This window comes from Gymnogyps californianus, chromosome 2, assembly GCF_018139145.2.
Source record: "Gymnogyps californianus isolate 813 chromosome 2, ASM1813914v2, whole genome shotgun sequence".
Classification (NCBI taxonomy): domain Eukaryota; kingdom Metazoa; phylum Chordata; class Aves; order Accipitriformes; family Cathartidae; genus Gymnogyps; species Gymnogyps californianus.
The window spans coordinates 158258810-158402988 of NC_059472.1; the positions used below are offsets into that span (position 1 = coordinate 158258810).

The 144179-nt window shown below is 38.1% G+C and overlaps 2 protein-coding genes across 3 annotated transcripts; one reads left to right on the forward strand and one right to left on the reverse strand.

Annotated features, from left to right (window-relative positions):
* Positions 1-10242: 10242 nt before the first annotated feature.
* Positions 10243-83542, forward strand: LMBR1 (limb development membrane protein 1). 2 transcript variants are annotated; one of them, XM_050915868.1, is made up of 17 exons: positions 10243-10436; positions 25464-25536; positions 28034-28073; positions 30525-30664; positions 37188-37291; positions 58211-58337; positions 58769-58837; positions 61304-61368; positions 62489-62561; positions 68631-68711; positions 69749-69825; positions 70058-70135; positions 71036-71109; positions 71344-71434; positions 72895-72961; positions 77290-77451; positions 80149-83542. In XM_050915868.1, exons 1-17 carry the CDS (start codon positions 10374-10376, stop codon positions 80229-80231), a joined length of 1467 nt encoding a protein of 488 aa, XP_050771825.1. In that variant the 5' UTR covers positions 10243-10373; the 3' UTR covers positions 80232-83542. The 2 variants fall into 2 exon arrangements, with proteins under 2 accessions (XP_050771825.1, XP_050771826.1); XM_050915869.1 differs by lacking the exons at positions 10243-10436; positions 25464-25536; positions 30525-30664 and having other exon boundaries at positions 28053-28073.
* A 6621-nt stretch (positions 83543-90163) lies between these two features.
* Positions 90164-105624, reverse strand: RNF32 (ring finger protein 32). Its single transcript, XM_050892341.1, has 8 exons — positions 105562-105624; positions 104760-105030; positions 99879-100021; positions 98127-98159; positions 97553-97677; positions 97223-97331; positions 90902-91066; positions 90164-90514 (listed from the first exon to the last, which is right to left on the reverse strand). The coding sequence occupies exons 1-8, from the start codon at positions 105583-105585 to the stop codon at positions 90275-90277; spliced, it is 1110 nt and encodes a 369-aa protein (XP_050748298.1). The 5' UTR covers positions 105586-105624; the 3' UTR covers positions 90164-90274.
* Positions 105625-144179: the final 38555 nt, after the last annotated feature.

Below are 144179 nucleotides of genomic sequence, written 5' to 3' on the forward strand. Positions count from 1 at the left end.
GGGGAATTGACAGGGTCTGCTTCTGTAGTTGACCTATCCTGGATTCAGGTGCCTCCATGAATCCTCCAATCTAGGAAGCAGCCTCAGATATCAGGCTGTTAAGAGGCTTTCAGGTATCAATGCTATTTGATTAGACAATCCAGGCAGAAGACGGGGCAAAGAAAGCATCTGCAACATTTCTAACATAGTTGGTGGTATTCCCAGCTTTATGAGATCAGGAGAAAGGGATATGCCAGGACATCATAGCAGCTGACCGACTGATGCCCATACCCCACCACTCTTAAACTGTGATATTGGACTTTTTTAAACTGAGAATGTAGACTGGCATGTCCCTCATTTAGAATTACAGTACCTATAGAGATGTATGCACAGGAACTTTCCCACAGGGTTGCCCACAGCTCCAGGTTAACTTTAGAATCCTGGTGGATACTAAGCCCAGCCACAGAGGCAGATCACAGCCCTGAAGGCTTCTGCAACACCCCCATACCCAGAGTAATTCCTGTTCCCCCGCACCTTCAGTGGGGACCAGGCCGGGTGAGGGTTTTTTTTTAGTTGGATGTGGCTAATCACTGCCGCCTACCCAGAAGTCAGTGGGTAGATGCAGCATAGATGGAGGTTTCTGGTGGAGCTGGTCAGGGGCTATTGGGACATTCAGGGCCCTGACAGCCTGCCCCAGGGAACAGGCTAAGTACGGTCTCTGCTTGTACTTAGTCTGAATGTACTTTGAGAGATTCCAGGCGTCCCAAGGAACACAGGAAGATAGAACTACGTCTTTCAGTGTCTGATAAGTGTCTGCCTAGTTTGAGCTGGCTTCAGGAAGAAGGGCTGACCTTTATGAGATATTTTCTCTTGTGGTTTTTTCAGTCCTCTTTTTAAGTGTGGCCTGGCATTCAAGGCACAGTCCTTCGCAACAACCTCTATGCAAGTCAGAATAGGTGGAAGTGAAGAAAGTGGATGACAGATGAGAAGTATGTGGACAGTAGTCCCTAGACAAACCTTGGATTTGGAGGGTTTGTAGGACAGCTGCATGCTTTACTGTATGTTGTGTAGATTGACCTTTCCTCTTGCCCAGGCCAAGGGCTACAGCTCAACAAAACTGAAAAAAAACTAAGCAGGCACCGTGTGATAGTGACTTTCAAAGGGGTGCCTTATGGAATTGTATGAAGCTGCATCAGGGGAAGTTCAGATTGGACATTAGGAACAGGTTTTTCACTGAGAGGGTGGTCGGTCACTGGAACAGGCTCCCCAGGGAAGCGATCACGGCACCAAGCCTGCCAGAGTCCAAGGAGCGTCTGGACAATGCTCTTAGTCATATGGTTTAGTTTTAGGTGGTCCTGCAAGGAGCAGGGAGTTGGACTCGATGATCCTTATGAGTCCCTTCCAACTTGAGATATTCTATGATTCTGTGTGACACACCACATGTAAAATATGGTCAAATATCATATATGTGCCTTGTAGCATAGACATATATGGAACATTCAGCATGAGGTATCTCTGCAGTTGCAATCACTGGCAGGGTAGGTGTAATTTGAATCTAATATATGGCTTGCAGGACCTAAAATTAGGAAGATGAAAATATTTTAAAGAGTTGGATGAATCACAACCTATTCCTTGTTCTATCCTCCCACCTTCAAGACAGTATGAAATCTCTGGAGTCCTCCATTCAAATACTTAGATATACCCAAATGTTCAAAGTCACTAGACATAGCTTTTGCTTTTATATGAGGGCCAGAGGACTATATATCATCCTAGGGGTTGAGGATCCTGCCATATTTTTGTTACTTTGAGGTGTAATTACTGTAATGTAATATCTACTGGAGAAAGGAAGTTAAACTCTCAAGAACAAATTAGCTAATTTCACATTACTGGCATGATTTTTGTTAAAAGGCCTGCTAGATCTGAGTCCAGTTTCTGAAAATAAGTATTGTCTTATGTTATAAAATAATCTGTTCTCATGATGTCAGCATTTTCTGATAGACCACTGGTGGAATGGATGAGTGCTATATGTTCTGTGGGTCAAATACTGATCATCGGAGCTCTACTTAGAGTGTAGTCTTTGACGTAGTCTTCCAGGTGGAGAGCAGTGACGAGTGGCGTTCCTCAGGGGTCGGTATTGGGACTGGCGCTGTTTAACATCTTTGTCGGTGACATGGACAGTGGGATTGAGTGCACCCTCAGCAAGTTTGCCGACGACACCAAGCTGTGTGGTGCGGTCGACACGCTGGAGGGAAGAGATGCCATCCAGAGGGACCTTGACAGGCTTGAGAGGTGGGCCCCTGCGAACCTCATGAAGTTCAACAAGGCCAAGTGCAAGGTCCTGCACATGGGTCGGGGCAATCCCAAGCACAAATACAGGCTGGGTAATGAGTGGATTGAGAGCAGCCCTGAGGAGAAGGACTTGGGGGTGTTGGTTGACGAGAAGCTCAACGTAACCCGGCAATGTGCGTTTGCAGGCCAGAAAGCCAACCGTATCCTGGGCTGCATCAAAGGAAGCATAACCAGCAGGTCGAGGGAGGTGATTCTCCCCCTCTACTCCGCTCTCGTGAGACCCCACCTGGAGGACTTCATCCAGCTCTGGGGCCCCCGACATAAGAAGGACATGGACCTGTTGGAGCAAGTCCAAAGGAGGGCCACAAAGATGATCAGAGGGCTGGAGCACCTCTCCTATGAAGACAGGCTGAGAGAGTTGGGGTTGTTCAGCCTGAAGAAGAGAAGGCTCTGGGGAGACCTTACAGGAGCCTTCCAGTACCTAAAGGGGGCCTTCAAGAAAGCCGGAGAGGGACTTCTTACAAGGGCATGTAGTGATAGGACAAGGGGTAATGGCTTTAAACTGAAAGAGGGAAGATCTAGATTAGATGTAAGGAAGAAGTTCTTTACTGTGAGGGTGGTGAGGCACTGGAACAGGTTACCCAGAGAAGTTGTGGATGCCCCATCCCTGGAAGTGTTCAAGGCCAGGTTGGATGGGGCTTTGAGCAACCTGGTCTAGTGGAAGGTGTCCCTGCCCATGGCAGGGGGGTTGGAACTAGATGATCTTTAAGGTCCCTTCCAACCCAAACCATTCTATGATGGGATAACTGCATAAAGTTCTCCTGGTCAGGAGATCAGACTTGACAGTTGTAGTGGTCCTTTTTGGCCTTCCAGCCTTTGATGCTAGCAATAAGCTTATACAGCAAAGAGAAACTTTAGCATGGCAACTGGCAGATATTGTAAAAGTGCATTTTATATGTGACTGTTGCATGAAGGAATACCTGCTGAAATTTATTTGCAGTGTCCTTGAACAACATTGAATTCTCCAGATTAGGTGGTGCCTGTGGAGCAAACCTATTCATTTTGCTAATGAGACAGAGGAGGAAGATAAAGATTTAAAAAATGCCTGGCATCATATTTTATTAGTCACCCAATATAATTATTGACAGGGATCGAGGATGTTAAGTTCCAGAAAAGGACTACTTATTATCTTAACACTCCTGAGATGCATTAAACACATTTGAATTTAATTAGAAAGGAGTATCCATGATTTAAGAATAAATCTTGCACCTATTAATTTTAGAAATTAAGATGATTTATTTCCTTTAAAATTTCTAGCATTTTGGATAAAAGTCCTTCATAAAAGGTGCATGGCTTACTTTCAAAGACTAAATTTATACAATGTGATTTTGTCAACCAGACTGAAAAACGGTTGTAGTTTAATACTGGATAGATTTTTGAAATGCCTTCCGTGTGGTACTTAACAGTATAGTCATCTTAGTCATGATGAGTCAGCTACTGAACTTAAGAGAGAAAAATAAAATTATTTAACTAATACCTAAAATGTTTTTTTATTGTTTAAGGATTTGGCAGTGCAACCTATCTTCTCCAAAAATTGTAAAATTTCATTTCTCAAAACGATGTAACTAACAAAAAATAACTTTAGGATAGTTCAGAATGAGCACAGATGGTCCAGCAGATTAATGATTTAATTTTTTTTTTTTAAAGGACAATGAGTACAGCCATGTTAAGTAGTCAAGAATTGATAATATGGGTGGATATTTGCATTTTCATCATTTATAATACAGCTAATGCATGGTCACATGTTTTAGAATCAATAGTACGTTGGCAGACTAAGATGTCTAATGAAAGATGTTGAATGGCCCACAAATCAAAGGAGAATATTCAAAAAGGACAGAGAAACAATGAAAAGTAAACAATCAGCAAAACTCTTAGAGAAAGCACAGATGTAGTGATGGGTGAGACTCTATAGCCTGTGCAGCATGTTGTGTAGATGTAATGCTGTAGTGCTACGTACACAACAAACCAAAGTGGAGCAGGGGCTGGAGTCATTTTAAATGGTACTGTGTAAGCAAGCACTTCAAGAATGGGAACTAAACATAGACTGAAGAGAAAGCACAGGAGTGAAGAAAGCATCTGTTCTGTAAGAACAGAAGAATTATTTGTGGCACTTTGGTTTCAGAGACATACGCTGGTGCTATTATTCAACCTGTGGTAAAACAACATTAAAGCTTCTAATGATTATTTGCTAGCACAAAAAATATTGGCTTCACTCTCAACTCTTTTGGATCCCATTATGATGTTGCCATGGAACCAACCCATGATATTGGCCAGCTCATATTCCATATGGGCAAACATAACCCTTGCAACCAGTATAATAAGTATATGTACTTAGTACGTCAGGAAGTTCCCAAAGATGAGAAAAATTATAAGAAAATTTGATTTGGATAAAAAACCAGGGATGGAAATGATTTTTTTTTAAAAGATGTTATTTATTCTGGTCGACAAATCACTGCTAATACTACTGGCAGATGACACAAAAAAGTTGGCAAATACTGGAAATAACAGAGTGGTAAATTACAAAGATGAGCTAATCATACAGAGCCATCTGAAATGTTTGGGAAGCAGAAAACAAAAGAGGCTTGAATTCAGTCAAATGTCCATGGATGCACCAGGAACAAGGAATCGAGGTCCTATCCACAGAACTGGGGCTGTATCTGAACAATGATTCAGAATAGAAAGTATGGATTGCTGCTGGTTGGTATGAGCAAAGTTCAGAGGTAGCCACTATTTTCTACCTCACGGAAATGATTGCTATAGAATTTGGATTAAAATGTCCCTAAAACTGGCTTTACTCTATATAAGCAAATAAGTGGACATGGCAACCCAAAACAAAGAGCCATTAATCTTACTTCAGGTCCGCCACAAGGAAGCCTTTTACCTACAGCCAGACCTCTGACAGCAGGAAGATGGGAGCAGACACAAGTTTCTTCAATCGCACGTCCCATTTGCTTGTGGGAAGTAATCATGTTTTTCACCTCTGAAGCTGTGTGCTGTTTTCCTCTGTAATGATTAAAATGGTCTGTAATAGAGAGCATAAAATAAGGAAGTGATTTTACATCTGTTCATAGAATTGCTGAAACCGAGCCTGGAATACTGCTTTCAGGTCCAGTTCCTTGGTTATTGAAAGCAGTCTCACTAAACTTTTTCTAAATGGACCAAGCTCTAAGTTAAAAGTAGTGGAGATATTTTACTCAAATGTTCATTTCAAAAGCTTGTTCAAAACTGTATGACTTTGATGATGCATTTTTTTCTTCTATTTTTGGGGGCATAGATTCATCAATATATTGATGAATATATATATAAAATCCAGCACGTACCTATGTGAGTGTATACTGAACTAGTTTATATCCATTTTTGTGTGCCAACATTCTCATTTTAATTAAAAAAAAAACCATTATGCCATAATATAGCATTTAGCTGGGGAGTTAGTGTTACTGGGTTGACACAATGAAGATAGAGGCTGGAAAATGTGGAACAAAAAAAAAAAATCATGCTTTTTTCTTTTAAAAAAGCAAACAAATAGAAAACTGAAAGACGGTATGAATAGAAACAAAATGCCTGTCAGCAATATTTCAAGTTGAATCCAGATCCAAGACTGATTGATCTGGCTTTCCCAAGTTATAATGCAATTCTTGCTATGCTTTAGCTTACCAAATATAAGGCATTGAAATGATCACCCAATAAATAATCATAATGTATATAATTATGATAGCATAACATTTCTTTTATACCATGATCCAGTTATTTTAACTTTTCAATCTTTCTTTTTGTCTTCCATAATTGGCTTTTGAGTATGTGAAGTGCGGGCTATCATCTGTGGCTTGTGTTTACCCTAAGTTCTCTTTAAAATCAATGGTCACTCTCAGCAACATACTAAATTGGGCTTCAGGCTTCAACCTGTCCAATTCTTAGGCAATATCTTGAACGTAATCATGTAAGTAGTCATATTAACTGAGAGAATAACTTCCTATTTTCTGTTTAGTCCAAGCTGCATTTGGCTGAATGATGACTTGAAAAGAAGGCATCACCTATTCAAATGCTGCTAGATAAATTTAGATTTAAAGGCATGGTGCCAATTTCACATGTACAGTTAAAGACAGTGATCTAAAATCCATTGACAAATTCTGTGGGAACCTTCCCAGTGAAACAGTTCCAACTTTAGCAACTTCAACTTTAGCCAATTCAACTAATTTTATTAGCTTGAATATCCCAACATTTTTTTCTGGAGAATCTCAGAGTTAACCCAGTGCATATAAAACCCTCCTTGGGGATTCAGGGTACCAGACACTTACTGGGTTATCCTGAAGCTGAAAAACTGTTCTGTTAAAACTAGGCTGAAAAGAAATAAACTGAGCAAAATCTATTAAATCCCCTCAACTTTTACGCTGAGCAGTTAGGCACCACTAAATTTAAGTTTAATAGAAGTCTGTTTTTCATTACTCCCTTTGTGTGTGTATATCTGTACATTACCAGCTTGAGAAAATGTTCTATTTACACCTAAATCATGTATAGCTTATACCTAGACCAAGCTCCTTAGGGTTACTGAGGAGCTCCTAAGAATTGCTGAGGACAGTCCCTCCAGCACTATCTTTGTTTTGTCTGAAGTATGGATGAAAAACATCTAGACATCTTTTAACCACTTTCTGGTGCTAGGTACCTCAGGCTTAATTTTTGAGTTTTTCTTTTGGTATGCTTCAAAATACTACTTTTGTACTCCCATCAAAAATCAATGGATTCATCAGTCAGCCTTCTCATCAGTTTGCAAGAGCTGCCTACTCTAGACTGCATTTCCTTCGATATAAATAGATTTTGCTGTGGTGGCTACCATGACCTTCCTTTGTGATGTAGACACCTCGGAACTGAGCAATAACTTCTGCCCAAGAAAGGATCGAAGCTATTTCCCCCCCGCCCCCCCGTCTTTTTAGCAAATATAAATGTGTATCATGTTTCTGATGATTCATCTACTGGAAATGGAAGAAAACTTGCCAGTCCATAGTATGAGACAAATATTATGTTCTGTATCTCCTCCTCAGGTATATTTCAAATTCAATAGATTAAAAAGAAAACACACAGCCCAAGTGGAAGCGGAAGGTTCAGTTCTGCTAAATCTTAAACTTTATTTTATTTCTATAACAGCTACAGAAGTACAGCTCATTGTCCTTACAACCTTCTATTTCAGAGCAGTGTTTAATATGTCTGCACATAAAGTTAGAAATGTATGAAATCCTTGGTGCCTAGATACAACTCTCAGACCTCCTTACTGAAATAAACTCAGTTTCAGATTCAATGAGCTGTTCCTTAGCAGTGGGTGAATCATTTCCCAGATAGCTCAGGAACTAAATCTCACCTCAGGCCTAGATTCCTAACCAACTGGCAGTAGGTATTGGTATTTACTGGCAGAGATTCCCTAAGAGCCTATAGATTGCCCTGCCTTAAGCTTAGTTCCTTCTCTTGACTCCTAACTATGGCTTTCACTGTTTCTTCTTCCCCAAACTGCTTCATTCTTCCATCTGCTTCTTGTGGGTCATCCTTGTTGCCTGGATCAACTTGCTGCTTGACTGTGGCCTGAACTCCAACCATGCCACTCCTTTGTCTTGGTATTAGTATGTATATTTTAATATACTGATTGCTGGCCTAATCTCTGATTGTTCCCATTTTTCCCCTTTGACTGGACCTTCTGGTCTCCCCAGTTCTTAGATATGGTTTGTTCTGGCTACAACACTTGTGTCTTCATCGCAAGTCTAGTGAAGGCCTAAATGCTAGGTTACTCCCACCCTGGTTGTAATACCATTGCAATTTATTGTGTAGGTCTTTTATACAAGATGATGAAAGCTGGGAACCTATCTGTTCTGTACAAATGTTAAGCATGACACTTTGTAAGAGCCGGGTTTGTCTTTGAGTCCACTAAGATAATTTCTATAGGCAGCTCTGAGAGAATTTGATTTCTCTGGGGACAGGTTCGTGCATACCAAACAGTTGTCTACTTTTTCCAGCTGTGTTTGTTGTTATAATAAAAGATATTACTTCTATCTATAAACCTCATCTTCAGTTACACTGTTCTGTCTGGACCAGCTCCTGAGAGGGGAACAGCACTAGCCACTCTCACGAGCCAAAGTCTCATGTAAAGTTCCTCTTAGCAGCTACGGATGCTTTCACCACTTTCAGCATCCAAAGAAGAAAAGGTGATTGAAGACAAGTAGGAATAGTTGAAGAAAAAACCAGATGAGTAATCATATTGTCTATCAATCAGACGCAATCTAGTGCTGTGCAGGGAATAGCCGTAAAGTAGGACAGCTTTTCCCAAGAAGCATCTCAAAGACTGTGCTCTCTGCTCCTTCAGGTCTGCTTTTAATGGTCCTCTCCTGTTCCTACAGCCTCAGTGAATACCTAGAAAGTCTCCCTCCTCAAGCAGTGGACTTCAGGAGGAGAGAGAGTGGGGACATTTCTGACCTCTCACACCCATGGTGTCATTCTGCCTGCAAATACCTTGTATCTTCAGAAGTATCAAAAGAACAAGAGTGAAAACGTGGCCATACTGAAGCTGAGGGAAGTTCTGCATCCATTCAGAACTGCAAGAAACACATTAGGCAGTCAAAGATTACTTTTGCTAACTCTAAAATTTAATAAATACTTCACCATCTGCTTTTAACCAGGAAAATGGGCCAGAGGCTGGGAAGTGAATCTAATCTGAACTATAATTGGCATGAATATAATGTATAATGTATCAATAGATGTAAATAGGCAGAAAGTGATGATCCTTATTTTTGAAACTTCCTTGGAATAATGTTACATATTTGGATAAAGGTGTTTGATTTGCTAAATCACCATCTATAATTCATACTGTGCCCTAGATTAATAGTTTTTTGTGTATATTTAGACAATTGATCTACTTGCAAACTCAGAAACAAAATTGCTTGTGTGTATAGAGGGAATAGGGAACAACTGGGAGATTGTGCCTTGGTACTAGAACACTCGGCCAAAACCCAACACAGCAATTTGTCAACAGAAATCAAAGACAAAAAGCTGCTCCAGACAAGTGGAACACAAGTTTTAACTCAAGTTTTAAGTACAATCTTTCGAACTAGAAATTCTGATGCATTTACAGGGAAGACTGAGTTCAAGGAGGATCACCCAGACCAGAACAGCCCCAGACTCCGTCATGTTGCAGGAATTCAGTGACGGCCCATGGCTGTCCTGCTCCCTGAGCGGGGAGTGTAACCCCTCTTCGCACCCATCTCCTGAGGGGCCGTCCTGGGTAGGACCGGGTGAATCTTTGCAGGCAACCGCCGGGGTCAGGACTGCTCTGGTCACTTCTCTCACAGGGACGGGGGCTCCCCGCCAGGCCCTGCGCCTCAGGAGCCTCCTGTCCCCTCCCCTCAGGGCAGCGCGGGTGCCTCCTCTGCCATCCCCCTCTGCTCCCTGCCCCCCACGACACCCTTGGGCGCTGCCCGTCCCCGCCAGTCTCCAAACGGGCGCAAGGCCCCCCCCCTCAGGTAAAACCAGCAAGCCCCCTCCCCAACACCGCTCCCCAAGCCCTGCCCCTTTCGCACCCCAGCCCACTCCCCTGGCTCCGCCCCCACAACGGCCACGCCCCTTCCCGCCTTCCTTTTAGCCACACCCCTGGACGTTGGTTCGCCCTCCCTTCGCTTAAAGTTAGCCCCGCCCCTTGCCCCTCCCCCGCTTCGGGGCGGTTTGACCACGCCTCCTACCCATTAGCCCCGCCTCTCCCCCCGGGCGGTTGGGGGCGGGGCCGTGGTGTGCGCGGGGACGCTGCGTGGTGACGCAGCAGGAGGAGTTGAGGCGGTGCTGCCTGCCCTTCCTCCGCCGCCGCCTCCTCCTCCTCCTCCGCGCCCCGGCGGACGGTGGCAGAGCGGCGGAGCCAGCCGCGAGCGCCGCCGCCAGGGCCCCTCAGCCGCCGCCAGGGCCCGGGGGAGCAGCCGGCGCTGCCGCTGGCCATGGTGGCGCGCCTGCCGCCGGGGGGGCAGGAGCAGGAGCAGGCGCGGCGGCCGCCATTGCGCGCGGGGGCCGCGGGACTATGAAGGATGGAAGCGGACGAGGTGACGATCCGCGAGCAGAACTTCCACAGCCAAGTGCGGGAGTACACGGTAGGCGACACCGCCCTCGCACCGCCGTGCCCCTGCGGCCCCTCCGTCAGGCCCCCGCGGCCGCCTGCCCTCGCAGCTCCCCGGCTGCGCGATCCCCCCCCTCCCGCCTTCCTCCCTGACCTGTCATTGCGGTGCCCCGGAGGCCGCGCTGCCGCGGGACCCCCCGCCTTGCTGTGCTCTCCGCGCCCTCCCCGGCCCACGTCGCCGGGCAGCCGTGGGGTTGTCCCGCTCTTTCCGTCTTTCGTTGCCTGCCCTTAGCTGCTCTGCCCCTCGCCCCAGCTCCCGTGTCCGGACTGACTGGGGTGGCCTGTCCCGTGTGGGCATAGCTGTGCGTGCATCTCTCTCCGGGCTGGGTGTGAGGAGGCATGAGGGCCGGCTGGGGAGGATCCCAACTCTTACCCCGTTGTGGGTTTTCCTCTCCCTGTGCCTTCAGCGAAAAGGGGAAATACTGCGTATACATGCAGGGCATAGGTGTGCTTCTGAACGTACTCCTGTGCACTGTGTTATGTGTTCAACACCTCAGCCTTCAAGTGCAGCCTTGTTACTGTAAGGTATGCATGGGATTTCGTGTTATTGCTTGTGATACTAAGATTCTCCTGTCTCTTGCTGCACTGTTTCCAACAGATGTGTGTAACCTTCATGTTTTCCCTAACCCTTCATGTTGTCCTCGGTGCTGCTGCATGGCCCATGCTCTCCAAGTGGAGCAGTACAGAGCACATAAGCAGTGCCTGTGCTGTCCCAGCTTCCTCAACCTTCCGTAGTCAAGTGCAGCACTACACCTTACATGCAGATGGAGAGAGCAGTTGCAGTTTCCTCTCTGACTGCCTCATAATTGTTTTCAGGACTAAGCAAAGCTGATAGAGGTGTTTTGATGGGGCTTGTCTCTCTTCTGCTTCAGTTCAAGGAAGGAAATGTATGCTGCACATAGGAGACACACAGTGTTGTCTTGTATGCACGTGCTATCCTAACTCAGTTGGGTAATTGCATTCTCTTTGCAGTTACTGCTGTCTAATAAAGAATGGTTTTCTTGAATTACAATATGATTTCATAATTTAGCTTTAAATATTTTTCAGCTGTATTGGGAGATAATATTAAATACCACTGTTAACTGATTTATGTAGGCCTATGGCTAGGTTATTTGATAACAGAGACTTGCTTGGATCCCTAGTGTGTTAATTTTTTTCTGTATTTTACGAATCCATATGTTAAGACCTTCTTTCTTCTGGTCAAGAATGATGTTTCTGGGATATATTTTTCTGAAGAGTGCAAAACAAGTCTATATGAAAAAACTGCTACTTTAGGAGATTTTCTGGACCTTCTCTTTTCTGTGAGTGGATGTAGTGTATGTCATGAGAGCCATGACTAGTGGAGCAGCATAAAAAGAAAAATACTTTTTTGTAAAGAAGTCTTTAAGCATTATCTTAATCTCCTTCGTACTATGAAAACACAGCTGTATACACAAATCATGCATCTCTTCTGGATGCTAGCATCCATCTTTTCCCTAGTGTCCAGTTTTCCATTTGTATTTCTTTGTGTGCTAATTATCTCCTACTTATGTCCACCAGAGTCTTGTTCTGATACGTCATATGCTACATATTGTGTTTTTGTACCTAGCAGGATGCACAAATTTTGAGTCTGAAGGAATGGCTGTGTGCAGCCTTTCCAGGTACTGTTACAAATAGTGAAGGTCTATTAAATTCTTAAAGAACTAGCTCATCTATACTGCAGCTACTTCTCTAAAGCTTTTTCAGCCCCTCTAGAGCAATTGGTAACTCTTCCTGTTGGTGTAGTCATGTAAGAAATTGTGTAAGACATCAGTAACTCATATTTTAGAGGTGCAGTGTTGCTTTATTTGGACAGTGGAGGCAGAGTATTCTTGCTCTTGAAACTATACTTTGATCTTTAATATTGATGACAAGCCATCTATGTTATTGTTTAATCAGTGGGGATAATAATAACAATTTTGCCTCTTAAATCATGCATTGGTACAGTTGTGATCTTGTCTTTAATTTATGTTGGAAGACCACAGAGTTTTATGAGTGCATAAACTGCTGCCATCCACAGCTGAGTATGCAGCCTTCTTGCGGCTCTCGCATAGCTGCAGAAGTATATTGCAGGTATGATTACACTTGTGGTTAGTTTAAGCATAACAAAGTACACAGAGTATGTTGCTTACATGTACAATTATGTTAACATCCCGTCCTAATCATTCCTGCCCTTGCTGGTCATGAAGTTACATGGTGAATAATTTCTTAAACTATGCGAATAGACAGTTGTTGTGTGGGTAGTGGGTATAATCATCAGCCCCTCATCTGGAGGAGGGAACATATTCTACTTTCTGACACATGTACAAGACTTTCATTCCAGCTGCAGGTGGGCTGGGGACCCACCAAATAGAAGGATTTGATGTTTGTTGTGTAATATTACAGTGGAGGAAACCTCTATATGCATGTAAGAAGTAAGTCAAATTTATGGAATCTGGTAGTATTGTCTTTGGAGACCCAGTTGTGTGGTACAATCTTTACTGAGAGCTAAAATTATACATTCATGAGAGAAGAGAAATCAAAGTAAGTTGATGTAGTTGAAAAGAAAACCCTTTTCACTTTCCTTTTGGAAGTTTTCTTCATTTTTTTTTGAAAAGATATAGAATTTGTAGATTGTGCTTTCTGGTGGAGCCCTAAGGGCACACTAAGCTTAACTTCAGTGTAATGCTTCATTTCTGTTTCATCTATTCTCTGAACTGGCAAGCTACAAAGTTTTCCATAAAGTTGTGTTACGTAATAAAAATTAAGGGCTTGTTATCCTGCTGGTGGTGGTGCATGTCTCTTTCTGTAGGTGCCAACTTCTGCGAATTCCACCTTGAAAAGACAAATGTTTCTGACACATGTTTATAGACTGAGCAAGGGTAGTAAAAGATGACTTTTTAAAATAAATCCTTCCTCTGCTTTTGAGGTGACTGTCTCTGTGATTTAATGCTTAATTTAACTCAGGCCCATTCACTCTTGACCTTGTTTGGAGTGTTTGTATGGTACCTGTTTTTTTCAAGAGGATGCCTGTTTGCAAGAAAATAATCTGCCTTGTATTTTGTTGCTTCATGAGGATGATCTTTTGCTAATAAGAGGTTAACTCCCTGGTCTAGTTTCAGCATGGCTCTTCAAATGTGAATCTGCTATGCTGAGGATCTGTTGTTTGGAACAGTTATTGAAAACACCCAGACTCTTTCAGACTTGTACGAACTTTTAAATTCAGGTTCAGTAAAGTAAACGTGAAGATTGAGAACGGATGACCCAGTATAAGAGACATGGCACAGCAGTGAGTTTGCCTCAAGTCAGTGAGACCCTTGACTTCAATAAAGCCAGAGTCATACTGAGTTCTGACTAAAAGGGGCATCTTTCTGAAAAGCAGCTTTAGCTGGTTACAAAATATAGAAGAGCGTCTGTATTCTGTACTTGATCAGCGTTCGTATGAAAGAGTTGTGAAGGCCAGACAATGTTCTGTGCTGGTCTGATGCTATCTATTATTTTTGTACACTTAATTAGTTTGCCTTTCTTGATCCTTTAGATTCATTTATGGTTTGCCGAGATCTTGCACATCCATGGAAGATATTTAAGCTTTTAGGGAACTGCTTTTCCCTTGTGTCCTCTTATTATCTCTGTTTATACAATATAATTATAAAGTGTTCCATTTTCCGCTAGTATTGTTGTGAACTGTTTATTTCAAACGCAAATCAAGTAAGTGCAATGGTTCAGTCTCTTTGTGTTCCCCTGGGTTTACTTTTTAGAATATTCTTACACTCCTTTTTTTCCAGTTTGAGTCTTCTGCAGTATTAGTTTGTATTTTTAAAATTTAGATCTATTTTTTGATGATGTTTTTCCATTTACAAAATGTAGGATTTTGAATTTGTAAAAATATACACGCACACTTGGTTATGAGGTTTCCTTGGCAAAATAAAAACACTGTGCTTGCATTTGTAATGTGGGGAAAACTGCGGAAGAAAACAATTTGGTGACCATAGAATTAATAGTTAGAAAGCTTAAGAACAAACATAGTGTATTTGGAAATGACTTAATTATATTAAACATGTCATGAAAAAAATCAGTCCTGCCAGAGTAAGTTCAAATACAAAAGTGCTATTATAACTCTAATTGCTTCGTGCAAGTCCAGGCAGACGTTGAAACTGGTGTAATACGTAGTTTTATGATTAATGTCAGATGCTTCCATTTGAAGGACTAAATATTTTCAGGGGTGTAGGCTTCAGATGCTAGATATTTGGAGAAACTCAGTTTCTCTACTTCTTAATGCATTTCCCTCTACAAGAAGGCTTTTTTTTTTTTTTAAACTGTACCACTTTTAAATATTAAGTTTGGTTTTTTTATTGTTACAGGTGATGCAATGGTTATTTAGTGTGTGTGTTTGTAAATCTGAATCTAAAAATAATTTCCAGCAGTTCAGAAAGGCCTTTTTAGGTAGTTCCAATGGTGTCACATTTTTGATTTTTGTTTGCAACTTCACACTAATACCACTGGCTTTGTTTTCTTCTCTGTTTTTTTCTTGTACCTTTTGTCCTCTTGTCCTATTTTGGGGTAGAGAGGTGTTCAGGATTCTTCTGTATGAACTAGTGCAGTGTGTTTTCTGCTGGCATTTGTCCCCTGTGGGGCTGTAAAATGAGAGAGCTGATTTGAGCACTGTACTCCTGTTGGTAGTGTGCCTGGTAGGTAGTTGGTAGGTTCCTGACCGGTTCTGCTTCCTTAAATTTATGCCCCAGACAAAAGTTGTAATCTTCACAGACCCCTTCTTATGCCAGAAGTGATGATATTCTGACAGGGAGCCAGGAAGAAAATGCTGATTAGAAGCATGGGTGATTTTTAAGAACAAACTTATTACAAATACTGAAATGTTTTTGTTTGAATATTTATTGAATAAAAGAGAAACTTGCATAAAATTGATGCCTTTCAATTTTTTTATCTATACGCTGAAAACTTGAGGAGTAATTTATATCTTAAATGGCTTATTGTATCTCAAAAATAACTTTGCCTAGGTTTCTCAGTATTGCTTTTTTTTTTTTTTTTAAATGTTTTGGAAAAGAGTTGTAACTGGATAAAGGAGTATTTGTGGTAGTGGCATGAGATACAGGGCTGAAAGATTGGTGCACATTTAACATAATTGCACATATAAAATGTTGACATCATTCTGTCATCTTAAAAATATACCTTTACTTGTAAACATGGGTGCTGTACTGAACTTTAAGAAGTGATGAGTAATCTTCTGGCTGTTGGTCCTGAGGGTGAGCACTGGTGGATCCATCTGGAATCAACAGGCATCTCCAAATACTTGGCATAGACAAGTGGGTAGAGATGCTTGTTCCCGAAACAGGAACAACTTTTGGAGAGTTCCACTTTTTCCATTTACATAAAATAAACATGAAAGGCTGAAGTGTAAAAAGTTGCTATTAGTTACAGTTCAAAATAATTCCTTTTGAATACTGGTGTGTTTCTCTGTGGTAGCAGTTGACCAAAAGGGCGACAAACTTCATGGAAGGTACAGACATTTGTTTAAGAAAATTTAGATTAAGGTGTAAGTTAGATTTGAGAAAATCTAATGAAAAGTGAAAGAACTGATAGCAAACAAAACCAGCTATTGATTACAAGACCACAGACAAGCATATCCATCTTGGTTTTTGTTTGGATAGCTGGTCATGTAGTAGAGGGACTGGGTAAGATGGCAGGATATAACTGGGAGATCATAGGGTTGTAATGAACGTGTCTATCTTTGCTGTGATGTAGGGATGCTGAGTGTGATTGAATTTATAAGCACAAGACCATCTGGAAAGTAGTGTTTTCAGAGATGTTGAGGAGGGTGGAGGGGTGGGTGAAGCAGAGAGCAGAGCAGCGAGGAGATGGTGGTACTGTCAGAGCAGAGAGACAATCTGAAGCATGTTGCCAGTGAAGTTATGATCAGAAAGTGAGAGTTCAGTTCTGGTGACATAGGTGGAAATTTGGGTTAAGGAAGACTATCCAAAGAAAACATTTCATTCAATATAAGCTTGCTGCTTTTATTTGAAGGTTATGTGATTATTTTTTTGTTTGTTTTTTAAACTGCAGTGCTTTCTCCTTTCCTGTCTTTCACCCTCCCCTATTTAATTTGGTATTTATCCTCATTTAGGAGGGCAGTGGTAACTCTTGTTGAGAAAGTCTTAACTTCTGTGATACTTTCTCCACACCTTCCCCCTTACCTTGAAAACCACTGAAGCTTTCCTGTAAACATGTACTGTCAAATGACTAGGGACACTGACTTCTTGGTAACATTAATGTGCAAGAATTTACATAACTTATAACACAGGAACAGGAGAGACTTTGAAAGTCATGATTGTAGTTTATGTTTTTATGCATATAATAATTAACAGCCTCAGTTGTTACTCTAAAAGGTAAGCATACAGCTAGGTAGAGATGACCTGGAATAAGTTACGGCTGTAATCTCATTATTAGTCATTCACATGACATGTGAAATTACTTCGTGCTTTCAGCAGCTTTGATCTGCCGCTCTTTGGGGCCCGATTTAATCTCATGAAGATGGTGACAAAACTCATGTTGATGTTTCATCAGCTTGGTGTTGAATATGTATTGTAGTGTTGCTGAGCTGTTTCCCACGCAGAGGTTTCTAGTCTTGATTAACTGAATGTATTAAAAGTTGTTTCTAACTAGCATCAACATGGTTCCAGTTGCTTTGTACTGTTTTAATATTTGAGCACTTTGATAATTTGGCTTTGAAAATTTTGATTAACAGAAAAATAGTATTGTACAGAACTTTGTTTCAGTTCCTCTATTTCTATATCATGTGTGCTCTCCACAGCAAGTAGTATGTGTGTAGATGGCATTGCAGTCTGTGTATGGCTGAGTTTAATGTACAGAGGGTAGAAGCAATATATGTGCGTGATTCCCCCCCTTGTGGCTTATAGTGGTGTGGTTTCCAGCATTAGGCTCCATGATTGTCATCGAAACGTGGTGCTTCACAGTTTTACTGTTGATTTTAAGTGCCTGTTTATGCCTCGAGTATCCTATTTTTTCCATTACCTAACTGTACTTTCTATTTTTAACATAGTTAGCTGATGGGAAGAATTGATGCTGATGGGTTTGTGTTGAATTTGACAATAGCAACATGTCTAAAATATTTGCTGAGTTTAAGACGGTGATAACTTATGTCCAGTAGAGAGTCTGCATAGCTGGTGAGAATTATGAAAACATACAAGTATTACAGTTTAAATATGTTTGTGTGTTGGGAGTGGGGGGTGAAAAAAAAAAGATGTGCTACTTAAAAATTTTACAGTATGTACGTGTGAGAAGAGAAGGAAGAGGATTTTTATGAGTTAGGAGAAAATTCATTAGCTCTGTTTTCTAAGGTAGTTATGCATCTTGCCCTGGAAATTAGTAGTAGCCAGAGAAGCTGTCTTAACACAAATAAATTATTTACCAAGTTTGTATCAATAAAGACTTTTGAGGCTATTTTTTCAGAAAGGAATTTTTAATGGAAAGGCTCTGTGAGGTTTTATTATAACCAATTATTATAGCCTGGCTGTAAAACGTTGAATTCAGTGGCAGAATGTTAGCGTGATCTAGGTTGGTCCTATTGGTGTTAATTCTAGAGGGTATTTTTAAATCTTGCACTAATGCTGAAAAATATTCGTGAATCCAATTTTAATGGCATTGCTGTAGCCCATACAGGTCAAAGAAAAATGACTTGCAGTCATTTTTTGAAGGGTTTTGAGTGTATTGCTGGGTATAGAATACAGTACCCTGAACAAGGGTATCTCGGGCCTATTACTAAGGGTCGTGGAGGTATCATAATGTTTTTTTTTCCCTTTACCTGGCAACATAAATACATTCCCATTAAGTATATAAAAGGGAATGTAAAAGCTAACAAATTCATATGTTGATTTGAATTCCTTCATTAGTTTGAAGTGGGGCTCTGCTGCTGGTGAAGTTAACGTGCAAGTAGTTTTAAGTGAATGACATACAGAAGCTACCTTCTGAAGGGCTATAGAGAGTGTTTTTTATCTTCAGCTGAGCAGTATTTCTAGCACACAGAATATGTTTTTGGATGTTTCGTAGTTTCTGTTAGATCCTGGATTTTTTTCCTAGATAAGCAAGTCTAGACACCCAGCGTCTGAACAGCTTATGATTCCTTCATGACTTAGGAACCAACAAAAAAAAGTGGGTCAGCCTCTTGCACATGTCTTAAGCCAGGGAGGAGTCCTGAGAGGAAACCATACATGTGGGGGAAATCATAGGTGTGGAGGCTGTGTTAATGAGTAAAATTAATCTGTAGTCATAAGATGTATTTGACATTTTCTCATAAGCTTAAATTTAGTGTGTCATGCTAAGTGTATAAGGCTGGCTGGATTAGAGTGAACTTAATCTAACCACAGAGTGCAGAGTTTTTAAGAATAAATAGTTAATATCTCATTTTGAGAATAATGAGATGTCCAAAGCAGATGATACTATGAATGCCAAGGTCAAACTGAGAACATAGCTAAAAATTTTTGTTTTCTTTAGTGTGCATAGTTTGTTATAGGTGACTTACTGTTGACACATCCAAAACAGGTGGAACACCTTGTTTGCTTTTTAAATGTCAATGGGATAGTGGAGCTATTAGAAATAGACGGAGCAGAACTGCTTGTCTCCACCTGTATTTTCTTGTTGTTTATTCCTGCCACCCTTTCCACAAGTAAACAAAAGTAGTTGCCAAGTAGGACAGTAGGAGGAAGCTTTTTATTGCTGTGTGGTATTTTAATGCACATTAAAATACTTTAGCAGCATGAAAGCAGTAAGAGATGGGTGTACAATGCTATGTTTAGTTGTTTTCTATTATAGAAATTAAAACCCAGAAGTGCAAGACTACTACTTTTCTGTAGGTAGTAATCACAGTCAAGAAAAACACTGACAGTTCCGTTTTCAACTCTTAAACATGTTCTTAGACGTATTCTACAGGGTGGTGTTTCCCAGAGTGACCTCTGGCTTCTCTTTTCTCTGTGCTGTTTTTTCTCTTTAGGGAAAAGGACATGTTCTGTAAAGTAACAGCAAGAAGTGGAGATGTTCTTTGTTGTATTCTTCATTATGTCTGTACCTGCTTTTTTTGCATATCCTTTGCATAGAAATGCTAGTGGATGTAACAGCGGTAATTTTTTTGTTTTAATACTGACACAACCACTCTAAAATAAAGTTGTTTCCTTGCTTCCCTTATTCCTTAGGTTTTTTTGGACCTTCTTGATCTTTCATTTCATACCTAGCATAGTAAAACACTGTTCACTTCTTCTCTGTTTTGCTTCTCCAGATTTACTCTCCCTATTCTGAATGCTAGCATGCAGTCAAGTGGGAAGAAATGATCACTTGTCTGCTTTGATGCTTTTCAAGTGGAAATCTTGAACCTATGTTTCATGCTTGGAAGTGTGTTAAATCAAAGAACATTGCTAATGTCTGTGACTTCTTTCTGCAAAGGAGTTCTGTGGTGGTTCCTTACTGCTAAAAGTTGTTGTTCTGTAAGATGTCCAGCTTTTTCATAGTGGGAGGATATCCCTGACAATCCTACAGGGGCCTGTGCTTACATTAATACTTATAAACACATTCATAAATGACCTGGAGCAGGGTATAAATTATGAGGTGACAAAGTTTCTAATGGTGCTAATTTATTCGGGATAGTAGAAAAGAAGGCTGACTGGACCCCAGCCTCCTGCTCAGAGGAGGGTCAGCTATGATGTCAGACTAGGTTACTTAGGGCTTGAAAACCTCCAGGGATGGAGATTGTACAACCTTGCTGGGCAGCTGGTTCCACTGCTTGGCTCTTCACATGGAGGGGATTTCTCCTTACTTCCAGTCTCATCCTCCCACTGTGCACCACTGTCAAGAGCCCAGCTCTGCCTTCTTAATGACCTCCTCATAGGTACTGGCAAGCTACTATCAGGTCCTCCTGAGGCTGAACAAGCTGAGGTCCTTCAGCCTGTCTGCACCAGGCAAGTGTTCCAGCCTCCTGACCGTCTTGGTGATCTTCCTTGCTGCAATTACCAATGTCTTTCCTATACTGGAGGCTCAAAACTGGACATAGCAACTGCATGTGGCCTGATGAATGCTGACTGGACAGAGACAATTATTGCCCATGATTATTGGCTTTGCTTCTGGTAATATAGCCCAGGATGCTGTTTGGAGTGTTTGCTACCAGGGCACACTGATTGTCAGATATTGAACAATTACTGGACAATGCAGCTGTATGCTTTTTTCCTAGTATAAACTACAGCTATCTTTCCTGCACAACAGTTGGGAAGAATATCGTGCTATATAAATAGAAGCTGTTGATCTTCCTGTACACAAAAATGCAGCTTTTAATGCACACACAGACACGAATTACAATTGTGAAAGATGGTTGCATATTGTGCATAAGGGGGGGAAAAAAAAGACAATCTTGTGCATTTTGAGCATATTCTTTCTTAGCATGAAAGTGTAGCTCTAGCACTTGCAACAGAAGATGATTCTTTACCAGTCCGAGGCATGAATTTCAGTGCCAAAGTTTTAAAGATCATCCACATGGACAAATTATTGTCAGCTGATCTTTACTAACTGTCAGTGGGATAAGTACAACGTAATTTGAGTTAGTTCAGACCTTCATTGCTCGTGTTTAATGCTAGACTCTTCAGTGCCAGCGCCTTAGATGCACATAGTTACGAACTCCAATGCATGCAGTTTATCTCCAGCTCCATTCTCACAGGAGCTGAGAGCTGTCTGGAGCAGATCCAGCAGTATAACTTGGATCATACTTGGATGACTTTGAATGACAGATCCAAAAGTATGACTCTATGGAAGAGTTGGATATGAGATACCTAAGAATGTAGTGCAGTGCGTCTCCAGAAGTAGCCTCTCTTGGCATGTCTAGTGTGTAATCTAAGCAGGAGCATAAAGCACTTCCTTTCCCAAATGAAGATTAAGAACTCCAGGGGAAGACAGGTTTCTTCTGCTTGTCCTACCAGAGGTTGTATTTAGTCCATGCAAAGAGATGTAAATGAATTATATGCTCGAGGTTTGAAGACTTCTTAATGTGCCGCCTGTTAAAAGGGAGCCCCTAGGTGTAGCATAGAATCCATGCGTCGTTTTCAGTTACTGAGTGGTGTGCAGGGGGGAACACAAAAAAAGACATGAAAAATTATTAAGAATTGCATTGCTTGACTGTTTGGCTATAACTATATAAAATCCTCAGATTCCTCTTAATTTTCTTCATATTTTGATGCAGTTGGTCAAACATGGACTGAGTGTATTTCCCCTATAATGTGAGAACGTACCATAGTTGGATTTAAAGTAGCTTTCCAGGAGCAGTCTAACTATGGCAACAGATCTACAACTACTTTGCCCCTCTGTAAAGTTGGAATGAATTTAAGGAAATAAATTTTAAGATTGGAAGTTATTATTTGTGGTGTGGTTTTGTTTGTTTGTTTTTTTTTAAGTTGACGCTGTCAGGGAATGTCAGAAATCCTTATTCATCGCAGTTGTGTACATTCTCTGCACAGTGTCTTCACTGTCTCATCAAGTCAAACCTGGAAGAGCTTCACTTGAGCTCCAGTGAAAAACTCCTTGGAGAGAACATGGGGTTATGAGGAATATAGCTTGTCCTAGACTTGCTGCATTTGCAGCATCCTTAACTTTTGTCAGCTCTTATTGTAGAGATGGATGATGGCATAAAACGCTGCTTTTTGGTTGAACACATAGCTTGTAGTATGATTTGGATTTAACATTGTATTCCAGTATTGGCTCCGATACTGTCACATGTAATAGTTTTCTGAAGAAAAGATGGAATTTAAAGAATATAGGTTGTTCTTTCACTGAAGATATCAATGTAGCTTTATATATGGTGTTCTTTTTTGATTAGTGCTGTATTTCAGTATGACTGCCTATGCTTTTTAATAAGTGATTAGAAATGAAATCTGACAGATGATTAAGGGTACTATGAACATATGTATATGTGAATTTTTTCTCTTCTAAGGGTTTTTTAAGAAAGTCAAATTAGGAGTTAAGAACTGTATTTTCTGAAGCGACATGACAATTGGTAGAGTGTTTCTTTTGCATATGCCAAGGGCTATATCCAGGAAATGCATTGAAACGTATTTCTTAAACTAAGGTCAGTGTGCCTTAGTAGAAGAGCTGTAAACTGAATGAGAAACTGGCTGTAGTGTACAGGACAATAGGTGTTGCGTATGGGGGGAAAAAAAAGAAGCTACTGTTCAGTTTCCTCAGGTATCAGTATTAAGAGCAATCTTGCTCAACTTAGATGAAAATGAAGTAAAACATTCTGTTGTTAGCACAAAACCAATTCTTTAGGAGACGTAGTCAATACAAAGGAGGGTTAGAACATGGTGCAGAAAGGACTCGATTATCCGAAAATAATAGATGTAGTATGAAATTAAGGTGTGGTTTTTAAAAGGGAAAAAAAAAGACATGGTGATGAACTTGAACCCTAAAAACAAGTTTCTCCTTTAACTTGAGAGCTGATCTGCTGGAAACAATTGAGGAGGACAGTGTGGATGGATTCAGCAATGGGAGGATAATGCTAAGTTACTAGCACGATTCTCAGGTGAATGTGTTGAAGTATTTTCAGTACAGAAAGAAAGGCTTAGTGCTGTTATGTATAGCCATAAGACCTTACCTGGAGTACTGCATACAAGCCCAGTCATTCGTAATTGAGAAACATGAACTGAAGCTAGAACAAGTGCAAACAAGGGCTGTATTTTTTTTTTTGCAGTACAAAAATATCCTGAAACAAAGAGCAGTATGAGGAGTAAGAACCCAGGATTGCAGTGTGACAGGACAGTGGAGTCTGTTCTTCGGCTATCATGGGCAACACATTCCTTTTCCCCAACTTAACTGAGTTCCACTCTAAAAATAGTTAGGATGCTGGCTTTTGCTACTCCCTTTAGAAAGCTATTCAGAATGCACAGTTAGAAACACTTCAGGATCATAGGTTTCACTAAGTATAAATTGAGACTGAAGTAATATTTCTGAGTTTGCTTATTGACTTGTTTTGAGCAGTATGAAGGACTTCTATGATTTCTCTTTTGTTAAAATCCTAAAGGTTTCACTGATTAGAGTTTACTTCTTTTCTTGCCGATCATTTTAAAATTATGTGAATTCTCAGTATTAAAACAACTTTGTAAATATTTGATAAAATTGTTCTCAATTCTGACAGAAGCAGAGGGATAACTACACCAAGATATGTAGTTACACCTTATTGCTGAGTTGCAAAGTAGCTGTCATTTAAAACTAGAAATACAGCATTTGACAGTTCGTGTTACTGGACGGCTTTCATCTGCTGCACCCTCAAAATACCTCTGTTATCTCAGTGGTACCTTATAAGTACAGACCCACATTTTCATTGCAGCCTTGCTATCACAGATAGAATAAAGGTCATCTATTTTATTTGAAGATACAAACAAGATTGCAGTAATTTTTATTCTTGTCTTAAATAAAATTAAATGAAAAATGAGCTTAACTAATCTTTATTTTACACAGGGGCAGTGTTATTTGAGTCTGACAGATTTTTAAACAATTTTACTGACCCTGTATATGTGATACCTGATTTTCAAAAGTGAATGCCTAAAATTAGATGTCTCTATCTGTAGCCTTGGTCTAGTTTTCAGAGGAACGGGAAACTTAGAGAAGGACTCTCTTTTGGCACTGGCATTGCATTTTCTGATACTGACAGGACAAGCTGTGTCAGAGTACTTTGAAAACCCAAGGCTATTCTCAGTGTCTTTTGTTCTTCCCGACTCAAATATGCCAGCATATTTTTTTATTAAATCTTAATAAAGTTCTTTATTAATATAATTATTTAAAGAATTAAATTCTTCATCAAAACCTTTTCCTATTTGAAGCATCCTCTGGGAAGTTGGTGAACTCTATTCAGATTAAATATTTGAATTCAGAGATCTAGCTATGAAATCTAATTTTCAGCATCTGTATTTCAGGTGTCACCGCTGTGTGTTGCCTGCTCTGAGAATGAGCTCCGTTGCCACTTTCAGACCTATGGCACAGTAGTACTTCTGGGAGATGTGTAGGGCAGTTGCAGGCACCCAAATGCCAGGCTCAGACACTTGCCTATGCTTTGGTTTTTTTATCTAAAATGTCTGACTACGTGAAAGAAGTAACTCTCCCAGTTTATTTTTATTAGTATTTCTTAAAAAGTCTGTGTTTCCCACAAAGGCTTGGAGGGTTAAAACTGTCTTGCTGTTTGATTCCTTTCCTCCAAGATTTCCAACATATTTCTAGGTGTTTTGGTCTTACCTTATTGTATTGAAATTCTAGTGCTAAATCTTAGAAACAACTTGATGCAAGTCACGCTGGGCTCAAGGTACATCTGACCTAAATAAGCTACCTACTTTGTGAGGAGGGAAATTGTACCCTTGGCTTCTGACTGTAAAGGAAACATTGTGTTTGACTAGCTCATACTTGAACATCCACTGTAGGCAGATGAGTCTCTTGTGTGTATTGGCACCTGGAATTTGTTTGATTCAAGACATGATGGAAATAGTAAACATAACTGCTTTCTTCTTTCCACGTATGTTGATAGCTTACTCCAAAATAGATCTTCAAGAGCCCATTGTATAAAATAGTTACCCTTAGGTTACATGTGAAGGGGATACCAAGCGTGATACCTTTTACAACTCAAGTGGATTCAAACTACAAAAAACAACCCAAACCACCCACCCCTCCCCCAAACAAAAAAAAAATCACACTGTAAATAAGGCTTTTTTCTTAATTTTAGAGTAAAACTTGCTGGCCATATAATTGATCCAATACCTGTTACTCTAAACTGTTCTTACTGGTTTAGCTTTCTATTAATAAGATATAAAATGTAACAGTGTTGACATTTACATAGAATACACTTTTGTTGATCTGAATTAAATTTTAAATTGTTGATACTGGATTTTCTGTTTATTCTTATTATAATCCAGGCATTTCTTCACAAACCTAATAAATGCAATGTTTTTTTTTCCAGATCTGTTTTCTCCTATTTGCTGTTCTCTACATAGTTTCCTACTTCATAATCACAAGATACAAAAGGAAAGCAGGTAAGCATAGACTTCTTAATACATTCAAAAATGATTTTGTTTTTCAAGTGAATAGGTGATTCTCTTTCTCTCCACCTCCACAAGGAAAGCAGAAGAACTAGATCTCTGACCAAAAGTGTTTCTCAGACCGTTGGTCTACGGCAGCCTGGACTGATCTGATTGTATACGCTGCTGTCTTGCCCTCTATCTGCTCCCTTTGTCCCTGAGCCACAAGTTTCCATCACCTCCCTTGTGCCCACTCTGGCACTTCTCAGACCCTTCAACATGCCTTCTAATATCACTAACCAAGGGAGGGAGAGCACTGAAGCATCTCAGAAAAGGCTCAGTGAGTGCTGTAGCTGGCACTCTGTGATTGAGTGAGAGTGGGTGGCTGTTACAGAGGTGGTGTGGCTGGCCACAGTCAGTTGTTCTGCTGTGGCTCTGTGGCAGCCTAAATTTTAGCTGTTTTGAGAGGGAAGAAAGGGGAGAATGTCAAGTAGATGCTTCTGCCTACCTCGCCTTTAGATCTTGTTTTTCTCCTTTCACGTCAGCTTTTCCAGAATAAGTATCTTCAGGCTGCGTTCTAGCACCAAAATAAAGTTCAGAGCTTTAACTGGTAAAGTGAAAAGGTTGCTAGTACAAAAGAGAAGTAGCAGATTTCTTCTAAAAATCCTGCTTTGCTCAGGTGCAGTTATTTCAGTGTTTTTAACCTGTTCCTTATGATCTCACCACTGAAGTCTTATTCCTTGAGATGATAATGTATATTGTTTTCCTTTAGAAATGTTGTCTGTCTGAAACTAGTCTGTAGGAACCCCTGTCGTTTTCTTCTGTATTTCTTCTAAAGATAAATAGCATAAAGATCTGTATAAAATGTCAAGAGTCAAAGATTCTGCCAGCTTATCTGGGACCTTGATGCTTGGTAATAGTCAGTCATGCTGGAGAAGCATTCTTATGCACGATGATTTTGGCACTTTGAACTTTAATAGAAACTGTTTAGAAACAATAGAAACTATATTATAATGACCTGTGTTATGATAGAGCTGCTTTCATAGATGGAATCATGTTTTAAAAAAGTGAACTCTTCAAGAAATGTAATACCTTTAAAAAAAAAGTGCACCTCTTTAAATATAGGAAATAGTTAAACAAGTAAGGCAGAGTCTATCTTCTGATCATGATACATATTTTGGATACTACAAAGCTGCTACTATTTGCAGATAGGGAAGAACAGGGAGGAGGAACTGATTTGGTAAACGCTATTGGATATAAAGATGCTTTTATTACCTTTTTGGCAGGTCATCTCATCAGCTAGTGAGAGGAACTGCTCTGCAGCTGTCCTGACTTTATGAAAGCTTTGTGAGCATTTAGTTAGGCAAACTTTGTAGCCTGCTGGGATCTTCCTGATGAGATGCGTTTGAAGAGTTAACATGTCTGGAATTCTTTCAGGACAAATTGTTTGCTGTTTCTACAACAAGCTCTTTAGCCAAAATGATTCATAAGAGACCTTTACTTAGGCTCTCAAAACACCATGCTTTTTCCCATCAAAAAAGCAGAAACAATAACCCAAGGTACTTTCATGGAAGAATTTCAAAATAGCATGATATTAGTGGCTACATGTTTATTTCAAGTGTGTGCATGACTTAAGAACTTGAAACACTTGGCTTTATTTATTCTTAGATTTTAAAATAAATTTGACTTACCTCTCATGGAAAACCTGGGAGACTTAAAAGAAGAAAGCTGACTCTAAAATTATTTCAAATGTAGAAATGTATACATTTGTGTACAGATGTGTGTAGAGAAGGATATAAAGAATAAATGAAGGATATATTAGTGATTGACCTCTGAGTTAAATGTTGATAATATTTCAAAAAGTTAGAATATTAATTGAGGGATAAGTGAACAAAAATGGTCTAAAATATGAAATACCAGAAGGGAAGCCATGGTATCTTAAATCTAAAACAAACAACAACAGCAACAACTCTCCTTCCCCTGCTCCTCCAAATCCCCAGGAGTCGGGAGGAGGGATGAGTAAGGGGAAGCAACTGAGTGGTCATCACTACTGTTCTGGGTATGTGTTATTGTTTTAAAAATACGTTAATATTGAAAATGAAACATCTATTTAGACATTTGTAGTAGCAGTTAGTATGGACCCTAAGACTTTCATGTAGCTTGCCTGCTCTGTGTGGTTTCAGAGATGTCCAAAGGGACAGTTCCTAGTAGCAGTCATGGTAGTAGTAGTCTGAAAGCTTGTTTGCCATAGAGCCCTCTCGAAGACATTTCCAAGAAGTTTTGATCTGCATATTTAAATAAAGTGAAATAACTTTGTAGTTACATTGATTGAAAAAAGTTTAAGGCTAGCAAAGGGAAAAAAAAAGAAAAAAGTATTCATTTTTGGTAGGAATGTTGATGCTAATAAATTGTTTTAGTAATTCTAAATTAAAATTGTTCCTATGTATATACATTTTAGCCTGAGGAAAGATGACTAAGTATTGAATATAACCTGTTGTAATTTAATTTTCAGATGAGCAAGAGGATGAAGATGCTATCGTTAACAGAATATCGTATGTATAGCTCTCTTTTCCAGAACTTTTTTTCCTGAGTATATTGTTAAGATAGGAGTCTTGTATGCTTCCAAATAAATAACAGTCCATTTTAAATGTGACAGCAAATAGATTGCCGGAGGGCAGAGGAAAAAGATTTGATCAAGTCGCACCTTGTGTTATGAAAGGCATGACAAGAGGCAAGGCAGTTTGGTCTAGGGCTTTTTTCGGCTGTGGTTTTCCTGGTAGGCATGAAGTTAGCCAGAACATTGCATGAGGACCTGATGCAAGAGGTGGAATTCAGTGCAAGACGTGCACCTAAGTTTAGGTCTCTAAAATGTACGTGTTTGTATGGGAGGTAGGTGTTAAAGTTTGCACTGCAGTCGATGGAAGTCCTGTCAAGGGAGGCAATGGATCCTGGAAAGTAAGTTAGCTCACCCTGAAGTAGACATCTGAATTTGATCATCTTAAAAAAAAAAAAGCTTAAAAAAGAATAACAAATGGAAGACAAGCACTTGCCAGACCTGCTGGTCTGCCAGCAACACTCTCTCCTCTTCCTGTTCCTTTGTAAAGCTAGATATTAATCTCTCCTATTTAAATATGTCTGAAGACTTACAGAACATCTGTGAGCTGTTGCTGCCCTCTGTTACATGATTTGCTAAACTGTGTGGACTTGCTACTTGCTTATTATAGTGTTCTTAGCTCTTCCATGGTGGTACTATCATCCTCTTGGAAGGAGAGCTCATTGAGTATTTTATTGATTTGTCTTGTACCCTGGGAAAGTGCCGAGTACATTGCAAGCTGTTCACTTTTAGTTGTGTGTTTGTGGCAAGCTTGAAAGATGTACAAAGATGATGTAAATCTTAGGCACGCTTCTCCCAGTAGTGTCTGATACCAATATTTTTTATGAATTTGAAATACTTATTTGCCACAAGGTCTACTTCAGATCTAGAGAAAAATACATACTTTTAAATGCTATGAAGCTCTTCCCTCTCAAGTAGAGGAGCATCTCCTGTGCTTTTAAGACTACAGTGAAAGCTCTTCTAGATTGAATGATTTTCATAGCAGCTGTGGTCTTAGCCTGGTTCTGAATTTTTCAATATTCAAAGAGTAAAATTTGTCTTGTTAACTGTCATCCCCCCTGCATCTATTTGCTAGTTTCACTTTAAAATACAACAAATATCAATTGTAAATACTGTGTTCTTCATGCGAAAACAGTGTAAGACAAGATTAGCACTTCCATCAGAGTAATAGCCTTTCATTAAAAGTGTTGTCATAAATATGAAATGCTTCTTGTTCTTTCAGCCTAAGCTTTCTTGTTCCTTAAGTGTGCATGTTGTTTTCCAAAAAGCAATAACTGTCAAACATATGCAGATGGATATTTCTTTGCATAGCATATTTGTCAGGACTTAAGAGGTGGGTGGGGGGGAGAAAACAAAGCCAAACTGCTGTAGCACGTTGAAACGCTGTAGTGTGTTAGGTTTCACAATTCTGGCTTAGAATACTTAAACGTCCTTAAATAAAAGAAAAAAAACCCTCAGAAACCAACAGCAAAAACATACAAGAATATTTTTGTAAAATAAAATTAGTCACCTAGACTTTCTTCTGTAAGTATTGTGTGAATGAAAAATGAATTTATAGACTGTTAAGGAAAAATAAGATCTGTGTAAGCAACTTACTGACATTCCTGTTGTAGGAATGATCTATTTAAATTTTTTTTTTGCCATGTAATTTTGAGAATTATTTCTAATTTTATTCTAGCATTGGATTAGTTCTGTAAGAATGTTTTTGTTGGTCTTATTTTTTTTTGAAGAACACAGTTCTTTTTAATGCCACAAGATGGCATTTGATATAAGTTGTGTTTGGGATCTAAAAAGAATAAGCTTAAATATTTTAAATAATTCTGACAATTTCTCTGTATTGACTTTCAAGCTATCAGAAAACCCCAAGCTATGAGATGATACTCGAATAACTACTTTGTGAAAGAACAGCAATATTTTTTTCAGTTTAGTGTTAAAATATTTGTTAAAGTATAATTGTACTCCCTTTTTAGACATTAAAAAGCTGCTCTCCTTTTAAAAATTCTAGTAAGAATATAGAAATGGAAATTTTTTTCATTCTGAGTGTGTATGTGGGAAATGAAAACTAAAATAGGAGACCTATGAAAAGATATTCCATGAACTCCAATAATTTAACCTGTGTATGACATTGGAATTGAATGCATGCAAATCCCAAGAGAATAATTGTGGTAGTTGGTAAAAATGAATTATTTTTACTGGATTCTGTAAACTGCTTGGTATTTGAAATTTGCTTTTTGGAAGTGAAATATTGTGGAAATCACAGTTTCTCCTGCCCCTTTACAATGTAAGAATGTGTGGCCTTTAGACACTGATTTATAGGTAGGCTAACTACTTTTTTTCCCCTGTTCAGAGTATGTTGGTGGTAACAGTGGTACATTTCTTTAAATTTCAGGCTGTTCTTGAGCACCTTCACTCTAGCAGTTTCAGCTGGTGCAGTCCTGCTTCTACCTTTCTCAATAATCAGCAATGAGATCCTGCTTTCTTTTCCACAAAACTACTATATTCAGTGGTTAAATGGCTCACTAATTCATGGTTAGTACTCAGCATAATGTAATTAAAATGGATGTCTTCATTATACGTGCACAGATATATTCTTATTTTCAAACTAATAACTCCATTTTCATTTAAGATGCTAATTGAATTGTTAATATGTTATTGGCTAGTTGGTTTTGCTGCTGTGTGATACATCACGGAAGTCTGTCTTAACTGTTCTGTTGGGTTTTTCAAAGAATTATGCAGACTTGATGGAATTAAACCAAATTCACTGCTTTGAATATTAATGTAGAGTAAAAGCTACTAGAAGCTAACTTGAAAACACTTTTCAAACTTCTTCCTTGTATGTTAATGCAAGATTCATAAGCCTATCTCTTTATGATGATATGTATAAATTTTTCTCAAAATAAAAAAAATGTTTTAAGAAACTTGCTAGCTACGAGCAGTTGCGATTAGATAGTTAAATTCAACTGTTAGTCATTTATTTGTAAACAAGGAAAATTATATAATATAAGTGTATTGACAGAGGCACAATAAAAATAAACTATTTCAAGGAAAACAAGATGCAAGAAAAGAATATTACTTGTACTTGCAACAGTGATGCCTTGATGTCTGGCAGAGTGCGTTTTGCATGCTTTCCAGTATTGGTTAACATGCCTATGACTGACATGTATAATCGATAATAATATTTGAAAACCATTTGGATGCTTCTAAGTGTCTAAGGGAAATAACTGGTGGAAACAGGACATTCTTTAGCAGAGTTGGCTGGAGAAAGGAGATAGTGAAGGTACTATGTGAAACAATTTATTTAATCTGGAACAAATAATTTACAAGTTAGCTGTGCTGTCCTTTTCCTGTTCTTGTGAAGAGATAGTAATTGGGCTTTGGAGGATTTTTCTCTGAAAAATGTACACTTTTTGCTAAATGTCTAATAATACTCACAGATAGCAAATTCATGTGTTTCCAGAACCCTAACTTGCAAGGGTGTGTTTTTGTTTTGGTTTTTTTAAGATTAAAGAGGTTTATGACAAACTAAATGTGGATGGGTGAAGACAGGAAATAATGCATGTTGTGTGTCATCTTTCTGCAACTAGTTGAGTTTTTTGTGTTACCTGGACAGTGAAAGAATTTTTGGTTTTTTTTAAACCCATGAATAAGGAGGAGGTGACTGTAGCTGTGGTGGTCAATGGTGACCCTGACTGTGATGACAGAGTAGTTTATTCTACTGTTTTCCTTCCTCACTTTTCTTAGGTCTTAAAGACCTGAGATTTTGAGAGAATAGACTTTGTCCTCTTCAGGAAACGTGTATGTGGGACCTTACTGGAGAATGCCCTGAAGGCAAAGGAAGCCAGGAGAGACGCTTACTTTCAAGGATAACCTTCAAGCATCCTAATGTGCACCTTGGTGTGCAAGAAAATGAGCAGGTGTAATAGGAGGTCAACTTGGCTTAATGGGGAACTTCTGAGCTCAGAACCAAAAAGGAAGTGTATAGAAGGTAGAAGTAGGGATGAACTGCCCAGGAGGGGTGTTAGAACTATCACCTGGGTTAGTATCTGGTGTGAAATTAGGAAAGCCAGGGCACAGCTGGATTTTCAACTGGTGAGGGGTTTGTATAGAGCCAGCTTATTCTTGAGTATACAGTGAGAGGCAAGAAGCAATGTTTGCAGGACATTAAGCAACAATTCTTCACAGTGAGGATGGTTGAACACTGGAAAAGGTTGTCCAGAGAGACTGGGAGATATAAATCCTTGGAAGTTTTCCAAAATTCAGCTGGCTAAAGCCCTGAGCAACCCGATTGCACCTGCAGTTTAGCTGTTTTAAGCAGCAGATCAGACTACATGACTTCAGAGGTTCTTTCTAGTTGAGTTATTCTATGATCTGTTTTGTCACACATCATGGGGGATTGCTAATTTGGTATGTCTCCTACAGGGAAGAAAAAAACCCCAGCTAATTCTCATATTTCACACTGATTTAGCTGTTCAGACAGATATATATTCTTTACTTCCAAACATGAAAAAAAAAATATTTAATGGAAAATAATCCTTCCTTCTGTGTCTAAATTGACTTTGGAAAAACTACAGTAAAATATTTCAAAGAGTGAAAATTATGTAATAACCAATTCAGAAATTTTCACTCTGTCAGAGTTGCTACAGTACTTGAGAAAACTTGGGTTAATTAGAAATCTGCTGAAAAAAGTAGCTGTCACATAAGAAGGCCTTTGAGTTTTCCAGTGACCATCTTCTTTTGATTTTAATGTGATAATCTTATGAAAGTACCACTTTATGCATGCACAGTATAATTTATATTTCATAAGTCCAATAGTAATGGCTAGCAAGGAAGTAAATTCAGCACCTTGGTGTTTCCAAGTTAGACAGTGTATTGCAAAGCTTACGCTAGGGATAGACATGACTGAACTATACCAAGATATACCACACTTGGTGTGAAGACTTCAGAAACATCAGTAGATTTTGGATCTGGCCACGGGCTTCTGTTACTGCAACTTGACAAAAATCAGTGTACCTTATTTCAGAACATTACCTTGGGGAAGGGCTCCCTCTTGTGGTGTTCACTAGGTTTGCACAGTAGCGTTACACTGCTTTGTAAAAACCTATTCCGTGTAACGGCAATACCTTTTTGAAGTTAGTTGTGAAGTACCTGTACAGGTTTAGAGAGCTGATAGTGCTATCACAACCACTCAAGTTCAGAAAATGTTTGTATCTCCATAATACTTTGACTAGCATAGCCTTCGTGTACGGTTTGCTTACTGCTTTGCAAATGTTATCAAATGGGAAAATTTTGTGTTGCTTTAAAACACTTTGGTTTTGCTAGATTTATCAATTACAGATATAGTCTGAGGTACTTGAACGTAATACTAAGAGTTTTTATACTGTAGACTGTTGCATTAGTTGTGGCACATAGAAAAATAGAAAATATATGCCTCTGATTTTTGAAACTAGGCAGAAAGCCCATACCTGGGTGCAGTATAAACACTCTTACCTAATGCATATTGAACTAAACCCAGAAATACTTCTGACAGCTGGACGTTCACTTGTGCTGTTGTTGGATACAACCACCAGGTGGGGGTAGAATGTAATGAAACTGCCACGAATAAGACGAAAAATTGCTGAGGGTCTAATCTGTTTGCCAAAGACTGAGACATTTTTAGTTTTTGTGTTTTATTAACTTGCTTTATGGGGGATATTCTTAGGTCACTACAAATGCAAAAGAAAAATTAAAATATTCCAAGAGGCTGCTTTTTATATATGTTGATATCTGCAAGTCTCTGTCATGCAAATTTATGATGCAGTCAGTGTAGTAGGAAATAATTATTTTTCTGGGTCTATTTTAATTTGATTCCTGAACTATCAAATTAGGATAAGAAATACGGTAGGGGAAGAAGACGCCTGCATGTTCCTTACTTTGAGGAAAGTGTATATGTATGTCAGCAGCAGTACAGCACTGTCCTTATCTCTCATAACTTTACATGCATATTGTAGCTCTGTAGTTTAATATTCTGTAAATGTGGTTCCTATCAGCTGCTAGTGTGTAAATTTCTGGATTTTAACTTCTTAAAAATCACCTCGGATGTGCACCACTCTCCCCTCCCTTAAAATGCTCTGTACATACTATGCAGCTCCTAAGCACTGTTTTACATTGTAGACATACATGTAATAGAGCTGCTGAAAATAGGACAACCAGGTATTCAGCCTTGCATTAAGTAACCGAATGCATTACCTGTCTTCAATTAGAGAAAACCGCTGAAATAAGACCCCCACCCCCATCTAATAGTATTTCTACTCTAGCACTGGTGTCTTAATTTTCGGGGGGGGGGGGGGGGGAGCAAAAAAATAAAAAGCATGCAGACTGCTTGAGTTAATGTACCCCTAGTAAGGGCTGATAATGACATTCTTGCTGATGTTGCTATGCATGAATGTTTCTTGAATGGTAACAGGAGCTTCATGGCTAAGCAAATTCAAAAGGAAAAATCCCCCTCTTTGTTAACTGGAGTTTAGCCACCTTTAGGCAGTCTGTTTTCTTTAGCAATTGAGTATTATATTTCATGCATCTTTTGGAATTTTCTTGTTTTGTTTTCTGTAGCTTATTTGGCTAAGTTTGGTTCCTGGTGTCCTGGTGCTATCAATTGCTGAAGAAGTAGATTTCTCAGCCCCATGCCTCCCTCTTCCCCCCCTCGTTTTTATTTCTCCTTGAAATTTAAATGATTTTGTTTAAGAAAAAAGGAAGTATATATGGTGAAAGCATTTTTAAAAGAGGATCTAGGTGAAGATAACTGCTAACTATTTTACATTTGGAACTAAATACAGGAATTTCTCTCAATAATGAATTCCCCAGACATCCAGTAAATGTCTCTTTCCTTCCCTATTCTTTCTAAAAGGGACAATTTCAAAGAAGAAAAAGAACAAGCCTGTACATGAGGAGAAAGAAATAAACAAAGCTGTTAGTTCAAATTTTCTTATCATGGGGGATGTTCTTTTTTGGATTTCAAGTGATATAATGTAGTCCTGCAGAATTGTGGAAATGTGTGTGTTTTGGGGAAGGTGGGGGACTAAGCCTGTTTTTCTCAACTACAAAATAAAAGCCATGTTTTCAGGATGCAGAACATGTGACACTAGTTAAACCTGTTAGCTACTAAATTGCGGGTAAGCTTGTGCTTTTATAAAGAAGAAACACTGCATCCTGCACAACATTTGATAGGATGATGATGGGTTCGTGTTTAGGCACCAGAAACTGGCTGTTCAGAAAGTGTTCAGCTTAGAAAATCTTAATAGAGCAGCTATCCTTAATGGAGATCAGTTACCACTTCAGGTTGTTTTCTAAACCTTTTCTCTTCCTGCAGATGTCACATGTGTCTTACAGATGTTCTAGTTTTAGTCAGTTGATTTTTTTTTTTTCACCTAGATCACAGAATGGCTGATGTTGGAAGAGACCTCTGGAAATAGTCTAGTCTGCCCCCCCTGCTCAAAGCAGGGTCAGTTAGAGAAGGCTGCTCAAAGCAGTGCCCATTCGGGTTTTGAATATGTCAAAGGATGGAAATTACAAAACCTCTATGGGCACCAGTTGCAGTGTTTGACTACACTGAGAGCGGGAAAGGTTCGGGGTGTTTTGTTTTGGGTTTGTTTGTTTTTTTTTTTTCACTTTCCTCTTATGTTTAAGTAGGTTTTCTGGTTTTTCAGTTCGTGCTCATTGCCTCTTCTCCATTCTCTGGATACCACTCTGAAGAGTCTGACTCTGTTTTCCTTTCCCCCTCCTTCATCAGATATTTATATACATTGATACAATCTCCCCAAGTCCTCTCTTCTGAAGGCTAAACAATTCCAGCTTTCATAGCCTCTCCTTGTATGACATGCTCCAATCCTTTAATCATCTTTGTGGTCCTTTGCTGGACTCGCTCCAGTATGGCCATGTCTGTCTTGAACGGAGGAGCCCACAAGTGGATGCAGTGCTGCAGATGTGTGCCACCAACGCTGAGCAGAGAGGAAGGATCACCTCCATTGACCTGCTGGCAATGCTTCTCCTAATGCAGCCCAGGATGCTGTTGGCTGCCTCTGCTGCAAGGGCACATTGCTGGCTCGTGTTCAACTTGGTGTCCAACAGAACCTCTAAGGCCTTTTCTACAGAGCCGCTTTTGGGGCGATTGGTCCCCAGTGTGCTCTCTGCCCATTTGTCCAGCCTGTTGAGGTTCATCTGAGTGGCAGGCCACTGCTCCTCCCAGTCTTGTATCTTCAGCAAACTTGCTGAGGATGCGCTCTCTCCCATCATCCAGGTCATTAGTGAAGATGTTAAACCCAATGTCGACCCCCTGGGGTGTACCACTGGCGACTGGCTTCCAGTCTGACTTTGTACTGCTGGTCACAACCCTTTGAGCCCAGAAGCTCAGCCAATTTTCAGTCCACCTCCGAGTCTACTTACCTAGCCCATACTTCATTAATTAGACTGAGGAGATTTGTGGGAGATGATGTTGAAAGCCTTACTGAAGTTGAGATAAACAGCGTCCACTGCTCTCCTCTTGCCCATTGAGCCAGTCATCTCATTGTGGAAGGCTGCTGTTGCTGCTGCCATGATACTTTCTTATAATTTGGAGGTGATGATGGCATTTGTATATTGCTTATGTTAAAATCCATGATTTGTCTAAGTTTCTCTTGAGGAAAAAATATGGGAGGAAGTGAGTACACAGAACTGAATTTTGTGAGATTCACTGATAGTAGTAAAATAGTTTTGTCCTGAAAACTTTTAGAATGGTTATCTAAAGAGCCTTCAATGGGATATTGTGGAAGTAGTCCACCTGAGTATGCAGCCTGTCTCCCAAGATTTCAGACATTTGCTGCTGTATAAGTTGGTATCCAATTTTTGTTTGAGGATCATTAAGCAGAGAAATGGGTATTTTTCAGCAATGACCTGTAAGTAACTATGTATCAGTAAAAACCTGGCTTCTGTTAGCATTTGTATGTATACTACATTGTTATATATGAGGGAGGAAAATGTAATATCTTTAACTTTTAAAGCTGAGAAACTTATAATGTAAACTTTTTCTTGTTTGTTGCAGGTTTATGGAATCTAGCTTCTCTTTTTTCAAATTTATGTTTGTTTGTGTTGATGCCCTTTGCCTTTTTCTTCCTGGAATCGGAAGGATTTGCTGGCTTAAAAAAGGTAGGAAAATACTGTTAAATACAGAGTAATTACAGTATATATTCCATTTTCAGCCCTCGTTTCTGATGAAACCGAAATGACAAATTTGGGAGGATTTGGTGCTGGGATGTGTATGCTTATGTGACTTTGTACAGATGCATGCTCTTGCACAAGCAGGTGAAGCAAGTATACAGTGTGTGGCTGTGAGTAAGCTTAAGGGGGGAAGAAAAAAGTCCTTGAAAAGTCATGTATACTGAGATCAAGAAAATGACTTGTCTCTTTTTTTTTTTTAATAACGAAATGTTTAATCAAGATTTTATTTTTTGGAAAATGGTTTTGTTGGGATGCTAAAAGGAGAGAAGGTTCAATAACTACACTAGAAATAAAATAACAAGGGAAAGAAGTACAGGCTTCTTACTAATGGGAAGTGTGATTAAATAGCAGATGACCCAGAGAAAACGAGCTTGATTTGTGAATTTTAAAGATTACAAACATCCCCCAAAAGGTTCAAGTGTGGTCAGTATTAACAATAATATGTTAAGAAAAGTGTCTTAAATGGGTAGAGAATAACTAAAAATATTCAACGTAGTTGAATATATTCTAGTTCAGAGGGCTGAGTATTTCAGCAAAGTATGGAATTTGGCAAAGCAATTTCTGAACAATAAGACGATAATGAATATATTAATATGTGAACTAAAGAAATATAATGAAAAATTACTATGATGGGAGGCACAGCAAAATGAATTTCAAATCGTAAATATCAAATAAATTCAAGTGGAACGACTGTCTGGGGACCAGTTGTAGCACGTTTTCATTAATCTTTATCATCCAAATGATTACACTTTTGTTTTTAATGGTACTACACTTGAGGGAATTCTGCGCCCTTTGGATGACAGTTATTAGAAAGCAAAGGATCTTGAAAAGTGGTCTGAAATCAGGAAAATGAAATGCATTGAAGATGGATGCAAAAGACTATGAGTCATTGGTGGATTGCACATAACATAAACCAACGAGGGGATGATTGTGGTGGGAAAGAAAATGTAATTCCTGGTTGCATTGAGAGGAATTGGCATGGAGGCAATGAAGTTGCCATTTTTGTTCTTGGTGGAATTGCAGAAAACTGAAGTACTGCATTCAATTTGGGATTTTAGGGTTCATGTAGATGCTTAAGAGAAAAAACAGAGGATAGCAAAAAAAAAAAGATACTTAGAAAGTACAATATGAAGGAAAATTTTAATTCAGAGAGAATAACGTGAAGAAATAGAGATTTTATTCTATAGCTGAAGCTACAGGGAGATTACGTAGACTGGGCGATATAGCTATGTCAGAAAGGACCTGCGGGACGCAACCAAGGTGGTGTGTAAATACTTGTTTGGTGTAGCCTGTTCTGAGCTCCTTGGTGTTACTGGAGTGTTACTTTGTATTGACCGAACTGTAGATGTATCCAAGTTACTTCAGTTACAAGTTTGGATGACCAAGCTAATGAGTTCAAAGTCAAAGGAGTTTGGTGATGGGCTGCTATGTTTAAGTCTACTTATCCAACTTGGCTGGAAACCGCTCTCCTCTCCTCTTCTTCCTTCACTTCAGGCATCTATAGGGCTAAGAAAACTTTTAGCAACTCATTTTGTCCTTTCAGTTTTCAGGTGGAGGCCACTCCATTTTCCTTTTGACTCTAAGTATCTAGCCACAGCTAATGTATATCTTTTATTCTAATGAAGAAATAAGTTAACTGATTTTAATGGGGTTTGTGTCTCCTGCAGTCCAACCAAAACAAAGGATTCTCTCCATTAGCATACCATGTACGGTACTGCTGGTGTGTCCCCTTCACTTGTAGATTTCTGTTGGCTCCAACAGATGCATTATGTATCCCAGCTGCATCAAACTTGCACTTTACATAAAACTTTAATAGTTATAGTGTAACTTTTAAACTTATGATACTGGCTATCAGTAAATCTCATTCAAGATAAAGAGGATCACCATTACATGTTTACACTTGGAAGCATTTGTAACTCCAGATGAGATAGAACCACAATCTGTCTGCAGATGTGAGGAAAAGATTATTATTGGTGCTTTAGAGTAGTTTTGCTTCTTCATGAGGGTAGATGAGATCAGATTTTTAGTATCAAAACCCACTTCTTGGGGGGGGGAACCCCGATTTTGGTTTTTTTTTTTTTATTACTTTGACTTCTCCTGAATATGTTTGGTACATCCCAGAAGCCAAATGAGATTCCTAGTACAGGTACTGAAGGCCTTTGTCCAATGTCTGTTCTACCTGGCCACTCCATTTAAAAGTATCCAAAATGGATGCAGACATACTGAATTGTTTTACCAGCTTTGAGTGAGCCCTAAGCTATTGGTGAAGATGTAGGAATTGTAGTCCATTTTAATATGAACATACCTTGTCTTTGATCACTTTTCTTAGAAAGTAAGTGGCAAATGTAGCTTCTGGACTAAGTTGATAGTTAAAATTGAGTGTGCTGTTCTGTTCAAATTCTGATGCAGATAAATGATTTTACTTGCAATAAGTACTATATATATTTTAAAGAATTACATCACGTAATAGGGTGATTAGAATCTGGGAAAAAATTATGGTTAATTGAACTCAGGATTACATGTAAGCTTTTCAGTTCTAGAATCCATGAAGGGTACTTCCCATCTCTTTTACTTGCTTTAGATTTTGGCACATTGCTTGTCCCTTTTTCAGAGAAGATTTTGAGACCATGATTACTTTACAGAATTCTGTTACTTTAACAAATTATTTTGGTTTTGATTATACTTGTGCAAATTTAAAAAAAAAATTGTCATATTTTGTCATTCATCACATCAGACTAATGGACCAGAGAGATAAAGCATCATTCAAATGCTCTTACTGTTAACCGGCAAAATCAGATTCTAGTGGTCTCGATTTAAAAGAACATTTCATACATTTGGCAAAACTTGCAGCATTTAAGAGAAGAGCGATCTACTGTAAATGTGAAGACATTCAATAAGGAAGTTTGGCACAGGATGTGTAATCTTTAATCTTTCAGTTGGGAGTTGGACACAAGGAGTATGGAAAGCAGTTGATTCTAGATACCCAGCTCAGCTCAAAATTTGGATAAAAAGACTGTTCCAGTGGAAGCTTTTATGCAGGTCATCTTGAATTTGTCATAGAATTACCTTCATTATAAAGAATAAATAGGCCACTTAAGATTTAGGTGTACACAGTCAAGATGTCTATTTGAAGGTGTTCATGTAAGAATTACTTGTTGGATTTTAATAGAAGTTCTGAAAATGAATGATTAAAAGAGGTTCAGTTCTGAAATTGAATGGATTTTTTCATTTTGTAATGGATTTCTTTGTTCAGTTTAAATTGCAACAGTAATGTTAGTCGTCATGACATATGGGCCTAACCCCCGAAGTTTTTAGCCATCAATTTGAGTGTTTATCATAGATTATGCTATAAAAGTTGATTTGATGTATTCACTGTAACGTGAACTTTTTCCAAGCTATGATGTTTCAGGTAGCTCATAGGTTACTATTACGAGCTTTGTATAACTTTTCTTTCCATATTCTTGAAAGGAAGTATTGCCCACTTAACTGTTTAAGTTTCACGAATCAGAACAGGTTTGATTAACCATCTCCCAATTTACTATGGCTTTTTTTCTTGGTTGCTAGTATACTTTCTAAATGGCACATGGCCCCTCTTAGAGACTCTTTTCGATTCCCCAGGGCAACAGTTTAAAACAACCAAGGACTTGCATATTGTGCAGAGGAGAGAAATACGGAAATTAGGCACTCACCATGGACGGATGCAGTGTTGTACTGAAAATCAAACTGATTCTCTGCCTAGTTTTTAATTAAAACCACTATGTTAATTCAAAAAGGGCATTTTGGGCCTAAGGGGGTTGACCATGCCCTTTTAAAGAGCTTAAGTGCTCTTCCTTGCTATAGTTTATTTCCATTTAAAGGCAGTTGCAGACTCCTGTTATCAGGAAAATAATTATAAAAGCAATATCGGAGGTCTATAATATATATATGTGTATATGTATATCTTTGTGTATATATGTGTACATGCTATGTGTGTATTTATGCACACATATGTATTTTCATGCACACATGTGAATTAGGTTTTTCAAGACTATTGAAGTAGTTGGAGGTCATTGTGATATATTACACCTTAGCTGGTGCTATTAACTCAGCTATTGGAGTACCTGAAGTAACCTTAACCTCCTGCATCAGTATTAAAAATTTTTTCATATCTTTCTATATTCTTCTTGCCTTCCTTTGTAGAGTCTGTGCATAAAGTTATATTTCGTGTTATATTTCATCTTTAGATACTCTTTCAGTTCTTTGTCACTGGCCTTCTCAAATTCTGTAGTACAGTTATGAAACAAAGGTGTCAACCATGTTTCTTAATGTCAGAATTAACCTCATTCTTTATCATTCTCTCCAAAAAAGGAAAATTGTAGTATTTGCAGTTGAGCATCTGTAGTTCAGAGTGCTGATGCTTCCATGTGTGATAACAGACTGCACAGAAAATTACATGTGTGCTGCTGTGTGAAGGAGGCAAGCATTTTTGAGGAGATAATTCCTATACCTTTTCTTGACCTTTAAAATATGCTTTCTCTTGATGTCAGCTTCAAACAAATACAAATTTCAGTTGAAGTTACAAAGATAGAGATGTTTAGGAGTAATTTCTTTGTAAGAAAATACAAATAGTGCAATTTACCGCCATGAGAAACTGGAATAACTAGGTATTGCATAATCACAAGTAGAGTTTTAAAAAGACTTTATGAAGTATTTTACCTTAGTACTGATCTTTGAACTTGAAGTCATGGCATAAAGTTTAACATGAGCGACAGCAACATCCTGACCAATTATCCAAATTATCCAGACATCCCAAAATGTTCAGAACACAACACACAGAGTCTGTGGATTAAGAGGTTAACTCCTGGAACATCAAAAGAAGTGCATGATAATAAAAACAAATAGTACAAAAATTTGAGGTAACTTCCTTGCTTAATTAATTAGGTAGACCAGGTGGAAGCGAAGAGGCCAGAGCTGGTGCTCAGAATGTCTATAAAGCTGAGCAACATGACAGCACAATGGAGGAGGAACAAAGATTTTTTTAATATACTTCTATCCTGTGTCACAGTTTGAAATTGTCCTGGTTTATGTCCCTTTTGGCAAACTTACATAAAAGTGACCCTGTACTGTATTTTATGACCAGATGACTTTTTTCCCAGTGGCTAATTTGTATCAGACCCCCATCTTAAAGAGACACAGAAATGAGTAGGAAGTCCAAGCCGGTTTGTCTCAATGAGCTTTCATTGCATGCTTTCATTATTTTTGCTCGTTTTTGCCACTGATCATCCATAAATTGTTGGAAATGAGTGATTAAGGAAGTGCTGCTTAGTGTTAGTGGCACATGCACATTCTTGGTATGTTTTTTGTGGGTGAGAGGAAATCGCGTACTGCACAAACAAAAAGGAAAACTCCTGCTGGGAACCTTTCAAGGAAATTTAACTTGCATAATGTTTTGATCTTGGTGTTTATTACAGAAAATACGAGTAATATTTCACCAGCTATTGTTATGTGTCAGCTAGTCTCTCCATCTGCTTGCCTGTCCTTGATATCTCTTCCCAAATTCTCATTGAGTTTTTTTTAATAAAAACACCACTTAAAAATGTAGCAGTTTATTCATACACTTAAGGCAGGTGAGATGGGCCAGTGTTCAGAACAGTTTATTGCGTAGTGCTTGCTACTGTATAAAGATTTGGCTGTCAAGACTGCAAAGTCCTGCCTGTGTTAGCAGTTGCGGCTTAGCCTGTGCAAGTAAAACCCTTCCAAATAGTGAAATGCAGTGGTTTCTGCTGTTACAGGCAAATTTCTTCCCTTCCCCTCTTTCATTGGAGCATTGCTTTTAAAAAATGTGTTTTGTAAATAAAATTACTTATTTGGAGAGGGAATGAAATATTGAAGCTTTGCAAAAATACAGTTACTAGCATTTTTTGAAACTACTTTTTTTGATGTAAAGATAAGCTGTTGTTAGCTTGCTGAGCAGCCACAGTGCGTACGTCTTCCATCTCCTGAATATTTGAGTTGATTTGGTACACTCTGTATTTATCAATAGCAATGACTTTTCCTAGTCATGTTACTATATAGTAAGACTGAACTAAGCTTAAGTTTCTAATGTGTTGTGTTGCAGTGCATTGTGTTTGCAAACTCTAGGTAACTAAACATAGTAATAAACATAAGTGAAAAGTAAACCTGCTGCTTTTTCCTTTCTTGGTGGGTATGGAAATTCTAGTTTCTGTATTTTTCCACGTAGAAAAGCTGTACTCCCCAGTTTTGCTGAGTGTACCAGTAGAACTCTGGTACAACTATAGATGTAGAGCACTGTAAAATACACTTTCAGTATGTGATGAAGCCAATGTAGGAAGTATGTTCAAAGTTAGTTTTGAAGTATTTACTTTTAGAAAGTTTTTTGCTAATCTCAAGCAATATTCCCTGGAAAGCAATATATGTTCCTATAATACAAAATACTGGGGAAAGTGGCTTGGAAATCCTTTCCAATATAAGATTATCTCTAATTAAAACCAGTCAATTTTCTAAATTTGTGTTGATTTTTCTGGAACAGTGATTTGGAGAGTGCAAGAGTCTTGAACCTTGTTTGGAAACAGCATTTGACTCGTGTTTTATGCTTGCGTGTACCTCCAACTGCAATACCCACGGGCCACTGTGTGTAATGGCTCACCAAATAGTCTTGAGGTACCCTGTTAACAGTGTATGTTTATTTGGCATTAAGCTCATATTTATTTGTCTGTAAAATCATTCAGCATGAACTGAGACTTTAGTGCTCTGATCTCCATGAAATGTTTACTAGTATGTAACTGAATTATTGTATGTTATATTACAACCCATTTACTCATTCCATTAGTAATACCAGAGACAAAAGTTGTTTAATCAGTCACATCAAAGGCACCTGTTTGGTTTTGTATTTTTGGCATAAGCTAACATTTTAAGTTCAGATATGAAGTCCAGTTCTTTAAACTGGAGTAACTTAAAATGACACCACTTAAAATTTATTAGACTTTTTTTGTTGTTGTTTAGAAGCAGATCCTGATGATTCTGGGATTCTGATTTGGCACGTAGCTTGATCAGGGTTTTTCCTCCTCCCTATTAAAATAAAAGCATACTTAACTGACAGTTATACAAACCCATAACATAATCTGTAAGATGTAAGGTGGATTGTTAAGGACTATATTTAATGGTAAATCTTGCATTAAGAATGGTGCATATCTTGACTCTTCGTATGCTTCCTGCTTCCACTGAAGTCTCGGAAATGGCATGTACACAGCTAAATGTAGAGTGTGCTTATAATTTGTAATGTAGAGGACAGGCACATCTAATATTAAATTTGAGAAGAGCTTATAAAATGGCAGGAAATGGAAGATGAGAAGGTTTAGCATACTTGTTAGCATGTCACATTGACAAGTGTCTACACTAAACTCTGAAAACGTGTTAAAATTATAGCTTTACACTACCAGGTCCTTTATTTGCAGTTCTGCAGAGGAAAAAAAAAAAAGTTCTTACCTTACAGGTACATTTCAGCAAATTAGTCTGAAAAGAGTTATGTGAGTGTATGGCCTGCTTTTGAGGACCTGTGATTGGAATATCTAACTATATTGTAGGTTCATATGAGATGAAAATACCTTTGTCTGTAAAAGTATTGCAAGGATGTCTGTTTTTCTGTCCTTTCACAATGACTGTAAGACAAAGTTAAAGACAAAGAACATGAAAATTACTACAGGTAGGTCAAGAAGAGGTTGGGAATGTTGGTTGTATTAATTTTTGTATTACAAAGTCTAGACTTCAGCATGCATAATTTTTTTTTGGTGTCTGTATTTAGAGATTTAGGAACAAAGACTGTGCAGGACAGGTAAATAACACTTGTATTCTTCAACTTAGGGCCACGTCACGTTTCAATGAGAGCAAGATAAACTCAAGAATCAGTGGCTAGTAGAGAGAGAAACTTGTGACTGTTGAGGAATAATGGCTTAATGTGAATTTTGTTTTTGGAGATATATAAAACATTTTATAAGGTTTTATAAGACGTCTTGCTTAAGTCAATTGGGAACATTATATGCGAAATCTGTCGTTTTATTTTACCATAAGGAGATCTATGGTTTGTTGACTATATGTAACAGTGCTATATCTGGGGACAGCTGAGGGGGAAATAAGTGGATGTTGGTTGTTGCACACATTGGATCAAGATGTGATGAGATGTGATCTGTGCTCCGTTTCATTGAAGTAGTTAAATGTCAGTTGGTTGCTTCCATAAATTAGAATGTACTTCTTTTTAAAGAGGCCTCAGTGTAAGTTACAAAAAAATAGGCTAACAGGAGATAAGCTAATGGTATAGTTATTCAGCATAGCTTTTCTGCACTACCTGCCTCACTGTGACTTCATTAGCTGAGCAATGATTCAGCCTTTCTGCAGTAGTTTATGGGGTTGAGATTATAATTACTTTTTTTGACCAACTCTTTAATGTAGATAGAAAAGCAAAATGTGTTAGGTTAGTCTGTGTTCTTGCAACATTTTCATGTATTTCAGCTACAGAAATTAGTAGAGTAACAAGATGAAACAAGGATTGTTAGTAATATTGGGGTAAAAATACTGTGCAAAGAAAATCCCAAACACGCTTAGCGTTATTTCAAAATGTGGTTTTCTGACCATTACTTCTCTAGCATACTGTGAGAAACTGTATTAGATGACTGGATACATTATGAGTAGGTAGAGTCATCTGTAAAACTAATTAGTTTTAGAAGCTAGCACAGGAGCATTAGTTATTCCACCTCATCTGAGCCAGGAACGAAATGCATTGCTGAACTTTTGTGCTTTCCCCACTCCTACGTCGTTTTGAACTTGTACATTTCTGCTGTATTTAGCATGCTTATGTTTTGTGGAATTTCCATAGTTCTTTGCTAAAAGCGTTAACATGTAGCTGGAAGCCTGCAAATGGAATAAGATGTGAATGTTTTTCTCTGGTGCTCTCTTCGTGAATAAATTGAGTGGTTTTTTATGTTACAGTTTTTGTTTGTTTTTAGGATAACTCACGGAGTTCTGCATGAGTGAAAATAGACATGCTAAATACTTCTACTACTTGTTAAGTGTACAGATGGTACAGCTACCAATACTAAGCTTGAATCTCTTCATTTATGTAAACTGAAGCACTGGGTTCTAAAATACTCTCCCCCCCCCGACGCTTTTTTGTTTTAGGCAGAAATGAGTAGTTTTCGAATTTTGTTTAGATGGAGCATTCTTAATGCCTTCTTTAGACCCTTCTGTTTGTGGTAAATGATAGGTGTATATCTAAAAACCCTGAGATGTTGTTTTTTTTTTTTATTGTCAGTTTATAATAAAATTTATATAACTTTCATTTAAACTAGAAAGTTTTGCCATCCTTTGGCAAGGAAGTAAGTATTCACACATGCAGGATCCCTGAAATGGCTGTGATTCAGGGCATCTAGAAGCCCCCTCTCCTAGTCAACGGAAAAAAGCAGATGCCTCTAAGAATTTGGTGTGTCTGAGTTAGAGGCTTCAAGAAGGCAATGTGAACACCTTTCCATCTCAGTATTTGGGTTTCTTTTATTAAATGGTAAGAAACATTAAATTGATCTGCTGCTGTTTTTATTTGAGCATGGTGATTTGTTTTACAAAAATGGCTGTTTTATGCATGAGCAATATTTTATTAAGATTTGAATATTTGGCTATTTTCACATTAGTCTGTGTTTTCATTTGAGTCTTCATTGACACCAAATAGTGACCTTTCAGGACAAGCAAAAACATTGTATCTATTTTAAGTCTCTTTATGCACTTTTGTTACTTTATATAAAAATAAAAAACTTTACAGATTTAATAGAAATGTCATTTTAATTCACAGAGAAGAAAATTGCCATATAATTTTATATTGATAGCGACAACTTTTAATATAAATAGCTTAACCATAGAAAGGCATGAAACAATTTTCTAATAGGCTTCCTTTTATTAAATGAGGCTTTACTAGGCAAATACCACTTCTGATTCCCTCTCTAATAACAATGTTTTTTTCATTAATAGTGATAACCAGCAATGGGATATTTAGACCTTTAGTCTATATTACTTATTTAGTATTACTAGAAATACTCCACATTAAGGATTACTCTATATTATGAGTCAGTTTTTCTGAATTGACAATGTAAGGAAGGAGCTAATGCATCTGTAGTGAGGATTTGTAAGGCATCCAACAACTTTATTTAAAAGGAGGGGAGGAAGGAGGACCAATGAGTTTGTCTCCCATCCCTCGCCATTTTCTGTCTTTATTTTTTTAATTTTTTTTTGGTGTAGCTTTTTGAAGGATTTCCCAGCTTATTAAAAAGAACTTCCAGCTGTCTGGTGCTTTGGCCAATTCCTAGAAGTGTGCTGCTTTCTTTATCTTATTCACCCTTGCAGGGGGTTAGTAGTAGACATTGACACCAAAAAACCTTCAGGTTTCTCTTTATTTTAGAACTTTAATAGTGACCTCTGTGCTTCTGCATGTCATTTGCTTTTGGGAACTGTCTTTGTGGTTTCTTTCTGCCAGAAACACAATCACAAATTCCACGTCTTTCTTATACTTTTGCGTGACTTATCTTAATCCTCTGCCAAGCTAAAAAGAAGTTGGAAAATATCTATTTATCTTCCTATCACTCCAGTCTAGCAGGAAAGATTCTTTCTGATCCAAAAGTAAATGATTAGAAGGAGACTCATAGTGTCAGAAATCCCACAGCTCCCATGTTGTTGTTGCAGGTGGCTTTGGAAAGTCTGGGAAACTTGGTAGGTGGAGGGAGTGGAGCATCTAAGAGCTAATTAGCGAGGGCTGGACTAGCGAATGGAACAACAGAGAAAACTTGTCGGGGAAAGGGGTAACATTGGGACAGTCTTCATTTTATTATGTGTATTCTTTCATTTCTTACTTCCCTTCTTCCCCAAAAGGTTTGGATTGTATGCTTTTACTATAGTGTCAATAGATCTGCATATGTCCTTTTTAATAAGAGCTTAGACATAATCCTGTTTTTTTGCAATGGTTTCTTTCTGCAAAGGAGGGAAGGGCAGGCTGCAGCAGGGTATTCGCATACATCTGAAAGCTGTAGGCTGTAATTATTTTATTCCAGCTAGTAGGTGTTTGCATTTTCTCTGATATTCTGTCTAGCTTTTCCTCATTTTAAGAAATTGGTATGTCTTCTGTAACAAAATTTGGAAGGAATGTTTTCCTAATGTACTATTTCTATGTTAAATATGCAAGAATGATACCTCGATGTGGAAGAGCCAGGTGTATGCTCTTTCCTTAAGTAATTTCAATCCATGTATTTGAAACAATGCCTTAACTGCTGGGCAATAAATGAATCTCACATTATCATTCTCACTGGAGTCCATCTTGTATTGGATAATTAAATAAGATTCTAGGGAAAAAAGTGAGAAAGAACTGTTTTTTATCCCAATCGAGAGGATGCAAGCGTGCAAGGAATCCATCTTGGTTCTTAAGTTATTTCAGTGAGTTATTTGCATGCAATGATGTCAACAGGAAAGTTTCACGGATATGGACCCCAAAATATACTATAACACTGTGGTTTGGATACTCTTCTGGGACGCTGGTGAAGAGGGCCTAAGTTTTCTTTGGCAGAGGAGCCACGCCAGTGGGTGTACTGCATCCTGGATAGATGTTCTCTTCACCAGTCTACTAAATAAAGACATCTTTTTTTTTTTTTTTTTGACCTCTAGTTGAGTGATTTTGGTCCTTCCATTTCCAACTTGGCAGGCATAGCTCTAATGCTTATTGGTACATGTCTTCAGCCAATACCCAAAGAATTAATCATGGTTTTTTCCATCAAGTTCCTTTAACTTTCATTTTGTTTTTCTCTCTCCAGTTCTTAGTTTCTCTTTGAAATTTCTAGATTTTGTTACTTATACTGTGTAACTATTAAATTCTGTACAGTTAAATGATTTCAGCTGCCGCCTCTTGCTCCGTTTACAGAATGGTAATCACCATGAAATCATTTGGGAAAAGATACTAACACAAAAATCAGCTGAAAGTTGCTGGGAATGTTTTGTGATTATGAATTTTTAAGCTTTGTATTGTGTGGAAAATAAATATAAACTTTGAAATACACTCGTGTTGTGATGAAGAGTGTTCATTTTAATCTTAAAATCCCCACAGGCTGGAAGGACTCTGTGAGGGAAGAGATGGTGTGGGAGAAGACACAGTCAGCATTGGTTACAGTCTGAAGTCTTTGGTTCTTGCATGGGCAAGGAAACTTTTTTCTGATTGCTTGAATCTGATACCTGAATATATTATTTCTTGATTACAATTTTTTAGGTTGCTCTGTGAGGGTTCTGAGTCATTGGCTTCTACATTTTTAAAATGAACTGAGTTTTCCTAAAACTACAGCTTCTGGTTTTGACTCAGTAATTTGTGGTAGTCTCATAAGGTAATGACCCCTTAACTAAATATCAGTGTGCTAAATGTAGTATCTGTTTCCATGTTACCTGATGGAAAATGGGTCTCCTTTACTTATTAAAAAAATTGTTTCTGCACTGCCTTGAATAGATCAGAAAAAAGATTGCTCAAATTATGGTTTCTTACCATAGAAATGGTTAGAATGCTTGAAGCTGATCTCTTCACTAATGCTCACAAATTATGAAAGAGGGGGTATTGCGTGCTAAAAATGTAATTGATGTTAATATATAACATCTCCAACCTCATACCTGCTGTAATTCTTGTTCTTTTTTTAGTGCCTCCATTTATTTTCCACAGATGTTAGCATGCATGTTTGTTGCAGTCAGCCTCTCACTGAACAAATCTTAAGGTTACTAAGACTCCTTTTTGTCACGTGAAAACAATAGGCTTCGTGTGTACTTTAAATGTGTCATGATTGCAGAAATGTTTCCCAGGCTTTCCCCATCGGTCAGGGCATGGTGTAAAAAGTAATGTTTACCTACCTTGCAAAAGGTCAAGATGTCCAAGCAGAACTGTGTTCAAATATTCAGCACCATAGAAACTTTGTTAGGACTCTCTGGTTTTGTGTGTAATGTTGTAATTTTTACTTCATTGATAATAGTGTTTTTGATTATTTTTTTCCTGCACAATTTGCAACCAAATTAAAATGTAGAATTAACTAGAATTAACAAAAGTCATACCATGTCGTACACTGGTGATGTAGTTCCATAAATGTCCATCTTATAGGAGCTAATAATGTGTTCATCAAAATCACTATAGCCAGGTAAAGTTCCAGCAAAGAAATGCTTTTTCTTGAGGTAGGAGTGGGGCTGTAATTCCTTGGTTTTACCAGGAGTTTTGCCTCTTACAGAAAGAGAAAATAACATGTTGCACGTTTTTCTACTCCGTCAGTGTTAAAACACAAGAACTCTTGGTAAATATTATCTGTGCATGTATGTTGAAATCCTTATAGCATTAGAAAGCATTAAAAATTATGCTTAAATTGCTGGAAAATAATATGTGTTCCTAATCACAACTAGCAGAACAAAAATTGGCAAAAAAAAAAGGCTTGATTGCTTTCATTTATGTAATCATTCTTTCCCAAAAAGTAACAACTTGTGAGTTTCTGGCACAGGGTTGTGTCACTGCTTGGAAGATAACCGTATCTCCCCCAGTGTGTTTCCTGGATATATGGTGCATGTTTTACCTTAGCTTTGCGAGAATGGCCGTTGTCAGAGATTTCCTTTTAAGCCTTTCCAGATTTTTGCATGTGACTCTTAATGGAGAGAGGAGCAGTCAGCAAGTTTCTTGCCTATGCAATGTCCTTGTGAGTCATTGTAGTCAGGAAAGATCCCTGTGCTAACCGCTAGTTACGCAAGACACCTGAAACCTTGTGGACAACCAGTGTGCAGAGCAAGGTCTTAGCTTGTTACCTATGCTAGCTTAATGGCAAAGCATTTTGTATTGTTACATTTATATCATTCAAAATAGTTATAGAATTTCAAATGGGGAAAAAAGCCCAACACTTCTTACTGTCTCCATTATCAAGAAATCTCCCTTTTCCTTATTGAAAAGCTGTGGAAACTATCACCAAACATATGTTCTCTTATAAAGTAAAAACCAGCCTCTAGGTGTTATGTGTGAACACACATAGTGGGAAAAGTCTTAATGTGTTGCAATTGGCATAATAGTGATCCTGCTTAACACAAACGTACTGGGGTGGAGAAATGGTTTCCTTAGTAATGATACTTTTTGACTCTCTTGTATGACATCCATCATCTGTTCAGAACTGTTGTTGCCATTTGTACTTCATTGGGCTTTTCAGCTGAAGAATTACCTTTTTTTGGCCATGTGCTGGTTTTTAATGTTTTGGATATTTATCATCCAGGATGACTTACCTGTGTTAATCATAATAGGAAAGAAACATGGTAAGATTTTGATGATGCCTTCCAGAGTAGCAACTAAAAATTTGTCAGAACAGTTCTAGAATACTTAAAACCTTTCTTGCTAAAATTAGTCTATTCTGGAAACATGAACCCTTAGGCCCGCTGCTCCAGGCAGCGTAAGTAGCTCAGGATTAAACAATATAAAAACTTCTGAATGTCTCCACAATTGAATTTTAAAGAAAGAGATATCTGACTCTCGGACTTCTACAAGGCTGTAGAAACCACAAGATCCTGAAAATGTGTTTGTAGGACAGCCTTTATTTGTAGGCATACCTTGAGAGCTTCAAATGCTCTTTTTGTTCATCTTTTATTTTTGGGGTTTTTTTCCCCCTCATTAGTGTACAGAGATGACAACAGATATTACTAGGCTTCTGGCAAGTTCCAGGCTGTGGGGATTGATGTATTAAACATCTTTCCTTTAAAAAAATATTCCACTTGGTTAAGCACTCACATTAAAGAACTAGGTGGATTTTGAAAATGTGCTGTGAGTAAAAATGTAGATGAGCTGTTGAGTCTAAACTGTGAAACTTTGAAGTAAAAAAAAAAAAAAGTGGGGGGGAGGGGTGATTAGAGGGTATAATCTGCCAGTCTTTTTTCCCAATTTTCTTGATAAACAGTTTAATTGTAAGTTCTATCAATTATAGTAATTAGCTTCCAAAAGTTTTTGTTGACCATTTTTTTTTTTCATCTTCCACAAGAGACTCCTTTTATGTGTCAAGTTGGCCTGTATGATGCCAAGCTTCTGCTTCCCTGACAACAGGGAACCACGCAGGTAATTCACTTTCAGAAGTCTGTTTTGCCTTATGGATAATCTGAAACTTATTGAGGAAATTGCAAGCTGTTGGATGTGTTTTGTTTTCCTGTTTAGCAGTTACCAAAGATCATCTTACATGCTTGTAGTGCTGGAAGCAATGACAGTTGATGTTTTGTTCTAGATACCTTCGTGGAAAAAGACTTTAAAATTGGGCTACTAAAACTAAAATCACTGTCCAGCAAGAGAAGTGCCACCTTCCTTCAAATTGTGGTTCGTGCTTCCCAAAGGATGGCCCTAACTGAGTCCATCCTGGGAACAACATTCCTCTCATTTTCGGACCTAGAGAGAAATTTATGTATGAATTGAAGACCAAAGATCAGGTTCTTCTCAACACTTCTACCTTTCTTTTAGCTTGCATTATTGCTGTCCCGTTCCCTTCTGCTTTCTGTTTCACTTCCAGTTCATCGCTTTCTCCTTCTTAGTGTTTTATAGCCCTCCTCTCTGCATATCCCCGAGGAGTAGGAGCAACACCAACACCTACGAAAGTGAGGATGCTTTCTGAGCCCCTTCTCTATAATAAAAAAATCTTCATGTCATGCTTGTTTTTTGAGATCTTCATGGAGTGTCTGAAGAAGTAACCATGGTCTACATTGCTTCATTCATTTCCTTTTGAGGACTATGTGTCCTGGTTACAGATTCAGATTTTCTAATCTTCCTGACTGGCAGATAATCTTTCTAATCCCAGACTTTATTCTAGGCAAATTTCTTTTAAAAGAAATATATTTTTTTGCTAGGTCATCCTGCTTCCCTTATTTCTTCCCCACTCCTCTCTCCTCATGCACACAAATGTAAGCTGAAGTCACAGCAATGTTCTTAGTGTGTAGCAGTGAAAGTATATGAAAAATTGCCACCTTAATATGTATTTCCATTCCCCATTTAATTTTATAACTTCAAGCTCAATTACATTTTGTGTTGTTTGTGATTTTCTTTTTGATATCTGGTATTTGTAGCACAGGAGAAAAGATTTTAAAATCTTGGTGTGTTCCCCCCCCCCCCCCCCCCCCTTACCTCTCCAACTTAACCAGAATCCCAGCAGTAATTGGCCAAGAGAAAGTAAGGGATTTGACCTCCTTAAAATTGACATGCTAATAGAAGTACTGCAGAGGTCAGCTTGTCTTACTGAAAATAAAGCAAATGTATTGCCTGAGCTCACTCTTCCCATTTAGAATTGTCTTATCACTGTATTTAAAAACAATACAATTTAGCCTGAGGTGGAGGGGAACACTTTTAGTTATTTTTAAAGGCTATGGTTGTGTTCATTTCATAAGTCTGCAGCATGGGAGCGTTATTTAAGGCCGTATTTAATGCTGTACTGAAATCTGAGTTTGGTATTTTAATTGATAGTGGTGTCAAGGTTGTTCTCCTTATGCCTCCCTTAATAAGCTGGATAGACATGTATAATTTGTTTTGGTCTGCATCTTACGTTTGAATTCTTCTTTAAATACTAGAACATAGGATAGATGCAAACCAGTCTTTTTTCCTCACTGTGTCAATATCTTGGCGATATCCTTCTGGTGCTTTACTGTGCAATCTGTGCTTGGTTTGGAGATAAATAAATCCCTCCTCCCTTAAAACAGGTTAAACTGCAAGTGGAATTGCATTAAAATAATTAATAAGACAGTGAATTAATTGTGGCATATGCATTCTGTTTGTAATGAAGGACACCTTAAGAATGAAGTAGTATTTGTGTTATCAAATGCAGGTTTGAAAGTTGAGATCTAGAACAACTTTCTGAAAAACTGATGCAAGCTGGTTGGTTGTATAGTGCTTTCTTTCCTTGTTCTTACCTGTCAGAACCATTAGGAAAAGAAGACTAGGTGAAGACGTGGACAACTTAATTTTCCTTCTCGAATGCAATACGGAAAGCTAAAAATACAAAGTATTTTCCCATTCCTCTTTCTTGTAGTCAGTTTAGTTTCCATAGGAATGTTAAGCAGTGATCATAGGAGCTCATGAGGCAATTTCTCCTAATCAGGAGAAATTGTTTAATCAAACAATCGAACTGGAAAACTCTGATGTAAAAGGTGACTATTCCCCCCTTCTTCCCTTCCCTGTCCCTCTGTGTGGACATACGTACGCACGTGCACACACGCTTAACTTGCTGGGTAGGCCACCTCCTTCATTTGTGTGGTGAAGGTTTCCTTTGTTTCCAGTTGCACACTGACCATGAGGAATCAAAGAACTCTTCCAACTGATTCAAATGCAGTCACTTTTTTCACACTAAGATTTAATGCTGTATGACTATTTTTTTCTTGCTTAGTTGGAATGCTAATTTGAAGTAGCCCTACATACCTGTACTACATGTTTTTTCATATTGTACTCATTTGTTAATTCTGTACTCAAGACAGATACAATGGTGTAGACTGAACATGAACAATAAGTGTACTCTTCTTACAAGCTGATTTGAAATCTCCAGTTTTAGATGGGATTGTTGCTGTTTTTGAAGGTGGCAGACTCTAATGCTTCTTTTTACACAAAAAAGATGTGAGGAGTAAATGGATTCAAAAAGTGCAACAAGTATTATGTGAAATAGAAGTGGCAATATCTTCTGTGCCATAAAAATATGCCGTGACATTTGGCTCATCTAAGAAATCTGAGTAATATAATGGGGCTGTGGGAGAGAAGTGAAATTACTCAAAGAAGAAATGTTAAGCCAAAACCAAAATGTCAGTGAAGAGGTTTTTGCTCAGAAGAAAAAATATTCAGCATTGAATTTCAAGGTTTATTTGCATAGCTTTGCTTTCATTGAAGTAAATTGAAATGTTGCTTGTATTTACCTGTTTTTTCTCTCTGTTCTCAAAGTCAGGAGTATAGATTTTTGCCCAGCTCTTAAATTAGTGATGTTGCTAATGATAATGTTCAAGCTTTTAATTTTTCACCTGAACAAACAAAACTACCTTCAGCAAAAATAAGAGGTCGTAAAGGTGTCTAAGGCTCACTTCTCACTTCTTTTTTTACTGTGAGAGTGGCTGAGCACTGGCACAGGTTGCCCAGGCAGGTTGTGGAACCTCCATCCTTGGAGATACTCAAAAGCCACCTGGACACAGTCCTGGGCAACCAGCTCTAGGTGGTTTTTTTTTTTATCCTGGACTGTTACCAGGTATTCATTAGTGTCTATGACAGAATGTTTCTATCTAGTCACTTCAGTGAAGTTCTTCAAAATATTACTATTTTACTATTTTTAAGTGGTCATCAGTGTGTGAATCCTATTGTGTGTGTTTGTGCGCTGTGTAATATAAAAATTGTTCTGCCCTTGGAGTGAACTGTCAGTCCTGCTTTTCAATACGTACATGAGACTGTAGTGTTGTTGATGTATCACACAGGTGTGGAGATAGGTGTAACTAGTGAGAACAGAAGGAGATTGATCCAATTTTCTGAGAATCAAAGATTATTCAAACTAGCACGGAAACCAAAAAATGGGGAAGGCTCATTAGGCAGCTAACTAGCTTTCTAGAGTTTGTGCCAGTGGTACTTTTGGCCAAAAGCAGTGGTTACCTCTGAGTACTTTCTGTGGTCATCTCTCTTTTTTTGAGAGAGAGTGTTATTTGTATTGTCCTAATCTTACCTGTCTTCAGAGAACACTTGTGGTAAATATGGCAAAAATGTTATTTACAGTTGACTGTCTCCATCACAGTGTATTTCTTGTTTATCTGTTTTGACAATTGTGCTACTCCATCCAAGGGAGGAGGATTTGGTGTTCGGGTCGCCATGTAAAATGAAATATTTTCCAGGTTTGTCCAGAAGAATCTGTTGCTGTGAAACTTGAAGCCAGAGAGGCTGAGATTTGTGCATGTGTCTCAATAGGGAAGTAAGGAATCCACTTTCTGTGGTTAAGGCTTTCAGAAACCCAGAAAGTAGCTTTATATTTTCCTCTGCCTAGGAGAGGAAAGGAGTCTCCAAGGTTTTTGGAAAGCTTGAAGCAGATCCCTGTGCATGCATCCTTGAATGTTTTGGGTTTTCTTCCAATCCTGTGACTTTCTTCTGTTGTAAAGTGAAGGCTCTATATCAATACTCAGTACTTAGACTGTAATCTGTTTGTTTCCTGGTAACTTATTGCTCAAGTTCAAAACTTTAATATTAAACATATGGCTATTTAATCTTCAAATACATATATTTGGCTTAGATGCTAACCTTCAAAATAACTCATGGAAGACTGAAAGCTAGTTTCTGAGCACTACAAAAATAACATTTTAATAACTTTTAACAACCTCAAAGCCACTTTTATTATACATAAAATACATTCTAGGAGTAAACCCATATCCTATCCATACTTCCTTTAATTTGAAATTTGGTGTTTGAGATCCTTTGTGGAGTTGGACTTAATCTGCCCACTTAAGCCTTAGGGGGAATTTTGTGAAGGTCTCTTTGTGTCTGTTTTTCCTTCACACTACCTTAGCTGTTCTGCAGAGGACTGATAGTGGAGAGGAATTGGTGTGCTAGAAGAGATCAATGCTTATGGTTAGGATGCCTGCGGTCCTCATTCATGGTTGGATGCAGTGGTTATGTAGGGAGCATAATTTTAAGGGTAAATGTCATGTAAAGATTACCCTCTTGTGTTAAGCAGTGAGGGAAGAGATGATAAAAGTAGAAAAACAATAAAGTAAAACAAACTTTCTGCTTTTAACTATAAAGTAAACTTTTCACTGGAATGTGCCCAAGTTGGGGTGAACCTGTGTGAGAAACAAGAGATTGGGTTCACTTGTGGAGATGTATACTGGCAAATGAAGAAAAATAAAAGTAAAATTATTATGTGAACAGTAATCTGATGGCCCCTTAATGGCAAGGATGTCTGAAGAAAGTGTCCCAATAGCTCTATTGCTTGAAATTAGTAAAATTAGTGTTAAAAACACCAGTAAAAAAAAAAATAAAAAATTTTGTGTATTATTTGGTGTATTTACATTTGCAAATCTAACACTCAACTATTAGAGCGTTGTTACATTTTTAGACTCAAGAGCAAATGCTGTGATATAACCTTGTAGACCTGTGATTTGTGTGTATGTTGTAAGCGAGAAGTACGTGTTTCCTTCAGCGCGGAGCAGGTGAAGATGGGAGGTAATGGATGCGGCTGCAGCAGCAGCAGCAGTGTGTGGGCAGACTAAGAGCGAGCAGTACTCCGACCGTACGCTTGAGGGCTCTGAAGACTGTGAGGAATGGTGCAGAAGCAATTGCAGTTGAAGAACGTATTTTAACGAAATTGGTGCATTGTACCTGCGCAGGGTTTAATGCTTGCTGGGCCATTTGGCTATTTGCCATAATTGGCTTTCCATTCCCTTGATTGGAATCATAGATAAAAATTTGCTAATCCACTTTCTTTGCTGAAAGTATTAGGAAAGTAATCCATCTTTTAAAAATGCTCGAGCAAAATCATATGGTATAAAGAATACTTTATGGAATAATGAGATTAATGAGAACTGTAAGGCATATGCAATTTAAAACATTTTTCTATGGTTTTAAGGGGAAAAACGCAATCTGGGCACTATAAAGCAATAAGTACTTCCTTTTTTATGCACTGCCTCTTAAATGTGCATTACATGTTATGCTTTTGTCTACATGATGAAATGTGAGTATATATTTAGGAAGAAGGAACTGCTATTTATTTGTATTTTGTCTTACATTTGAAAATATCTGATTCAAAGTTCTTGGCTGTGTTCTTTCCTCCGTCTCCCCTCTTCTGCCCACAGGGCATCAGAGCACGCATTTTGGAAACCCTTGTAATGCTTATTCTTCTTGCACTGCTTATCCTTGGAATCGTATGGGTGGCTTCAGCACTCATAGACAATGATGCTGCCAGTATGGAGTCTTTGTATGGTATGGAATTCAAAAAACCACCACACTAGTTTCTTTTTAATTGTGGAAATGGATGTTTTCAATTAAATGTATTTCTAGTAAATGCTATGTGAGTATTGCACAGGTTGTGAAGAAGCTGTATTAATTTAGTCAATGCCATTTTTTCTGTTAAATCCATTTTTAGCATGCTGAGAAGTTCCATGCTCATGTGGACACGATGTATGTTAAAAACAAGTGACTTAAGTGGAATGGAAGTAAAAGCTGAAGATATTTTTCACGCTAAAGTACTTGGGGATTTAGTTGCCTCCAGGATTATTAACTGAGTAATTCTTAATTTATTCTTGAAAATACAATTGTTCAATCCTGAATGCTCAAGAAGTTAATTCAGTTGTGTTTGATGTAAGTAGCCTATTTGTAATAAGCTAAGGCTGTGCTCAATATTTTCTTTACAGACCTCTGGGAATTCTACCTCCCATATTTATATTCCTGTATATCACTGATGGGATGCTTGTTACTTCTGTGTAAGTATTTTCCTGATTATTCCAAAAGATGAATGATTTGATGTTTGTTTTTTTTTTTTTTTTTTTTTAAAGATTAAAGGAAACTTTTTCATTGTGGAAGTTAAGAGTGTGAATTTTTTTTTTATTATCAAGTTTAAATTTAGATGTAAATTTGTTAGGTTTGGGTTCTGAAGTTTGAACAAATCCTGCCTTACACTTTCAGGTTTTGAGGAACTTCACACCCCAAATAATTTCAACTTCTAACTCTTTAAAGCAGGTATTTGAAGAATAGGGACTCTATTCTGCAAATAAAAGCACAGTTTTTAAATGTCTGCAGGAGGTCAGTAGTATGGAGAGAAAGTTATTTTGGAACACTTAGTTTGTCCTGTATTCAGTAAACTATCCTTCTTCCTTTTTTAATTGGAAATGTTCCTGTATAGACGGAAGCTGGAACACAGTGCAGTTACCAGTTTTGTGATTATGAAAGCTATCTGGCCAGTCTGGAGGTCAGTTATATGATTGCATATAAAACAAGTGCAGTAAAAAACCCCAACCTTATATGAACTGGTCTTAGCCAGAGTTCAGTCATCTATGTTTAGGGGAATAAGAAAGATGATGTATTTAGGGGAATAAGAAAGATGCTCCAAAGCCCACTTATAATTTCAGCCCCCCCACCCTCCCTGAATAATTTCTAGAAAATTGCTAAGAAGGGGACAGAACATCTCCCTTTCAAGATTTTCATGGTTTCACCTGTTCTCCAGGCTTTATAGGTTTACAGCTAACACAGGGCTGTCACTGTGGAGAAAGGGTGGGGAAGGATAGTTTGAAATGTCCTTAAAACTAACCAGATCTGTCTATGAAAGGTGTTGCTCACAGAGACCTCGGTGAGTCTCCTTAGAACTCTGTATGTGGAGATTCTTAAATCCACTTTAATGGAGGGAGGGAGGGAAGTAAAAAAAAAAAAAAAAAAAAAAAAAAAAAAAGTGGTTCTGAGTGTCTTATGTAGGCTGTTCAAGAGTGTGATTCACAACAGTTGCTCAATGTTTTAATGGGGAAGTTGGCTTACAAACTTCCTACGTCTGCCTTACAGTTTGTTTCAGCAGAGCTGAAAACACGGTGTGTGTTCTGGGGCTATTGTAAACCAGTTCACCAAAATAATTGGGATTAAATGCCAGTTTTTGGAAGTTATTTGTAACTTATACAAGCAAATCACTGAAGTTATTTAAGGCCCTCCAAGCTGTTATATCTGTGTAGCTGAAAGGGCAGCATACAGCAGTGGGAAAGTGGTAGAGCTTCATTAGATCTTCAGCTGGCTTAATTGCTGAAGCAGTGTACGGGTAAGGCTTATTGCAGTGGTGATTTGGAGCATTGCTTCCCTTCTCTTTTCTCCTTTTCCTGCAGGCTTCCTTTGTAGTAAAGGAAGACTAGCTTAAGTTAGCCTTTTTGAATACTTCTGTATCTTTCCTGTAATACATAGTAGTCATAGTGAAACACTAGTTAATAAAAATAAATGTAATCCTCACTATAAAATCTTGTGTGCTTCTCCTTTTTTTGGCAACACCATTTTATTATAATGGAAACTATAAATGTATATCCTCATTCATGCTGTTACAAATTCCTTCCATCTCCTACAAACTTCAGTATTTGAAGGCTGTTCTCCCTAAACTGTTGATTTTTACCAATACCTTTCTGTTTTCGTGGTTTGAGCCTTTCTCCCAACAAGCGTATAGGCACCATACCTGGAAGCCATCACAGGCTGTGATCAAAAAGGGCCAAATGTTATTTCATAGAAAAGCAGCTTAAAATCTGGTAGCTGAGCCTACTATCAACTGAAGTTGCAGTATGACTTTCAGAGCAAAGCAGCTTCATGATCTCTTGACCTTACAGCTACACCTGTGCTAATAGATTAAATGTGCCTGAGACTTTCTCCAGTGCTGTGGCCAACTAATGTCGTTCCATCCACGATACTGCAGTTTGCAGAAGGTGGCTGTGTACGTATTGCCTCATGATAATGGTTCCTGGACTGCATGAACTCCAGAACTGCACCTGAGAATTGTTTGGGAAAGTGCTAACTGGCCCAGGGCAAATCATGCCAGGGATAGTTCTAGCTATTTACTGGTGTAGGCAATCAAATGTTAATGCCCAGGAATGTATCCTGGCACTGCTGAATTTACTAGTGTAGACATAGCCTCTGGTGCCACATGCTTTAAATAAATAATTACTTGAGCAGGTTTAAGATATCTGATTATATGGTGTTCCTTGTTGACAAAAAATTCACAGTTATGCTCTTGGAGGGGAGAGATGCTTGTCTTGTTCAAAATTCATATGATAGCAGTGTGTGTTAAAGTTCGTATTGGAGTTTGAAGCTCTTGCAGTTCTCTTCAAAACCATGCTTGGTTATATGTGGAATACCACACTGAACATCCAAATAAAAATTGGTCTTTGACTTACAAATCACTGTTTTGCATAATCTTTCTTCCTCTGCAGTATGCACGCCAGTGGGACTTTCACGGATGTTTACAGTGATGGGTCAGTTGCTGGTGAAGCCAACAGTAAGTGTTGCACACATCTGTCCTCGTGTGCTATCTGTTAGAAGGTAGAATGGCATTAGGGTACTTTCTTTTAGAATGCTTGCACTTCTGCCTAATTCTCTCTTCAGTTCATCAGAGTTTCTATAGTAAATGTTTGTGTACTTGTTTAAAATTTTTCATATAGCACAAAAGCCTGCCTTTTTCCACAGAAAAAGGTTTTTTTAATAGTATAGACTTCCTCTGATTTTTTCAATTTATATGACTGCTACTAGTATTAATGTTTATTGCCAGTATTGCCTACTATGTCTGTTTTGCAAATGCCTGAAAAGTGTGGGCCTGTTCTGAGTTCAGGAGCAAAGGATACAAGACCAAACTAAGGCTGGATAACAAGAAGGGTAGCTGGGGGTACATTCAGATGGGGGAAATGTGAGTAGTTGGCATCTGTAAGAACTTCTTGTACATAGGCACTCTACTGTTCTTGTACTGAATGCTGTGAGGGAAGGGAGAAGTTTGTACCACGTACAAGTGCTCTAGTGATTTTGCTGTCATGTTTCCTAGTTTGTATTTACTAAAAGTTGGGTGCACTTAGGTCTTGCATTCCTTTTCATTAGTCAGTTCAACCCTGAAAATACAAAGAAAATATGTACTGTTTTGCTGTCTGTAAGCTTTAAACTTAAAGCACCTGATAGTAAGGTAGACAGACTTCATTTATTTGGTAGCAATTTATATTTGCTTGAAATACTGGCTTATGTGAAAAGTCACTTTTTAATATACTTTTTAAAAATCTGCAGTTAGTTTTGTTTAAGTCAAATTGAGTGTGAAGGTTGATATGGTTTGAATACTGGTCAGATGTACTGTCCCTTCCCCTGTTCCCTGAGTCTCTTTAGATTGAAACTGAACATAAGAGCTTTAACTTGAAGTGAAAACTTAACAGAAAGTTTGCTTACAGTAAAGAAATAAATCTGTAACAGAATGGAATAATCTTTTGTGGAGCTTTTATTTGTATCAGTATTGTAAAGTTGTAGACTATATATTTAAAATTTAGGTTACTAGAACAAAATGAACCTGACTAGATTAGTGCAGTCAGAAAAACAAGTGACTCTGATACTCAGTCAGTTCATGTTTCTGTTTCCAAATACAGATCCTTGAAGACCTAGATGAGCAGATGTATATCATCACTTTAGAGGAAGAAGCAATTCAGAGGCGGCTTAATGGTATGCTTGTTCGGATACTGCTTCAAATTCAGTATTTAGAGTAGAGTGGTTCTGGTCAGGAGTATTGATCTCACTGTGACATAGCCTATTCTCTCAAAATAGAAAACTTCAACTTCTTAGTATCTAACAAGCATTATAGGCTTACATTTCATTGCTCACTGTTCAAGATTGGCTCTTGTGTGTGTCTGGTTTGCTTTGTTTTTGTTTTTAACGTGTTCATCAGCTCTATTATGTGAATATTCTGAGACTGAGAAAGCAAATTGAGTAGTTGACCAGACCCACCACCCTTACTGCAAAATAGTTTGGATTGGTAAATGACTGTGTTTTAGCCTTGTCTGAAGAACAATGAACTTGTATTAGCAAGAGGCTCAACTTCCTGCATTATGAGTTTTGGGTTTTATTTGGAGGATTTTTTTCTGTTTCAGTTCATTATTATTTAGGATCTTAGGTAATAATTCATTAAGCATCAGAGCAGTCCTTTATATTCTAGGAGCTGTTTGGTGAATTTAATAACTTTAAAAATTCTATTAATGAATAATTATACAAATGTTTTAGACTTCTTGTATTTAGTATTACAATTTTGCACTTCTTGATAAGGTGTTTCTGTTTTGAAGTATTTAAAAAACAGTATGAAGCTTTGGCTTCTAAGAGAAAGAGTATTGCAGCATGGCAGGCACCAATTACAGAAAATGTATCGATTCTATAAACCTGGAAATCATGTTGTACAAATTCTCTTCTGAATTGCTTTTAACTGCATGGATAAGCCATCCATCCACAATTTATACAATTGCTTCAGGTTGGAAAACCAAAGAATATTCATGTCATGGCACATCCATTGTTGTGTTGTCTTATGACTTATTGTAGCCTTAATTTTCTTAATTTCCTGCCTTTCTTACTCTTCAGTCTTCTGTCATGTATCTCAGTCTTTTCTTCTTTCAAGTCTCAGTAAGTCTCCTTTCGAAGTTGCTTTGTCAGGGAAGGTGCCTTCAATAACAGTAGATCATGGTGGTCGTCTTTATTCCAGCGTTTAAAATTTGTGGAGGAGTAGTGACTTCTCTGTGCTAAAATCAGCCATGGTTTCAATTTAAAAGTAATGTTCACCTTTGCTGTTTTGGAAGCTTAGGTTTTTATACTGATATGCGTATATATACACATTCACATACAGACACGCAAAAAGGTGCGTGCAGTGAATGTCTTTGAAACTGTGATGGGGTAATTATAATTGTTCTGTGTGTTTGATGTTAGCTAGCAACTGTAAAATATTTGTTACTGAATATTTTATGTTGTCATGGTGATTGTGCTTATGTACAAGAAAAGCAATACAGAAAAATGACCCAATAGTTTTTCAAGTATCTATTAGAAGTAGTGCAGAGGGATTTCCACTATTCAGGTGGAGAATGTGATTATTTAGGTGAAGACTGTCTGCTGCGTAGAAGTCTATGCAACAGTTGTTTATATTGCAATTTAGTTATATCACTCGTGAGGTGGACCTAGTCTGTCTGTAGGCATCTACTAATTGGATCTGGATTTAGGACGTGTGCAGGTGGCTCCCCTAACCACTAGCTGAAAGACTGAATTCTCTTTCAGTGAATCGGTCAGTACTCAACGTAAAGTGGAACTGCAACCCACGTATGTTCCACAGAGCTCTCACCAGCCTACTCGAGAGGTGAAAGACGTGGGGCTTAAATGTCCTTTGACAGGAGGGGGAACTGAATTCTTCTGTTTCACATGCTGAGGGAATGATATTGACACCACCATCTGAAGGAATGCTTGAAAACTCCATTTGGTGTACGGAGAAAATTAATGGGCTTAAGCTGAAAAGTAAATAAAAATCTAAACTTGGATATAGCGTGTAGGTGGGGGGCAGTATGTTATATGCACAAGAAGATACCCTGAAGGATTTTTGTGAGTAATTATTTAAGTAATTTTAAGTATGGTTCTCATTTATGTGGCAAGCATGGAAAGCTTCATCTTCTCTGCCAGAAGTCTTTCTAATACATACCAATTACGCCAGAAAGATAGATACCGTTTTTGCCAGAACTATGAAGACTCGTGCTTATCATGTTTATTGCATTTTTAAAAAATGCGTACAAATGGAGGTGTGGTGCTAATTACATCAGTAAATGTAGTGCTGTGATGTTAGAGGCCATAATCTGTGACTTAACACACAGATTGTGTAAGTATTTTTGTTGCTGTGTCGGAGCAGATATATTGGGCTACAGACTAATATGTGTAGCCTGTGCCACGGCTGTTGTAACTCTTCCACAGTTGTGGTAGTGGAAATATATGTGCTTAAGTAACCCTGCTGGACAGTTTTGCAGTAAAGTGTTCTGAAGTATATACTCCATTTATATGTATAACCAAAGAGTTGAATTTTTATTAAAACTGAAGAGGACCAGAGCATAGGCTTAAGTGATACTTGATGATTGTCAATACTGATTCCCCCCCCGCCCCCCCCCCCCCCCCCGAATAATTGCTGTCACACTCCTGGCACTGCTTTGCCCTGTTCTAATTAATGTTTCTTCAGACGATGCCTGGACATAGGAAGGGGGTAACATGTATCACTGTTCCCGCTAAATAGGCTGGGTAAAGCCTCTGTTTTCAGAGGAGGAAAGAAGTTTAGCTGTGTGAGCTGGTGCCGTTCTTGATTCATATGGATGTAACTATTGTGGCAGTAATGCAATTGATAGAGTATTCTGTAAAGCTCTTCATATTTGAAAATAAATCTAACTGTGAAACTGCATATCTTCTTCGCGGAAACTAATTTTCTTCCTTCTCAGATGTCTACAGTGTATAACTGAAAATCGGAGGAGGAGGGAGGGGAAAGTTTGATCGTGTTATCTACCCTAGTATTTTTATCTATTGAAGAGATACTGGGCTTTGGGAAAATGTTTGTTTCCAGTGTATTATATTTCAGTACCCACATCACTCCTACAGCCGAAGAATAAAGCTGGGACTTTTTTATATTAAAAGAAAAAAGTTGCCTTCAGCTATTAGTTTTCCTGAATCCAAAGAGACGGGTGGGGTAGGATCAAAAATACTTACTTGATCAAAGTTATTGGCTCTGAAGGTATCCTTACCTATGTAAGAAAGATGAAAGGTGTTGTTTTTATTGCACGCTAGTAACAGTGTAATTTTGAACTAATTGGTGTTGAACTGCCAATCACCTAGGGGGAATGCAAATAGATACTCTTACAATTTCCTTTGAGGTACTGAAATCTTATGTCGGGGCTGGAAGAAAAACAGAATAATACCGTTAAATTGACCTTAAATGAGCTGCTTTGTGGCTTTCTTGGAGAATCCCTTCTAACTTTTCATTGCTAGTCCAAACAAGTCTTGTCTACCGATTTGATTTATTGGCTAGACAGCGCTGACATTGAACTTTGTGCGTGTTTGAAATAAAGCTAATGTTATAGAGCTTTTAAGAATTTAGCTGCATCCTTTTCAAATACTCTTTTGACTGATCTGAAACTTTGCCTTGCCCTCCCGTAAAATATCCTTTTGTATAGCAACCTGTTGTTTGCTACTATTTTTAAGGAGGAACTATAACAGCACTTAAATATGATTCAGAATTTCTACTGAAGTGTCTCTTAGGGACCTAATGTGATCATGCTGACTTTGTTGGAAAGACTCCCATGAATATCAGTGTTTTCAGCTCTGGATTTTTATATTGGGGGGGGAACGACAGCATATATCGTGAATAAAGCTTTTCCTCAGAGACCCCTAAATCTGTTATGGAGAAGAAGAAAATGTCAGATGCTAACTTGAGTTTTCTTACTACTTCAACTGCTTCCATTAAAGTTCTTGAGACTTTTTCTACTGAGCTCTATAGCTATCCTTTTTCTTAAATCATAGTAACTAGTCATTCCATAAAACAGATGTTTTGGACTTTTTTCAGAGGGAATGCATCAGCACAAAAGCTTATTTTTATAATGATAGTGAGATTTGTTTTTTTAAAAAAAAAACCACCTTTTTCTACCCCCCCCCCCCTTATGATTACTTGTTTAAAAAAACACTGAGAAATTAAACTGACATTCATATTGCAGGTACTTCAAGTGAATAGAAGTTGTTACGAAACAGCGTTTATAGGTCTTACTGGTTAGTCCTGGGATTTGAGATATGTATATATTTGAAGCCCTGTAAATATTACCACATACACATTATGTCACTGATGTCAAAGATAAATGTTTAGGCATAGCACAGAGGTTGTGTTATATGCAAAAATGTGTGTGAAAGAAGCACGTAGTTAAGCATTTAAAAATTAATTTTTGAAACAGTTGGATGCCTCATTGATAATTTGACTGCACTGAACAAATCAGTATTAATATTCTGAAATAAAGAGTAAAAGTTTAAAAAAAAGTCCAATAAATGCTCTTATATATCTTGGTTTTCAGGTAGGACCTCACTGTGCTGGAATATGGAGAATGTGGGGGCTGGATGGGATGAGAAATTCACGTTCTTAGCTTGTACTGAGATTTCTGGATGGGTGAGCAGACAAAGAAAATAAGGAAATAGTAAGGCTGGACTATAAAGTAGTGTTAGTGTGGCAGCAACCTAAGTGCTATTTAGTTTTTGTAGGCAAATGATCAACGTATGAGATAAAAGCCTGGACAAAACTATTAATCTCATAGAAATTTATTAGAAAGTATTTAAAAAAAAGTATCTGGAGCATGGTGCTATTACAGGTTAGCCTGCAATCAAAGGTGAGGCTGAGGGTAGGGAGTGGCCAACAGGTAAAGGGTGTCAGTGTAAATCGAGAAAGAAGATAACAGCGAGGACTTAGGGTTTATTAAGACCTTGAACTGTCACTGCTGCAGAGTGAGAATGGCCTGGAATAGACAGGGAAAATACGAGCCCTCTTAACTTATTTTCAGGTGAGATTATTCAGAAATAAAAAGGATGAAAGTGGGGCAAAGATGAGTGGAGGGTGTTTCGAACTTATCCCGGGAAGAATATTTCCAGTTTTTGATTGCGAAGAGTAAAAGCTAAAGTAGAAATAATGAGATCAGAACTGAAATAGCGGATCTCTTGTCAGCATTTCAGAGCTGTATCATTGCTTGAACACTGTGCAGTGTTTGTAGAGGAACTGGAATGAAGGAGGGGAAACCACAGTGTGCTTGCACTGGAAAAGATGGGTGGTTAGAAGAGAATGGGAAGTTGAAGAGAAAAAGGACAGAGAGGGAAAACAGGCTGGGTTTCCTAGAGCCCGTGTAGGGATAGGAGGAAGAGTTGCCGAGCAACTTTTAGGCAGAAAATACGCAAGGGAGAGAGGAATTAATATTACAGCTGTCAGTTTCCAGCTGGTGTAGAGGAGAGAGTTTGAGGAGTTGCACAACAGTGACATGCGTATGCTGTAAACTGTAAAAAGGAAAGTGAAAGAATATGGTCTCAGGGGTGGTTGTGAGGAAGATCTGATTGTGGTTGTCAGAGGGAGCTCTGCGGCACGGAGACTGACCAAATCAGGCAAACTGACATGAGCAGAAGATATGTCAACAAGCAGGTCAGCAGTATGGAAACTGAGTTTGCTGAGTAAAAAGGACTGGGGAAAGGGAGGGAGGGGCAGAAGCTGAAATTGGAGGTCCAGCCACCAGCTTACTTAGTTTGGAGGCAAAAGTCCACTTTGTCTTTAAGTTGCTAAATAATAATGCCCTTGAAGGGCATCCAGAGATTCTTTACATTTTGATATATGAATCATACAGATAAAAGAATGAGGGATTTGAGCCATCCTGTGTCAGGCTGCTACACCGTAACTGGTTTTTGGACCTGTGCGACAGTTCAGCAGTAGCTGTTCTCAGTTCTTGCAGCAGCTGGTCAACAGAATAGGCAGGGATCACAGAAGGTCACACTGTGAAACCTCTGATGTGTTGAACTCTTCTGGTTAGATAGAATTAGAGGGTTCTTGACCAAGCCTCTGTTTTTTGAAAAGTAGTTGGAGAGTCTCAAAGAAACACCTGCAGTTTAAACCACAAGTGTTAATGCGATGCTTCCTAAATCTCAATTGTCACCATGTGTCTTACAGTACTATAGTTAGTCTCATCCAAAAGAAAATACTGTCTTCTGTTTTAAAAGGTGTATCTTCCACGGTGGAATACCAGACAGTAGAGTTGGAACGGGAGCTTGAAAAAGTGAAAAGCAAGAAAATGAATCTAGGTAATAAACTTTTTTCTATTGTTTCATATGGATTGCAATTTAATAAATTACCTTAAGATGCTGTGTTTAGCTTGTAGCGGTCACTTGATTGCTTCCAGTTTATTCTTAACCAAATTTGTGCATTTGCAGTCCTTTCAAATTGTCATAGTTTCTACAAATACAGTACATGGAATTATTGCGCCCCTCTAACAAACAAATTTAGGGAGTCTGATTTGGATCTTGGTTTTTAACAATTTTAGAGAAATTGTAACACTCGACTTCCTTGCATAGAGCTCAATAGCATGGTCTTTTCATATATAATGATATGCTTATGATTATTTGGGATAATCTAAGATGTTACTTTCCTCTCTGGTTTTGAATTATTTCTGTAAAAGTCAAATTGTGTTTAAGAACAGTAAAATAATTCTTAGCAGGTTTGTGTCTTTTAAAACTGAAAAGCGATACTTCTGGTAATGGCAGCCACTCAACAGGAATCACCTTAGTTATTCAAAGGCTTGCAGGATTTTGCATTTATCAGTGTGTTATGTGCAAAACAAAGACTGTGGTAAGAAAAAGTTGTTGGGTTTTCTTTTTAGAGATACTAGTGACGTCCAGTGAGTTAGTCTTGTCTTTCCTGCCTTATGTTACAAGAGGAAAATACTGTTTAAATATTTGAAATTCCCTTCCGTCTCTTTAGGTCATACTAAAATATACATGTAAACAGCATATTTTTAATTCAGTATATTTTAAACTTTGCAGAACTGCTGTATGCCAGGGGAAAAAAAAAAATGTTATTGTGAAACATGCCTGTAAACAAGAAAGAAAAATCTGCTTCTCTCTGTCTCCCCAGCCTTTCTCTAAAGAGGCTTCATATTTTTGGCATTGCTTTGTACAGCTCTTCGTGGATATTTTTATGAACTGGTTGGTGTCGGTTCAAGATAAGATTACTTTTGTTACCTATGGTTGTAACAAAAGCTTATAGATAGCTGAATGATTTTTACTTGTTTTATTCTAAGGTGATCTATGGTATTAAGCTTTTGTTTTTCTCTTCTGAACAGAACGGCGGAAAAAAGCTTCTGCTTGGGAAAGGAATTTAGTCTATCCAGCTGTTATGATATTGCTACTGATTGAGACGGTAAGAATTTTTGCTCCCCCCCGCCCCGCCCCAAAGTATGAAGAATTCTTTGGTCATTTGGGGGAATAGTTTTAAAATTTTTGAGTGATGTGTGTTTAAGCAACAAACTTGATAGTCTTTTAGTGACCATTTTAAAAGAACTTAACGTTATGAAATCTGGTGAGGATAAATGTATAAATTTTAACAATGTGGAATACCTTTAAATAACAAGACTCTTTCTACTTCTTTATAGTCCATCTCAGTCCTCTTAGTTGCTCTCAACATTCTTTACCTGTTGGTTGATGAGACTGCAATGCCAAAGGGATCAAGGGTAAAGTAAACTTCTCTTATGATTTTTATAACTTTAGTGAAGTTTTGGAGCCCTTACGAAAGTGCAAGTGAGAACTTCTGCTTTAATGACATTGAAGCTAATGAGCCTCAACCTGACTTTGCTTCTAGGTTTTGGTCCTGTGCACACATAAACATTTATTACATGTCATGTTATAGTGAGTTCTTAATAAAATTAGTCCAGAAGCTTTATGAAGATACAGTGATTCAGTAAAGTAAATCAGTAATCTGGAGTTTGCATTTTACTCATGTCTCCTACTTTTATATGGTCTAGAAATGTCCAATTTAAGAAACTATGTTAAAAACCAATATGAAAAGCCTGTCTTGGTTTGTGTTCCTCTTAGAAAACATGACACTTTTTCCTCCTTTATTATAGAAATACTTCAAGAAAGTAAAGAACAGCACATTGAGTAGTAATGTCTTTAATCATGGGGGGGTTTATTAACTTGGTAATGCTTTCCCCTGCATATAGCTGTATATGAGCTTGCAGAGCTATAAAAGATGTTTAGTGGTGATGGCCACTCTGCCTGTGGTATTGTGAACAGCTAGAAGTGTTTTCTTTTGAGACCTCTTATTTTAGTTTCCAAAGTAATGGAGTATGTATAAAAAGCAGCATGGTGGGTAGGTGCAGCGTGCATAAAATGTGAAACATTATACTGTCTGTCTTAGTGATACATTTCACTCAAGTTTGAAAGCTAGCTGATGCAATTGCATAGGATGGGAGACTTGTGGGTTAGAACATCAGAATGCCCCTTAAGTACTGAATTGAGTAAGAGGCTATATTTCATGCAAGATATTAGGTTTTTTGGTCCTGGTAGAAGTTAACTTTATGAACAGTTGCATGTATCTTATTAAATTATGCAAAGTATTTTTCTCCTTATAGGGGCCTGGAATAGGAAATGCCTCCCTATCCACCTTTGGTTTTGTGGGAGCAGCACTTGAAATCATTTTGATTTTGTATCCTTTCTTTAAGAATTCTGTCTGTTAACAAGTATTCTGTCTAGTTTTCTGGGACACTGGTAATTTACTAAGACACTTGCCTGGAAAGAAGAAAGAGATAGGTCAGTCCTTCTCAAGCACTCGAAGTGTTTTTGTTTTTTTTTCTTTGGTTCTTAAGACTTTCAGGAGACTGCTGAGAACTTGAGTGAAACTTGAATTCCTTGGAGGTTCCTTTTTCCTTGATTCTCACAGCTATCTTATGGTGTCCTCTGTCGTCGGCTTCTACAGTCTTCGTTTTTTTGAAAATTTCACTCCCAGGAAGGATGACACAACTATGACAAAGGTAAGGTGAAGTCTGTGATGGTGATGGCCCCCTCCTCTCTTTCTTGCCACCCAAGACAAACTGACTCTTTTAGTTAGTAATTGCCCTGAATGGCTCATTTGCAGTGATCAGTATTTGTTTGTAAGCTGCGTAAACACAAACTGGAAGATTTTCAAAATGCTGAATGAGTGGGAAAAAGGATGTGCTCTGTTTAGTTTGGATGGCATCCATTCACTTGTAAAAAGCCGGGAATAGCAGAGCTTGTTAACTAGCTATAGAAAAGCTAGTGAAAGAACTTTTTTCAAAGGAAATGTATTGCTAATGAGTAACTTTGATTGTGCTAACTGTACTTCAGGGAGCTTGTTTGAAATCTGAAGAACTTGGTTGCTAGAAGTAATACAGACAAAGTAATTCAAATTTGAATAATTAAACTAAGACTGAGGAGGTCTATTCAGCAACATTTTGCAGTCTGAGGCTAATTTGACTTTCTACAATTTAGCACTGGCTTCAGAATAACAAATGCTGTTACCTAATGCAGAGGAACATGCTTAGGTTTTTGGCAAAATATTCCCACAGCTGACAAGGGGAGGTGATCAGTAACCAAGGAACAGATGTTGAATTTAATTATTTTTTTCAATATGTTTCATTGTTTGGTGTATTTTTTTAAGTAATGGATAAAGACATTTTTACCATAAGTTGTTGGAAGTGAGAAAGTAGGTAAATGCACAGAATGGTTATAGTAGATAGGTAGTAGGGAGTTGGAATGTTGTTAATGTTTTCTATTGATTGTTTACAGTACACCAGGAATAGTGTAGAAATAAATAGTGAATGCACAAATGTCTGCCTACTTTCAAGAAGTTTTCTGGTTTTTTTTCTTTTGGATTCTGATAGAATTAGAGCTGAAGAAAGTGATTCCTTGTGAAAGTTTCAATTACTCTTTATAAAGGCTTCACAAAAACTAGAATAAAATCTAACAGCTGTGAATTTTTTCGTACTATTTAAAGTAGTCAACAGGAATTCAATTGAAAGGAAGCTCTTTTTTGTAATTTTTTAAATAATGCTAATCCTGCAAGCAGTTACATACAAAGCTTAAGCTGATATATCAGTCATCTATTCTAAGCCCATGGAATGGTTCTTTTATAAAAACTTTGCAGGAATTAAGTAAACAGTTGATGCTTTGCAACATGGTAGCTTTGAATTATTTTGAATCTAAGCAGACGTAACACTTTGATTAAAAGCAAATGATTACATATTTGATTTTTTTTTTTGAACTCGTCTCTTGAATCATCTTCGTGTTGTGTAACACCATATGGAGAAGTGTGACAAAAGGAAGCAAGACTAACAATGTTATTGTCAATTGCTTTAGGTTCAGTTTGAAGAATGTAACTTTCAGGAATTCTTCATCTGGACCACTGTTTTCTCCCTCCCCCCCCCCAGCAATCCCATTTCTAATTTAAATGCTGTTTGTCATTTTCGAACAGATCATTGGAAACTGTGTCTCAATCTTGGTGCTGAGCTCTGCTTTGCCAGTGATGTCAAGGACACTGGGTAAGTGAAATGGAAGTATAAAACATTGTAATAAGGGATGTTTAATTGAATTTTAAAAAAATCAAGGAAAAAGAACGGCCTGTAGCTGTACCTTTTGTAGTATGTATTTAATTTACCATCACTTTCAACAGAAAGAGCATGTATGTGTGGCCTTTTCTACACCAACATGAGCTGTTGAACATACGTTCTACATACATGAACTGCAGAACATACATTCTAAAAAAAAAAGATGCTAAGCATTTTCTAGAGAATATATTTTAAAAAGGTAGGTCAGATTTTAAACTTCTTAAAACAGGAGATGGTGAGAAGAATGGATATGGAGACTGCTTGTTCAGGGCAGTATAAAATAGTTGAATGTTCACTGTGAAATTACAGTGCTCAGTTTTTGTGAAAAAATACATTTGGGGATTTCAGGTATAAAATTTGAGATAACATGGAGTGCAAATGTCTTTTTAAAAACAGTTAATGACTCTTCATTTATTAAGTTTATCGGCAATGATACCAGGCTGCTTTCATTTCCCTAAAACAATCTGCTTGCATTCTTTGTTACTTCAGTTTTCAAATATAAAAATTTGGAATCCAGCATAGTAGAACTGAAGAAGTTCTGATTTTATTGTTAAGAACTGGCAATAGCATTTGAAGTGGAAAAGCTATTTTAACCAATTGGAAAGACAAGATGTTTTGTATCTTCACTTTGTTTAATGAGGTAATCTTCAACTTGAATTCTTGAAGTTAGATTGCAAGGCTATTACATGTTTAAGCAGTGCAGAATACTTGCAGCTAATGTGAATTTCATTGGGAACATTAAACGGAACAAAACGAAAGTCTTCACCTCAGGCTGTACGAGTCTTAAGTACAAGCTTAGGAATTTAAGCTCAGGCCCACAGACCAGTAAATGTGTACCCAATAGCTCTGTAGCTGATTTTCTTTTCAACCAGAATACTGTCAAATCAAGAGTAGTTAATATTTTCTGGTAAACTATACGGTATATTTTCATGCCGTGTCTATCTACAGATGATGAGTTTTATTACATTTACTAGACCATTTCTATAACAAACAAAAACCTGTAATGCATTTTGGAGGGTTGAATCTTAAAATACACATTCTAGAGCTCATGTTTTAAAACTCTGTAGTAAAACTTCACAAAAATGCAAAAGAATAATTCAAGTATTTAAAGTAGTGCAGTTTTAAAATATAGCCAGTACGATAAAGATTTAAGTAAAACAGTTCTAGCACTTAGAGCAAGATGTTATGTTGAAAAACTAGTGTTATAGAATAGAATTTTAATATTAGTATTGTATCCACTAAGTTACTGCATTCATCGCTTGTTTAAAAAAAAATAAAAATCATTGTTAATGATCTATGAGATTAACAGTTGATAGTAAATGGATTCTGTGGAAGTAAGTATACATGCTGGGTGCATTGTTGTCTCATAGGAAACAGATTAATGGTAAAACTCACTTAAAAAAAAAAAAAAAGACTAACAAATGAAATTCCTGAATAGTTTGCCATAGAGATAAATAAAAGAAGAAAAAAGATGGAACAATTAACACACAGCTAACAAATGCACAGTCACAGCTGTCCAAACAGGATTAATAGAGTGTGTTAGAGTACAGTGAGTCATGTGGTGCTTTGCAAAAATATCAACATGTGTTGCACTACATGCTACCGCCCTGTGGCACTGAATAGATGAAAAGAAATAAATATGTTAAGCACATTCATAGTCTTTTCACTTTATTAAAAAAGCGACTTTCTAGACTATACAGAAAAGACTGGACTTTATCATTATGGGAAAGGTAGAAAAGCAAAAGTTGTCTAATACACGTGCTGACCTTTTTCAAGTTTTAAAAATGGAAATAGGAGGATTTTTTACATGTTTCATAGCATTCTCATTAGATATGTAGGTGGTGGATGTCTCTAATCTGTCATTCTTTTAGAACTCCAGTAAAGTTTTTCTACAGTTAACTCATTTTTCCAGAACTTTTCAGCCTTTTAGTTGTCCTTCTTCAAAAATGTTTCCTACCAGCACCATTTTGCTAACCACTGAGAAACAAATTGGGAACAGGGCACTTAATAGTCAAGAATACAGAAACAAAGAATTGCAGACAAAATTGAATTTTCTAATACAAAAGTTTTCCTAGAATTCTACTCTTGAGTATTATGGTTTACGTAAATAATGATTTGAAACTTATTTGTATGTACAGTCTAAAAACATAGTATTTATTTTTTCTTAACCTGAATAATTCTTTAATTGTTTATTTGGTAAATTGTCACCAACTTTCTTGGATGTGTATTTGTGTCCACTAGAGATGTAGCTTTCTGTTCAGTTACTGAGCAGTTTTTCAAACTGCAGTCTTGGGAATTTTTTTCTGTGGGCTGAGTAGATACTACTTCTGTAAGAAAGTCATCAAAAGCTTTTTAACCTTTTCTCACACAAATTTACAAAATTATACTGTGTCAGATCTTTTTTGATGAGCAGTGACTTTTTTTGTTTGTAAGAGGAAAATGAATGTAATTTATGGACAATATTTTTCCACGTGCTTTAACAGAAGTGTCAGACTTCATTTTTGTTTGTCCTTACAACACCTGCTCTATTGCTAGCTATTCTTCTGAACCTCTTTGTGTCAAGGAGTATTATTTCGTTTCCAGAGAACTCTTTACCCAGTGCTCTACCTGTTTTGTTTTTTTAAAGGTCTGGAAGCCTGTACATTCAAACCTGACTTTGTCAATTTTCCTCTAGCTCTGCAGTCTGACTAAAACACTCTGCTTCTTTGAAAATGTTAAGGACACTGTTTGCCTTCAAGTGTGAAAGCATCTCTGTGTTTATTGTCCTTCATCTGTTTACCGGTTAATTCAGTCAGCCAGTTTCTTCTTTTTGTGCTAAGACCTTCTGTGCTTTTTTGATATTTCTCCCTGCCTCTCTTGCTATTTTCATCAGCTTCAGTGATTGTTTTGCTTTATCCTTTGAAACGTCTCCTTCTTTTCATTTTCTTCATTTTGGTATGTTTTCCTTAACTACCAAATTTGATTCCCATATTTTTTATTTAAATGACTGATGCTGAGTACACAAAGCGTGCATATCTCTTAACATTGTGATAGCTGTCTGTAAGTCTTGGGTATCAAGGTACAATGAGATTTGTAAGTGCCAGGTTTACCCTTGAAAGGAAGGTAACTGACCCTTAATTCTGTCTCTCTTCGTTTATCATCACTGTTGAAGTCACAGTTCTTAAAAGCCCCCAAACCCTTTCAAATAAAGTGATGGAAACCTCGCTTCCAGGAAGTTCAGAGCCAGGGTTATTTTCTGATTGCCTGGTGTTCTGCTGCCGTTTTAGTTCTGGGGCGAGGTAAGCTTCCTTCCTTCGCACTGTTGGTCTCAACTGTGAGAGCACACATCACTGTGACATCATCTGTGCCAAAAGTTTTGTGGGAATATAATGGCTCGTCAATCCTAGACAACTGTTATTTGGGTATCATCTCAATATTCTGCCCTTTATTCAGTGCAGTCCTTGATGTAGGCCTGGCAAAGGAACAACCTCTGGTTCTTCATCTTTTGCCTTCTGGGATGGACCCTACAGCTTGCAGACACTTCCACGTTTCGGAAAAATTTTGCTCACTTAGCTTTAGTGATCAACTAGCCTTTGATCAGCACAAAGCCCAAGTGTCTGTGTTACGAGGTCCACTGTGAAGAAGACCTGTCAGCACTATCTTTCATCCAAACTCTTTTCCTTCTGTGCAAATGCTCTGTGGCTATAGTGGTGGGTAGATCTAGGAGAAAAACTGCAGTTGGGAAGATGTCTTTAAACTTTGGTTTCAAAAGCAGTGGCTCTGAAAAAACACTTACAGAGGCTTAGTGTTTACTGTAAGATTATTGTGGCTCTCGTGGAAAGGCTTTTTGCTACCTGTATTTTTTTAAAAAGAGAGCCCACGGTGCATTTCATCCTTTTCTGGAATAGGTAAGGATTTCGTAGAAACTGAGATTTCAAGCAGTTTTCGTACTAATACTGATTTTTTCCTAGTTATATTTATTGAAATTATAAAAGCAGAATTCTTATCTAGAATAGACAATTTACTTCAGCTCACATTATTCAAGCATTTTACTAGGAAACTTAAGAAACATTTTGATAAGTGTGTCTTACAGTTTTATAGTGGTCAGTGAAGTGGAAAATGACCTTGAGAACATTGTCTTGTGTGTTTAACCATGTGTCCTTACAGTGTGTTGTCTGAAAGAATTTTGCTTCCATATGTAAAAAGTAATAGAATGAAATTTTTGCGTTTCTCAAAAAATGTAATCAAGATTTTGATGTAAATCTTAAATGCAATTTTAACAGGAATCACCAGATTTGATCTGCTTGGAGACTTCGGAAGGTTTAACTGGCTGGGAAACTTCTATATTGTATTATCTTACAACTTGCTTTTTGCTATCATGACAACATTATGTCTGGTCAGAAAGTTCACTTCCGCTGTGCGAGAAGAGCTCCTGAAGGCATTAGGTAATATAGCACTGAAAATTTAGTTTGTACTTGAACGTTTCCTTTCTTCAGCATTGATACCGTGATGTGCTACTGTTAGAGTTCTGTTACAACTCACAGAAAACTTTTTTTTTATTGGAAGTTCCTCGAAGTTAAGGTGAGAATGCATAGCTTTGTGTTATTTTTTTTGAAGAGTCGAGAGCTAAGGTACAATGTTGATCTTAATGATATGTCCGTGTACTTATTGATCTGCAGTTAGATTTTCAGCCTTTAGAGAGCCCAGAAACATTCTCATTGCTACTGAGCAATTATTCTAAGATAAAACTTCAACTTGTGTGTGGGTTGGCTTTTTTCTTTTTTGTTTAAAGCGAATTATTAATTCTCTAAAAATAGTTTAGTGGAAGTCTTAGCTGCTTTGTTGTGATGGGTTTTTTTGAGCGCTGCACGTTCAGAAAATCTTTGTACAGAATATACAGAATCTTAGTAACTGGCTGAGTAAAACCTGTACTTGATATAATCAAAATTTTGATCAAATTGTGCATTCATGTTTCTTGGCCATAGAAGAAAGGCTTGAAACATATTTGATACTAAGAGGATAAAATGTACATATTTAGTAATTGTGTTGTCACTACATCTTATCTTTACTAATTAATGAAGCTCCTACTTCTTTAGAACCCTAGAGTAGTATTTGCTTAAATTGAGAGGACTAACGGTGAAACTTCAGTGTTTATTTATAACTGCGGATTCAGTTTGTAGCGTCTAAAAGGTACTTACGTTAGTTTTCACCGATTGCTGCTTTCCAGAGTTGTGACCCTGGTAAACAAAATCCAAGCACTTCCTAGAGTGCACCTCTACTGCTGGCAGTGAAGTTAAAATCAGACCTAAAATTCAATAGGGAAATACAAAATGACTGATAGTGTAGGATTAAAACAAGCCATTCTGTGATTTTTTGATGTTGAGTTTTGAAGCTCCAGGGGAACGGATTAGTGGGCCAGGGGTGTGTAAATCTGTCCGTTGTTTTTTTATGCTGAAAATATTTTCAGAGAAGTTCCATTGTTGATTGAGACAGATATATGATGCGAGTATGATGTACTTGACATTATCCCCCAGCTTTTAGTTAAGGTCATTTTATGAGAAGACCTTGATTCATCTCTTTCAGTTGACTTGCATAATCCTGGGGTTTTTTGTGCGACTGTTTTGAGTGTAAAGGGATTACTTTGTATAATGTAATGGCTGTTGCAGAGCTCTGAAGGAAATAAATTAACATCAGTCAGCATGGGATATAGCAACAGGTCTGGTAAAACTTTAAAGTTTCTGTCTTAAATGATGTAAAAGATTTATCTTGATAATTCATGGCACTTTACTGTATTACACATATAGTGTTTAATAAAAACATGTTGGAAGCAGATTAACAAACTTCAAAATGCAGGCATAGTGGGATAATGGTAACTGGATGGCATCATTCTAGTGGATCTTTTAGGGATTTTTTTGGCCTCTTGCTATCACATATTGTGTGATTCTGTGTAAATCTTGATCAAAATGGAGAAGCAAAGGAATTGGTAAAAGGTTTGCATTTAACACAAGCAGGGAGTTATAAATCCTGAAGAGCGCAGGTTCCTGACACAAACTGGGTTTGTTTTCAATGCTATGCATAACAAACAGTGTCTGTTAAAAACTGTCACGTGGAATTCAAAGAATGAGAAACAAAACTTGTGTGCTTATTTCTCCCCCATGCTGAAAACTGTGACACTGAGGACTAGAGGTTGGTGGAGCATCATAGCTAATTAGTGGAAGATAAATTCTTGCTGCAGGCCTGTGACCAAAAGAATTCATGTAATATTGGGACTTACAAATAATACAATATTGAGTAGATTTTGGTTTTTCCGTAGTGCAGTCAATTTTGGAATTCCAATGATGCAGGAAGTTTAACTTGGTAGGTCATGGCCCTTTAGTAAAATGTTCAATATAGTCTACACTAAATGAATAAGAAGCTCTTTCCATTTTTGATCCTTAATTTTAGCGACTTGATAGGAGACTTCAGAGAGAAACGGCAGCAAGCAAGGAAGGACTGACATCATGCCTCTTGTGACTAAAATATGGTTAAATTTACTATCTTTCCCCACTTCCCCGCCAAAGAGAGTAGTTTAACTATTTGCCTGGGGCAGGATGGGAGACTTTAATTAGCACTCATAGTAGAGAACTATGCAGTAAGAACAAATGGCTGGAAATGGAGATAAATGAATTAGTAATAACATAGGCCTAAAAATAGTACTAGACATATAAACAGTTTAGAGGGGTGATGTGGTCATCACCGATGATCTTAAGATCAGCAATGGATGCTTTTCAGAAAGATGCTATAGCTTAAAAGAAATATTTTAGGTGATTATTTTGGTCTTAGTAGGTTGACAGAGTAAAGGATTACAAGTCTTTCTCGGTTCTTAACATCTGTGATTTAAGTCTGTGATTTAAGCAATGTGAAGTTAGGCTTCTCTCGCTTCCATGCTTGTCCATTGTAATGGACTTTTCTCACATAAAACACAACTGAGGGAATTTCCCAGAAGTAATTCTTACTTGAGCTGGAATGTCAGTTCTGGTCTTCAGCAAATGCGAAGTCCGTAATCACAAAGTAGAATTTGGTTTGCATCTATTCTTTTGAATACCTGTTTGCATGAAACATGGGAGAATCTCAGTTTTTCCTTATTGTGTGATGTTTTGCAGGATTAGATAAACTTCATCTGTCAAACAATCCAAGAGACTCGGAGACAAAGCCATCTGCAAATGGGCATCAGAAAACACTGTGATTAACAATCACCTGCAGTCAACAGAGCTGAAAACATCAACCTCGTGGCATTCCTGTCATCTCATCAGCATTTTTATATTGATTTTATTTGTTGATAATTTGGGTCCAGCCTTGTCTCATTTTTTGATACTGTGTGCTTCTGAGGAAGTTAGGTATATCAGATTCTTCTCTTTCCAGTGAACTTTTGGTCTGCTTGTTTATTTCCCAGTAAGTTAATGCAGGAGGTGCCTTGAAGACTGGAAGCTGAAGAGAATAATGCATTCCTTTTTATTTGTTGACAGTCTCACATCTTTAGATATAAACCTGCTACCATTTGAATGCACAGTATCTCCTGTGTTATACAGACACAGCTATAAAGAATAACTTTGGGACTTGGTTAAAAAAAAAAAAAGAAGAAAAAAAGATATACTTCAAGCCCAATGTGACCCTTACTGGAAATGCAAACTACCTGGAGTAGGTATCCTTGACAGTAGATAAACAGTTCCACTAAGAACGTGTTAAAAATGACAGTAACTGGTAGACATCACAGTTGCTTTCATGCTGGATACAGTAGGCTGTTCGTAGGCTCATGTCACAAAGCTTTCTCGGAAGGCCAGCGTTTTCAGCTTTCTGTTCTTACCTATAAATGCCAGGTTGCTTTACTGGTAGTCAGACAATGTCTTATCAAATAGAGTGAAGTACAAGATGAAGATTAACTTCAGTGTTAAATCTGAGCCTAGTATGCTTTGTAAAAAGCTGTGTAGACCCCCTGTCACAGCTCTTACAGTTCTGTAAGCTATTGTGCCATGGAGGTCACTTACCCTACCAAGTATATCCCTGTAAAATTCTTTATGAACTACTGTGTATAAGCAGTACTTGTAATCAATGCAAGTAGCACAGGCCTAGGAGGCTGCAATTGCAGTTTTTTTACAATCTTCTTTAATTTGAAGTAAGTTATTTCTCTGAATTTATACTATAGTTACCGGGATTTCTGTTCAGTGGCATAATCCAGTATCTTTCACTAGCCTGTTTTTTAATGTACACATGACCATGTATATAGGCCTACATGTGTAGATATCATAAATTAAATTCTAAGCTTATAGAGATGACATAGGTGGCTTGGTAGTAGAACTTGTGTGTTCAGTCTTGGTAGTATGAATTTCTGCGGTGTTACAGTTTAACTGCTCAGAAGCCTTAGATTCAGGATGGCATCGGTGGGTGGGAACGTCCTTTTTCTTGGCATTACTGAAGCCTTAGGAATCCTTTAAGCAGTTTATAGTAAAGAAAAAAAACCTACCAACCAAAACCCAAGTAACTGTTCGAAATCTGGTTGCACTTCTGTCCTGCTCTGCCACAAGTAATCTTCAAACAGATTGGAATGGGGACACCTCCAGTGTGTGCCCGTTATGTAGCGAGTCAGATAACGTTCCTCTTTATTTCCCATTTTGTAAACCAAATATGTCTGTCTGTAGTTTGAGGTCTTATACGGGATCAAGCGGATCAAGCTCTCCAGTGTGGTTCCAAAATAAGATAAACCTTGTGTCAGAAACTCTTTGGCTGTTCTCCTGAGATGACTGCTCTGGGCTGTAGACCTTATTGCTGTGTGTGTGAATGGGAGCTTTTTTTTCCCCCCCCCCCCTAGAGTGCTTCAAAAATCAAGCTCCAGTATACATGAGGATTTCTCAGTTTTTTTTGTAGCTGCCTTTTCTGACTTGAACTGGGGCATAATGTAAATATTGCTGTAGTAAATATGATGCTAGAGTTACTTTTTTTTTGTGTGATTAGTATAAGTTCAAGGCTTATTAAACTGACTATTGATGTGTTGTACTGAGTCTTGGCAGACAAAGTAAAATTGCTTAATTTCACTAAGATTTACAAGCATCTTTTCTGTTGTTTAATGCTGATATTTTAGTGAGAAATCTTTATCTGAGTCAAAGTTCTGCAACCAAGAACAGGGAGCTGTAATTAAAAGTTGTTTTAAAATGTGTTTACATTTAAAATATTGGGAGATTTATTATTAGGGGCGTCATTCAGGTATTCTCGGAGCTTGTAGCCTTATGTATTAGCATTATAGTTAAAAATAACTGAAATGTATCCACTTGTCCATGCAAGTGATTGTGTGACCAAAATTGTCCTCGTGTCTTAATGGGGCTGGTGAATTGTGGTGTGTGAGGCTAGTTAGCTTTATTAAAATATTTCTATTACAACTTTCAGACCGTTATTTAAATACACTCTGTGAAACTGCAGAAGTGAATTTAAGGAATAAATCTAGGGAGTGTGAACCAGCATAGGTCTTGCTCTTCATGCTTTTGCAGAGATGTTGGTCCTGGCATCAGTGACCCAAGAACACAGAAAAAGACGGTATTATAATGTGTATGTGGTTTCTGGAAGGGAGTTGGGCAATTACTGAAATTGAGCAGAGACAGTTCCTGCTGATAAGCACACAAGTTTCAGGCAAGACTGTAAAACTGTCTTTCAAAATAAATGTAACAGCCTTGCCTGTTCCCACCCCTTCTGCTGGATTCTGCAGTCAGAGAGATGTATGGGTTAAGGCTACGTTAGTGAAGATTTTACACTGAAATATGGAGGATGGTTAAGGTGCTGTGTGGTTTCCAAGGTGGATGAGAAATTCAGAACTACCCCGTGCAACTACTGACAGTGTTTCGTTTTAAAATCAGCTGTTTCTGTTGTGACACTGTCCACATTAAAATATGCCTTTGGCCTTGAAAATGACACGCTTATGCAAAACTTCTTTACAGATACAATGCTACAGATATACTATGTGTAAGATACAGGTCGCTATATACTTTTCACAGGAGCATATGGTCACTTAAATACAAACAACTGGTAATTCATTAATGGATATTGACGATACATTCCTAGTATTTTGACTCATGTAGAGTCAGGTGGTCTATACCTTCAAGGTATATACAGCTGATCTTAGTAACATTAACATCTGCCTCACTTCTTATGAGGCAAAAAGCACATAAATGCTTCCATCTTCAACTAGATACCACACAAGACCAAAAAATAGATGTAAACTAAGTGTTTTAAGTTAGCCGTTTCTTGGCTTTATTCTGTGTTGGTAGCACAATATTAAATGCAGTGGCAGAACTGTAATATTGTGGGATTTCTAAGCATAAAGCACACATACTTACCACTTTAAGCTAAAAAATAATAGTATTGGTTACTGTACAAGTAAAAGTTTTTGCATTCGTAGGAAGCTTTGTTTACTGTCTGTAACGTGATGTTTATCTCTGCCCCTGTTCCTCCAATACCTTTTATCCTGTTGACTGTTTTAGTGTCATAGAAATTAAAGGATTTGACAAGTTGTTTTCCGTGTCTGGTTCCAAAGTACCACCCCGAGTACCATAGAGGCATGGCTGTGCGCTGCAGTCGAGTCTGTGCAGGCAGGAGCTGGTGCAGCCGTGTGCTTAACGGGACGCACGCGTGAGCGGGTGCTGCGGAGCGACGCTTTGGCCGGTGTGTCACCCGGAGCGCTGAGTGGGAAGGGGGCCGCAGCCCTCCTCTGTCCCGCCAGGTCTCTCCTGCTCGCCCACGTGTCTGTGCGGCAGCTGACGCTACTTCGGGCGCTCGCAGGTGCCCGCTGCTGTGTAGGAAAGACAAGATGGCCCTTTTCTCGAATTTGCAATCTAAATGAGAAGGGAATACGGTAGAAACAAAGAGCAAGTGGCTTCTTCATGCGTGTCACTCCTTGCATTTTGTAAGAATGTTCTAGGTTATTTTCCTTTTTCTTTTCCTCCTCTTCAAGAAGCGGGATGGGCTCTGGTGGTGTGCGTACAGCAGCTGAGCTTTACGCTTAGTGGACTAGCGTCTACAATTTTGAAAGATCAAATACAGGAAGAGAGCTAAATCCTGTTGTTTTACATATACTCTGATTTTTAAAACAGCAATTTTTTTAATCTAGGTAAAGTCATTTAAGCAGAGACAATACACTAAGGCCATGTTAATAACCTCTTTAAAAAGAAATGTGCTTAGTTTTGTTTAAAAAAGCGTTGATGTGAACTGTGAACCTTTAAATGCTTTAAGGAAATAAGATCCCCTACCCCCTCGTGTTAGTATTTTTGTTGTTATTTTAGCGCTGACTTGAGACAATATTGCATATGCTAACTTCCCTCCCCAACCCATATATTTCAGGAGCTGAAATCTTGAGCTCCTGAATATTGAATTTACTATTGGTGAACAGGCAAGTTATTTCAGTCGCACTAACAGCATTTGAACTTTACAAAAATGCTGCTTTTGCATTCGTCCCGTTCAGGGAGAGCAATCTAAGCCAACAGCCCTCGCCCAGACGGTGATAACCTCTGCCACCTTTTTCTGCCTTGCTCTCGGGCAAGCAGTCTCTGACGCTGTCATAAGAAGTTGTGATGTTCCTTTTCTGTTCAAGGCGTGAGGAGATCAGCCCGTGGTTTGTCCGCCTGCCACACACCGCTCTAGGTGCTGAACTGGGTTACTTTTGATTGGGATTGCAGACTCTCAGGGTTTCCAGGTGATAGCTGTGCATGTTCTTGAACTGTACTGTTTCACTTTCAGCTCTGTTCTGTTGGGACTAAGAAGTCGTTCAGGATTTTCTGGTTGTATGTTTCTGTGCAGGCCAGTCTGTGTTTGAGTGTGGCTTCTTGCTGTCTCAAGAACGCTGCGTGGTTCTGAATAGAACCGTGTCGCCCCAGACCACATCCAGAGAGGATCTCCTACAAGTTTCATTTTAACAATTGAAGCCTGACAATGTTGGTCAGAATCTTAGGAAGGAGCACACATCTTGTGGGGAATTAACACTGAGCGTGACTTCCAGAATCCCCACTGTGCCCAATAATTGGGGAGGGGTGGGGGGAGGGGAAATGACACGGAGCTCACCTGTGCCCATGGTCTGTTTTCCATTCTTTTTCTAGTCAATCTTTAAAATTCCGTATTACTAAAAATATATTTAAAATCCTTAAGTTCATGAAATTCAGGGGCTGATGAAACTTTTTTCTAAATCTGGCCTTAATTCTTGAAGACATCTAGGCTTTCCTTTTTTATGTTTTCAAGTCGTTTATCTTACTCGGTGGCATTGATGTTAAGAACAGATACTCTTCTTGATGTAGACAAAACATGAAATAACAAGAAGAATCTACATAGATCTGATGTATGATCTGTAAGAATACATACCAGAAGGAAACTTTCATGGGAAGGTTTTTTGAAATGTTTCACAATTGAAGCACCTAAAACTCTTCTTTCAAAGAGAAAGAAGAAACACATGTATCGTTAGTAAATGAAAGTTAATTGTATGTTCTCTAAATATGCCAGTAATTCACTATCACTGAAAGAACTTCATAAATTCTTAAAATCTGTTTTGTGATTCACAGCGCAGCAGTATCTTTGACTTTATAGAAGCTTGTGAACTTTTGAAGATAGCTCTGCCTTGGCAACAGAAAACCTGAGGATGCTTGCTAGTTCTGTATTAATTACCATATTTTTCTAAGTAACTTTTTCAGTTTCATTTATTGCTCATAGGTTTTTTTATATACGTAGCATTAAATGTTTTAATGAATATAGAAGGTGACTCCAAACAGTCAAAGGGATAGCGTCAGTCATGTCCTGTAAATGTTGCTAATCCTGACATATCTATTTCCAAGCTATTTAAAAGCTGTATCTGTATGAAGGCCTCACATAAACATAGAAATTAGGAAACCCTAATTGTTAAAGGCTTTAGGTATCTGACTTCATTTATACCTACGTGAGCACTTTGGGATACTGCTTCTAAATTGCTTCTAAATGTTTGTTGTATATTAGCCTCCAGTGTTGCTGTTGCTTCCCCCTGCTCCTTACATGAAGTTTCATAGTCAGCATCACTGGATGAAGCTCCTTTCGTGAACAGTGCTTTATTTTGCATTCCTTACAAAGTCAGTGCTTCCATATTGAAGTATCAGGGCACTTGCTTTGATTTTAATATATTTCTTTTCCCATGTAGTCTATACAGAGACATTCCCTAGTTAGAAATGTTCTTCCATTATGAAGATGTTGCTATTTATTCATTCATTTGTACTTGATCTGTTTTTTACCAGGAGATTCCATTAAAACAATCCTGTCGTTAGAGTGGGTCCTCTAACCAGTTACCGAGAGCTCATGTAAGTTTGAATTAGGAGTGAGATGAAAATGGTTTAGTCATGGCATACATACGTGCTCTTAACTCTCAGTAGTGTGAGGCAACCGGCCCGCTTCTCAGTGAGCGAGTAACCTGCTTGTACAGCCGATTTGAGCCCATGCTGATGGCAGTTACTCTGGAGTAGCTGACGTTCTGTGGAACCGCTCTTATCTTCCTTGTAATTTGTAGAGTAAGACTAGCTCTTGATGTGCCTTGCTGCCTTACTTGATTGGCGATCGAGACGTACCGTTCCGGTCTGTCGGCAGTGTGTAACTCTCTCATGTTTCAGTCAAAGTAAAACTTCGCGTGGTGCCAAGGTAAGACCCTTCGTGTGTTTCCTGTACCTTTTGTAGTTCACGTGTACGAGCGTGTTTTGGACCTTCTCTCTCCATGTAACATGATCATTCAGAAAAGTGGCATGACGGCGGTACCTGTATTGTGAATACGATGGATGTGTTTAAATGTTTAAGGAGAAAATTAACATGACTTCTGTTTTCCCCCTAACCATAAGTTTTTCCCAGTCTGGGCCAAAATACTTAAATTCACAAAATCCGTGTGAGTAACTTTCTCCTCCCTGGCTTTATATAATAAAACAAAGTTGAGCCACTTTTCATTTTTTAAAGGTAGATTTGAAAGTATTTTTGTCGTCTTTGGCCTGACTTCTATTGCTTTGAAAACAAATGGACAGAAAATGAAGATAATTTGGGTCATGGATTTGAAATCTTAAAGTGTATGAAACACATACTTGTACACAAAAAATATGGCTAGATTTCCTTTACTTTCTTGTGGGGTTCGGAACCCAGCCCTGCGTTACCTAAACAGAAAACGTGCGTTGGTCTTGTCTTCATGAAGCTTTGTCTCTAAAATTCCCTGAGGAGACTGAGAATATTCTCAGCGTGCTGCTGGCCATCTCGTCACACGGGATCAGCTTCATGGGGACCGGGGTGAGGCGACCATAAAAATACAGTTCTGAACTAGCGTTTCCATGGATGTTGCTGCCTTCTGTCGTGCACTGTCAGGTTTTTCACTGCAGCGTTACTGGTTAAGATTTCAGTTTACCAAAAAAAAAAAAATTTGTGCACAATCTTAACTGTGTGTGAGGCTGAGAGATGTTGAATGGAATCAGCGGTCCCCTCTTGGTCCGATTTGTGCTTAAGGCTTTGTAAACTCCGCAGTCTTGAGCAACTGGTGTTTCTTTCACATGGAGGTATCTTGGACCAAGGTAAAATATAGCTGAAAAATTACGCTTTTAGTGTTAATCAGAACAATTTTCTGTGTACGTACCTTCTCCCCACCAAACCCTTCCTGCTTTATTTTGGGTCATCCAGAAATATGTTTTACAATGTTCTCAGTTGTGGATACTTTGCCGTGTTACAAAACTAAATGAAAATACTCGCCGCCTTAGCCAGGTTGAATTTTTTTGTGAAAAGCAGTGGTATTGTGTGTTTTCCTTTGTTTGAAATGTTACACTGAATGTTTTGTAGGAAGATTTTTGTTTGTACTGTGTTTTCAATAAAGTTAGTGTGATTCATAGTGGAGTTTTGCTTTTTTATTTTATTTTAAGCAATGAGAAAAAAAAATCTCTGTGGCATTCTGAATTATCCTGTCAGTAGTTGGTGTGAATAGTTGCATTCCTCTCTTCTTCCTTCCTCTCCCCAATTTAACATGCTTTTGAGATTCTCAAACAGTCAGGTTTTTAAAATACGTGATGTATGGTATGTGATGGACATGCCTGTACATTCAGAGGCATTACAGCCCTGTGTTTAAGACAGATGCACAGTTAATTTGAACCCTCTACTTTGGGCAAGTGGGGTTTGTTTATAGACGAGTATGCTGATTATGTAATAGATAAGTCATTTTCAATAGCTTAATAGTTTGACTGAAGGGCAAGTTTTATACATTAAAAACCTGACCACCATGTTCCCTGAACTATTTGAAACTGAAACAGCTTCAGACTTTCCTTTCCATTTCACGGGAGCTTTTAGGCCGTTTTTAAAGTTCAAGAGTCACGTGGCCGGAAGGGACCTGGAGATGTGGGAGCTGTTCAGCTGCACAGGATCAAACATACCTGCGTTATTCCTGGTGTTTCACCAGCCTGGCAGGGACTGCCTGCCATGTGATTTCTGCGCTGTCCCGAGGCAGCATATTCCAGCGTTTAATTGTCCAAGGTTTCCTAAATGTCAAATGTGAACGGCCCTTGCCACGCTGTAAGCTTTAATTTGGTTCTCAAACGTCCATAGTAAGGCAAGTCTTTCTGCTTGCACCAGCTTTTTCCACACCTGAAAGGTTACGTTTCCCTTTATCTTCTATGTCAGAGGTGACCCCCGCTTCCCTCAGCTGTCTTACGTAGGCCTCATCGTCCTTTTTGCTGCCTGTGGGGACTGTCATGTGTTTCTAGAAATGCAGAGCTCAGAACCGGACACAGAAACCTCCCAGCTTGAGCCCTTCCACTACATCATGTCTTCAGTACCTTTTTTTGGGGTTTTTTTGGTGGTTGTTTTTTGCAACATCTCTCATTCATTCTGAACTTGTGTTCTCAATTACATTTATTGATGTCTTTCTACAGAAAGTGTCTATATTGCTACATATATAAGATGCGAGTCATCTCATACATATGGTTATTCCTACATAAGTGTGTATTTTGCACTTTAATTTTTTGTGACACTACGTTTTCTCCTTCATCCGCAGGACTGTATCCTGTTACAGAAATGAACTGAATTGGCTTGATAGGATTCTCTTCTTGGCAAATCCCATGTCAAATACTAGTTCTTTTGAAGTAGTTTGTACCAGTTTTTCTGGGAAATGAAGTGAAACTAATGTCTGCATTTCCCCAGGATTTCTTCCCTCCTCCCCGGTTTCAAGTTAGGCTTATCAATTCCTAGTCCTTTGGAGTGCAAGACATTTTCCACAAGTTGTTATAGACAACCATCTCTGCGAGCCCTGTAGACAGCTTTCTGGCCGCCCAAAAGCGGAGTCGATCAGCAACCGATCTGTAAAACACGCTTTATCTCACAATGCTCTAATACAGCCTTTCCTGCTTCCAGCTTACGACTGTAAACCCATACACCTGGTATTGTGGCCACCACCTCACCTGAAGCATGACACAATTTGATCTTGTCAGTATTATTTGGAAGCTGTCTATCACTTGTGTAGTTGATTGGTTATTGCCTTTTTATGCAAGACAAATTTTCTTGTTACCTTGGTATGTTGCTATTTCACTTTGTTTTAGCTTCTGACTTTTGTCTTTATGTGCTCATACTTTTCTCATAAATTATCCGTGGTGACCTCACTTAGTTTCAGCAATGCATAGCTGAAAAGTCATAATCATGTGTGTATTTCTCTTGAAAGTGGTCAGTACTTGCTGTGGTTCCAGGTTCTCTGAAGTTCTGAAATGATCCTGCACCTTTGAAGGCCACTTTTACCTACCTACAGCTCTCTGGAGTTGGTCAGAGTCATTCAAGCAGAAGCAGCAGCCAGGGTTCTAGTTAGTAAAAGTGGCTGAAGGAAAAGGAAAAAAAAGTGTTTCTTGCTATAACTACCAGTTGCAGTAGTGGCAGTCCTTGTGAGTGGGAACCTGTGCTGCAACAAATCAGGTGTAAAAAAACCAGGTGAGGGCTAATAGTGGGGTATTGCTGAATGAACACAATGCCTGAAACAACTGGGGCTCCTCTTTGGGGAAATGAAAATGGAGGAAGGTGGGAGTGACGGAGGGAGGAAGAATAAAAATGCTCAAGACCAAAGGTGAAACTGAATATAGAAGGGAAGCAACAGCACCCTTCTGACTTTTATTTCTCTAAATACAAGGCAAGTGCCATTGTCCATTTGTTCTTGGAAGATCCGGCTCTGAAAAGGCTCCAAAGTCGGAAGTACATGTGCTGTCAGCTATGATCTATGAGGTAGTCCATTACGAGCTGTATGTATCAACATTTGAGGATTTTCTTTTGATAATATGAGCGACATAAAGGACAAATATGTCGCTGTCCCAAGGAAAACTCTTCAAATGCTTGAAGGCAGGTATCATGAAACAAATGTGAACAAGAAAGCAGAACAGTCTGTCGTGAAAACTGATTGCTGTTACCAGAAAAGAGACCGGCAGGATGAACTGGAGGACTGAGCGGCATGATACAGATAGGACAGTCAAATATCTCTTGCCGAAATGCCTGAGTAAAAACAAACCAACCAACCTGTAGTGAAACAATGGAAGCTAAATATATCAGCAATATGCTAATTCAAATATTCAAATTTTATGACTGTAATGTATTTTGAGAAACTCTTAACATTTTGATTCTCAATTTTGCCTACGACCTCTTTGGGCTCTTTAACTGAGTGGAAGAGAGATGCTGCTGAGGTAAACCTCTGAACTGTAAAAACTTTTTAATATTTCTGATTTGGAACAGATGGACCAAAATTTAAGAAAATGGAAAACACTCAATTGTGCTGAAAAGACTGCCATGCCTCAAAAGAGCATAAAAGAGCTTATAAATGCAAAACTACTTCAAAAAAAAAAAAAAAAAAAAGAGGAGGAGGAAAAAAAAGCGCCAACCAACCTGCATCTGGATCTTCTCCCAGTCAGTTTCACTTATTAATATTTCTTTTCCTTCCAACTGCTGAAACACATCTCTACTTGCAGCTATAGAAGAATCTATCTCAGAAAAAAATTCATCCAGGTTGATGTTGTAAGAACTCAGCAGTTGATTGCTGATCTCTTGAACCTGAGAAGAAAATCGACTGCTGTTAGATTTGGAGTTACTTATAGGTAGTTCATATGTGGATGAATTGTGAGCGATTGGACAAGTGGGCCTGATTAGTTGCATGATCTATGGAATCCTGTTCCAATTTGCAGCTGGTGTCCAGTGCCGATTTAGAGGTTAAAAGCATCAGGTCCCCAGACGCCACTGATGGACCGTTATCCTTCAGAGAAAACACAGGATTTTCAGCACTGAACTCTCCCAAGATAGACGTACTGTTCTTAACCCATGTGGGTGCAGCACAGAGGGTGCAGCTGTGTTAGAGAAAGGAAGTATAGAACTTAGCTGAGCATTAGTTATTTGATGGGAAAGCAGTGCAACTGCTGTGGGGTTACTTAAAGGCATGACAACCAACAAGAGAAGAGGCATCTTAGGTGTTGTCCTTGGTATGGACTTTCATGACCTACTGCTTTAAATATGTTTCTGCATATCGCACATAGGCCTAAGTAATCTGGTCATCGTATCTGAAGATGCTCCCATCAGTGCTCAGCAAAATAAATACCTAAAGGCAATGAATGCTTTTCTTAAACTGAATCATCAGCTTGAGTGCAATCCCAACTCACTGTGGCCACTTTCTCTCGTTGCCACCACAATAGCTGAAAGTTCTGTTGGGAGTCACACAAATCTTAGACTTGTCTTTTGTGACTCTGCTCCTAAATGCTTTCAGCAGTTTTAAGGAACATTTCAACACCTGTACCGTGACCATGCAGTGTGAGCCTTTCTCTCCATCCATCTCCTGTGAGTGCAAACATGATAGGAAAACAGGGAGCCATCTTTTCAGGGAGGATGGGATGGGAAGTTGGAGGTGAGCTGGCAGAAGGGTTGTTGGCAAGGTCAGACAGCCTGATGGTACCGGAACACTTTCCTATTTCATTTAACTTTTTTTTTTTTTTTGGTAGCTTTTCTCTACCAGGACATGTGCTCTCTTACAACTTCTAAAGTGACCCTTCATAGCATATATCAGAATATTCAAAGTGAACTTTTCTAGACCCAAAGGAATCAGGAGCCCAAATCCCACAAAAAACCCACAAAAACTATCTGAAAAGCTCACTTAACATTCTAAGATTTCATTTAAACTTTGAATTTCCTACATTTCCTTCTAAAACTATGAAAAAACTCATTAATATGGTTTTTTTTAGTTATGTCCATATAATGTGCAAGTATGAAAGTGTCTTCCAGTGAAACCCATAATGTTTCTCAATAAAGACTTCAGACACAAACATTAGAAGCATCCAGGTAAGGGAAATGGTGAAAACCATCACGTAAGGCAAGTTGTTTGCTTCTTGACGTTAGGTTTGATCCTGTGTATTCTTTTTATTTATGGTCTGATTCACTACTAACTGAGACCTATTATGACCTACTGTATTTCCAAATGATCCCTAACACAACAGTATATTGAAAGGATGTATCCATTTGTCAGTACAAATTGGATTTAGTTACCTTGTTAGTTAATGCTGATGTATCAACTTAACATAACTTTTAAAAAAAAAAAAAAAAAAAAGGAAAAAAATCCCCGGAGACCCCTTGTGTAGTGTACGTATTTAAATCACAATGTGAAAGGAAAAGCAGCAGCCCCTTCTGTACTCTGAGAGAGAATTCTATGTCTAGCAAAGAGCAGATGGGTAATCTTGTGCTCCCCTTGTGACTGTTCACTGACAAGAAAGAAAAAAATCTGATTCTATCCCACGCAAACATGCACACTGACCTTCAGTGGTATGTGTAAAACAAAAAACAAACAAACAAGAATCCCACCACAGGCCTCCTTCAATATTTACACTTTGTGGTCTCCAAACAATCCCAAATGATGACACTGGGGGCTTCCTGAATGAGACATGAAATACTAATGCACTACACTTTAAGGAGGTAATGTCTTTAAACAGGTAATGTCTTTAATATTTTAATGTGATTATGTATTTAATTAAGCAATAACAGTCCTAGTAAGTTTTATCTGAACTGTTGTTACCTAGGTTCTAGAACTGAATCTATTCCACACTGCAATTTTAACTGCTCTTACTGACTTACTCTTAATTTTAAAATCTGACTTCAGGAAGAACAGGGTAAGATTACACCTAAACCTTCTATAATTCACGGTTTCCGTTCAACATCAAGCAAAGGTTGATCTGTTTGAAAACACTTTTGGTCCTGGTTTATGCTTGGTCTTCATTTATATTGGTATCAAACTTGAACACACCTGAACTGTTTTCATAAGAAAGCTAGGGGGATGTAATAGAAAGCTAGAGCAGCAATGATGATGCTTTCTAATGGCCTCTCAGGACCCAAAATTTGAGGAAAAGCAACCATGTTTTAACTCTGCCCTTATCCAGTGTCTATTTCTGTGAACGTGAGAGCAACACAGACAGTATGTGGTCAGTTCTAGGACTTGGCCTGTCTTTGTGAACTATACTATGACGAGACAGGCTGCTGAGGAAAACTAACCAAGGAGGAGAGCTGAAAGCAGGGGGCAGAGAGGGGCTGGGGTTGCATTAGGCAAGCAGTGGTCCCTTTCTGTCTGTGCCTGTGCTGCTTGCTCCTTTTTCCCTCAGCAGGGAGAAGCCCTCCGTTTCTTCCCTGACCTTGCGCTTGTGTTTCTCTTCCCCATTTCACTAAGTGATCCTGAAAGTCCTCTCATGAGCCTCCTTGAGCAGAAACTGTAAAAATTACGACAGAAAAACTCTTCTCCTGCCTGAGACAGTGATCTATTAAGTTCCCCTGCTGCTAAGATACTATCTGCTTTGAGCTACTCCTCTATTTTCTGCAGTATGAGCTAACCCAACCCATATCCATCAATCAGCAAATAAAATCTAAGGTTGGGAAGAAAAAAAAGTGTAACTGAAATTTAACCCAAAATTTTTACTAACTGGCAAATCAGTGCAAACTATCAATGTGAACAGAAAGGAAATAAGCATTTTGTATAATTTGTTAGTGTTAACATGTTCTAGGACTTAAATATTAAATCCTGCTGTGTTTTAATGCATAATACTGAATAACCTTTTTCTTCCTGGAACAACTGAAGCTGATTAATTGAATTTATTTCTGAAAACATCATACCTCTATAGTTTATGTCTGTGACTTCTTAAAACTTGAATAGAATGGTATAAACTGAATATTTGAAATACTCTATCGGTATGCAAAACTACATCAGTCATCTGTACAGCAGCACAAGACTATGATAAAATAAAACGATGAAACAAAGCACCGAGGTGAACTTTGTCCACAGGGAAGCCTTTTTAAGTGATCCAATGTCAGCAAATTGCTTACTAATGTGTTGACTTATGGCAACCCTCAAAAGTAAAATGAAAAGGCTGGAATTTACAGCATATCAATGAATCAGTTGATAAGCTTTTACTGGTTTAATATCCTCCTAGTTTTGCTGCTTGGAGCCACTTCAAGTTAGCAACAGAATGTTTACCATCTCCATGTGATAAAGGAAGTCAAACGACTAAACAAATTCCAGGACCATTATACTGTTTGGTGACCTTTAAATTAAAATCGTTGGGAGAAATCATGTGGAGGGGGGAAGAAGAAACTAAAGTCAACTACATCATTTCACAATGACTTACTTCGCTTCCTAAACAATGGCAAGATTTTTAGCAAAGCTGGAGATAATGTAATGCATTTGAAAAGATTTAATTGCACCAATAAAAGACTATACCACAATTAAATGACATACAGAAGTGACATTTATAGGCAGGATCAAAGAAATTCAGTACCTAACATGCTGAAGCAACACCCTGCTTTCTGTGTATAGGAGTGCTAAAAAGTAGCCTACTTTGGTTTCAGTGACCTTTCTTATCTCCTTTGATCTAGATTATTAACAATTTTAATGATAGGTGTAATAAGGGCTACTGTGGCACCCTGAAACAAGTAATATGTGTCCTTCCTAATACTAATATTTCAGACCTTTTTTTTTATTTTGTGATATTTATTTAAGCGTATGAAACTTGACGTTTAGCCTTTATGATCCTTCCAGAGGAGGCAGGGTTATTAAAAATTAGAGGTTTTTTTTTCCCAATTGTGATGCCATTTGATTATGCTAATGTTTAGGGAGTGACATTTTAAAAGCACAGCACAAGTTTGAGAGGCAAAATTTATTTCAGAAAAGCTTTTTAGCATCTGGAAATGGATAGCTCCTTGTGAAAAATTTCTTTAGTGTTTTCATTAACCAACACTTAAAAGTATAAGAGAGAACAGCAGGAAAACTCATCTACAATTCCCGCTTGAAAGCCGCTAAGAAAAATAAGTATATATCCCTTAATCAGAATTGGTACTGAATTCATTTAAACCTGGCTAATCCAGATGAGAAGACTTTATAAATTTATTCTTAATAGAAGGTGAAAAAGTAGTGCCCATTTTGCTCCCTGCAAAATCCTGAAGTGTAACATACGAGAATGATTTCCTAATGCTGTGGACTATATATGGAAACTATGTTAAATGAAGACCTTCCCATGGCTTATAATCACATGATGAAATGCGGGCGGTCTATCAGGCTGTTTCTCCCTAAAACAGGTACCTAAGATCGGGGCCCTAAAAGCCTAGCCCATTGTAGGTAGCTTGGTAGACTGCTACTGTAGCCATCTGCAGTTCGGTGAGAGAAATTTTAACAAATGACACTCAGCTGTGACTTTCAGCATATTCAGAAGCCTTCTTCAACTTCTCTTTACTGAGACCCTGTTTATAGCTAAGCATGGTATCTTGAGCCCACAGAAAACTGACAACCTTATTGGGAAAGAAGCATACGACTGTTTCCCCAGTCCTCCACGCAGAAAAATCTAAGTGTTTCTGTGGTCTGTTCTCATCATGCTACTTGAGGACAGTCACAATCCACCGAATGATTCACTTCTTCCAAACTTAAGTGTCTGAGCACTTTCAAGTGTAACATTAGCTTTCTTCAGTTACCTCCATATTCATCTCCTCTGTTTCAGGGAAGGACTTTGCATTGATTACAAAGGTAGCATAGCAACCAGCAAGCTATCTCAGCGTTAAGGCTGAGAACAGTATTTCCTCTCTCTCCCCTGCCACTGTTACCACACAAGCAGAACACCAGTACCAGTTTTGTTGCAACAGTCTGCCACATCACCTCTAGGGTACCAATCTCGCTATCATACAGAAATGCATAATACAGCAAGAGAGGGTCTTTGCCTCCAAAGCTCTCCTCCAACAGGATACAACCAAGTAAGCACGAGAAACAATGACAGACAGTAACAAGCCTTTTTCTGCAAGCACTCTTTTGTTTAACTAAAGCAGTGATTTAAAAAAAAACAAACCGATTTAAGTATTGGTTTAAACCTACCACTGATTTAGCTTGCAACTCGGGTATTTTCCTAGTTGCATGCATTAGCTACATTTAAATGGCTGTCTTGTGTGGCTTTGTTAATCTCTGTTAACCAGGCTGTTCGGTAATCTGGACTGGAAGATGGCTTCTCTCGCTCCCTGAGGGACGGTTTGGTAATTGCTGAGGATGTGTCAGAGCAGTTTTTGTTACTGAAAAGCTGAGCCAGGCTGGCTGTTACTAAACCGGGGGAAGACTGGAAGTTGGCAAAGGAGGACTTGAGGATTGCACAGGGACTCTGCAGCAGCTGTGTGCTTAAAGGCAAGTAGAGTCACTGCAAAATGCTTGCACCTAATTTGGCCTCATTTGTATGGGGTCAGGACCCTAATTTATTACAGTCTGACTTGCATCTGAGCAGAAGTTAGAGAAGGGCAAAGCTATGGAATGGAACTATCCAGTTCAGTGGCCAGTGAGAGAACAATGACAGTGAAAAGGAATTATGATTGTTTATGGATTTGTTTCTCCCCTTACTATACCCCCTTCATATAATTCTATAGGAGAACAGATTACTGTGATTTATCAAAAAGAGAAGGGAAATACAGAGCCTCACAAAAAGCCCACTATTGTTGGCCTAGGCAAAAGGCAGGCTTTAAAATCAAATATTTAAATTATTTTCCTTACTTCTACATTGTAAAGAGGATGGAATGAACAGACTAACAAAACAACTGAGTGCCTCCAGTGCTGCCTGTTTGATATGAGTAAGATGGAATAAATGAAAAGGTAGAGAGCTGATATTCAGGAGTTTTGATTTAAGGGAGCTGAATCAGACCAAAGAAGCAAATGCAACATACCTTCTTCTCAAAGAATTGCTTTCTTAATTTGCTATCTTTAGGAGGCACTGTTTTTCTCAAGTTTTTATACCATTTTCTAACAATATATCCCCTCCAGGAAGCTTGAATTCTGTAAGACACAATTTTGTTCAAGAAGAGGAAACTCAAATTTATATAATTTTACTATTTATATGAAACAATCATTTTATGCTTTTTTTTTTTAAACTTTAACTTTTGTAGTGCATTCATTCTGTCTAGTTTCTTCTTATATTAAAGTTTTAACACATTTGGAACATTATTTAGAAATAAATATTGTCCAGTGACAACACCTGGAGCAGAAGTAAGGCTTACCTAATAGCGCACTTTATTTTAAACAAGCGTGCTCCATCATGTATTACTCTGGTCTGATACTGCTCTTTTCTACACATAGGACAAGACTTTTTACCTGTAAATTTTTCAAAGGCTTTCAGGCATGCCTGAAAAAATAATTACAATTACTTACAATATATTTCATATCATTGGAACAGATGAAACAGGATAGATTACAGAATGTAAAACCAGTTTATTCATCAATCCATGAACGCTCTACAAGATGTATATATTTATAATTAAAATGTTAAGAGAATTTTGTAAATCTCCACATATTTGCATGAAATTTCATGAATTAAACTATTCCCGCTTAGTATACAAACGTATAGCTCAGTTACAAACTATGTTTTCCCATATGGTTTTAAAAAAAGTAATAAAATGGAATAAAGTGCTTCATCATAAAATAGCCTTAAATTATACTTCTTACCATAAAAATCTGGAATAAAAATTACTTTTCAAGATGATTACATTTAATTCATTAAGATATTCACTTAAGTAGTTTAATTAAAATACTCATGTATTATGTGCTTGAATAGTTATATAAAAATGTACTCACTTTATGGAATACATGGGAACATGAAAGCAGCACCTGTTTTTCAAAGGAAAAAAAAACTGAACCAAACTGACTTTAAACCATTCTAAAAGCTGAAAAGTAAAAAATGCTGACAAGAAAAATTCTGACTGCCTGAAAGGTCATCAGTTTCTTTATGTCACTACGACAGTCTTTCTGGTGAAAATAAAATTAGTCTTCTATAGAAATTACTTAATATATTACATCTTAAACCAATATGTGAATTTTGTGTTAACAACACATGGAGTGGCAGAAAGCAAGAAATGCCAACTGCTACTGACTGGAGGAAAATATTATAAAACAAGTACTTAAAATGAAAGCTGATTAATTTTTTTCCCTTTTCCCCACAGAGACGTTAAATTTCAAGAAGTGATATACATCAAATGCAGCATTTCACACATACAAAAAAACAAAAGAGAAAGCATGTTCACAGGCTACAAGAAAACTTCACCTTTATCTGACCTAAATTCCCACCAAATGCTGATGATCTCCATCCTGACAAAAGATACAGAGTTGGACAAAAAAGGCAGTTGGCTCTTAGAGGAAGGAAAAACTGGGAAAGGAGTGAAAACCAGAACAAGTAGTGTGCACTATTGAGCTGGCAAACACAAAAGGATTAATGGCTAGCAGCCAGCTGAAGGGAAAGCTTTCAGATACAGTGGCTTTTTTTCCCTTGAGGGAGGAAAGCTAACGAAACACTGAGGACAAAAAGAATTCCAGAGGCATTTCCCTTTTTGTGCCAAATCTAAAGTAACCTTTTTAATGAGTGCTGTCTTTTGCTCTCTCTTGTCAAGCTTTAGACTTTGAGGGTAGCCAGAAATTGGCAGAATGGTCTTTTGCCAGATCCATCCCACCTGTCTGTGGACAATTGTACACCTTCAGTTAATGTTGATGTAAAAGGAAGCAAAAGCCCTGTATCTAAGGTTATCAAAAGACCTTGATTCACATCACAGACTTGGCTGTAAAAAGTCTTCATGAAAAATTAAAAGGGAGAACAGGCAGGAAAAAAGCACCCTAAAATGCACTGTGGAAAGAAACTTGCAAGCAGTTGGGATAATTCTTCCAATTACCATCATCACCTCTCTGAAGCAGCACTCCTCTTCAATCAGTCCCTTGTTCCTTTTGCTTAATATTTTCAAGATGATAGATGATAGAATCTAATAGAGCATGATGTATTTATGCTTATGCTACACACATGAACTGAATAAAGCCGTCAAGGTAAAATGCAAGCATTTCTTCAGATAAGCTAAGGAAGTGACTGACTGGTATTGAGCACACCTATTTCCATTTTCCAAATAGAAATAACTATTGAACTAAACTGCAATTAGCAAAACTTGTGAGAAAACAAAATTAACAATCTTAAATTGTATAATTAGTGAATATTTACCATTCTGATGAATGAAGGCTAGGATCATACCTAACAGTTGTTTAAATGAAGCAGAAAATAGCCCATACCTGCTCTGCAAGAACAGATAAAAAGGCCGATTACCTTCTCCTCTACTGTCATAACTTCAGAAGTGAACAAACACTACCAACCTTTCTCTCCCATGTCATGTCCAAAATACTTTCAGAGTTGGCCACTGATAGCTGGGTCCACCTATTAAATGCTAAATGGTGTCTTACAGTAGAATCTTTCCTTCCTTTCTTCCTACAGCTAATGATTTTTAGCAGTAACTCTGGAAAAAAACTTTTAAATACAATTGTGTAGTCTACACAATTACACAGTTATACATGTACCTGAGGTTGAAGTGCAAATTCTTCCCTGCATATTGCACAAGGCTGTATGGAGTCTCCATGCTGTATGGATCTCTGCTTTATTTTTACCCATTCTTCAGCAGTTAGTGGCAAGGAAGGAGGCTCAACTAGGCCTAATTTCTGAGCTGTAGACAATAACAACAACAAATCACTGAATAAAACCCATTGGCAGATGCAGACAATGAATTTTCTTCATGTGAAATGCATCGATGATGCACTTATTTAAAAATACTTTTTACAGATACTTCATATAAATCTATCATCAGACAAACCACTGGTAGGCAACATACTTCTTACTATTAATTAGCTATTCAGTAATTGTCAGAACCTCTTTTACATACAGGATTTATACAGGAAATTTTTTTAAATGTAAACTTTTATTTGCCGAGTAATTTGAATTTACTTTGATACCTTCTCACAGCCATTAAGATGGGTATTATTAACTAGACAATGTAACAATGCACAATAATGTAATTTCAAATCATCAGTATAAAAAAATCTCTGTTAGAATTAATTTGTGAAGGTTTCTTCAACATTGCATTTTTGTATTCTTAAAATAAAAATGAATAAAGTGGTATAAGAAAAAAACCGTTGCTGGTGCAAAATATTGAAGTGTAATGAGACTGTGATGGATGCAAGAGAAATAAAGAGCATAAAGAAACAAAGAGATGGTCACAAGACACCAGTGATAGTGTCACTGTGATAGCTGAGCTTGTCGATCTCAAATGATAACTGTGAGGTGCCTTGCTGTGTGTCCATGTGAAATCTCTGCCTTCTCAAAGAAGGAATCAGTGAAAATATTTACAATATTCCCTCCTGCCCCCACAAATGGCAGATAAAGTCCAGTGTCAGTATCTCAGTAGTAAAGAAAGATGCTAGCAGGTACAGCAAAGAATAGATCTGTGTCATCTTTGAAGACCAGAGGAAGCAGCTTGTGTGAACTGACTAAAGTCAATGGAGGAATGTCCAAGGTATGCGTAGTAAGCCAATAACATGAGTCCATGATGAGGCCTCAATGGTATTTGCTAAAACAAGAAAGGAAGAAGGACATGCAATAGTTAGAATGCAAGCTGATGACACCTAGATGAGAGTTTTAGTTCTAAATGGGAAGGAAAGGGTCAACTCTCATTCATACCAAAATCTTTGCGTAAACCAGACATTAATAAGCAGCACTTACTTGTTCTATATAAGCTTTCAAAACCCCATCAGACAGCTTGTATATCCAAACCCACTATACTATACTATAACCCATAGTTAGTCATGAAGAGAAAAGCAATCCTAACAAACCAAAGAATGGGGTTTTGGTGATCCACTTGCTCAAGTATCTCATTATTCTAGGATAGGATTTGTTAATTTTTGAGACAAAAATTCTGCTCCTGAGCTCATCCATCTACAGATGTATATCGTTAATCATTTAAAATTTGCACAAAACTGTCTTTGATCTTTTTAAAGAACTTTTGTGAGGTACTAAAGGAATTATAAGGAATACTTTCTTCCCTTTAGTTGAACTATCTATCTGCCTAACCTACTTCCTTGTGAGGTCATGACATCTTTCAAATGTAAATCAGTTTGATTCCATATCTTAGAACAACAGGATGGCTTTGAGATTTCAAGCTGGGTCAGTTTATGCTTTTGGAACAACGTGGAAAGTGCTTTCTCTACACATGGTTTGGCTCACATAGACCCCACCTTGTTACTTTTGTTACCCTTGTAAAGGTATCAAGTCAAAGGTAAGCAATGCATGTAAACCTAAGTATCAAAAGAAAATTTGAATCAATGAATGCTGCAGATTACATCGGTGGTCATATATGAATTGTCTTAGAGGCATGCTGTTTCAGTTCCTGGACAACTCGATACCCAGACACAAATACAGCACCTCCGCACGTGCGGGAGCTCACAGCTCTGCCTGCAGGCTATGGGCTAGAATTCAAACCACTCCGTGTCAAGCAGCGAAGTGCATACGTTATGTATTTACGGCATTGTAATTTCAGAATGTAAAATATACACTGTATTAACATAAAATAGCATTGTCTATCAATTTTGGTGCAGTAAAATGCTTTTATCTGGTGCTCTTGATGGTGAAAAATAATATGAGCTTTAAGAGAAATATGAAGGATTCTGCCTTTTAGAGTCTAAAAACTAGTTCAGAACATGTATTTTGCTTAAAGCTTACACATGAATTGCTGAAATTGGTAGCTGAGTGACAAGGAATTTTTCCCAACCAGGAGTGCTTTCCCTCTTGACCATTCAACTCTTGAAGAGCATATATTGCACAGATCAGTGTTTCTGCTACAAAAGAAGAATCAAATTATAAAATACATGATAAAAGTTTCAGTAAAAACACATATAAAGTTTCATCTGACAGTAATATCTAAGAGTATCAGTGAATGAGTAAGGAAACAAGATCCTGTTTTGATAGTCCAATATAATCAAGCGATGGTCTTTATGATGAGAAAATCTGGATACACAGGGAGTGAACAAGATAGCAAACCAGTCACAGCACAAAAGACAGTATCACAACATAAAAAATGCCTACCCTTGATTTTCTTCCAAGCACTGTGGTCAGAGACCGTTTTAAGGAACACAATGAGATGGCTTTGTGGAAAGCCTTTTGCATACCCCCAGGGTAAGAAAAAATGCTTATTTAAAACTTTCACAAATGGATGATTAAAGCTGCCAAATAGGAAGAGATTGGCGGCAAAACCTAACTTCTAAATAATATGAACCAGATGGGATATTTGTGAGGGACAGGTTATACAGGTGTTTAGAAGGAAAGCTTTTATACAACATAGTTGATGAAGGAAAACTGGCAGCAGGACACACAAGAAGGGATATGTGGTTGAAGCAAAAGGCTCTATGAAGATATTCTCAAAGCAGCACTTTGAATAAATACAAGCAATGAAAGCCTGCCTTTATCACAGCTCAACACATCCAAGAGTTTTCATCCTTATGCATCAAGTTTACAAGCCCAACCCATTTACTGACACACCCATTTACAACCAAGTGAGTTAGTTATCCTAAAATGAACATTAGCAAAGTGATTACATACATTAACCTTTAAACTATTATTATTGGATTTTAGGACTCAAGTCCCTATTGAGAAAAATTTAATGATAGAGGCCTGTGAGATTTTGTTTGATTATCCACAAATTCAAGAAGAAAAAGTTGCATTAAATTACATTTTCAAAGTTGTTTCACAGCTGTAAGGTTTAAACCACACAATTCTTATTAAGAAGAGAAAGCTTGAGACAAGCATTTTAAAATAACGTGAGACTATAGGTTAAAAACTAATAAGCAAAACCCAGAAACAATTGCAATTTTTTAAAAATCTTTCAGCACATTCTTTTGAATCACTTGCACAAGCATTCATATGGGACATTTCAGTCAATGCTGTGATTTAAAGAGAAAATACTTCATCTTTCTTATAACTGCAGAGAACATGCTCGCACTTGGGCTGCATTTTTTCACCACAACCTTTAGCTTCCATAATCACTCATTATTTATATTTGTGTTAACCCTAGTACCTCTCTGCTGTTTTTTCCCCCCACTATCCTCTCCTTTCAAATTCCTCTTCAAAACGAACCAAAGAAAAAACCCTCCCATCTTTAGAACTATAACCATGTAAACATAGTAATAATCACCTCGTCTTACTACCTTTGTCCTATCACTTGTTACACTCACTTGTTGTGTATTATCTTAAGTTACCCTCTTAACCTTCAGCTGATTCCAAAAGGCAGATGCCTGTGCTTGTATGGAGCCTCATTGATCTACACGGTTCTCTTTAGAGCTGGGACTACTGTGACAGTTACTATAGCAAAGGCAACATGATCTTCAGAGAGGCCTAAGGGCATTTTTATGAAAAAGAATAAATAAAACAATTATTAATGATGATGAAAGTAAGTTTATTATGCTTAAAAACTGCAAACCGTGGAGCCAGAAGGTCCTTTAAGAAATGCCTAATCAAGACAACCGAAAGGATGGAGACAAGAAGATGTTCATGTCAAGAATACTGTAGAAACCTTTACAAAAGGGAAATACAGGACTGAAACTGATAGGCAGAAAGCACATAGGGACTCCTGGTCTGTTAAGATGCTCCCTGGCTTTGTTTTTTTAAGCAATATTGTCTGTCGCTGCTGTACAACTGTATTATTATACTACTGTTTAAAAGTGAGTTTTCTCACCAGGCATCATTCCAAGCCCTCACATCTGTGACTTTTATCTTGTTGCATGTTTGCTTCTAAATTTGAAAAAGGTATTTAACTACAGGTGTTAATTCTTCCCGCATTTAGCCCCAGGACCATTGTAAAAACAAACCTTTTTAACTTTGAGTAAAGGTGGGTATATATTAACAAAGAATACATTTAATGCAGCACTAGTAAATGTCTTTTTTCTAAATAAGGAATTAAAAAAAAAATATTTCAAATAGACTTGGAAAAAATCTTAATACTAAAACATTCCCCCAAATAAATACAATATCAAAATCACTGATGTTTACTTGAGAATATAAGGTAAAGAAAGTTATGACAGTCAATATACAAAACATATTAAAAAAAGTGTAAAAGACTTCCTGCCTTTTAATGAAGAATTCTTCATCAAGATGCACTAGCTTCTTCATTTTTACCTTCATTGTCACAAGAATAACATTTTTTAATACATTTCAGATATGAAAAGACACATTCAAGCCACTGATGGCAATTCCATTGTTTACATGATGGCGTAAACTGCTGAATTTTGACAAATTTTAAAACAAGATTTTATGCTGTTTAGCATTAAATTATCTTATTCAACAGACAGCTTAGGTTCCTCATTTTAGTTTATTTTAAATAAAAACAAAAATTCACAAATCAGAATATAATGGTTTACCTAATGTTAGCTGTGGAGGACTGGGATCAAGAACGTACTCCTTTTCTGCATCTTCCTTGTTTTTGTGGTGAGTGCTCTTTTTTCTTAGTCCGGTATCTACTACTGCTCTGACCATTTCTTTGTTCACGGGTTTGTAAATGTTCTTGGTACTCCTTGTCCTTGACTTAAAAGGATCTGCTAATGAAAGATCCTGGAGCTGATGACTGTGTATTATATGATCCTGTAAAGCAACTGCAGAAACTGCTATCGTCTCTCGTTTGGAGGAATGGCCCTAAAAAGAAAAAAAAACCAAACACAACTTGAATAATTATTGTTATAAATGATTTAAAAACATATATATTATACTAAGTTAAAAGAAATTCTGCTCTTAGCCAATATTTTTGACTTGTCAAAGGCTTTTATACACATGCAACTCCCGTACTTGAAGCCTAACATACAATTACCATAATATGAAATTTAAGATTGATGTTTCTCACACATCCGAGTTTTAACTTATAAAAAGTCAAATGAAATCTTTGATTTATCATTTATATTAAATAAAATAGCAGTAATTTTTAAGTTTTAATTACTGAGCCCATAATTATTATACGCAATAAACTCATTATGGACTATAAAAGTTTGGCATGTCCAAATACATTTTTACTTCAATATAATTAAAAACAATCCCAAAGGCTAACCTTGCCTTCCAGAACACTGAATATAAACAAGACTATATTACTTTTATACAGGGAATGGGCTTATCTATCTATTCCTCCATTTCTCCCTACCCTTCTGCCTTATTTTAAAAGATGCAGAATCATACCTTGTAAAAATCATGATGCTCCATTGATAATCTTCAGCCGATTTTACAAGACTCATGTGGCTCTACAAACAGACATGTACAAGAACTTGAATAATATTTCTGAGCAGATACAGCCTCATCAATAGCAGAAGAGAAACCTACAATTTCACTTGTTTTCTCCTAGGCCTACCATGGGAGACAGCTTAACATGTATTCCAGGCACAGAAGTTAACTCTGGATCCATAAACCACCAACTATGCCCCTCTCCTGTCAGCCTCATCTCACCCCCAGTGGACTGCCCATGATGTACAAAGAATAGCTTCAAAATGAACGGCAGTAATCACAAATTTCAAGCTGAACTGAGGAAAAAATACGGCCGTAGCAACAAACCCCACTGAACTGTTCTGCCAGCTTAGTTTATTGTAGACGAGGAAGCCTGTGATACATAAAGCAAGGATGACATTAGCAACCCCTTTGGGGCTGAAGCTGCTCCGCTGCGATCTCAACGCCCTTATCGGTACAGCAGGAAGCCCTGCGGCGTGGCTCGGCAGCGGAGAGGGGGCTGGCAGAGGGCGAGGCGACGCCCTTTGACGCTGGCTGTGGCAAAGAGGAGCCACTGCTTATAACGCTGTTCTGTTTCCGTGATAGTTGTTCCTCCCGCTACCACAGCCAACCGTGTGCTCCTCGACTTACGGCTCGAGCCGGCCTTCCACCTCTGGGTGACCAGAGCGGCAGCGCTGTCACCGCCACCGCCCCTCACACGGAGCAGCGCTGGGCCCGGGCGGGATGAGGGCGTCGCGCCCTGCCAGCCAGGCCACCTCACGGCACCGCTGACCCGGCTCCTGGCCTCGCAGCCAGCCCCCTGCCCGTGGCCTTGTTGCTCTTTTTTACCTCTCGTACCATTTTTACCTCACAGACCTCACCCCCGCGCCAGGCCACAGCTCCGCCGCCCCAAGGGCGGCCCGGCGCACCGGCGCTCACCCGCCGCCGCCGCCGCGACCTCCGCGCCTGTCGCGGCAGGCGCCGCGTTGCTAGGCGACGCAGCTCCCCGGCGTGGCGACGGCGGCCGAGGCTGCTGCGCAGGCGCGGTGGGCGCGCGGGAAGGCGCTGTGGGGAAGGGCGGCGAGAGGGAGACGTCTCTCGCCTGTCCTCAGGCGGCCGTCGGCAGCCGCCTCTCCTGGCCCGGCCTCAGCGGCTGCTCGTAGGGACGCCCCAGCGAATGGCTCGTTGCTGCTTTTCCCCCAGCACCAAAGCTGCGCTCTTTCTTGTGTCTCGTCCTCGCTAGTCAGTGTTTTCCCCTTTAGCTCCTGCGTCTGTGTTGTAGCGTGGGGGCTGGTAGCGCGTGTTAATGGTAGCCCTCCATGTGCATTTTGACTTGAAGACTATTTTTCACTCTGCATTTTTCAATTTTTAATGTGTGTTTTTAACTTCAGAGCTGTTTTTAACCTGGCAGGTGGTAAGATGAGAGGGAGGCCCTGCCATTACCGTACATGGAACGACTTCCTTCAGCAGTGGCCTTTTTAGCAGAGCTCTCCAGGTTCTCAAAACTTCTCAGTGATGGTGGCGGGGCTGCACAGTCTTTGGCCATTTGCTCCAGTAGCCTCCCTGGTTAGTGATGAACACCGAGTCACTATTTCTGCTGTATTAGCACCAGTTGGCTGTTGATCTATGATCCACTGGGGATCAGTTCAGTCGTGGGTGGCTCTGGCGTGAAAAACACCTTTAAGGTGATTATTTCAGTAGTTGTGACTGCACCTCTTCCTAAACATGGCTGGGTGGGGTGGGGGTTTACATTTTCCCCTCCATTTAGCAAAGTCAGGGTGGCCCATTTAAAGATAGACACTGGTCGCTTTAAATTTTAAGGGAAGGTACATCACTGCTGTTCTGGGTGACCTGCATTTTTGGCAACTCTATAGAGTCACCATTTAAAAAAAGAAATAATTCTATACAAGGAGAACAGATGAGCGGTATCCATATGGATCAAACCAAAGATCTTTGTCACCTACTGTCCCATCTTTGGCCATGGCAAAAAGTGGATGGCTCAAGGAGACTGTAAGGCCGGGGTTAGTGTGCAGCAGCAGCTCCCTCAGGAGCTTCCCAGGCTTCAGAGTGTGGCTTCCTGAGCCAGAAGCACTGCCCTTGTTTTTAATAACCAGTGATGTGTTTCTTTCAAAGCCAGAACTGTGCAAAGGTACTTTTAGCTCCTAGTAGGAGTGTAGGCTTCCTCTGGCCATTTTCCTGGTTATTCTCACTTGGCGGCCCTGTATTTCCCAAGAGGAGGACAGGTACAGATGCTGCCTCAAGTCCAGGTGTGCCATTTTTTTAATCTTTTGGGTTTAAATAGTTGTCGGAGTCCTTCTCAGCTGCTAGTGACTTGAGAGATTTGTTTTCTTGTGGAACTGACATTTTCCGAGCAAAAGCAGTGAGGCTGTCCTGAGAGTAATCCTTCGAGCAGCATATAAATGGAGTGATTAATCCACTGGATGCACTTCTTCTCTGTAATTATAAGTAATTACTTTAAAGTCAAATCTGCAAATGAGAATACCTCTGTGTACTGTAGGGGAAGATGTAAAAAGCAACTGAAGTGGCTATCATTAAAATGACATTGAATCACTGATTGTTTCTAAAGACAGGAATAAAAAGATAAAAGAATGATTTTTAAAGTGAACTTGCAAGTTAGCGTGACACCAAACCTGACTCAATAATAGCATAAAGGGATATTTTACAATATAGACTTTTAAAGATTTTTAGTAATAAATGTTCATTAGCAAATAAAGTAGAAAACTTGATTTTCTGCTCTCTAAAATTTAAATGAAAGTGTAAATGCTGTAATATTTGCAAAAATAAGCCCATTGATGTGTAGAAAAATCATTAGCATGTATCAATTTGAATACAAAGATACTGAAAAATACCCCTCTTGTACCTATTTTGGTTTCACTGGTTTATGCTTGAACTTGGTCCAGCATTCTTCTGTCTTTTCAGTATTGCATTACTTTTTTTTTTTAGGAATCCTTGAATGAGTTTCTTAAAGTTGCTAATAAGCTTCTTTTAAAATAATGTTTGCTGTCTCTTCTATTTCTGTCATACCTCATTAAGGTGATCCTATACACATGTATGCTTAATTAAGGCTTTTCATTAAAATAAGCCTTTAATCCAGAGGTGCTGGGCCTTAACTGAAACTCAGAGAAGATTAGTGTTGGCTCTTATTTTGGTTTTCACTTTTACTGTACTTCCTACTGCTTCTAAACTAAAACGTCTGTATTAGCCTTAACTGATACATGGTCAGGAAGAAATTAAAATTCATACTGCAGTCTTCTGCAGAGTAACATGCCTCAGTAATTGCCATTTCTTATTAAGTGCCACCTTTTACCAAGAGCCTCCACTTCAAATGCAAAAGGTTGCTTTAAACACTCCAAGGACATTAACATAATGAACACGCTGCCTGTTTTGAAGGTGACTAATAAGTGACTAATGATACCTGTTTTTATCCATGTATATAATTTTAAAATGTTAATTGTGTGTTTAAATAGTGCTGAAATCATGGATCTGTCTAGAATGGTTGAGTTTTACAGAATTCTTTTTAAGAAGATTTAGGAAAAATGAGAATTTTAGCCACAGGTTAGCAGCACTCATCTGAGGTACCATACGGTGTAGTAAGTTTTAAAGCCTTTTTGAAGGAGTAAGACACAGATTCAACAGCTTCTGGTTTTCTAGAACAAAATGCACCAACTGAAGAGCCAATCCATTTTCTTCTTGTAGACCTGCAACTGAGCATGGTACTGCTAATTAGCAGAGGCAGGTGGCCTGCTGCCATCAATGGCAGGAGAGTAACTTTTCAGGAAGAGCAAATAAATTGTGTGGGTTGAATAAATTTGATACAGAAACAGCAATGCTAGGGCAAAGGTTTGAAGTAAATTTTCTAGTATAGCAACTGGAATGAGCTTCACTGAAACTGGGTCTTTATACCTTGATATTGTCTGTAATATGTTTTTACACTTTGCCATGTTAGAGGAGTGTAATAAATATATTAATATATTTGAAAGGACTGTAGTACTTTTGTGGAGGTTACTTCAAATTGATCAACATTTGAATGGCGGTTTTAAAAGAGCATGTTATAAAAATGTATATTGACACAATAAGTAAAGCCTGTGTTGTAAACAGCAAGAATGGTGAGTGCTGTACCTTTTCTAAGCTTGTCCCTGGAAGGGTTGTTATGTAGTATTGTTACAGTGGTGTTGGGCTGTGTTATTGTCTCCAAACCAAGCTCCAGGACATGGACAGTGAATAGGATGGGTAATGACCTTTGCATGTGTAAAGATACAGATTTTTTTTTTTTTTCCTCACTGGAAATAAGGACATTTATGCTGCTGAAAGTGTACAAGCCAATAATACTTCTAAGAATCAAATGCACTGCTGTCATAAATGATGAGAGCTGAGTCTGAATGCATTAACGAGGAATTCCAGATTGAAATAATTCTGCTGGCTGAGGAAGGCAGGTTTTGGCAAATCTGCACATGTGAGCCATGCGGTGTCCTTTGACTCAGCAAGGAACACCGTGTCGCAGAGCTTTGTAGTTGCCCAGTTAAAGGTTTTTTTTAGGAGAACTGAGTCAGACATTCTTAATTATAAAAAAACAGCGTCTGCTCTTTCTTCTCAGAAGTTTGAAAATGTTTTACCTCGTTTACTATTTGTTCCCATGTATATAAAATATGTATTTGTTTATATGTATGTGTACACACACATACTATGTATTTTTCATTGTTGTGCTGTTTGTTTACTGTTTGCATTTTCTGTCCGTTTCTGCTAACTTTCAGGCATGTGCTTCCAACTCAGTAGGAAAGCTGCATAGTTTTAGTTTGTAAGGGCAGTAGAGATGTTATTAGGTCCCATATAAAGCCCTTTCATGTCAGTGAAAAGGTTGTCACTGGTTTATAGTTGATTTCAAAATCTGTTCTGTTAAGTAAATATTATTTCCTTCTCAGGGAGGAAAAGCTTAATTTAAGGGGAAATTTGTATATGCACATTTTTGGAACAAATTAGATTCCAGGCCAAATGTGATTTCATGCATGACCATTGATTTTTATTGAGCATGTCATAGTGAAAATTTTTTTACTCCAATAATGCACATATTAGTAAGGATTTATAGATCTGAAGTGCTTTATCTTTGTAAAAACTTTCAAATATTTTATAAGAATGCATTGGAAATTACTTAGGTAAGGTTACTGTAAAAAGAACAAAACCAAAACATCTGGCTTTCAGTATTTCTGATGCCTATGTATTAACTGTGTATGGTACTAGGCTGTGTAATGCTGTAGATGTATGAATGTTTAGTTTTGGATGTATCTGTGAAGTGCTGCGTATGTTCTAATCTGTAATTTCCGGTTAGATGAATATTTGCTTAACGTAGACATTTTCCACTTTGTGGGAAATCCGTTTAATTATGTAAAGGGTGAATTTTCTACAAATGTGTACTGTAGAGTACAAGCCTCAAATTCGTACCATTGTCAGCATTTAATGCACTGATATTGTTTCTTCCTCTCTGTTTGTCTTTGGAGAGGTCCTCATTCCTTGAGGATGAAGTAAAGCTCTGGTTCCATCACTGCGGTCTTCAGAATTAGCACTGAAAACACAGGATTCTTTTCCTGGGTTGATGAAAGTAATTTCTTGTTTGCTGTGTCAAACAAAGCATGCTATTTGTCACATTGTGGTTTGTGTATCTTTTAAGAAGCTTTCAACTTTGATCTGAGTCAAGGTACACTCAGTAGCACAGATGACAGAAGTAACAAACCAGTGATGTGCATTGTCATTCATACAAACTCTTTAAGTCAACAAATACTGAGACTTAGATGTAGAAAACCATATTGCTTTTGAGGGGGCTTGTGCATTCTTGTGAGAAAATGCAGACCTTTGCTTTTCTTGTTTCAGACAAAGGTGTGGAACAATTTATTAGTTAAGGATTCAGTTCAGTGTCTGCAATCAAAAGGTGCCTCTAGTCCAGATTCTGGCCCTTGCTTATATTTTCTAGGTAAACAGTTGCATTTAAAAGACATTGTAGAGGTGGGCTCAGTAGCACATAAAAGCTGCTTTCTTCAAACTGTCATCACAGAGGTTTTCAGAGCGTGCTTTTAATACTTCCAGCGCTGGCGTTTGTGTCTCTTTCTCCCTCCCCCCCTCTCTCTTTTTACGGTAAATGCTGTTTGAAACGGTTGTTTTTCTAAATGCAACTTTCACCTGCTTTTTACCTGATCTGTCTGTAGGGAAATTAACCTTTTGTGTAACAAGACAGAGGGTTAGAAAACTGTTTCACAAAATTTCCATTCTAAGAGAATGCAAAAAAGACAATTATAACAACCAAGCAGTTGTTCTGAATGGTTGTGTGATTCTGAAAGTTGTGTCTTGCCACGTGTTAAAACTTTCAGGTCTGAGGCACAATATGATCATCCAGTCTGACCTTCTAAGATTGTGAAAGGAATTTTATGCAGTTAGCAAAGTTTAGAACTTAAACCATTTGTTTAAATCATATCTTTCAGAAAGCAATTCAGTTTTCATTTAAAAATTTTATAACTTGGGGGAGGTTGTTTGTTCAAGTGGTTAATTATCATGACTGTTACTCTTTATTATATCTCATTTGAATTTGTCTGGCATCAGCTTCTAGCCATTTGCTCTTTTTATGCCTTTCTCAGCTAGGCTGAAGAGCTCTTTATTAACTGGTATTTTCTCCTTGAAAAGATACATTAACAATGTCATCAAGTCATTCCTCAATTTTTGTTGCTAATCTGAATAGATTGTGTTTGTCAGACCACTCTTGAGACATTTGCCTAGGCCTAGAATATTTTCCTGTCTTTTTTCCACTCTGTGCCTTATACAAATTTTCCACTTAAAAAAATTAACATACCTGAATAATATAGTATTCTGTTCTTTGTTTCATCAACAACTTATACAAAGCAAAAATATTTCTTATTCTTGCTTAGTACTATACGTTTCCTGATAGAACAAAAGTGTATGCAGCAAAAAACATTCTTCACAAGAAAGAGTATTTTTCCATAATTTTGCTTTTCTTCTCTTGGTATTTTCAGATGAAAATGTCCCATTTCTTACGTGCTGTTCAGACCTCTCATCTTTGCAACATGTACCCAAGAATAGGAGATATGGTAAGCAACTGCAGCTATGGTGCAGCAAAGGTGAAAAGGCACCTCTAAAGAGGAACATTTCAATAAAACAATAAAACTTGCAAATACTGATATAAGGAACTTAAAGGAAACTCTGGGTAGGGCTTAATGTCTGGCATCAAGGTAATATAGGTATAATTTATCACTTGTGAAATACAGTGCTCATGAAAAAAATCAATGAGGTACAATAATTCGTTTCTGTGTACTGCGTAGGAAAGACAGATTGGGATGTGGAAGTGGGAGGCTGTTCTATAAATCCCATAGGTTTTTTTCAGGCAAGAAAAGTGTATGGGACCATGAGAATATCTGGGCTGAATACTACCTTGAACAGGTTCAGTATGACAGTAAAGAGCGCAAAGCAAAGACTGTTTTCTTCTCCAGTGGGATTTTAAGGAGAGTGTGAGTAGAGGTAGATGACATCATTCAGTGTCATGTCAAAATGTGATATATAACACAATATAAACTAAACACCTTATAAACCTAAGGTTTGTAACACATCTAAATCTTGGAATGCAACTTTCGGTGTCTATTTTAAATAATAGGTTTTTATTATTATTTCAAAGCCACATCTCTGTAATACAAGTGTAATTAATCTCAAATAAGTTAGAGAAAATCTGAAGAGTGTTTAGCATTATAGTGATAATGCGCTGGAAATGCATGAGGAATCACCAGGGCACAAAGGGAACAAACTGAAAAGACAAAGAGCTTATGCAGAAACAAAGTATTTTGGTTGCTTCGAACTTCAGCAGAGCAGATCATAAGAAACTACCTGCCTTAGCATTTGCTATTTACAAACAGCAAGTGCTGCCAAAAGCAGTGATGTATATACAGGGTTTGCAACAACCCATGGAATTAAATGACAGTGAAAGTCAGAACATGTGGCATTCATCCAAGGAATCTGAAGGAGCTAAAGAATTGCTAACTGAATTCCTATTAAAACTTAGGTAATTAATCAGCAAAATGTGATACAATAGAGGAAAACTGAAGGTAGCCAGCTTCATACAAAACTGTTTTGGGGGAAATGGTTCTGAGAATGATTCCAGGAATTAGAATGGTGAACCTTTCTTTGGTGTCAGGAAACATAATTGATAAAATCGTTAAAGATGAAAAAAACTATAAAGAACCTGGATGGAGTATAGTTCTAAGGAAAAATAGCTGTGACTGTTGCAACAGTATATCTTACTGCTCCAGCCTTATAGTATATTTTAAAGGTTAACAATTTAATGGAGAAGGTTGGCTATACAATTACATATATAGTTTTATCAAAAAGATGTGAGTTCCACAAAAAATACTAGACGAGGTTTTTAGACAGTAGCTAGTAACACAGCTAATGATAAAAAAAGAAATTGATAATTAAGGTGACACAAATGAAGCCAACATGGGGAAAAACTAGGTTGGTGATAGAAAGCGAAAGATTTCATCAGAAAAATAAGTCAGTGGAATGTCCAAGGATCATTGTGGATGCATTTAAACTGCCATGGAGACAAAGCACGTGCCACTTCTTGTTCTGACGCAGCACAGTAAGCAGGTCTTATTACCTGAGATGCTGTGCAAGCTGCACTGTGTGCTTCCATTCCTGCACCATGCCAAACCATGGAGGTGTAGCAGCCTGGGACAGCACTGTTGCAGAGCTTTTTGTGCTGCACCCTATTGTGAATCTGTGTTTGGAGGAGAGGGTAGAAGTGGTGACTAATGACATCCCAATTTGCTGATGAAACAAAATAAAGCATTTTATCACTACATTTCTAAGATAAAACCCCAACCTCAAACACAGGAAGGGTCAAGGGGGAAAATAGAAATGATTAGAGGCATGTGGGGAGCTTCTTTACAAGTAAATTAACAAGAATGGTCCAGATTTGCAGCTGATGAAAATTGGCACGGTTCCACTAGAATCAATGGCACTGTGCCAGTTTACACCAGCAGAGAATCCACCCCAATGTCTTTTTAATATGAAAAACTAGGGTGATTATAGCAGGGACCTACAGTAAAAGACCAACATAATTACAAAAGCAAGGCTGCGAAGGTTAGGAAGTGCCAGAATTGATACTATGTGTGTCTTTAGAGATGCGTTCTTTTTTGAGTGTTGGTTAGGATCAGTTTTTACAGTCAATGCAAATATGCTTCCTATTTTTTGCTGTAGAATGCAGATTTCTCCTGTCTTATCCCAGTCTGCTCCAGTTTAGCCCTTTCTCCTACCTTCTCCCAGTTCCTATTCTATACTCCATTAGCATCAGGGAAGTTTTTTTAACTCTTCTGCCTAGGCACGACAGAGCGAAAAGGGGAGCAGTGATAGCACAGGAGGCAGCTCGAATACCCATACTGCTGTGAAGATGTGCCTGCTCGTCTTCTCTCATGCCCAGATCAGCTTTAAGGTGGGAACTCACCTCCTGCCTCTAAGTCTTTGCAACATACAGCTTAGCAGGAGCTGTAAAATCTTTCTGGAAAACTGAGTTAACACTTAGGTGGTTGGCACTCACTGACCTTAAGGCAGACTTGGCTGTGTTGTTAAACTGCCTGGGTTGTATTGCCCAGATGCGTATCCACAGATCTTAGGCTGCAGTGTAAGACTAAAAGCCATAGCTTTTCTGATCTCGGTCCCTGCACTTCTTACGCTGGTATCCCCTGGTTGCAGAAAAAGTCCTACATAGACTTCTAGGACAAGAATAGAGAATGTTTAACTGTTGGGGTTAAAATATGGTCGATGTGGTTTTATTTTCAGAGCTCTGGGAGGATGGAACATGTTAGCAGTAGACAGAGGCTTTAAATCTGCCAACTCTGACGACTCCCTTCAGCATATGTAGAAGGACATGCCCAAATTTGATCTCTTTTCTGCAATGGTCGCACCAACAATAGCAGTGAAAGGTACAAGTTTTTGAATGTAGACAAAACAGTTTTTCCACTCACATAGAAAGTTTTTACAGAAACTTTCCAGAAAATTTTCTTCCTGAGACAGAAACCTGGCATGGAAAACAGTTGAAGTTTGGCAAGATTGTAAGCAACTGAAAAGACGTAATAAAGTGATGTTAAACCACTTAATTATAAACATAGTTACCAGCTAAATAATTTGCATAGTGAAGATGTGCTTGATGCAGCTAATTGCACTTCCTGATACTACCTGAAATAAAAGGTGAATTAATGAGAGGGAAACACAAAGTTAATGAGAGTTAATAAGATACAAGAAAACGTGCATATAGATACATCCACACGGGGGAGAGAGAGGGAATCCATGTTGCTTCTGTAGGGCAAGCTACTGCATAGAGTAGTAATTCCTTCTATAATTCATTTTTTCCCTGTAAGATTTCAATTTGTTTTACCAATCACCATTGCTTTATAAACTCTCATCACAATCTTTCTTGCTCATCTTCTGATTTGCCCTTGCCTTCTTACATTATTATTATTTTTTTTGTTTTGGCCTGAGTGGAAAGTCGTTCAAGGAGTCAATATGCTCATCTCAGAGAAGAGAGGAGGAGAGGGATACCTTAGACCCTGGCTATGCATTTGCTTGGCATTGTTTATGGCTATCATTGCCTTGTGTGCGTATCCAGCTTGACAGCGTATAAGCCATTTTGGGGGGATAGGTGTTACTGAAGAACAATTTCAGATGAGATCATTAGTACCCAAAATGGTTTGTTTCTAGTAATAGTAACTATGGCTGCTATGCAAGTTCAGATAAAACCAAGAGTTTTCTCTTAGCACTGTATTGCACAATCTTTTCAAGGGATTGTTTCTTCTTCGAAAACAGAATTCACTTAGTATTTTAGAGACTGGTCACTGGGCTGTTGGTGCACTCTGATGCCCTAGTATTTCTAATTTTAAATTAATTTTTCTTCCTATTAATTTTTAATAGAAAATGTATTTTTCTATTTTAAATGCCTATTTAAATGTCTATTTAATTTCTATTTTAATTTCTTATTAAAAGAGAGTTAAAAGATAGTAAAGCTGCATCTTCATCCTCCCTTTAAAATTTCCTAATGACCCTGATATTTCTAATTAGAGTTTATCTCAAAGGTGGAAGAACCAGTAAAAGATTTGTTGTATAGGAGACACAAATGCTGTTGCTAATAATGTGGTAGTGTTGTAGCTATTGTGCCTGTGTAAGGCTTATGTGCCCGAGAGAAAATAAATATTTATTCCAAGTATATCTGTTAATCTAACAAACGTTATTAAGTCTCTTTACAGATATTATCTCTCCTAAGTAAAGCTTTGCATGTTTTTTTTCCTAAAGGTTGTACTTTGGATTTCGAAGAATGAGTAAAATCAGACATTCTGTCAAAAAAATATGCTAACATTTATGGTAGTCCATACAATTAAAAAAGTAAATCAGAATTTAGCTTTAGCCTTTATGCTGTCAATACTGGTGGAAAGGTAGCTGAGTAGTTCTTGTTGAATGAGATTTTCTCTAATGTTTAAGCCACCAATAAAACCCCCAGTTAAGACCTTCATAGGAAACTTAAGAATTGACTGATGGGAGTCACATGGTTAAATCAGTGCTTGTTATTCATAATTTATTCAATGGTTGATGGAAAAAAATTGTCCAATTATTTGACAAATACTGCTTGGCAAGATGATTTACAGAGAATAATGCAAGTATTTGTTGAAGAATTTAAAGTGACAAAAAATGCCAAAATTACGGCCTTTATTCTCAATGCAGTGATTAGAGCTGATTGAATGATATTCAGACAGTTTGACTAATTTTGAATAGTCCTTACACAGGCAATATTCCCATTGACTTCAGCTGGAATTTTGCCAGAGTAAGGACTACAGGATTGGGCCTTTGAGTGTAAATGTCTTGAAAGGGTCCCTTTATAAAGCAGCAGCTTAAATTCTGAACTGCAATGAAAACCCGTTTTCACTTTTCTCTGTTACTTTGCCTGTTCTGTGGAATTGCTCTGTATGAATGTTAATCCCATTCCCTCTTTATCAGTAGAGGGTGCTATGGGAGTTTTGTGCTCTCCAGTAGCCTTTTGTTTATGCACAGTTCAATCTAATTTAAGTTGAACTGACCATTTCAATGGGAGTCAAGTGTGTATTTAAATGGTGTGTGGGAGAGCCATAGTTTAATGGCAAACCATTTCCTTAATTGATTCAAGTTAAAGAAGGGAGACATTTTAAAGTGGATAGTTTCAGATTCCTGGCCTCTACCCCCATACCCTCCTAAATGGGTCACTGAACGTGGTCTTATACCCTTACGTGATAAATGATAGCATTTTCACATATTTTGGAAAGGCAGGTTCAGTATTCCAAGTTACTACAAATGTATAATGAACTAATATTTTTGAATATAAAGTTCAGTGACTTTTTAAAGTTCCTGATTTTTTAGATATTAGTAGGACTAATACAAAAAGGTGTTTACAGATCCCTGACATGGAAATACTCAAAAGTGGAAAAACGGTTTTTGGTAAGCCAGTATATCATATGCTTTGTTACAAGAGTGTTAAGGTTGTAAAGTCAAGTGTAGAGAAAACAGAAAATACATAGGCAATCTTAATTCTGGTAATTTTTCCGATTGTTCATCCACATCCTGACAGGGATATTAAATTACATGATTGCATAGCTACTTTTTTCTATGAGATGTCTGTGCCTTTAACATATACAATAGACACCACTGAATAGGAGCTTTATGAAATGTTTCTTTTTATCTGAATTGCTCAGTGTATGCCACTGAGTTATTTGCTGCACACCATTCTGTCCAGCATTGAATGCATGATTATCGACTTCCTGAAGTACCTTTCTATAGTGCTACCATAAGAGGGTAGTTTATTAATCCTTTGATTAATCCCTGTTTAATGTATTTTTGCTATTTAACAAACAGGGACAGAAAAAAATGTGAAATGCAAGGTAAAAGTGATCACTAATTTTATCAATCCGATTTGAGATGCCTTAAACCTGATACATTTCAGAATACCTTGCACTTCTTGTAGTGAAAGCAGATGTGTAGCTGACTCCTCCTGCAGTTCTGAATTCTCAGCCCTTTCATAAATCAGATTCTGTGATCTCAGAAAATCTGGGTTTTCAGAAAGTAAGGGCCAGACAGTCAGAGTTCAGCAGTGAAAAGTTCAGGGTGATCTTTTCAGCATCATATAGGCTGTGGTCAAAGCTGAGCACTCCAGTACTTGAGGATGACTTTTTTTAACCTTAAGACCATGTTTTTTCCTTTCCTCATGCACTGCCTGTCTTTCAACTCCTGCTGTAAATGAGAGAGGATCTTAAAAGATGGCAGTCTCATTTCCTGCATAGCTGTGATGGGTTCCCAGACTATTGGCCTCTTGGTACATTGAATGAAATGGCTTCATGTGGATGAACATCTACTAGTTAAAAACTACTGAGGTGCTGAAGTAAGTTATGGAGGGATTCCAGAGTGTTGGGTTGGTTTGGGTTTTTTTTCCAGCCTTAATATTGATAATGTCATCCCGTGGAGGGAAATAAAACTGCAAAATTCTTGGAAAGGTGGTTGTAAAGCTGCACCTGGAAACATACTGATTGCCTGAGACACTGGCAAGGCCAAAATCCTTGGCTGCACTGGCCAGTCTGCTGCCATTTGTTGTTCTTCTTTATGTGGCCCAGCTTCTGCTGTGCACTTTGTAATCGAGCTGCTTTATCCAGTCATCCCCAAACTTTTCTGCCTGATCCTCATTCCACTGTGATAATTTGCGTATTAGGATATGCATTTCTATTTGCATAGAAAGGATAATATTCCTTTCTAACCATGACTGAGGAGAGGAAGGATAACAGATGGCAGCAATAAAAAGCACAGGAGGGAGAAGATTTACTGCTTTCATTCCTAGGCGGTGGGCCTGGTGGCTGCACACAGGCAGAAAGGCTTGCAAAGCTCTGCCGGGGGATGGACCTGCAATTCGGAAGGACGTGGCATGCACACTCCAGCTGGCCCAACAGGTTTAAGTGGGTGGAGCTTGCTTCTTACTATCTGCTATACAGTCAGAATTTCCGCTCAGTCTGTGTGGGCAGATTTGTAGAAGCTCATAACTTGGCTGAATTTGTGGACATTTTCACAAGAACAACAGAATCTTGACACTATGGCAACTCCTCTCCCATGTTTCCAAATCCTGGTCTGACTCATGGAGGGAGCTGTAGCATCTCCACCAAACAGCTGTAAAAAGTCTTTTTTATCAAAAAAAAAAAGCAGGGGGAAGGGAATAGGGGAAGCAATGTATTCATCCTCTCATCCCTGAGAAAGAGCAGGATTGTTTTAGGTCAACGTTTCTCAAAAACTTCAGCCTTAGTCAGAGCTATTTTCAAAACTTTCAGCCCAAACAGTGTGAGGAAGCTGTGAACTCCTGGAAAGATGGTCTTTTAATGGGAAGTCTGAGACAGCCTTGTTTAAGAGCACTGTCCTCTGCAGACAGTGCATTCTCTACTGTAAACTGTAATCTTCTGACAGTGAGAACATTTTGTTCATTACTTTTGTAGTGCCTCCTAACCCCCCTAGAAATACATATTTTGATTTACTCCAGTCCTTGTTAGTTCTGCTCCACATACAAATTTGGTTTCCTCCGGCATCATCAAAAGCCTTTTTATGTTTGGGTTTTTTTTAAACAGCAGTTCAAAATCCAAAAGTGACTTCTATATTGTTTGAGGCTACTGCTAGAACAGGTGTAAGATGATGAGTTCCCCGAAAATGCTTGTAATATAAAAAAATGTTGGCTTTCTAAATTGAAGACTATCCATCTTTTTTGTTTGACACTGTAACTAATCAGTGTGCTTCGCTTCCAAATGTATTTAAATGGAAATTTTGCTTATTGCTAATTTTAACAGTTGTATTCTTAGTGCTTCCAATAACAGAATTTTCTTGTAGGTCAAGTTAATGTCATTCTTGCTTACTGGTCTCTAGAAGGTGGTCTTCCTTTCCAGCTCCTAAGGAATAAGGATGTTATTGTTAAGGATATTATTACTGTGACATGGCTTTTAAGTACAGAAATGAAGAATTTCTGTATTTAGGTAGGTATTTAGGAAAACTGATATAATACTCTTCTTAAACCTAGTGCTAGAGGGAAAGATTTGGCTTGTTGTTTATTTGCTTATATTCAGTGAATTGGAAAAGGATTTTAAGTGGTGATCTGTACTAAAACAAAACAGATACAGAGAAAGTAAGTGAAAGAATTGAACCTTAGAAGATTTTCTGGCAAATCTCTTACCCCATTAGATCGTTCATCCTGAAGGGACTAGTAAAATGCAGTCAGTGACCAAGCCCATCATCATTTGAGTAGAAAACAAAGCCATTCAAATCATGAACTATCCAGACTTCAGTTGTGGAAGAGAGCATGGTTAGATTTGGTTATGCTAAAACTTTTCTTTTCTTAGGGCCTGACCCATGCTTTTAGTTTGCTTAAAACTGACATTTCCTATGTAATGAGTGCATTGTCACTCAGGACCTTATCTGAAAAAATGCTTGAGCATGTGCTTAACTTGCAGCCTGTGAGCCAGCCTGTTCATTCAACGTATACTGAAACATCTGTAGGTAAGATTCACTTCCAGGTTTGACCCTGTGGCATCATGACAGGTTACCTGCAATGAGAGTGAGTTAAGGAGGTCAGCATCTGAGGTATAGTGCTTGCATAGTCTTTGCTAGGAACTTTCAATGGTAGGCTGTGACAGTTTATTCAGTGTTATATCTTTAGAGATGACTCAACCGAAGCTTGTAGACATCCTAAATGATTTTATTATTCAAATATTGTGTATGTTTTTCTGTTTCCAAAGTCTCTGAACGAAATCTCAGCTTCTCAAACCATTTTTTAATTAGTAATTCCAAGAGGAAGTGTTATCTATAGCTATATATTTTCAGATATGTGATAACTTTTTGTTGATAAAGCCCATGAAATTTTTTACAAATAAAGGACTGGTCCCTGCACTGGTGAAGGCAATGTTATCTTGTAATTTGCTTTTGTATACCAAGACCATTTTGTAGACCATTTTTCTTATACCCATTGAGAAGGTTAAGTGAAGACGGAGGTTTTTCATTGCATGTAAATATTAGGATGTGTATGTGTTTTTACTACTGCTATAATTCTCTTTAAGAGTTGCTGAGCACTGAAACATAAGCAGTCAGGAGAGAATAAACTGATAAAACTGTACTTGCTCATCGGGAGGAGCTTTCTTGCAAAGTTCTGTAGCATAGAAAATTTTTTGTTTTATTAATTTTTACTGTTGTAAAAGTCTCTTTAACCTGCATTTCTGCAGGTTGCAATAAGCAATTGGAAGCCAATTTTCCCATATGCTTTCCTTGTTTGTTCAGATCACTTGCAAAATTATTGGCACCAAACTTAATACTGCTCCATCCTTTTCTTTATTTTAATTATTGCTAAGCTCTTCTGCCATGCTGTGTGTTCTTATTTTATGTTATATCCAGTGTGAGCAGAAACTGTCCTCATATTGATCCTTGTGGTGACCTGCTAATCACTTCCCTTTGCCCTGCACTTTTCCATTCACAAGGGCCTTCTTTCTTTGATATCCTCCCAGTCCAATAAACAGCTCCTTCCCAGTGCTGGGGATGGTTAACTTTTAGATTAGGGTATCAGAAGACCTTCTTAAATCTCAGGCAAATTACATCCAAATCTGTTTAATATCAACATTTATCAGATCCACACTGGCTATAGTAATCTCTTTTTCCATCCTGTGTCTCAATTATTTCTGATTGCATCTCACTGATTTTGTTTCTTTTTCAGCCCACCAGTAAATAAGATCCCCTATTTTCAAGGATTTTGATAGTTTTTACGGTATATTCTTGTGTTGAAAGCATTTGAGCATTCTTTCCAAGAAGGATGGGAAAAGAAGGCTCTACAGAAGGAAAAACTAACAGGGATGAAGGAACTGGAAGAATGAAAGAAGAAAAGAGAAAGCAGAGAATTCTAGTTATTGATCTCCTACACAGATATAGTTTATAATTAGAAGTCAGAGCTCCATGTGGAAGGAATCTATTTGTTCCTTCATTACATTATAAATGCAATGTAATATCCTTTTGCCAGGGCAGTGTACAATATCTAAAGTATACCTGTAAAGTATTTATTAGGTATCAATGCATTTGGATTTTGGCTTGAACACCAAAGTGACCTAGAATATTTTGTTCATGATGATCCAAAACCTGCAGGGGGGCAGATCTTTCCAGTCTGAGTCACTTAGATAACACAACAAAATCAAAAGGCCTGGATGTTGAGAGGGCAGAACACTTACAGCATGAATTGGGAAAAGTGCAAAAGTAGGTGCTCACCTTCTGATAAATCTTTATTAATAAACACTTTGCAAATAAAACAAAACAAACTGGAAAAACAATTTGGAAAAACAAATTGGAAAGAAATGTGTAAGGTTTTTCTTCATACGGTTTAGTGTGTTCACTAGTTACATTGCCAACTTCTGTCAGGAGGAACCAGGGAAAGGAGGACTCCTTGCATATATATGCTAGACATATGCTAGTGTGATTGTTCCTTATTTTACAATAAAGCCTTATAAGGAACTGGGACTTAAAATTCCACATCTCACTGATCTGCTGTTTCCTTGATGCTAAAGGCAGACTGACTGGAAACTACCAAAATATGCCCCCATTCAATAAACAGTGTAGGAAGTTCCAGTTTCTCCTGCTTATGGAAGCTTAGACTTAGTCTAAAGGCCACCTGAGGTCATTATGTATTGCATTATCTCCCTGTGCCTTTATCCTGGGAATTCCAGGAAGTCATTTATCTCGTGATACAATAGCCTTTGGTCAACAGCTTGTACCCTTTGTACAAAAAGTAGATAATGGCCAGTACTAACAATATTGTCCTGGGAGTATGGGTTGTAAATCCCTCCCAGGAAGTCTGGCAAATACTTGGGTATTTAGCATGAGTATTTGAGCTAACTTCATTGAGGGTAGCTTGCGTATGGCTTTGTGCATGGCAGTGACAGTGGTGTAGATACTGTGCCAATGCACATGAAGTTTGAGTAGATGTTTGCCAGCATAAACTCCACTTGTTTAATTACTGACCACATTTCTCTAATATTGAAAAGTGTGGTGGAGAAAATTGTCCACAGTACACTAGCAATTCCATTATTATTCTTGAACGTTAATCAAGGACAGCTGACACTTTGTCATTGTGAATAGTATTTCATAATGCTGATGTTATCAGGTTGCTGCTTAATTCCTCATCTGTCACCTTATTTAGTACTTGGAGAACCCTTGAGAATTACTTTCCTGGAGACTGATGTCTGTTGTTCAGTCTCAGCTGAATGAGTAATATTGGCACAGGTAGGTGAAGCAAATGCGATGTGTTACACTGTACTATCCTTTCCCTCTTCCTCCAGGACTGTGTGTTAAAACCAGCAACCCTGGAGAGACATGGATGTGGACATGGAGATCCATGATTCACACAGCCTAATCTCCACTTGTTTGGTGCTTTCTGTTGCTTGAGAATCCTTGAAAGCCTAAAGGCAACAAGCAGCAAGAGTTAGGATTTGGATGGAGTTTGGGCTGTAAGAATCTGGACCATGAGATATTAGGAGCTGAAGTGTGACCACCAGTGAGCTTCCTAGAGATACTGATGTGAATAATCAGAGAGGAAAGGAGCTGTTTTTTGTTAATGACTTTAGAGATGTAAAATACTCGAATAGTAAGATGGTAACAGCACCTTGCAGCATCTTGTGACTTATTTTAGATTGGAATGGCCAGCTTAGAAGTGACAAGGTCTGTATTCCTTCAGACTTGGGGATCTCAGAGGTATGTCCTATTAACACAGTGTTCTTTCTCAGATCTTTGCCACTATGTTCCTGTTTATCTGCCACAATGAAACTCTTAAATGAATTACATTCATTGGAAGCCACCTCTGAAAAACATAGCAAATTTTCTTGAGTATCCAACTCTAAGACTCCAAGAGTGGGAAAATGCTTTGTTATGTTTTCATTGGGAAGTGGGAAAATCTGTGCAGTACAAGTGAGCTAAGGAACAGTGTTTCTAGGTAGTAACATTATTAAATAAAATACAGAATTACTTTTTGATGTCTTTGCAGTCTGTCCAGTGCCTTCAGATGGATTTGGCTTGGGTAATGAATAGTATCCTATATCCAACCCTTAAGCAATGACATGATGTTACATAATGTTATGTTTCGTTGGCAGCCCTAAAACTTTTCTCTTCTGGGAATAAATTTCCCAGACTATATTCCCACAAGAAGTATGTTTTAATATGGATCTCCCTGCTCCTTTTTTTCTTCTGTTCAAAGAAAATGTCAGCTCTCTTTACAATTGGCCAGGAAGCATTTGTAAGAGGTTAAGTGATACTACAAATATTCCTTAATTGAGTTTAGATGCATTCCATGCATTTTTACACCAGCATCAAAGAAAACATCTTTCCAAAGATAAGCAGCTTCTTCTCATATTTCAAAAAATCATCACGTATTTTCATCAAGCTTTCAGGAATGAAAGCTACTGGACTGCAGTGTTGTCATAATAAAAAAGAAAGGTGTACACAGGGGTACTGTGATCCAAAGGTGACAAGTGCTGAACAAATAGCGCGTGAAGATGTCTTCCTAGCTGACAGCATCCGTCTCCATCAGTTATTGCTCTTGTACTGGTTCAGATATGTTTGATCAACTTTCAGATGATTATCCTGGCAGGAGCAGGTGAAAGCAGTCATGATACTTTGATTCAGAGTAAAGTACAAGGCAGTCTGAAGGAACCTTTCATTAGCGGTTGATACTCAGTTGACAGTGAGATTCATATGAGGAAGTCAGGATGAAAACAGTTTTCTATTTCCTTCCTTTATAAGAAAGGTTTGGTCAGGGTAGTATGAGTGTAGCGAATTTCTACTTACTGACTTGTGTATTAATACATCTGGTATTCAGATTTACCACTGCAAGATATGAGTATGGAAGGGAGGCCTTCTGTTCTTTTTGTGCTACTTTTGTTTGCATCTAATATTTTCAATTAAGTGACATGGTTATTCTTTCACTTGGGTTTAGTTTTTAAAAGCAACTTTGAAACACACCTATTCCTGTGACAAAACCAATGCAATTGTCTGTGCAATTTTAAAGCACTCCAGTTTCAAGCAGCTCAAACTAAAACCCAAAATAAACCTTCCCAACAAGAAGTTGATTATATTGGTAGCAATAACATTATCCAATTAATCTTTTTTTCCATTTGTAAGTCATTTGGCAGATTGATTCCAATTTCTGTCAATGTATTTCTTTTTCATAAGTATTCACCAAATCGTTCATGGCAATTTAATTTCATTTTGTGGCTTCTTCTGGGCTATTTCCCTGCTGTATCTTTGTTTTTCACTGTATACTTTGGGGTTTGTTACCTAGTACACATGATAGTCATTTTGCTTTCTGAATAGATTACATCGAGCTGTTGATGCACATCCCAAGGTGTTCACATCAAGTTTGAGTCTTTGAAACATTCTCCATTCATGCAAATGAAAATGAGTTCAGGTGAATATGCATGAATGATGAATAAAGAGATTAGAAACCTAGTTAGTCTAAATAGTTTTTGGAATATGAATACTTCTTTTTTTCTGTATTTAACCAACTCTAGTGTTAAATAATTTAATTCTATTGAAGAACAAGATTTAAATTCTTGTCAGCACTGAACCAGATGAGGTCATGCCAGTAACTCCAGTGGGGTTATAGTTTCACAGTATGTTTCATTTAAAAACTCTTGGAATCTGCTTTTTTTTTTTAATTCAAAGCCACTTTAAACAAACAAAAAGGAATAAAGGCTCCATAACACAAATGAGAATCAGGCCAGTGGTGTATTTTCATATCCCTAATATCTGTGCCTCTTTTCAGCATTCATCTGATCTCTTTGTCTCATGTTATAATTTCATGCACCTTCCATTTCTTGTACCTGACATCCTACCATTTGTGTCTTTTAATCTGTGTCCATCTCTTCATCACCTCTGATACTTTACAATATTATTTGACCCTAAACTTTGAGTGACATAATGTAGCTTAATCAGATGGTTGGGTTTAGCTGGCTACTAATCTTAGCTGCTGACAGTTGTTATCCTATACACATTTGAGAAAGAAATGCCTTTAGTATTATACCACTTCACATTTTACTTCTGCATTTTATCAAATATTCATATTTTGTCACTATTATAACCTATTAAAATTTCTCTCCTCTGCTACAAGGAAATGTGATTTTTAAAAGTAAATAGATGCTTATGCAGGCTTTAATGGTTGTAATTTTTGCACTTCCTCCTCCCAGTTTCCTCAATGAGACCAACTCTTCAGTTGTTCTTTGTCTTCCCTGAACCATGAATTGTCAAGACTGAGGTAAGATTGAACCATGTTGGTGCATCACGAGAGGTAAAGGCTGGTTGGAGAAGTTGAGCTGTGAAATAGAGTAGAGAGGGTACAAATGGCAATGAAAACCTTAATTTGAATTTTTTACTGTGACACATATACACAGTTGCATCAAAATTGGATTAGCTCCTCACCTGAATAAAAGATGAGATATTAAAATAAAATTCTGCATAGCTAGATTCTAAAGGACCTCTTCTGCTTTTTTATATTAAAACCAGGAACTCATATGAATAATTTACATTTTCTGCAATACCTTCTCAGTTTGTCCTGCAATTGAACAAGACCTACCATGAATCAATGTTTAATTACTTATAAAATTGTAAAAGGGTTCCGTACATTATTCTGGATGCCTTGGCATATTATTCTTCAATAAGCATGTGAAAGTAGAGTTCTCTTCCGGTATCAATAAATAGTTACAGTGAGCACAATTAACTAAAATGTGCTCCTTCAGGCAACACCCTCAACAAAGTATTCCTTTAGAGACAAAGTCATCAGGAGCTCAAAGACCTCAGCAGCTTTGCGGCTGTTGTTCTGTGCTTGTACACTCAGGTTTGCAGTGAATGTCTGATTGAGAGCCTTGATACCTTCAAAGTTTATTATCTTTGTCGTCCATTTTTATGGTCTTTGTTCACTGCACTTGCAAATACCCCTCCTATGTCCTAACAAACTCCTTTAGCAAAAAGAAGCGTACGAGGAAAAGCCTCGAGTCATTTGGTTTTTATTTGCTGTAAGAACGAGCTGCATTGTTGGCTTTGCATTGTTTTTTGGTGAGGAAACTTTGTTCTAATATATCTTACATTGCTTGGTTGTAGTGTGATGCTCAGGTCAGCTGTTGTAAATTAAACATACAACATTTGCCTTGTAGGGGATACCTGGTTCTTGATTCAACGGGTATGAATAAATGAATAATCTTTCCCCTAATTCTTATCAGTGTTCTCTTGATTCTGATCTAGTTTCTGACTGCACTGGCAATCGTCTTGAAAGCAATGGAAAGCTTCCTATTTTTAAATGGGAATAATTTGTGAGACACATTTTGTGATGATATTTTGAATATGAAATGAATTTTAACACAAGAAGGTGCACACTGAAAGTGGAAACTTTGACATTCCAACCCATACTATCCCACCAAATGCCTAATTCTCTATTACATGTCACAAGGTTTGAGAGGCTTCATTTTTTTTTGACAGTGGCACATTAGAGAGCAACTTAGAGTCTTTGATCCCTAAAATGGCTATATTCACTCTCAGTGTTAAATGAAGAAAGAATATAAAGCCCAAAGGCAACCAAAAATACATCAATAGAACTTTCAGGCACTATAACAATTGAAGAAGTGGGGGTCTTTTCAGAGAAGCAGCGTTCTTCATTCCCACAACAGATTTACTGGTCATCTTGCGGGTATACCATTTCAGATGAAACTGAAGCAGCACATAGCAGAATGCATCACAGATTTGGGGCATCTTGGCTGTAAGAGGGATTTTCCTTATGGTGACATCCCCTGCAATGCAGAGGCCTGTGCAGTTTCAACTGTCATTAAGTAATGGCGAGACATTACAGTGATAGCACAGACACAGAAGATTCTTGCAGTAGAAATTTTGTAGTAAAAAGCTATTTTCTTTCACCTGCATTTACTTCTATGGCATATCCTTTTGCCTGCACAGCTGAAGTGATCATTATTAATTAAAAAACAATAAAACATGTATGTCCTCTTCAGGTTGTCCCATTTCTCAGCGTGACATCCAGCGCTTCACTGCCACCGGGAGAGGTCACATTTAGAAAATGCCCAGTTCCTCCCATGCCTTTGGGATCGTTACGTACTGTAGCATTCTTGAAGTTTAACGTGATTTTTTTCTTTATTTTACCATGTCTATTTTCCTTCACTGAGGTTGACTCCAAGGAATTTTTTTGGCCTTCCTCTGACAAAGGAGGATACCCAAGGCTTTTCTTACAGTTTATATACATGAAAATGTGAAGAGAGGTCAGGCAGAAAATTTAAATGCCACCACTTGCATAGTCTAAAATTGTAAATCCCTACAAAGTAAGGCTAATTAAAGTCCCTGTCTTCACTAACCAACTATTCATACTCTGTCTTACTCCAAAAACGCCAGGTACGTGGGGGATTAGTGAGTGCCTGCATTATCAGATGTCTGGCATCAAGTAGCCAAGCAAGATGTCCAAACTTCTGTGATTCATTGGAGCTGTTTATATTTTTCCAGCTGGAGCAGGCATTCCTCAGCTCTGGGAAAGCAGGGAGGGAAGTACACCACACCTCCAAATCCCATTTACTTTCTCCTTTCCCACAGGAGAGAATCACTTTGTTGAGAGACAAGGTGGTTAGACGTTAATTGCAATTTAATTACCCACCCTGTACACCTTTGCAACTGAAGGAAAAGACAGCCTCTCAGTTACTATCTTCATGCTTTCAAAAAATAGCCCAGTGAGGCTTTCAAAAGAGGTCTGTAAAATTGGGGTGCACTTTTTACACATACAGTCAAGTGGGTCCCCCAGTCTTGCTCTCGCAAATGTCATGGGGCAGCATGGGTTTTTTTGAGGAAAGATGTTGTGTCTCTGATTAAAACTGTTAGATTTCAGAGACCAAGCTAGATATTTTCATCAATCAATTAACACAATACTAATGAAAATATTACTAGTTTTATTTATTATTCCTACAATGTTGACACATAGGATGAGGTTTTCTTTCCTCCAGGTGCTATACAAACATGAAATAAATAGACAGCCTCCCTCCAAAAGAACTTAAAATCTTAAATATTCTCTTAAGGGGCAAATTTTCAGATAAACCTCTGAAAATCTAACCTATTCTATGGCCATGGTCTGTTTTAAAAATAGTATAGTTATTAGGCTGATTGATAAAGACTGCCTTTTAGCAGGTCTTTATTGTGCCATTAACTTGAAAATACCATTACTGTAATATGATTTTTATTATTACAATTAAAGATTGGCTTGATTTGAAAGGATTGGGTATAACTGGGTTTTATAGAAGCCTCTATAGTGAAGTTCAAGTATTTATCTGAATTCAAAAGTGCATGTGTTGGTATAAGATTGTAGTTTACTCAATATACCTGGTACCAAGGTGGGGTGAAAATATGTGTAACAAAGTAAATGTTAGAACCAGCATTTTCTGGGGAAGATTGATGTGTAGTAGATAGGGCAGAAGACTGAGTTTCAGGAATCAAGTGCTGCTTTTTTTGTTGTTGTTTTCATTGTAAAATGTTTTAAATTCTTGTGTGAAAAGGCCTGTGTAAATGCTTCATATTGGCTTGTTCCCATTTCTTCCACTAGCTCCTTGTTTAACCAGGGACTAATAATCACTTAGCTTTTGTATGGCTGAGTTTACTCATGAACGTATTCACTATGACTATTTTGTCAGAGGTGTCTTTAAGTTCCATTTCTTGTTGAATCTGAAGAGAAAAGGCTTTATTTTGATAATTGTCTAATTCCTGAAGCAACACTGACGTATTAAGTAAAACAGTACACAATTTTTATAGTGTCTTCTATTAAAAATACTAAGCCCTGAATGTATTTTACAGACATATATTTTCTCCTTCATATTTAAAGGGGAAAGATGTATGCTACCAGAATTTTTGAAATACAAGAAGAGCTGATGGTAACACAGTTGTTGCATCTACAAACAGTGCTCTGCAAGGCTCTGAATCCTGTGGACTACTCATTTTAAACTGCAAAACACAAAATTTAACCTTGGACACCCTACGGGATAGTTTGGCACTACATGAACAAAGTCCTCAGGGGAAGTGAGAAGAATAATACTTTGTACTTACAATGCCTTTTCACTGGAATAGCTCTTAGTAGTGCATTTTACAGATGGCGAAATTGAAATACAGAGGAAAGGCGAGGCTCCAATACAGTGAGACACTAAAGCACATCTTTATTATGAATGATTGTTCTTTAACTTAAAATTAAGCATATGCTCACGTTATGCTGGTCTGGGGCTGAATTGCTTGTTTAAGGTCATACAGCAGACAGTTCCAACATTAAGACTATTGGAATCTGTTGATTCTCACTCTTCCACTCTTTTCCTAGATTGGGGATAACATCAACAGCAGAGATGAGAAAATGCAATCACTAGAAAAGAATAAACCTGACCAGCAGGTGGTTAACACTTTTGCAGAATATGACATTTTCCATCTTTACTAGCATTAAACAACCAAGAGACACTGATGGTCATGGAAGAGAATATACTATGAGAAAAAAATGCCGTTAAGGGCATTCATGCACAATTCAAGGCTATATGTGCATTGAAGAAAGACCACTGAACTTTCCTGACAAGAGTAAAGTTTTTAGTAATAGTGTGACATTGAGAGATGATGTAGTTGTTATGCTCTTTGACATTAATCCTCACTAATGCTAACTAAAGTTTTGTGCATGCAGCTATATGAAATAAATATGTGCATTTGCCATAGAATTCCTGCAGATTGACAGCTTTTGTTGCAAAAAAGAGTATAGGGTTCAACAGACACTTTAGCAATAACATATTGTTTCTGCTTTTATAAAGAAGATGTAAATTGTTCAGTGCAGTGTGTTTGTACAGTTAAGATATTTTATTGATATCAGGTTGCCCCAAAGTCCGGCTTTGGGCTTTGGAAGGGACCAAATGGTTTCTGGAGGTTTGGTTGTTTTTTTTTTTTTTTGACAGGATTAAAGAATGTAAAAGACTATTTGTATTAAACAGATTAAGCTGTTAGTAAACATGTCCCCTTTAAATTAAGTGGTGGTGAAGACAAAGAAAGTGCTTTGTTGTTGTCAGATGGATTTGTCTTAAGTCAAATGGGCAAACAAGTTAAACATCAGTCCTCTTTAAATCCCTAATGGCTGTGCAGATTAAATCTCAAAAGGTCTGTAAAATGAGTAAAAAAATTAAATTGCTTTACTTCTTCCCGTTGTTTACTTTGGCTAAAGCATTTTTCTTCTTCCTTTTCTTTTTTCTTCTCTTTTTTCTTCTCATCCAGCTTTAGAGAACTTTGTTTTCAAACTGCATTAGCATACAGACAAATATTAAACAAGAATTTCACTTCTCTGCAGTCTTGTCACTTGTGATGAATACATCCTTGCTCGGTAAGTGCTGGTGACACATCATTGTGGCAGCTTCTGCCTCTCAACAGAAGGATAATTAATCTTGCTATCAACACTCCTAAACAGGGGTAGCTAGTTCAAAGTTTTATTCCATAGAGCTGCTTTGTGTGGGGTGGGATTCCTTCATTTGAAATGGCTGCCTGTGAATCATGGCCTTCCTGTGATTAGCTTTTCTTTAATGCTGGGGGTGTTGATCTGTGTGGGAACAACAAAATGAGCAGGCTTTGTGCTGTTGTGACCTGGCACTTGTATGCCTTAATAAAGTGGGTGGGTGCAGCATGCAATTCAGAAAAGATACCAAGAGCTAAGGTGGCCTCATAGGACTGTGGAGGTGAACTCAAGGTGTTGTTCTGTGGATTCGTCTTCCATCCAACTGACTACAGTGGGATTTGGTTTCTGGCAGGAATTGATCTGGGGTGAACATGTTGCTTATACGTCCCATCTATGAGTGTGAAAACATTTTCTATGCACATCCAACAGCTGTCAGCATCAGAAGTATTCAAAGGGGGACAGACTGCTAGCTAGCTAAGCATTTAAGACTGAGTATTCACAACTTTTTCCCCCATGAATTTCATCATTCCAGCAGCTCTGTGATGATGAAAATCAACCAACAGAGTATTTGCTCCAATTGGATTTTCATTCAGTTTATTAATGATAAAGAAACCCAACTTCATGCATATTAAAAGAGTGTTGATTGAAGGTCACAGAGGTGTTAGCTGTGGTGTCCTGGCTAAATTCCAGTTGGCTAATTACAATCTGCCTTCCTAAAACTCCCTTGTAGTTTCATTATTTAGATCATTAGCTCTTTATATTTTGTTCCAAACTCTTAGTAGCACGGCTTTATTTTTGTTAAAGAGCTTTCACTGTTGAGCATGTTGGTTCATCAGAAGGCAAATGGTGAAGCCAAATTTCTGCCTCTCTGAATGCAATATCAGTGATATAGATATGGGATTTAAGTGGGAATACATCTAGCTCCAGTAAAAAGCAACTGAGTCATGTTTTACAATGTCATGTCACACTCTGTGACTGTCATTTGCTGTACTAGAATCAGATGGCACACGTATGGAAAGGTGTATCTTTTTGCTATTTTCTTCCAGTTATCTAAACACATCATTTGACATGATTTTTCCCCCCACTCTTTCATTTTTGAATTGCATGCTACTTACTCCTGCTTGCCTGATACTTTCTACCCTTCTGGCAGGCATCCTTTTTTTGCAAAGGTTTGTTGAACCAAGCAGGTCAGATGGGCAATCTCTTTTTGCTGCTTGTCTCATACCAGTTGCCTTTTCCAAAGGCATGTGAGCTATCTGTGGCCCTTCTAAAGGGATCATGCTGGGAAACACATGGGAATGTATTTTCTATTTCGTGGTGCAGAATACGATTGCCCTCCACTCCAGACAGACCTCTGTTTGGTCGGGCCTCTCAAAGCTCTCTGTAGGAGAAAGATGGGTTCTGTACTCGGTTCTGAACTCAAGCAATCATGTTGCAGCTTGCAGAGCTGATCCATAAAGTTGGGTGGCATTTGGTATCTGCGGTATCGTTTTCACACTTAACAGGGGTCACACACCAATGGTGTTGTCTAGTAGGAACAGACTGAGATCAAATTTGGCTGTGGTCTGTACTGACTTTACTCTTACACTCCACTCATGATTTTTGGTTGCTGAAGGTCCACTGTGAACACTGATGGAGGAGAAGCAGTGAAGCAGCTATTTAGAAATGGGTTCAAATGCAGTTGAAATAATTTGCTCTAGAGATTAGGTCCATGCTCTTAATTGAAAAAGGGAAGGAAAATGATTTATCAATTATTCAAGATGTTTTCTTTGTACAAAACACTGAGGTTTTTTGTAAGTATACGTGTCTCAATATAGTGTTTTTATTGAACTATTAAATGTAACTAGAAACCAAAGGTAAATGGTGTCTCAGTGGGTCAAGAAAGCCACGGAGGAGCTGAGTGGTGTCTGTAGCTTTCTGAGCGCTGTCAGTTCCCCACGAAGCCTATCTAAGGGTGATTAGCTCTTTACTCACGCTTACTTCAGCTTGTTTCTACCTAATGGTGATTTAACATTTTGCTAAATGCTAAGCAGCATTTGTTTGACAGAGTGCAAAGTGCAGGCTTAGAGAAAAGCAGGTAAAGATTCACTACAAAGGGCCTGTCAAAATACTTCTAAAATATACTGTCATAATGTTAAACAATTTATTAATAAGCCTATTAATACCCAAGGATTTTTTTTGTGTGTGTCTTGAGGTTCTGTTAAAAACATCAGTGTTTAAGATGCTATCCACACAGGCTTAATGCCAGGGAAAGCAATCCCATTAAATTGGACCTCATAAATATTTCATGAGGTCCAATTTAAAATTAATCTTGGCATAAAGCCAAACCAGGCAGTATATTTGCTACTGTATTAAAAAGAAGCAGCAGATGAGGTATTTTTTCACAATAGTAATCTGACTGGATTTTTGCACAATCCTATCAATATTTTTAATAATACAGCTGTTAGTTTTGGCAGGAAGAAATGCATTTCTTTCATCACCCGTTCATGCAAGAATCATACTGCAACTAGCATATTTTAAATGTCATCATTCTAGAAGATTATTTTTTTTTTTCTGGCGATGAAATCTCTGTTTTCCGAAAAGAATTTCACCTTGTTACTTATATAAATAGTCAGATCTGTAACTTAACAGTGAGAGTGTAGGTTTCTTTGGGAAAGGGCTATGAAGTAGTCAATTTTCAAAAGGAATTTAGGCGGGTAGGAGGTTTTCAATGTGATTTGAGTCTGAAGTACCTAAGTCAACTGGGAAATAAACTTTAGGTTTTTAAGTCATTTTGATAGGATTGTGAAATTTACTTCTGTTCACAGTGTTAGTAGGCAAATTGGAAGAATGGCGATTTGACAGCAGTTGAGACTCAGTAAAAATATATCCCTAGGTATGATTGAAATCTAGGAAAGCCTTTGTATATTTTTCAGAGACAATGTGTCCTGATTTAATGCCTCTCTGAGTCAATCGAGGTTTTAATTGGTGGATACAGAATCAGAACGCATAAGACATAGGCAGAGAAAGGGCAACTCATTTGCTTTGCTCATTTAGGAGATCAGACGGTTCTGGGGGACTGCCTGATGGGAGAAGAATTCAGGCTGAAAAAAAATCATTGCAAAAAGAAAAAGTCTCCTACTCTTGGCAATAAGCATCAGATGAGGTCTCTAAATAATTGCTCATTTTTGACAGGAAATTAGGAGACTCTTTCTTTTCTGTCTTTCATATATTGCTTGTTCTCCTAATCTGTGACCAAATTCCAGTCTCAAGAATTTCCCTTATACATTTGGAAAACACTTAAAATTGTGTGTGTGAGCAAAGGGAATAAATAATAAATACAATGACAATGTAAGAGCTTGAGTAACAGTTTGTGTTTTATGGCTTTAAAATTGGTTTGAGGATGAAGAAGAAAGCCTTTTATGCTGGAATAATTTCTGGGAGACACTGGTAAGGAACAAGATTACAGGGTGTTTAGAGATGTGCGTTTCAATAAGGAGCAATCACCATTCATATGCATACGTTTCATTTAAATGCATTATATACACTAGCAGATTGGGAGGCAATCCTGAGACATTGAACATAATTTATTTGGATTTGAAGAAAGCCTTTGCTTTTGTGTCTTACAAAGGATTTGATTTACTAAGTCAGGAGACATAGTGGAAGCAAATTCAAATGGACTTGCATTTGGCTGAGGAAAGGGGAAGAGCAAAAATATCAATGTGGAAATGGACAAAGGTAACGTGGAGGAAATGGCGTGGGGTTCAGCTCACCTGACTTGCTGCCTGAAATTCTTGTTTAGGAGTAATAGAGTGAAGGGAGAAGGGGAGGCCTCTTCACATAGCAACTTGTGCCTCCTGTCTTAGGGATGAATTGCATCCTCTTGCGAAGGTGCTGCTCTACCCCATTTACTATAGATGGAGCCTAGAGACCTAGCTTGGACTAGATGCCTCATCTGAAATTAGAAGAGGTGAATCCCAAATTTTTTATTTCCTACGTGTGTTAATTGTCTCTTTCTTGATTGCAACCAGTGAGAGACCTAAGGGTCCGTTTACTTCATCTGGACTCTTCTCTAGCGGGTTTTGGACTGAGCCCTCTAGCCTTATTGGTGGAAGGGAAGAGAATGAAATGCTTCCTGTCAAGGAAAGGTAACCTTGGTCAAACACTACGTACACTGGCAATACTGGATGGGTTATGCAGGGAAGGAGCGAACAGCTCTGGCAGCCAGCAGGGATTCACTGAGGATGGGTCACCTCCAAGCTGATAGTGAGAACTAGTCACAGCTCAGCAGTGAGGTATGTGAAATGCTTCAGTTACACATAATAGTCTTCAAGATCTGCATTTGAAAGAGTCTGTGAGGTATGAATAAAAGGGCGCGTAAGAAACCAGAGGGGCTTGATCCTTCCAAACAGGGGCTTGTCAGTATGGGGGAAGTGAAACATGCGGACTTTTGAGAAGAAGGGATTTCATTAGTTCAAGGAACTCTAGCCAGAAGATTTTTATTGTTTAGCAAAATTTGGTCAAAACTTGAGTCTTGTTTAGCTTTCAGTTTACTTTCCAGAGTTACAGAATGACAGAATGATTGAGGTTGGAAGGCACCTCTGGAGTTTTTCTAGTCCAATCCCTCCTGCTCAAAGCAGGGTCAGCTAGAGCAAGTTACTCAGGGCCATGTCCAGTCAGGTTTTGAATATATCCAAGGATGGAGACTCCACAGCCTCTCTGGGCAACCTGTTCAAGTGTTCAGTCACCCTTACAGTATAAAAGTTTTTTCTTATGTTTAAATGGAATTTTGTGTATTTCAGTTTGTACCCATTGTCTCTTGTCCTTTCCCTGGATACCACTGAGAAGAATCTGGCTCTGTCTTGCGTACACCATCTCATCAGGTATTTATACACATTGATAAGATCCCCCTGAGCCTTCTCCAGGCTCAACAATCCCAGTTCTCTTTGTAAGACACATGGTCCAATATCTTAGTCATCTTTGTGGCCCTTTGCTGGGCTCACTCCAGTGTTTCCTTGTCTCATAGTGGGGAGCCCCGCACTACAGCTAGCACTCCAGATCTGCCGTCACCAGTGCTGAGTAGAGGGGAAGAATCACCTCCCTTGACCTGCTAGCAGTGCTCTTCCTAGTGCAGCTCAGGATGCTGTTGGCCTTTGCCGCAAGGGTACATTGCTGGATCACGTTAAACTTTGTGTCCACCAGGACCCCCCAGGTCCTTTTCTGCTGCTTTCCAGCTGGTCAGCCAGGTTATAATGAGGTTATTCCTCCCAAGGGACAGGACTTTGCGTTTCCCTCTGTTAAACTCCATGAAAGTCCTCTTTGCCCATTTCTCCAGCATGTGGAGGTCGCTCTGAATGACAGCACAACCATCTGGTCTATTAAACACTCCTCCCAGTTTTGTATTATCTGTAAATTTGCTGAGGGTGCACTGTGTCCCATCTTCCAGTTAATTAATGAAGATGATAAACAGTATTGGCCCCAGCATCCATCCCTGGGTACACCACTGGTGATTGGCCTCCAGCTTGACTTCATGCCAGTAATTACAACTGTTTGAGCCCAGCAGTTCAGCAGGTTTTCAGTTCATCTCACAGTTTACTTACCTAGCCTGTACTTCATCAGTTTCTCTGTAAGAATGTTGTTGGAGACACCACTGAAAGCCGTACTGGAGTCAGGATGAACATCATCCACTGCTCTCCTCCACTGCTGTCCTTTCGCCCACCAAGCCAGTCATCTCATGGTAGAAGGCTATCAGATTGGTCAGGCATTCTTCTTCATAAATGTGTGCTGACTAATCCCAATCACTTTCTTGACCTTTAGATGTGCGGAAATGGTTTCCAGGATTATTTGCTCCATCACATTCCCTGGAATCGAGGTGAGTCTTCAAATGATGCGAAATAAAATAAAACAATAATTATTTTGAATAATTAGATTGACTTAAAAATCGACCTCCACAGGTTAATATTGCTAGATCCAGATAAAAGATGAAATAAAATAGTTGGGAGGGAAGATTAAAGGGCAAGGGAGGGTGTATAAAAGCTGCAAGGTCAGTAAGAGAGGTCAAGAACTCACGTTCTGAGATTTTTCTGCCAAGATCTTTGACTTCCTTGGACTTGAGGTTGTCCAGGAACTAAACAGCAGGCAACTACTAATGCCATCTGCTGGAAAAGGGAGCTTGCGGCAGTGGGTCTGCTTCCCCACAATATTTTTAGTCTACTAATCTTGATGAAGATGGCTGTTTTGGAAATAGTCTCGTTATGAGGGAAAAGCCATTATTATGCATCAGCTCCTTGGAAATGATAACACAAATGGAAGTTTCTTACAATGGAAGGTCAGTTTATCGTATGTACATCTTTATATACTGGAGTGCATGCAAGACCATGGTAGTGCCATTGTTATGAGTCTCATCATTGCTTTTAGCATTGTTCCCTGCCCAGTCTAGATGCTGTTCACAATACCTTTCTCTAGATGCCAGATTTAAATACTGAAATATAAGAAGCTAGATTGTCTGTCTGCAGGTAATCAGCTGTTTTCATCTGCTTTTTCCTGCTCCTTTCTTGCTCATATCCTCTCAACGGAAAGCGACCCTGTTTTCTTCTTGGCCCAGGGTGTAAATTCTGAACTAATAAAGACTTTCCTCAGTTATGCCAAAGAATGGAGAGGTTGCAATGATTAAGAGTGAAGGTGAGAGGTCATGTTTTATCAAAGAAAGGACATACTGAATGGTAGTAAAAAGATAACCTAGCTGGATGTATAAGAAGGAAGAGAAAGAAATGAAATAAAACATCATAGTATAAATTAGGGTTAATAAAAAGACAAATCTGCTGTGATCTGGAAGCTCACCCACTCAAAATGACAAAGGGGTTAGAAAGGCTGGAGTCTGCTAGTTAACAACAGGATGACTGTGATTCACCAAAGTGACTGCAGAAAAGGCAAACAGAAAGTCTCAGCCACGGTGTTTCCAGTAGTGATAAAGAGTATTAATGTCATCACAAAAAACATTGTTAAAGCCTAGCATTGTTTAGCCTAGCAAACGCTGTGCTGTAAGTGTATACGGCTTCTCTCTGTAAACCTATCAAGGGAGGAAAAACACTAGTGCTATTGAAGCTAGAAGATAATGTTGGCATTAAAACAAATGGGTTTAATCATCCATGAGTAAGGCTGCAATATGAACAACATTTGTAAGTATCAGAAAGAGCGGTTAAAGTTCCGGAGCCACCTCCCATTACAAATTGTGGGGAGATAAAAATTTAAATAGCTTAATGATGGAGTGTGCTCGGTTTATAAAAGAGTATGATGCGGTAGCCTATGACAGCTCACACTATGTCCCAAGAGCTTTCTTCTAGTAAACATATTGCTAAAATCACAAGAAGTGGGATTCAGTTGCCTAGCCATAGGTATCTGGTGCCTTTTGAGATACCTTAGGATATCATGGCTGGCCTTCAGCTGCCACTCCTGAAGGGTGTAGGTCTCTCAAATCCTTTGTCACATCTGATGGGTGTCGGGTAGATGCTTCAGAGTCTCTTTGGTATCTCAAATGGCATTAGATGCTTGTGTCTGGGCAGCTGAATCAAGCCCTGAAAGTCAATAGAGGAGAAGTTAGGAAAGGTAAACTCAGCTTTGCTTATCTCTGGTTTGTAGTGGTAGTGAAATGTCAGCACATTATGCTGATATAGTGTGCTCTTGCATCAGCTTATTAGCTTTGATATGTGTTTGAGGGTTTTTTTTAATGAACTCATTAGAAATGAAGGAATTAAAACTGTATGAAGCATAGTTTGTGAGTTATGTAAAGAAATAACTGTTGCTGCCGAATACTCAACTATGCTGTAGAGGACAATATAGGAACAGCCAACAGAAAATTCTATACAGTACAAACATTTTTTCATGACTATCAGGAGTCTATACTGTCCCCTTGTCTTCTGCAACTCTTTCTTCGGTACCCAGTGTTCTCTCACATTTTAAATTGATGGGTAAACAGTAACATCTCCAATCTTACTTAAACGTGCCAGCTTCCTGAGATGCCATTATAAGTCTCTTGTAATAGCGTTACAGTATGAGCCCATTTTAGATCTTTGGTACCAATGAATGTTTGTCTTAAATTAATAAAATATAGGATGATTCCAGAGCCTGCTGAAATGAATAAAATTAGTTGAATGTTATATTGATTTAGTGAGATTTAGAACAAGCTATGCATATGGAAATAGGATTAATTAATTTTTATTGACTGCAACATAAATGGAGAAAATTCTCCAAGAAGAGGTGGAGGTGCCCTTAGAAGTGGGACTGGATGATATTTAGTGAAACTCTGGAGTTGATATTAGATAAATTTGGCACTCTATGAAAGCAGATCAGCATTCCATTCAAGTTGTCATGCTCCCTTTTCAAAAGTAGACTTTTATCTTTTGCCTTCAGAAGGAAAGCATGTGATTTTTGCAACCAGGTGTTGCTGACCATATGCCAATATTATTAATATCAACATATTAATAATATTATTAGAAGATTATCCACTGTGCATAAGGACCTACATAGCATTTGCAATTTCATATGTTAATGAGCTTTGGGGATAAGATGGAAGTTGAAGTAGATTTGTATCTCTACAATAGCATGCAGTGTCCTGACAGCATGCTACTGTTTCTCCATTATATGGGGTAAGATTTATACCAGACTACCAGCACACAAAGTTGATAGCATTATCTTTGGCTATATATTTTATAGGGGAATTTTTTGAATAGAAGGAACTTGCTTGATACTAGATAAGATTTTCTGTGGAAATTATGGAGCTGCAACTCAGGTATCCCAGTTGTGAGCTACACCTGGAAAAGGAGAAAGCATTTGACTGAGTGGAGTGGCAATGTCTACTTATGATAGTTCAAGAATGTGTATGAGATACAGGTGATGTACCCTGTAATATCAGAGCTTTCGGTTTTGGAAGTGATTTAATTTCAGTTCTGGCAACGCTTCACTGTTGCGTCTATTCATTCTGTCTTTGGAGCTTCAGGGATGAGGCCATTGCAGAATTCTGGGGTTAATGGCTCTGCTAATTCAATTCTACACTGGTGATTTAGATATTTAATGCACTCGTGAACCAAAGATATTTTAGATTTTCCATGGCACATCTAGATTCAGCCAACATTTTCATTTTGACTCACTTTATGGTGTGGGATTTTCTCTGTCTTTGAAATCTATTTCATTTCCCTCCTCTTCCCGCTTTAAAATAAACCAACAAACCACATCATTGCCTTTAGACTGATTTCCTCTGCAGATATATTTTTAGATTGACCGGTGTTATCCTATTATTCCTTAACTTACAGTCTCCTTTGTTTCTTTTTATAGTTGGATGGCCCTAATGTGTTTCGATGTATTTGCATTTCCATATTCAATCTTTTTCCTTTTTTATAATAAATATTGGGATATGCCTTAAGAGACAAAGAACGTAATTCAAATACTTACCTTCTAGAACACATTCTTGATTTAAATAAATTAATAAATAAAAGTTCGCTTGTGCAAAATCCACAGTTCAGTTTAGGCTGGGTAAATATGAAATGTTAAAGCATAATGGTAGGAAAAGCCAATTTGGACCCATATTTTGCAGATAGATGGAATCGACAATGTGATTACATTTAGGTTTAGTAGAAAACAAACCATTGCCTGCATAAACAGGCTTAGGTTACAGCAGAGAAGCTGTTTCTTACCCTAATTTTATGGGTTTTATGTAGTAGAGAGAAACAGGTATTCCCAAGTGGAGTGAAATGTCTTTTGAACTCTCTCTGGAATCTCAAAATTGAAATTACGTTGTTCTTCTGGTGTAAATGGGTATAGACAGGTAATACAAGGCCAGGTGAATTGTATCAAGGAGGCATTTTTATTAATTTGGCATGCTTACAAAATGCATTTAGTCTGGATGGCAATCAAAGCTCTGAGATTTGAACTAATGTCAAACCCTTAGGACAACTTCTTGGTATTACCACATAGCATGGTGCTTGCAGAAGGCTTAAGAAAACTAGCAAGTATCGTGTGTTCAATGAGTTTGGCATACCTAAAGCATTCTTTTGGTTCCCTAAGAGTAAATTGCGAGGGAGAATTAGACGTTCATTTTTACAAATATGAGTGGGTAAAATTCTCGGTTCTGATAAAGGATTATATATGGAAGTAAATTTTAAATGTATCTGTTTTTAAGTGTTGCATGGAATATGAGGGACTCCATACATCTGCTTAGAGGTAGGATTGATTATTTCTTAGATATGGTTTTATTCCAAAGATCAAGATTTCTTGAAACAGGACTTTGTGATTTACCCTGTTTAAGACCACATCAGCATAGATACTCTCCCAAACATCAATAGCACGTTATGGGTAAGACAAGAGATACCCATGATTTTATGCACTCATGCTAACCCGAATGGCTTGTATTGCTAGTAATGGTGAAGCTTTTATTCCATAGATGAAGAAGAAGGAGAAGGAGAGAATTTGATAAATAATTGAGTTTGTTCCAAACAAATTGGGTGGCACAAAGTAAGGAATACACATGAAAGGTGGTGAAGAGGATGGATTTGCCAGAGCTAAGGAGTGTAGGAGGAGATGAAAGTAGACATGTGGCTTTGAAAGAAAGCTTTGAAAGAAAGAAGAAGAAACATGGATATGGGAGATTTGAGGAGACACACTGAAAGAGAGGAGCCGTAGGGAGCTGAGTTTCAAATGCAACTGAGCTGGAAGGGTTGAGAGTGAGAATCTGTTATGGAAAATGGGAAATTAAGTTGAGTCTTAGCAGTGAGGATGACAATACAGGACACAGCTGGAGAAGTAGAAAGTGGAGAAGCTTCAGGGTCTGGATATGAGGGCTCCACAAGGGAAAACGATGGGTATTTCAGCAATAAAAAGGCTGGTATCATCAAACAAGTAATAAGGAAAAGAAATGCGATATTATTCATATTGGGTCAAATTCTCTTTGAGTTAAATGGCCTTTACCAAAGAGAGTTTACCTACTGAGGTTCACTACTAAGTGATCTTGAGGATTAATGATATCATAAAAATATAGACATCTTAGGTATAACAGGATCTGTAGAAGGTGGAGAGCCAAAACTTTAGGGTATGGCAGAGGAGGTCACCTAAGAGACTGAGAGAGGTAATTAGCCTGGAGGAAATTGTCTGAGAGAAAATCAAACGAAGAGCTTCAGAATACAAACTGAGAAATGTCACTGTTTTTTATCAGTTCTGCCTCTCCTAAAGATTTATAAGAGACTTTTGTTGCACCAAGCAATTGCAGCTATGCTAGTGGACTGCAGATACAGGAGCAGAAAGATTGGTGTTTCGAACAGATGAAATTGCCTCTTGAGAAAAATGGGTGACAGTCTGCACTTTGAATTTTGTTTTTAAAAATTGAATAAATCCATTTACATCTTCCATTAAAGCAGAAACAAGTTGAATCCTAATCTCATTTTATCAATGCTCTAGGATTTTAGAAAAAAATTTTGATTTTACCTCAACTCTATTTTGATGAATCAGCATGCATTTTGAGAAACCTCATATCTAGGCAGACAGGGCTGCATTTTTGTTTTGTTGTACAAAGTGTGTTTGTTTGTGGTAGGTATGTTCAAATAGACTTTATATTTAATCTAAACCACCACATTTCAGGAAATGATCTAGCATAAAGTTCATAGTTTCTATTCTCCTCTGCATTTTATAAATAGGAAATCACTGACTGTGATTTCTTGTGAAAAGAATGTATTGATTTCTTAAAAGTAGGTAGACAGTAAAGGTACTTAAAAGAAGTGTGGGTGTTCAGTATCTTTTGGGTTCTCAAATTTTTTTAGCCTCTTGCAGAGATTTCATTTACATTGCTCTTTCTTGGCATTAAAAAAAGGACCGGGAGAAAGCTGGTGACATTTTGAGGACTTCACCATATTACCTTGCTTCTATAATTACATTGACTTAAATCAACTGATTTACTCCACTCTGAAACTAAGTAAGCCTTACTCAGCCTTATCGCACATATTTATCAGCACAGCTCTGTTTTAAAATGTTACTGGCTGTAGCAATTACAGTCTTCATAATTTAT

What these genes read in the sequence shown, in the direction of transcription:
- RNF32 (XM_050892341.1), bottom strand. Translation starts at nt 105,585, where the DNA reads ATGGAGCATCATGATTTTTACAAG. An exon ending in AAAATAAAGTGCGCTATTAG is followed by an intron (nt 97,332 to 97,552) that starts GTAAGCCTTACT and finishes TGTGTCTTACAG; the next exon opens with AATTCAAGCTTCCTGGAGGG. An exon ending in AGCAATTCTTTGAGAAGAAG is followed by an intron (nt 91,067 to 97,222) that starts GTATGTTGCATT and finishes TTTTCTTCTCAG; the next exon opens with GTTCAAGAGATCAGCAATCA.
- LMBR1 (XM_050915868.1), top strand. Translation starts at nt 10,374, where the DNA reads ATGGAAGCGGACGAGGTGACGATCCGCGAGCAGAACTTCCACAGCCAA. An exon ending in GCTATCGTTAACAGAATATC is followed by an intron (nt 28,074 to 30,524) that starts GTATGTATAGCT and finishes TTTAAATTTCAG; the next exon opens with GCTGTTCTTGAGCACCTTCA. An exon ending in ATGACACAACTATGACAAAG is followed by an intron (nt 71,435 to 72,894) that starts GTAAGGTGAAGT and finishes ATTTTCGAACAG; the next exon opens with ATCATTGGAAACTGTGTCTC.